The sequence below is a fragment of the Seriola dumerili genome, unplaced genomic scaffold (assembly GCF_002260705.1).
Source record: "Seriola dumerili isolate Sdu_G_001 unplaced genomic scaffold, Sdu_1.0 BDQW01000160.1, whole genome shotgun sequence".
In the NCBI taxonomy this organism is placed as follows: Eukaryota; Metazoa; Chordata; class Actinopteri; order Carangiformes; family Carangidae; genus Seriola; species Seriola dumerili.
In genome coordinates, this window is record NW_019174415.1 from 34,025 (window position 1) to 155,388 (window position 121,364).

The 121,364-nt window shown below is 41.1% G+C and overlaps 2 protein-coding genes across 4 annotated transcripts; one reads left to right on the forward strand and one right to left on the reverse strand.

Annotated features, from left to right (window-relative positions):
- The first annotated feature begins 13,513 nt into the window (after positions 1 to 13,513).
- On the forward strand, positions 13,514 to 103,220 carry spock1 (SPARC/osteonectin, cwcv and kazal like domains proteoglycan 1). Of its 3 annotated transcripts, none has more exons than XM_022751583.1 (13): positions 13,514 to 13,659; positions 14,278 to 14,412; positions 57,159 to 57,167; positions 59,956 to 60,001; positions 69,455 to 69,535; positions 80,000 to 80,114; positions 83,151 to 83,283; positions 85,850 to 85,970; positions 97,469 to 97,588; positions 97,966 to 98,187; positions 99,324 to 99,386; positions 100,017 to 100,154; positions 101,784 to 103,220. In XM_022751583.1, the coding sequence occupies exons 2-13, from the start codon at positions 14,281 to 14,283 to the stop codon at positions 101,978 to 101,980; spliced, it is 1,377 nt and encodes a 458-aa protein (XP_022607304.1). In that variant the 5' UTR covers positions 13,514 to 13,659; positions 14,278 to 14,280; the 3' UTR covers positions 101,981 to 103,220. The 3 variants fall into 3 exon arrangements, with proteins under 3 accessions (XP_022607304.1, XP_022607305.1, XP_022607306.1); XM_022751584.1 differs by having other exon boundaries at positions 14,281 to 14,412; XM_022751585.1 differs by lacking the exon at positions 69,455 to 69,535.
- Positions 103,221 to 107,371: 4,151 nt separating this feature from the next.
- Positions 107,372 to 118,069, reverse strand: LOC111226434 (protein bicaudal C homolog 1-like). The gene is made up of 19 exons (XM_022751577.1): positions 117,790 to 118,069; positions 116,580 to 116,626; positions 116,096 to 116,165; positions 115,865 to 115,944; positions 115,520 to 115,681; positions 115,360 to 115,413; positions 114,875 to 115,090; positions 114,513 to 114,764; positions 114,163 to 114,294; positions 113,681 to 113,870; positions 112,780 to 112,913; positions 112,464 to 112,672; positions 111,799 to 111,904; positions 111,162 to 111,201; positions 109,346 to 109,509; positions 108,309 to 108,532; positions 108,048 to 108,189; positions 107,719 to 107,818; positions 107,372 to 107,604 (listed from the first exon to the last, which is right to left on the reverse strand). Exons 1-19 carry the CDS (start codon positions 118,067 to 118,069, stop codon positions 107,474 to 107,476), a joined length of 2,733 nt encoding a protein of 910 aa, XP_022607298.1. The 3' UTR covers positions 107,372 to 107,473.
- Between the last annotated feature and the right edge of the window lie 3,295 nt (positions 118,070 to 121,364).

The window sequence follows — 121,364 nt, forward strand, 5'->3', positions numbered from 1 at the left end:
TTGTGTAAATTTGGGAACATATCATTTCAGCATAAAGTATATTCATTATTTCTATCATGCACTTTTCTTTCAGATACACTTCCCAATCAGACACTGCAGCATCCCATGAGGCTGACAGTTACCTATGGTTTGAAAGAGGAGGCTTTTACTGGAATTGCTTGCTATGATTTTCCAAAAAAAAACAACAAAGCAAAGACTGCTGATATCAGAATACACAGTTTCCAAGTTTATGCAATAAAAATCATCAGGAGTGTTGGATTCTGTGATATCCTTCGGACTCATTGAAAACACACAGTTCACATATTTCCATGAGAAATAATGAGACAATTTAATTTCACTGTTCTACACTGAAACCTAATGGGACCATCTGATCTTACCAAACTTGTCTTTTTAATTTCTTCCAAAAGCAACAGGTTACCAGGGCAACAGCTGCAGGAGTATTTGATTCTTTCCAAAATGCCTGACTATGGTAACACTTAAAAACATAAGATTTTAGGCTACATATCTATACATCATTTTCTTCAAATGTCTTTTACAAGTTTGAAGTAAAGTCTATTTTGATGTTTACCAACTCGGGGACTGTGTGAGGGACAGTGTTGTTATCAAGGCTGGATTACCAACCACTCAATGTTGGCAAGGACAGAATCAGCTAAAATGGATCCAGTTTTAAATCCTCATGTCTTATCCCTGTCTTGTGGAGGGACCCTGTTTCAAATTACTGTAGTATATTTAACACAACATGATACCAGGTTGTATTCCAGCATTGAGTACTGCTTGGTTTTTGGAGTATAATTATGCTGCAACAGGATACAATACACAGACAGAACATAATGTACTTTAGTACAGTACAATGACTACTGTAGGTGTAGTGAGTGGTTAGTAGGGGCCCAACAATGACGTTTTTGCCCCAGGTCCTCCCAACAGTTTACTGTAATTCAGCAGTGGTTGTTGAGCCGTAACAGTTCTTCTCAGCAGAATACCCAGGTGACAATGTCTTCATTATTATTCTGTCTGAGAACAGTGCAACATGTCATGATAAACCCGAATCATACAGTAGCATAATTAGACACACATCGCCTCTGTTGACAATATTATCTATCCTGTCACTTCAGTGTTTTCTGAGTGTCTCTGAAAAACTGATGACCTTTATGATTTTTTTTCTACTCTGTCATTCTAAATGAATCTGAATTAAACATAATCCAGTGTTTGATATTTGACCTATGGCCCAGCTCAATCTGCTGAGACACACGCACACGCACACGCACACACACACACACACACACACACACACACACACACACACACACACACACACACACACATGACAATAAAGAATAGCCTTTATATCAGGCCTTAAATTTTAGTTTTGCCACTTTGTGCTCAGTCTACCAAATCAAAGATAAAGAGTGGACAGTGAAATTTGTCTTTAAAGTCAGAATTCGACATCAGTCCCAATCTATTTATGCTGACTTGTTCAACCTCATCCGATGGATCCACTCTCTATGGTTTACCATGTATTCAAACGTGGCCTTGACTTTCTCATAAGCACCAATATTAAGCGTCTGTTATGGGTTTAAAACCGATAAGTATCTACTCTCTCTTTCTGCTTCTGAAACTCTTGACAAGGCCAGCAACACATTGATCAAGGATATCTCAATGGTAATTTTTTAAATGAGATTTCATTCACCATCACAATCCAAATCCAGAGAATTTGAACAAACTCCTTGTCAAAAACTTTATAGACTTCTGAAGCACTATCCCCTGATGTTGTAGCCTGACCCTATTCCTCTAGTGAGTGCAGTTGCAGCCTCCCTGTCAGACGCTCGCTTTTTCGTCCTTCATGCTGCTTGCTTTTTATTACCCACTCTTATGGCCACTGCCTTTATGGGTAGAATCATTATTTCATTTGAGTTACAGAAACACCTCCAGTGTAGATTGCAATAACTTCTTTCAAAAGCCATTGAAAGGTGATTGGAAATGATGACCTTCCAGTTACAGTCTTATTTCTTTAGCCTTTAACATTCCAACAATTCATTCTGTAATGTAGTTTATATTTAAACTGCAGGTTTGCTTTAGTTATAGGCTGTTTTACTGCAGTTTGATCTGTGCAGCCATCCACCACTATATTCCAAGGGTGATAAACCCACCTTGTACTTGTGTTGAAACCACCGTGGTTTGTGGTAATTTGTTGTTTTTTATCAGCTTGACCTGTTGCATTAGGTTTCTGTACCTCCCTACAAAAGGGTTAGTGATATTTACTCCATTTATTGGATTAATTTATTACTATATATGACATTGTTAGATCTTTAACACTGATGCATCAGTGGGTATGTAGCCCTCCTGCCTCCTCCAAAGGGTCAGACAATAAATCTGAGGGGTCATGATAAGACTAATAAAGAAGAGAAGAAGAAAAATAAGGTACTGCAAAAGTTCTAAATTTCTGTCTGAAGTGTTGTGCGGTAGAAGTATAAAGTTGTACAAAATTGAAATACTCGAGTAGTGTACAAGTACAATCATCTGAAAATAACAGTACTTGACTTCATGTGCTGAGTTACTTTCCACCTGCCTTGTATGAACTACTGTGTAGCTTCTACAGTGTTTCCTATATAACAGTCACACTTGTTTCTCTTTGTTTTAACAGTTGCTTTACTATCATATGTATTGTCTTTTTCCTGCCTCATGTGTTGTTTTGAAGTTACTAGATGCTCATAAACTGCCAGCGTGGCACCCCTGGCTGTGTTTCATTTGTTTTCCTCTACTCTCCTTTTCTCTCTTCTCCCTTCACCGGTGATTCATTTGTTTTTCTGGTGAAAGAGATGAGGGCAGGAGAGGAAGGCGTCTTCACGGGTGGCTGCTGTGGTAACAGAAGTTGGGGATTAGATTTCACACTGTGTGTGTTTGCACATGTGTAAAAAGTTATTTCCAGGTGTGTGTGATAAGAGAATGTGAAAGATCTAAGTCAGGGCCCCAGGTAGAGTTTATCACTGCCTCTACGTCTGGCTAACACACGATATTCATAGAGCATAACAGATCTTGTCAGGCTCCACTCCTCACCTGGTCAATTATTTCTCTGTTTGTCATTGTGCTTCTTTATCTTTTTTACTTTAACCAGGTCACACACATTTTATCCCAAAGAAATCTGATCTTTCATTTTGCCATGAGACCCTGCTGTTTGCTAATTTCAAAAATAATCAGAAAACTATCTGAGCTTTTTACTATTCAGGGATGTTTTCTTTACTGACAGCACCAGTATAACTGAAGTGCTGCTGTAACCATGCAAACCATTTAACCTCTCCAATGCCCTTGTAGAGAGGCTTTGATGCTGTTTGTGTCTGTGTGACATGTAATGTATAAACCTGCCTGACCCTGCTGCGGAGCTCCTAGAGAGACAGTTAACAGGCTGTGTTGTCTTCCGATGTTGTATCCCTCTATCTGCGTGCCTCTCAGTGCGTGAATGTTTTCAACTTACAGCTTTCTGAATCGTTGCCCAACAAAAGGACCTCTGGCAGAAGCAGCCATGTTGTGCCTGTCCAAAACGATTTGGGTCACACCCAGAGAAACAGATAAGAGGGGTGCTCTGAGACTCATCCTGAGCCCATGACGCAAAGTCTACAGAGAGTTGAGGAGGAGCGACCGAGTGAAGGGGCAGTAGAAGTGATATAAAGTCAGAGGATGAATAAGTGCAGGGACTGAACTATAGATGTAATTCAGCATTTTAAAGCTGTAAGGGAAGTGAAGAGTGAGATGAGAGAGGAAGCTTGCAGTCACAACAGTTTTGGGTTGTGGGAGCAAGAAAAAATGAGAAACTCTGACAAAGACAGAAAGTGCCAAAGAGAAAGAATAAAGTAAAAGAAGAGCGAGAGTGAGGATGACAGGCTGGATGAGTAGACTCTGGGATGAATTGAGCCCAAGTAAGACCAAGTGAGAAGTGGGAGCAAAACTGAAGTTTGTGTAGGTTTACATGTGGAGGGAAAGTGAGAAAATATATTAGTAACACGTGACTCAGTCAAAGAAGGGATGGGAGAAAGTCAGAAAGAGACATAATGACACTGCCTGCAGAGACCCCTACAAAATATCATGTACCTTTAAATTTGATGTTTTTTTTAGTTCTCAATAAGTTGAAAACTTTAGGGGTTGAGTTGACTCCCAATTTCAATTCTATGCAAATTAGTATGGTAGTGATATAGTATAAACAGAGGTGTTCCACCACTAAAAATACACCGGAGTGGAATCTGCTATCACTCCCAAACTTGTTTTATATTAAGTATATTTTTTGGGCTTTTGCACCTTTACTGGACAGGATAGTATAGAGAGACAGGAAATGGGGAGGCAGAGATAGGGGGATTGACATGCAGTAAAGGGCCGTCCCATGCAGGATTCAAACCGGGGCCGACTGCAGTGAGGACTGTAGCCTCTACATATGGGGCGCCTGCTTAGACCACTGCGCCACTCAACACCCTGCTTTGAAACTTGTTGATTAAATGTTTTACACTGTAAAAAGGAGATTATATTATTGAATAGGCCAAAAAGCAGTTGATGAGATTGGCAAAAGTTCAATCAAGAAGACTATCTTTATGCTTACTCTATTTATTACATGTTTTTCTCTCTCTATTTCCATCTCTGCTACCAATCTAATCATCTGACTTATATGGGGCGATTACACTTTTCGCTTCAAGCATTCAGATTTTGCCTCGACCTCAGAGAGCCAGTCATCTCCTTGCTGTCAAACCGTTCCTGTCTCTGCTGCTGTCTGCTGTCACTTTAGCGTCAGACTGATGCAACCACCTCCACCAGTTTCCATTAGAACCAGCTGTTCAACGGTTCCTTCCAGTGGGTTTAAAAGAAAAGCTGCTCCACATGACATCCATCCAGATATTCAGCTAGACTGTTCTTCAAGACACCATCCGCAGTATATTCCTTTACAGCTCATGGCACGACTCCCCCTGTGAAACGATGGTGTCACAATGGCGTCTAATCGCCACCATCTTCTAGTCCTGTTGTGCACTCTGAGTCAAATGTATTAATTTAATTATTACTGTTATAGAAATATAATTATATGATGTGAAAAGAGCAGAGACTCATTTGCCAGAATTGTGGACAATTACAAGCTGCTGGGCAGTCAGCAAAGACAACTGAGTTTCCTGTGTGGTTCAGCTGTATGCAGCAGGACTCAGGCATGAATCTACAACACTAACCATCCCCTGAAACCTGAATTTGAGTTTTCTCCTCTCTCTCTATTGCTGCAAAATTCAAAAAGAAAGCAAAAGATTCTGTCTCTCTTGTGCAAAAGACCTCCTCAAGTAAACTAAGTGGGCTCTTTGTATGTGCACCTTTTTTATATGTTGGATTTTCTTTGTGTGTTGTATTTCTTATATCATACTCGAGTTCAAGGGCGGTTTTCAAGCCTTGGGTAAAGCTTTTACACAGGGATCAATCTTACAGGCTCATTCTACTAAATAACTCACATACTGACAATTGTTGCCTCTTTTATCATTGAAGTGCCAATCATTCCAAATATTGTAAAATATAGTTTTGTAGAAATATACATACCAGTTGTCTTGGCAAAACAATTGGTGTGTCAGGCTGCACTTGAACTTTAAGAAGCTGCAGGCTGAATGCTAAATGCCTCCTTGTGGAATATTAATACATTTTTGATCAGGCATGCCAAGAATCCATCTTTTAGATTGACTGTTTTGGTATGAGGCAGGGTGCGCTCTTTGGGGATTATTTTGACCTGCACCAAAGAAAATGAAGGGAACACATATAGAGATGGATTGATAGACAGAGAGGGGGGAGTCTTCTTAATTGGCAGTCAGAGCCTGTCAGTGTCAAATGTTTGAAAGAATGAATGATTTGTTCAGGAGAGAAAGAGACTGATTTAGACTGACAGTATCTGCAAATATGAGACAGATTTTGAGGAGCTGTGTTGGAGCATTAATTTGATCATATTAAACCGTCTCGCTGCAGGGTTAATGTGTCAGCTGCTCACACTTTGGGAACCTTACATCCTTCATTCTTTACTTACCTTCTTTCTTCCTGTTATTATGGGGGGTAAGAGCACTAAATCCATTATAATGTCCCCAAATTTTGCTCTTAGTATATATGAAAGCGACATATACAGTACATGCTACCACAGACCACATAATATGATCACAGGCAGAATAGAACAACAAGTAACAATTTGTGCACATATACCTGTCAGCAAAGTTCAGAGATAATAAAATGTAAGGGATGAGTGGGGTTTTTTTTATAGTCATTCTCTGTGGATCCAAAGTGTAATTAGCTTTCACGGCTTCAACTTCCCTTTGAGAAAACCTCGATAAGGGTAATCTATTTCCTCCCACTCTGAGGCAGCTGCAAGCCCACCACTGTGGTCATTTAAAGAATTTCCTCTCTGTCACTATGGGTAGAGAAGGCCCTGTATCTTATCAAGCTGGGAAGCAGTAATGACCGTGGATACGTTCACACCTTTACTCTGGATCATCCGCCGAAACAGAAAATAACACCCTGGCATCATTTTATGTCCTTATGTCTTCACTCTGCCTTATTACAACAAACAAACAAACAAACAAACTGACTCAAAAAGTCTGCCATTAATTCCTGATTGGACAGTTTCAGTGACCTATCATCCTTCCACCTTGGCACCAAATCCTGTGCTCAATATGTTTTTCTTCTCTGCTGAACTGAGAAGCAAAGAAAAAAAGACAAACTTATATGTGATCATTGGTCAAGGCTGAAACATGGTTTCTTCTGTCATAAAAAAACAGACGCTTGTGTTTTTGCGGCAGTAAAATCAGACAAAGTATATAGTTTAGCTTTGCGTCCAAACAAATGTCTCATGCCCATATCACACAACCCTGTGGTTACCCGAGATTGTATTTACACCATAAAGAAAGCACAATGTAGTTCATTGAAAATGACTTAAACTGTCTCAGGGTACCTGCTTGGTCAGTATCTGAGTGTGATTGGCCACATTTTTCAGCACCTCAACTGCTCTGCTTCATTGCACATAATGCCCCCGACACAGTGTCAAACACCCCCCCCCATGGGGGGCTTTTGTTTCTGGTCCTGGTCTCTGGTGAGGAACTCCTCCTGAGAGAGCCTCTCCAAACTGCCTGAGTCAAGAAACCTCTGTGACCTTGCATGTTGCCTCTTCACAGCTACCCTGGAGGGAGGCCGAGCAGCTCATGGCGCTCTGCTGCATTGCGGTGCATCTCTCTTTTTGTGGTGTCCTCTCTAACAGTGGGCTGCCATAGGGAGATAACCTCTCTGTGTCATTGCCAGTCTATAACATTAAACTGTTTCCTCTGGAATATCTACTTGAACACTTGGGAATCTTAAGACCCTGAACACAACACTAGCAACAAAGTGCAGTGTTGTTAGAGCCTCTGTGTTTTTTTCTGCACTACGGGTCTATGCCACGAAGTAACTCTTTTTTTTTTTTTTATATATATATATTTCTATATAATATTTTTTTCTATTCATTACTATCTTTCCTGTCCTTGGCTGTAACCTAACTGTCTGTCTTAAGCTTTGTGACTTGTCTGTCTTTCTAGAGGAATGGATTGCATCACACTGTAGGAAAATTTATCAAACTTTTACTTCTGCTGACTACACTTTCTCTTTTTCTTCTCTCCCTTCTGATCTATCTCTAATTCTGTCTGTCTTCTCTTTATCTACAATATGTGTGTCAGTCTCAGACACTCTGACTTTGATGTACTTTTTCCAGAAAGCCTGTATTCTGAATTATGTTCGCTGTGTTCTTCCAATTTCATCTTGTGTGCTCAATTGCTGCGTTTCCCTAAGAGGTCTACAATGTGTCAAGGTTCTGAGAAGGAGGAGGAGGACGCTACATTATTTACTTGAGGATCTTTGATTAGAAAGAAGAAGATATTCTAATGTATCTGGGAAGTTTTACTACTCCCCACCATTTTCCTGTGGTAGAGGTTTCAAAGTGGTTCCCTACATTTGGGTATTAATGTTGTTTGTCCTAATTTCAAGACAAAGATCAGACAAAAGTCAGTCAGTCTCTGAGTTGTTAGGTAACTGTTCTTTAGTTTTGAAGTGTGGTGAATGGCAACTATCAGCACCACGGACAGCTCCTCTGCCTGCAGCGTTTACTTGCTTCATTAAACCTCACAGAAGGCACCGCAAGACACCAAAATACTGGCAAGGCTTCTACGTGTTAATGTGCTGAACATGCAGGTTAACTAATTACAAATTAGAGGTGGAAATAACGATTCCCTTCTAATTGTTTTATTCAGTTCACTTCACAGATTTGTCATTCATTGTGTAATTCGTTACAGAATCTGACGGTCTTCAGTTCAGTTGTACGTTAAGTCAGTTGCTGGTTCAACCTGTTGAATTCAGTTCAGTACAAAACTGTTTCTGTGGCTTTTGTGGTCTTTCAGCAAGCTTTTAACAGGAAGTATTCATGGCTGATCTGAAACCTCAGCTCTCAGTCACAAGTGAAAAGCTAAATGACTAAATCTTCTGATTCATGCAGAGACAGTGGTGATTCAGTGTAGTCAGCAGTCAGTCAGTGCTATCAGTATCATGTCCTCCAGTGATGTCTCAGTGGAGAGAAAATCAAATCCAGCTGATTGTATAAATACATTCACTTTGTATCATACATGAGTGTTTTTTTTTTTCAAATGCTGTGGTGATTTATAACTTTTCCAAACCTTGACAACTCTGCTTCTCACACAGACATTAAGGAAAATGACAGAAAAAAAGGGGCACCCATCTCTTCACTTTGATATAAATGTAGTAGTGCCCGAACAACAGAGGAAAACATCAAAGCTGGATGGGGGTTGCTTTTAAAAGAGTCAGATATCTGTAGTGATTTAATGTGTTTACATGCTGAACGTTATCCCATTATTATTTGGATGCTAAATTAGTCCTTTTTTAGATTGGGCATGTCAACAACATATTCTGTTTACTGTCACTAAAGTCCTTGATGAGGAACTGATTAGGATATGTATCCGGCGTATAAAACCATCTGTCGGGATGCTGAGACATTTATACTCTTTATCCCATTTGCTGGTGGGTTTCATGCTCTGTGAGTTTTCTCTTTTCATCCTGTGTGGAACGTCAGATGTGTGATTGGATTTACGAATGCCCCCAAGAGCAGCAAGCAGAAATCGGGAATTGTTGTGTGATGGAAATGCTACAGTTTGCAACATTTTTGCACCTTTCACAGTGGGACAGCCGAGGCAGATATAGGCAGATATCATCTCAGAGGCTGATGTGGTTTATGATCACCGTCCGTTCTCAGGCAGATTGACTGAGCTGTTCTCCGGAGTCGCTCGAGCAGAACTGAAGTTCTCATGCACAAGTTAAGTTGGAGGTACAAAGCTCATTAAGAAACAGTCTATCACACCCCACTGCTCACTTTCAAACATCTCCCGCACACTTCCCCTTCCTCTTCTCTTTCTCACTTGTTTCCAACACACCTACACACACACACACACACACACACACACACACACACACACACACACACACACACACAAACACACACACAAACACAACCACACAACTTTAATCTTGTTTCATAATTTTTTTTCCCATCTCTCCCCCACTCCTTCTTTTCCTTTCACCATCTGCACTTGCAGTGTGGGGGATGTATGACTGTAAATTTACTGCTGAGACACTGCTCCATTTTGCTTTGTTTCATATATTTTGATCTTTACTATTCAAAATTGGAGCCCCTGCAGCTGCTCTTATCCTCCATCTCTCAGAGCCCCCCTGGTGGATGCTGGGATTTAGAGAAAGAGAGGGAGAGGAAATCAGGAGAATAACTGCCTGAAGTGGGCCTGGATTGGATCCTTTGAGCTTAGAGAGTGGTGAGTCTCTGGCTAAGCTGCTATACACAATAACAATGATGTTTGAAAGCATAGGGTTTCGTATCATTTGAAAAGAAAAAAGTAAAAAAGAAAAAATTTCCCTACATCCGATGCTCTCTGTCATACATTTATCCATCCAACCACGCTGTCTGTTACAGTTTACATTATGGGGATAGATCGCTGTGCTACATCAAGTTTCTGTCTGGTATTTTCAAGTTTGTAGCAGCTGATTAATCCATTAATACTTAAAATATACTCCCAGTGTCTTCAATTACACCTAAGGATATCTTGTTCCATCTCACCAGCTGCTTGGAGCAATTCAAGGAAAATGTATCTTTACTGGTGTTATGCATATTGATCGCTCTCACTCAAGTCTAAATGTAAATGTAAATGTAAATGTAAATAAGCCATTTGGCAGTAGCCGAAGGACAAATGATCGATCTCATTTCCAAGACTTGTCCCAACTTTGCCCAGATTTGCTGTAAATGTCAGGGGACCCGTTTAACACGGGCTACAAAACTATTAACATATACTGCATATAAACATCGTGTAAGAGCTCCTAAATGTCAAAATCAAGTGTCTCATAGTCATTCAGCTCATAAGCTGCTTATGAGCTGAATTCCACCACTTGCCCAGTGCGCCCCTTTACAAGATGGCACAGTGAGAGATGTGCTTTTAAACCTGGAAGCCTCATTATTTGCAGATGTTATGCAGACTTTCACCTCTTTCCTTTATAAGGTTGTTGTGACTGTTAATTCCAGGATAAGATAAGAGGTTTTTCTTTCTTTCTCCTTTTTTATGCAATAAACATGTAAATATGGAAACAAAAATAAGCCCTTAAATGCAACTAATCTAATCTCAATTTGTGGCCCTCAAATCCCCATATGGCTTCATGGGCTGCCAGAGTAGTAGCTACTCTTTTGTCATTTTCATAGCCTATAAAACTGCAAACATGAGCTTAAGTCCGGAAGACACCTACAGAGTTTTCTCACTAAATAATATATTGTTGCAGGAGTGCAATTGCACATGTAACAGCAAAGTAGAACTCAATACAAAACTTAAATGTCAGCAACTTTTCCTGTAAAAAAAAAAAGTACAAGTCTGGAATTCCAATCTGCTAGACCTTTAAAATGTGAGTCAAAGCATAGCATAAACTACAAAATAGAATTTTTCATTTGCTTCATTTGTTTTCTTTCTTCTATAATGTCATTTTTGGTTTGCAATGACTAAAATGAAAATGTATAATTTTTGTATTGTTTGTTAGTCCCACTAATTAGACTCTGCCTTAAAAGTGTCAGTCAGCGCAATGCTGAAAAGTGATTGGTGCCACCTGTGAATGTATAATATCAAGCCATAGCTAAAGTAGATTTCATGGATGTTGACAGTCACGAACAAAAGAGTAAGTGTTTTCCGCTAGCGGCCTTGGAACAGTTCACATCACTTTGTCACTTTCTGTATCACAAAAAACTGAATAGAAAAGTTAGACAACTGCAGGGATCAAGATTGAGTATCACCACAGGTCACTGTCACTAAGCCACAAATAAAAATCTTGACACAATAAAGTAGGAACTAGATGGTAAGTGTTAATAATAAAGATAATATCTGTGTATAAATCTGCAGAAAGACCACTTTCTTAATGGACTGGACTGATAAACTCTGAACCAGCTGCTACTGTAAATGACAAATTAAACAATTATTTTTATATTATGCACATATTAGCTACAGTTTTTACCCTCTCAGGTAAAGTAAAAGCATCATACTGATTTTTTTTTTTACTGCGAATGAACCATTACTTTATGATTAACTTGGAATTTATTACCATTTTTTGTCCTCAAGCAATGTAGCGTGTAATCCTATCCACCTGACAAATAGCTACTGAGGTTTTATTTGGTTTCACTTGGTTTGTATTATTACCACTTAGGGAGAGACGACAGAAATCTTAAAATTGATTTCATTAATTCACCATTCATTAATTTCATTCATTTGCCCACCCTGAGCCCAGTTCTGTTGGAGGTTTCTCCCTGTTAAAGGGGAGTTTTTCCTCCCCCCTGTCACCAAGTGCTTGCTCTTTGTGTGAAGTGTTGCGGTTTCTCTCTATAATAAAGTAAGGTCTTGACCTTACCTTGTAAAGTGCCGTGAGATAATGTATATTATGATTTGGCACTATACAAATAAAATTGAATTGAATTGAATTATGACATTCAGAGCAAATACATACAGACATACATGCAAAGGGAAAGTCATCCTAGATGGATTCAAGCACCAGATCTTCAGCCAAGTTGTAATTTTATGTTAGTAAACTGTTATCATATCAAGTGAAAAAAAAAGGCTAATATATTCTCTGATGGCCTCTCTGGTGTTCACCTGCTTCATTAAACCACACAGGTCTGCTGGAACAATCCTGATTTGTGTGTGTGTGTGTGTGTGTGTGTGTGTGTGTGTGTGTGTGTGTGTGTGTGTGTGTGTGTGTTTGTGTGTGTTTTTAAGGGCATCACCAGACACAAAACACTGGCAAGGCTGCCACCTGTTCTTGTGACAACCATCCTCCACCCAGTTAATGCTTTAAACTTTGACTTTACATAATGTGGACAAACATACAACACACACACACACACACACACACAAGTTCAAGCACTTGATATTTATTTTTATTTCCACCACAGTAAACACAGTTGCAATGTAAAACTTGTCTTTATGTTTAACCTGTTTCATTTTTAATGAGATTTGACTGAACAACTTGCAGTGGGCCTGTAATGTATAGGGTTTAATTTTCCTGTAAGGAAAAAAACATTTCAGCACTGAACCTTTGGTGACAAAACAATCCAGGCTCATTAAATAGTACAATAAAGTATAGATGTACAATACAATGCTAGGTAAAAACAAAACCTACATTGCACAGGCAGTGCAAAGCAGCAGGTCAAGAGGACTACAGAAATGCTGTTCTTGACTGACTACATTAACCCTGGTCAGACTTTGAGGCAACTGAAAAATATACTTTTTAGAGAACTGTGATGAAAAGCTATTTATGTGAAACTGGGGGCGATAAGGAGCTGCGCCAGTCTCCTGCGTGGCTTCCTTTGTGCAGAAACAGGTCAATAAAACAGACTCGAATTGAACCACAAAGAATAAAGGACAGTGTTTCCACCACTCACCACAGACACCAACACGGACAGCTGTCTTCTGGATGACCTACACTCAGACAAGAGAGTTTCCAAAGTGAACAAAACTCCATCTAAGCAGAGTCACAGATGAATATTTAAACATATATCTTTATACTCCCCCAAATTGAAGTAGTTGTGACCCCACTTATGAACTCTTTTCATATATAAACAACAACAAAAAAAACAGATCTGCGGGACGTTTCAGGCACCAAAACTGCGCTGATCTTACAGTTTATGTAACTTCATTGTGTTTGCTGTGGTGGACACAGGAGCTTGAATTCCACAACAGAGGTGCGTGACTAAAATGAAATTTGTGTTTGTACACCCTGAACAGCGCTTCTTCGACACGGCTCCCAAATCCTGTCTGCGCTCTGGTGTGAGCATAAAAAAAAAAAAATCCCCCTGCTGAAAATCAATGACACGGTTAGTGCGTACTGGGAGAGGGAGTGAGAGAGAGAGAGAGAGAGAGAGAGAGGAGGAGGCGGTGTCTGGTGACCGAGGAGGAGGAGAAAGCTCCCGGTCCGCTCGTCCTCGCTTCTCCCTTTTTGCCGTCAATCCTACAAGCAGTCGGGTGCTACCGGAGTGCCCGGGGCCGTGGACTTATTCTCCCCCGGGAATCATCAGCATTGGACACCAACGAACTATCCCAGGTGGGTAAAAGCACTGTTTGACAGAGAGAAATATTAATTGGAAATGAAAGTCAAGTCGACTTTCGTGGTGGTGGTGGTGCTGCTGCTGCTGCTGGATGGAGAAGAAAGCAGAAGAAAGCCAAGACAAAAGCTGCGGTGGTGGCGGTGGTGGAGGAGTGGGGGGTCGGCAATTGTGTTGACGCCACTAATTGCTTTTTAAATTGGCGGATGGGAAGCTGGAAAGCTAATCGTTTCGCGGTGCCCCCATCTGCCGCGGTGACAACTCTCCAATGTTTATAATCCGATTAGAAGAAGGATCAGCAATTTGATAAAACGAGCGCTCTCTCCACACTCTGTGAACAGACACAGTGGTTCCTGTGCCCCCCCCCCCTCCACCCCCCTCTGTTCTATGTTCTGTGATGACACTCTGACCCACTCTGCGTCACAGTGTGAGAGTTCTGTGTTCTGTAAAGTGTGGATCCCACTTCATCCTGCTCTTCACACACTTCGCAGCAACCCTCCTCTCCTCACTGTGTCAGGCAGGTTCCCCCATCACTCTGAATGGCTCTATCCGTCTTACAGCCCTCTGCTTTTTTTCTTTCTCCCTCTCCCTCTTCTCTCTGTCTTTTTGCTTTTCAGAAGATGTTCTTCTTTCTGCTACCTGTCGTGGCTCTCTTGCTGAGCAGAGAAACGGGGGTCTCCGGTAACAGTAACGACAAATGGCTGAGCACCGTGGCTCAGTACAAGGACAGATCCTGGAACAGATTCAGAGATGTGAGTCGCATTGAGAGACACAACATGTAGCCAAAAGGGGCTCTTTAATTAGCTTCATAGTGTGTGTGTATGTGTGTGTATTTGTGTGTCTTTATGTGTGTATGCCTTATTGTGTGTGTGTGTGTGTGTGTGTGTGTGTGTGTGTGTGTGTGTGTGTGTGTGTGTGTGTGTGTGTGTGTGTGTGTGTGTGTGTGTGTGTGTGTGTGTGTGTGTGTGTGTGTGTGTGTGTGTGTGTGTGAGAGAGTGAGTGAGTGAGTAAGTGAGTGAGTATGTGTGTGAGGGAGAGGGAGCGCACTACGCCCTTGATACACCCTGTGAGTACTTGAGCACTTGCCAGCAGGCATAATCCACCTTGTAGAAACTCAGCAGGTTCAAACCCCGGTTGAAGACAGTCAGACTCATAAACAGAGAACATTAGATTTCTGCACCTGATGGGAGATTTATTTGACTGACTGACTGATTTCCCGGCTGGATTGCCCGTTTCTTTCTCAAGTAGCCACACCATAGCAGTGGGCTTTCATCTCTTGATAAGTGAACGACTGTATTCTCATGATCTCTCTGAAATCGAACACACTGTAAGGGTGCAGTCTACAAAGGAGACAGTGCACTTAGTGTGTGTAGAGGCATGTGCGTAGTTCAGATGTAGGCTACATCACTAAATCGATTATGGAGAATCACTGAGGCTTGTTTCTTCAGGGATATCAGGCATATTTTTTTCCCAAGAAGCCATGTTAGCGCTACAGTTGACTGCAGGCCAGCTGACTGAATGTGATGCCAATTCAACACAGATGCATCTGGGTGCATAAACATTTGTGTATTACTCTCGCCACGATTGACTGACAGCGATTGAGACGACCGAGACGTTTCGAAAGATGTATTTAAAACTAATATAAAATGCTCCCAAGAATCGTCTCAAGCTTTGCCAGAAGGAGGACCTGGTGTGTAAAGTAGGTGCTTTGTATTCTGAAGTGCTAACTGCAGTGATACTGAGATGTAGCTCCAATTATTGTTAAAAAAAGAAAAAAAAAGAAAAAAAAAGAAACGAGAACAGAATCTGTCGTTTTTTTTTTTAAAATATAGATCCCCAGGTTTTTACAACATACCAAATATCAGGCTGAATTTTGGGGAAATGTGTATAAAACGCTGCACAATACATCCAGAGTATTTCCATTTGATGGAAAGGTTCAGCGATAAAAACATGCAGTCTTGGGTTTGAATATTTCACTCAGTATAAACATCATGTATCTTCGATGAGGAGCTGGGAAAAGAGCATGTGATGCTGCTAAGCAATGTGACTTTAAAGCCACTTAAGGAAAATTACATCGATTGGTGATATTTACACTGAATCCAACATGTCATTGAGGCAGACTCTGTATCTTTAATCAGCCCAATTTGATCTGTCATTTCCAAAATATCTTATCATTGTAAAGTGCACAACCTCCACCTCTGTGTGAAACAAAGTCATCTGCTGGTAAATTCAGCAGGTTACGATACCTCTCGAGCTCCCTTAAATAATTTACTAACTGAGACCAAACCTTACCCACAAACATTTAAGCATGCCATTTGTTCTTTGAAGAATTAGGACAAACTTGTGTTCTTTATCCTCAACACCAAAATGTTACCCCCAAGCCCTGGCCTCACCTGGAGAGTACTGACAATGCATAACCAACACACTCTCCTGCCTAACCAGTCGTCCTCTGGCAGATTGTGACAGTAGTGTAACCACTGGCGTTGTATTTCATATACCATACTCTTTCCTCTTTCATTGTGATGTCTTTCGCTGCCTGCTAACATGTTTTCCAGAGATTTCAGTAGACAGTGGGCTAACTTTGGCCTTATTAGAGCTGGCCCTCCCTATATACTGTACTGGAGCCATGATGTGAGAGCTAGTATTAGTCATGTCTGTATACACTCAGTCAGGGCTCTACTACCTGCAGTGTGTGTGTGTGTGTGTGTGTGTGTGTCTGTGTGTGTGCTGCCCACTCTTTATTTCTCTCTGTGGTCTCCCTGTGCAGATGAAACTCATTAACAGGAAACTGTCAGTGGAGGGCGGAGGACAGGAGTGGAGAGGAGGGATGGTACGGAGGTGATGGAGGTGCAAGTGGAGGGTGTGGGCAGTGGGGGGCTCGCGCGCGCTTTGGGGTGGTGGACTATGTCTTATAGTGGTGTGTAATATCTGTCAGAGCGAATACTACCAACCGCGAGGGATGTTGGATGTGTGCTGTTGATGTTGTTGTGTGCGTGTGTGTGGGTGATTGGTGTGTGTGTGTGTGTGTGTGTGTGTGTGTGTGTGTGTGTGTGTTGTGGTGTGTAGGTTGTGTGTGTCGTGGTGGTGTGGTGTGTGTGTGATAGCTTGTGTGTTGTTGTGTGTGTGTAATTGTGTTGCCACTATCTCACATAGGGAAACCTGCTGGTCATAATTTGTCTCTTGCGACATTTCCTGTCTTTTGTCCCACTGTGTCTTCGTTCCTCTGCCATTCTTTCTTTTATTCATTTCTCCCCTTCTCTCTCTGGCACCCAAACCCTTTAATATCACAGACAGCAAGACCTTAGATTAGGAAAAATGTGGTTCTGTATGAATCGATTTTGAAAACTACAAAGCAACCATTCCCGCAACCATCTAAATTTTTCTGATTGGTGAAAGCCTGATCTTGAGATAGCTACTGTCGTTTTGATCATGGTGTGCTGAGAGGCGCACTTTAGACTGTGCAGTATTTGGCTGGCCCAGATGAAAAGACTGTGGTGAAATCATTGGTCATCAGTGAAAAATGGTGGTCCTAAATCATACTGTGAGACTCATCCATGACCAACAGGCTGCTTCAGAATTGAAGAAAATGTCAGATTAAAGCTCCACAATGTGACTGCTGCTATGACTCACATTTACAAACCAGCCAGTCGTAGGTTGTAAAGTAGGTGATTAGTTGATTTGATGTCATCATTTTAATCCTTTTTATTATCCTTAACATCCTGAACACGTGTGTATACCAGTGTTTCATGTCCGTCACTCAGACAACCTCACCCACCTCCTCTCAGTTCTCACCGATCATGAACTCCACGCTCTTTCCTTCCGTGCTTCTCTTTTCCTCCCATTTTCTTCCTCTGTCTCTGGAGCAGTGAATGACCCTGTGCTTCCTCAACCATAGCCCCTCTCCATCTATCTCCTCCTCCCGCTCCCTCTGCCCTCACCCGTGACTCCTCCTCTCTGCTGTTCTCCTCCGCCTGCCATGTTTCACTCTGCATCCCTGTTGATGAGCCACTTGCTCCCTCCTGCATAATGTATGAGCGTCCGTTTGGTGGCAGGGGAGCTGGTGCAATAGTTTAACAGTCAGAGTTCAGGTGGCTTGTCTTGAAAGCATAAGGAAAATGGGATTGGATTTTTACATTTACCTGGTTCTATTCCTAATAACGGGACTGTAATGTGTTGGAAGAGAAGCGTAGTGCAGACAGAGGCAGTTTTATTCTAGTTCACTTCTGCTGAAGGAAGGATTTGCCGTACAAATTAAAACTATCTTTTCTCAGTTTGAAAACATCTTTTCCTCAATCAAAAGAGAAAAACAAAACTCTATCACTTGCTTGCATACCTCCTGCAGACATGAATTTCAGCTGGTTTGCGGAGACAAAAGGACACATTTGTTGAGTAAGTGGCCTCAGACTGAAGCGCATGGACAGGCTTGCTTGTCACACACCAGCCATTGTCATGTAAAATGACTGGATTTGGTCTAAGCATTATGGTTAGCTGAGTTTTATTTTTGTTTTCCCAGTGCAGTGTCTTTGTTTCCATATGGATGGTTTGGAGCTCAGCTTGTTAGAGGATATCTAAATGTTTACGACCAATTAAATTGTTTCTTAATCCTTAAATTTGCTAAACCACCTTTATTGCTCCTTTGCCAAATCACTTGTTGTTGTTATTTATACCAACGCTATTTCAATTTTCCTAAGGGTACAATCACCACTTTAATTTTCATGAGCTTTTATGCAAATAAAGTATAGCTGCAGCAAATGCACACACATTTGTATGCAGCAGTGAGTCGGACTGTGTTTCTGTTTCAGGCAGGTCAACTTTGTTGTAAGTCTGCAGCTGCCTCGTGTTGCTGGCTACATCAAAGTATTCTGGTCAGGACAGAAGTGAGTATGTGGTGTCCAGCTGGAACAGCGGTAGAACTAGCTTCGGCAGTAACAACAGAAAATCTTAATTTGCAATCCAACTCTGGTAATGGCAGCACACAGGGTTGGATCCATGAAGCAGCTCTGGCTCTCCACGGACAGACATGCACTCAATATATTTGAAAAGTTGAGTGAATCTGATGACACTAAAGTGTTCTTAATAAAGAATTTTAGTGGATAATTATGGTCCTTCGCTGTTTCTAAATTATGTGTCTAATTACTTCACCTTATGTGTCGAAACCGCTCACCTCAATTTTATATGCCCTCTGCTGCCAACGGAGGAAATCCGTTATGATAATAATTTGGATTATTTTTGGAACTATTTTCTACACTGCAGAGACAATACAATACTGCTATTTATTCTTTAGATAACAACCGTTTGAAAACCTCTGTGTATAATAACTTTTTATACAGTAGTGAAGTCTATGAGCTAATACACATTGTGGTCTGTGGATTGCTGAGAAGGCTGGTTCAAGCCAGTTCTGCTACTCTGGCCTCAGGGAGCCTATTATTGGTGGATTTATGTTGTGCAATGGAAATTACTGGGCAGTTTGTGTTGAGGTAAATGTACAGTAAGCATTAGTGTCAGAGAGTCCGTGTATAATACGAGCAGAAGTTTGGTCAGTGTTAAATGTGTGTATAGAGAAGTCATCATCAGACCATGAGCCTGATAGAGGAGATAACAGATCATAGCAATGTGTGTATGCTGGCAGTGATGTACTCACATCTAACCTCAGCAGTTTTTAGGAGCAGCCTAAATCTGTATGTAGTATTGTATCGAAAACTATCAAGTGCCTGAAGTTGCCATCCAAAGCCTGGTCACATTTGAAGTCTGGTTTACTTAACCTTAGATCAGATATTCACTCATATACGTCTTAATTTTGCAAATTTCAGGATGGAATTCATGAAGACAAAATGAAGCTTTCTGCTTGTTTTTAGACACTATTTGACATTTGAGAGCTTTGGCGTCTTTTGTTAAATGTCACAAGCCCATGTCTTGTCTCATGTTCTCTCCTCTCCTCTCCTCTCCTCTCCTGTGTCTCTTGTCAGATTCTTTGTCTGCAAAGAGGGACAAAAAAGCTGTCATTCAGGCAGCCCCACTTTTATCCTCAAGAGGTGGAAAAGTTGTTTCCACTCTTCTGAGCGTGTTGTTTGTTTCTCCTAAAAGAGGCTTTTCTTGTCCCAATCCTCCTTCCCCTACTTTCTCTCCTTTCTTACAGAAATCCTGTCTTCTGCCCTGTTTGCATGCTGTCATATACAGAAATGTTATTTGTGAGGGACATCGGTTGTCTGCTTCATATTTCCTCATATATTTTTGTGTAAATGCCGTCTCCAGACTGTCTATTCATTAGCTGGTGGACCTGGTGGCAGGTTGAAAATCTTAGCAAGTTGCAAGGTGCTGTGTGTGTGTGTGTGTGTGTGTGTGTGCGTGCGCTTGCAATATAACGATGTGTGATTGAGCATGCGGCCTGTCTCAGCTCTGTGTCATAGTGAGAATTAAATGTTGTCATCTTTTATCAGCAGTATTCTCTTTTCCAACACGACAGTCTCTCCGGGGCTGCCAGTCACAGACCCCGCTGTCTCTCTTTATCAAAACAAGAGATTTGTGTGTGTGTGTGTGACTGTGTGCGTGTGTGTGTGTGTGTGACTGTGTGCATGTGTGTGTATGCAGGTGTGGATGTGCAAGAATTTCTGAGTTACATTGTGTTTATCAGCTCTGGAATTGTCTGCAGTAGCACTATTATTTCTCAGTTCAAACCTGGTTGCTCTGGTAGCTTGTATTACATGTTTTTCTTCCTTGCATTTATGAAGGAAAGGGTTTTGCTGACCATGCATGTTCTTCCTCAGCTCCGCTCCACCTCACAGCAAACAGATTCACACCTGGGAGCTTCCCACTGCATCTAAATTAACTGGTGGTCTTCTGTTATATCTATGTTTGTGCTGGTGTATGTGTGTGTGTGTGCTCTGATCGGTTGGTTGTACAGCTGAGGGGGAAGGGTGGGGTGTGGTTTAGAGAAGCAGCTTAGACAAGATGAACCCTGGAGTCACCTTCACCTTCCCTCTTAGACACGCGCACACACACGCGCACACGCACACACGCGCACACGCACACACACACACACACACACACACACACACACACACACACACACACACACACACACACACACACACACACACACACACACACACACACACTTTGAGTGAATATTCCCCAGCAGACTCACAGTATTTCCATCAATTAAGTGAAGACTTGGATGAACAGCTGTCAGTCTTTCTTATCACTCTCCTACTCTGTCCTCCATTTCTCTTTCTCCTCTTAAGCTGCCTCTATACCTTCTCTTCATACCCTTTATCATCTCCTCTGTCTCCTGGCTCTTCTGTCTCTCGTTTTATACTCGACTTATTCCTGATGAAACGGTGCCCTTCAAAATAAACCTTCTCTCTCACGCTTTCTGCTCCTTTCATCCCTTCTCGCTTTGCATGCTCCCCTTCTGCATGCATATTTCTCACTGAGCTATTGATTTCAAATGAGAAAATGCTGATTCCAATCTTTGCACTGAAGGATTTTGTGTGTGTGTGTGTGTGTGTGTGTGTGTGTGTGTGTGTGTGTGTGTGTGGAGAGGGACAAATGTATTTTTCTGTGTCAGGTTGTACCTCTTTAAACTGACTGGTGGAAAAATTTCATGTCTTTCTCTAACCTCTGTCTCTGTGCGCGCGCACACACACACACACACACACACACACACACAGCTTTCCATCCACCCTGAGGCACTTGGGGAGATTGATCAGTAAATTTACAAGGCCTGGTAACCCTGATTGGAACCCTGATATAATCAATGAGTGTGTGAAAAGGCAGGAAGAACACACGCGAACACACATATGCATGCACACGCACACAAACACGCTGGAGGACAATTTGGTTGCAGGGTTGACAAAGGTCACTGTCCCCTATGACCGGGATGAATAGGTTATGAGAGGTGTGTGCGTGTGCGTGTGCGTGTGTGTTGGAGGATAAAATGGAGGCAAAGCATCTAAAGGACTAACAGCTAAAGGATTGCCAGTGTAATTTTGGCTGATGATAAGAAACACAAAATGGAAAAAAAGAAGAGAGGAGGAGCTTTAATGTGAGGCCTATCAAGACTGTGGGCATAACAGATGGACAGACGGAGAAATGTGGAATCCATCATCAATACAACATGTGTGTGTGTGTGTGTATGTGTGTCGGGATGTGTGTTTCAGTCAGCTTTTCCATGGCGGGCCCTCCACACTCCCTTCTCTCTCTGTGGGGATTGTCTTTCTGTTAGTCTATTTGGTGCCGATATGAAGCTCTCCTGCTAAGCTGTTGAGTCTTTCTGAAGAGATGCTGTCTGATTCTCTGCTTTCGTTTTAAAGATTAGCCAAGACAGAGAAACCTACCGTGGTCCTGAGAGCTCAGTGTGGTGCAACTTACGAAACCACATTCAAATAGCCAAACACAAGCAAATTAAGGAAACTTCTTGATTTGAAAACACATGCGCAGGTGAGAAAACACAACCAAATACAGAAACAAATTGTATTTACAGAAAACACAACCAAATAGCAAGTGAAACGCTGCAGGGCTAACAGCAGATATCTGGAATAATATCCGAATTATGCAAACACAATGTTAAAAGAAAGGTGGTGAAAGCCCAAAACTGACATTTTGGCTGATTTTCCACAGACAGATTGTCGACTTCAATAACTTCATGAATAACCATGGCAACAACACGCATGTTCCAGCTGTGTTCATCAATTTTTAAGTGTTCCCTGGAAATGTGTCTGTTGTAGTCCGTTACTTGCAGCATTCCAGCATTGGGTTGGGATTTCTGTATTTGTTTGTGTTTCCTCAATTTGCAGCATTTGTTTTCTAAATGCAGCGCATGTGTTGTCAAATTGGTGAAGAGTTTGCTTGTGTTTTTTTCTATTTGCATGTGTTTTCTTCTGATGCAGTGTGTTGAGCTCCCTGGGCTCCTGAAATACCTTTTATCATTATTTCAGTATTTGGATCTCTTAATCTGAGCAATAGTCTATCAGAAGTCAGATACATTTTTTAAACACATACCATTATTATTAAAGCACTACATGACAAGATGAATTGGATCACCTATACTGCACATGCCTTCGGTAACATACAGTTGGTGATATGATGATATATACCATGAGATGTATACATTTGTTGAACATTTGCCTACCATTTGAGTTTTTGCCATGTCATTTGTGCTGCTAATCTCTCTGGATGTGTTAGATCATTGTGGAAAATGTTGCAAATCAATGAGTGGAAAAGGCTTATAGCAATATTGGTCTTTTAGTCGTATCGTGGCATGAGCTAGAGCCGACAGTATCAGTCTGATGGTCAGACATTTGAACTATAACATTTATTGTCATGAATTTTTGTTCAGGGATTTACGGTCCCCACGGGAGGAATCTCACTTTGGTGATTCCTTGACTTTTTTCTGACTTTTCCATATTTGGGTTTGGGTTTGGATTTGTATGCCTCTGCATCAGCAACAGCCAGGGCCAGGGGCATTATGTTTCCAGGTCGTCCGTCTGTCTCATTGTCGTGATCTGAACGTGATATCTCAATAAAGGACTGAGTGAATTTCTTGAAAACATTCCCTTGGACACGAGGATGAACTCATTAGATTTTGGTGGTCAAAGATCAAAAGTCAAGGACACTGTGATCTCACAAAACACATTTTCGGCCAGAACTCACAATTAAACACACATAACTAATAGGATAAACTGAAGAGGTGATAATATTTTATATCCGAGTGGCCAAAGGTCAACTTCACTGTGACATCATACTGTTCTGCAAAAACACTTCTGGTCATTATTCAGTGCTGTAACTCAGAGGTATACAGCTGCGAGGCAGTAATTCTTGACAATAAAATGTCAACAACTATCATGTCATATAGAGGCAGTCATGTCCCCCTCAGGACAAACTGTAATAACAATTGAAAAGTTAATGCATCACACTTTTCATATATTGCCTTTAACAGGTCAAACTTTTGTTTTGATCAAAACTCAAATTTATGACCAAATACTTATACCAGTACTAATGACACTCCCATCAAACCTCAGTTGTGCTTTGTGTTCAGAGCTCAGTAGCAAATATTAGCATGTTAATATGCTAAACTACAGCGTGACAAAGGATTTTATCTATATTACTTACCCTTACCCACAGTATTCTTTGTTCATCTGTAGGGATTCTGTTAATGATGAAATCTCAACACATACTATATTCAGTATATAACTATAATGGGCAACAACTAATTATTTTCATTATAGATAAATATGTTGACCAATCATGAATGAATGAATGAATTTTCCCCAATGAATTGATCAAATAGTTTAGTTTATAAAATGTCAGAACCAGTGAAGAAGAGTCTGAGATGCTGTGTACACATTTCTTCTATTATCTGAGCAACAGTCACATACCCAAAGATATTCAGTCTACAATTATGTTTAAAAGTCATTTTAAAGTGAGGAACCAGTGAAAGTTCTTGTCTGCCGATAATCTAATTGATTAACTGACTAATCATTTCAGCATTAAAACAAATTCATTCTAGATTTAATTTCCAGCATTAATATGCCATTACCCTGCATGTGGTTCTGATCCATATGGCTTCAAGCTGTCCTCCCTGTACTTCTACCATATTCCATCTTCATGGATGTCTGCCAGTGTTGTTAGAAAATCCACTTTACACTAATGACAGGCAGCCAGCTTTCTGTCAACATATGTCTATAATAATGTAGGATTTCCACAGTTTGTAGCAGCTGTAGTTTTGATTGAAGTGTGTGTGTGTGTGTGTGTGTGTGTGTGTGTGTGTGTGTATGTATGTGTGTACGTGTGTACGTGTGTACGTGTGTCAAAATGTCAGTATGAGCAAAACTGTATAGTTTCATGCATAAAACATGCATAGCTTGTTTTGATCATCATTTCTGAATGTCAGAGTAAAAATATAGACGTATATATGTCAGAGCAGTTTGTGTGTGTGAGTGTTTCTGTTGCCATTGCTATTAATGAAGCTGTAACCCCCACTGTGTGCAAGTTCTGATGTGTGATCGGATGTTTCTTCCTTGAGGTTTGGCTCCCGCTACATCTCTCCATATGCCAGTGTTTGATTTGTCTTCTTGTAAGTTCTTTTCTAAGTTTATCTCCATGAATGGAGATGAACCATAGCAGCCTTATTTGCCCGCTTGTTACTCCGCCAAACAGGGAGTCACTTTTGGGACACTCATAGTATTGTTGCGTTTGGAGTGTGAGGTCTTGGGTTCACGCCTGCTCTTAATTCTCTGGATGACCCTGGAATATAACGATATCGACATCATATAGTGACTGCGAAAAGGGATGAGTTGTGCAGTGGTGCTTACAAGTGCTTAGAAGTGAGACATGCAAAAGAATCTTTTTGGCGAGTCTGAATTGAATTTATTTATATTTTTATTTATTTGAACTCTATCACGTCTTCTCTTCCTTTGGTTGGGTGTTTCTTTCTTTTATTCTCCTTCTTTTGTGCGTTCAGCTAAATGCTAATATTGATACTTGATTAAGGTTAAATAAATCTTATTTGTTATTCTATCTACTTTGGTCATGTTACCATGTTAATCCAAACAGTGCTTTTGCAAAGAAGCTTAATGATTGTGCATCTTAGAAAGAAGTGCTCTATTAAAATAGTAAAAATATTGACAAAACTATGCACAGACTGTATATTGCAATAGGTAAGGGTTAATCAACATGAATAAAGGAAGGATATAATCAGGTATTTATTAGTGTTGTTCATTTTGTTTTGGTCACAATAGTCATTATTTTCCTTCTTGTGTCTTGTTACATGCTGCTCCCACACTTGGACCAACACTTTCCTCTTTTCACTGTCATCTAATGAGGTTATATCTTTTGATTTATAAAACAGCTTCATGCTTTGATTGATTGTATGTGTCTGCCTCTGCTTGTTCCCTGTAATCATAGTAGCTGTTACTGAGATGATGGACGCAATCATTGCTTTGCCCATGGAGATAGTTGCTGCAGATGATTATACGAAAAGCATTCAAATCACACATCACTACGTATTGTGTTTTGAAGGCGGTCTAATCAATTTTGTAAAATTGCCAGTGATTTTTTTTTTTTTTTTTGACAAGCGGGCTGTCTTGCTCAGATCACATGTGAAAGTAGCCTTACCAGCCCTGAGTGTCACCATGTGAAATAAATCAGGGGCAGGCTGTTCCTCTTTCTCACACATCCAAGAGTCCGCCTTTCGATCAGTGTCAGCATCTCTCCTCTTCCTCCCTCTCCTTTTCCCTCCTTCTCACACTCTGATGTTTATGGTCTCTAAAACCATGTCAGATTGAATTCGTCATTATCTCATTTTCCCCCTGAGGGCAGGGATACAGTTACTGTTTGTGTGTGAGAGTGTGTGTGGGTTTGAGAGATGTCTTGTCTGCTTCAATAATTCAGGAGGTTTCTGCTTCTGCAGCTCATGTGATGCTCCTGGGAGACAGTGACAGAGACAGAGAGAGAGAAAGAGGAGAGAAGGGAAGGGAAGGGAGAGATTGACGCAAAGATGTGGCAGATCTGTTCCTTGTAGCTTTTAGTGCCTTTCCATATTCCTTACTGCATCATTTTGTCATTCTCTGCAGCTAAGTAACTCCCTGCTGCACTCTTGTTTATGACAGTCAAACCTTTTGGGAATTGTAGGTAATGGCAACGAATAGTTGAGCCCTGAGGGGTTGAATGAATACTGCATGTACAGTCGTGGTCTCTCTGTATGTGTTTGCGTACAGTTAAACCAATAGCCCTATGGGTAATATAGCCACACTATTAGTTTCTCTAAAGACGAACTGGATCTGCTACCAAGAGATTCCCTTTCTTTAAAGACTTTGTGTATGAAGAGTTGTTTATATTGGGGTTTCTCTTATCATGCATATCATTGCAGCAACCTTGGTTCGACTGGCTCATTAGCATTAAACATGGACTAGAGCTGAGGCTGATGGGAGATGTCATTAGTTCTGAAGGTCCTTGGCCATCATCACATTGGGCATATTAAAATTTTGACCTAATGATGGAAGTTAAAGGAATAAAAAGTTATTATAATTAATTCTGAAGGAGACATGAATGACAGTACCACATTTCTTGGCAGTTGGTGTCAAGACATGTTACTAAAAACTAAAAATGTCAAGCAGGTGGTGGCACTTGAGGAAAAATGAGTGAATCACCAAAGTCAGTAGGATTCATCCTCTGGACTATCTATATCCGTACCAAACTTTATCTTAATCCATCCAATAGCTGTTGAGATATTTCAGAGGTGGACCAACCAACCAACGGATCGACAATGCTGTACATAGAGCCATACTGCTAACACGGCTGCAAACGAAATGCAAGGAAGAGACATTGAAAAATAATTTGAATTACATAAGATTTCCTCTTATGTAATGGATATCATTTTAGGGTGGCAAGGTAGAAAAGAGATTTTATTTTCCATTGCCACTGTATGTGAGTCCATCAGCTGTAATCCAAGCATTCAATTTCAGCACCATGGCCAGCACCACATTGTTGCTGTTCACTTTTAATGGAGAAGAATCCAGATTATTGTTAGGCTCTGTGTTGGTGTGTTTCTGCTGTCAGAGTGGTGAGCGGGTACTTTCTGCCGTGTGTCAAAGGTCAGAAATGAAAGGTTCAAGTGGATAAAAACAATATTGGACACGGTGTTCTGCTTTAAGGATGGACTTCTGTTGAGCTGGATGACGGTGGTGGTGGTGCTGTTGGCGTTGGTTGTAGCCTGTCACTGCCAATTTTACACCCATTTTCACTGGCACTGCACAACCACTCTCCAGTCAGATGCCACAGTGTTGTCAGTGTAACAGCTGGCTGGACGTCCTGTTTCAGGCTGACTTTCAAATCCAGAGAGACATGAGATTTAAGCCAGATGGTGTTTTTATCCCTTATATCCTATTTAAACTTTTTAATTTTGAACACATAAAGGATACAGGTTGAAGGAGAAACTCTGATTTAAAAGTCAATTTAAAATTGATTAGGATTCATAAATGGACTTAAAGCACAATTTAACTGGGCTTTTCTCTTTTGTACCTCAATACTTAAATACATGAACAGTAAGCCACCAGCATCAGCTACTTCAGCATCCACCACTGATACTAAGCCTGTATCTCCATTCAGCTGCAGATACTTTCATAACACAATCGGCAGAGCAAACACACAAATCTTGGAGGATTTGGAATCTGATAACGTTTGTTTTATTCAGAGTCATAATCCAGATAAATGACATTCCACACCAGAGGATATCAGGTGGTTTGTTTACAGGTAAATGACACACAAATTCATAAATACGACAAACAGAATAAGGTTACCTGAATCATATGAAATAAAATAACACAAGCTAATTTAACTACAGGGATTTGAGTCACTGTCTGCACTTGAAGCACCATTTCGCAAAGCCTGACATTCATACACTTTTATACACTAATGTGAAGCTATTATATTTACATGACACAATATAGTCACTAGGTTTTTTACAGCTACAGCTTTACATTCACTCTGTGTTTGCTGCAGATGTCTGTTACAGATGAAAGCATCTACAGGCTTGAGTTTGGTATATGCCAAGTGTTTTGTTAAAGGCAAAAAAACTTTTATTCTGTATTTTATGTTTTATTCCATTAAGGTCATTGGTCATAAGCCTAAAGAAATCTAATTTCTCTAAAACTACTGCATTGGCATAGTGGGGCTGCAGACACTGAAGAATGAAAATATGAAGCCATGTACCATAGTAATAACAATTGTTTGTCACAAATGTTAACATAATTAGCTGCATTGTAGAACAGCTCATTGTTCATGTTCTAGCTTTTTAGCAGTTTAATGTTATTTTCTGTGAGAAAAATGGCAAAGGTCTGGAGCTCTGGGTCTTTTCTGATGACTGGAAACCCTCCCACTTAATAACAACCAGAGTGATGAACTCACCTTCCTCATTTTCTTCACTCTGTCACCCCTCTCTCCATCTCCCATTTCTGTACGGTCGTGGCGAAACAGTCACGTTGCACGTTTCAACAAGGGCAGTCCCGGTGATCGAGCAGTGGGTGGGGGAAAGACATGGGAAGAATAATGAGGCCAAATGACCAGTCATGTCTTTGGGATGAATAAAGAGAGATTGGTTATGTGAATGTCCTACTTTTAATTTATGGGGGAGAGAGAGCGACAGAGTGAGATAGGTGTGGGGGCGTGGAAATGAATACATTTATGCATATGCATGTTGGAGGGTGACACAAGAATTGTTTGACAGCTTTAATTAAACTCATCTGAGTCAGCCTCTGAGCTGCAGCTTCAATCACACTTTAATGAGCCTCGCACCCAGCAGGCCACATGGAATAAAGTCCGACTCTTTAAACCTCCCCTCTTCTCTCTGTATGTATCTGGTTCGTGTGTGTGTGTGTGTGTGTGTGTGTGTTTGTGTGTGTAGACTTCTAACCTTGAAAGCACCAGCCTTTGGCAGGTTCCCAGTGACTTTCTCATGGATTCTGAGTTGGATAATAAGGTGAACTGGGATGCTGCTGATCAATAGTGGGAGCTTCTTTTATCTGGAACTGACAGATAAAACTGGTCCACTCCTGCCAATACTGGCAGTTGTGGCTTCACTTTGGGTGGTGCCATTTTAATTGGTGCCGTTATGGGCTTCATCTAGCCAGAACTTTTCATTTGAACTGCTGTAGAGCCTGACTGATACACTGATGGGCCAATATTATCAATCAATGTTGCCTTATTATACATTTTAATCAGCATATATGGTAGAAGAAATGCAAAATGAAATGGCTTAAGATTGGTTCAGATTTGGGTCTATGATAAAATGATAAAGAATAATAAAAAAGTTCTTGTACTTTTTTCACATTATGGACTGGTTGGGAAAATCGTTATGCTTTACTTTTAGAAGAGATTGAAAACAGTAAATACAAGGATCTAGGGGACGTTGATTTTCACAACAGACATTTACACCATCAGTTTGACTCGAGCTACTCATTATGACCGAAGACAGATTGTAGCTCACTGCTGTAGCAGCAGTAGTAGCAGCTGCTGGTGCTTTTAGTAATACAACATTAGTAAGGTCTTTCCTGCTATGAGTAGGTCTAATGTTAGCTCAATTAGGCTACTCTTGGTCTGCATTTAGTACTGGCTGTGTAGGATTTGAAAATTGAAAGTTGAATTGAAGTTGTGTGTCTGTTCCTGGGACGTAACAACTAATTTCCCTGTCAATTAAACAGAAATTTAAATTTAGACTGGGTGGCTAGTTTAAGAAAACAGTCAAAATTGATGACACATTCTATATACAACCTTATTTTCAGTTTTTAGATCAAAATATTTCCAAACTGTGCTGGTTTTACAAGATGTTATCAATCCCACTTTCCACTTTTTTTCCAAGAAACATATGAACATATGGGCATGTGAGTATTGTTATATACAATATATATTGGACCTGACGTTTCATTCATATAGTTCAAGTGGTCTTCTGTTGCATTTTAATTAATCAACAACACTGTGAACTTGCATTTGCACTAACATCATCCCACCCTAGAAGATTTATACACACACACACAAACACATGCGCGCACACACACGCACACACACACACACACACACACACACACACACACACACACACACTCAGTTGAAAAAGTTCATGACTCCTTACTTGTATGTGTTCTTACTTTTATTACTGCAGCTTTTCATGGTGAGAACTCTGACATTTAGATGGAAACAGCCAGGACAAACCCACTCTCACTCTCTCTGTCTGGCTTCTCAGAGAGAGAGAGTGGGTGAGAGTTTCTGCGACTCACTTCCAGGGAAAGTACTTTTTACTTTTTATCATTACGTGTACCAGTATTTGTGTATGTGTGCGTGTGTGTGTGTGTAGTATGTGTGTACACCCATATGGCACCCAGCATGCTGTTTGCTAGAGCTGAAATTCTGTCAGCCGAGCTTTAGTCGTTTCACTTCCTGGCATACAGGAACTACTCTACCTTCCCATGATGACTGTAGGATCCCTGGGGAGAGTAGTGTTGTGAGGCTGTGAACAGTCCTGATGAAAGCTGGGAGCCTGCTTTGACTGGACCACCATAACTTATACCACGTCTGCCCCAGTCTGGCAGAATAATGATGATTGGCTCATTTACTAAAAGAAAAAGGAGGGTGATGGCTAACTGTTTCACCTAAGACTGTTTCACCTGTTCAAACCCAGATATGTGGTATTGGCAAAAGCAGGATTTGTGGTCGACTAAAGGGGTTAATGGGAGCCCCGCAATAGATTCTCATAGTGAAGATTGTTTTTAGTTCAGTGTCAGATTTCTCTCTTTGATAACACGGCCTCAACATTAGACTGATGTACTGTATGTGATCAGGTTGTATCCTGTTTTAATTGTATTCTGTATTCTCCACAGTAACTTTACAACAAGTCCTCCATATTAAACCACAGATAATGTAGTAGTTGTATTACTGAAAAGAATGTGTGTGAGTGTGTGTGCCTTATTCACATTTCTCACACTTCCTCCCCCTTCCTGGTTTAACAAGGACACTCAGCGGGAGTGAGAAAGGGTCAGAATTTCTAGGCTGTGATATTCCTGACTCAGATTTTAAGGTCTAGTTACAACATTTTGTGAAAGTGTGTGTGTAGCATATGTGTGCATGTGTGTAATATAGCCTACTTTTCCCTGAATCTAACATTTTTCCATCAGAGAATGTTCTTGTTAAGCAGAAAGAGGTGTGGTCTGATTACTTTAATGCTATAGCCTGATAACTTAGCCAACAACTTCTTTCAGACCACACACACACATATACGTACATACGCACACATTTGATCACAGCTCTCATAAAACACTGGTGTGTTAAATGTGTGTGTGCATTTGGAGAGTTTGGATTTAATTATTTGATGTTAGAATGGGGATAAAAGCAAATGAATACTTAATATCTTTGTACCAGATGGTGATTTGATGGAAACGCACATTTTAACATTTCTCTGCAGCTATGCAGTGATTTTGTGAGCATTTACTTGTGCGCAAAACAAGCCTGTGCTTTTGTGTGTCTGTGTGCCTGTGAGTTTACCACCCAACATATTATTCTGTTGCTTTCCTTTGTCTTACCCAATCCCTGTCTTCCACTATTGATACAACGGGTAAGTCTGTATTAAAATATGGTAAGGTCGCTGTAAAGACACTAAACCTGAGCCAATTTGTAGTCTTTATAGCGTTTTGAACAAAAGTAAACATAGCACTTTTGAATTTTTAATAATTTATGTTTGAGTGCTTGTTATAACCACCTCTCAGCAGCACAATGCGTACCTCAGGAACACAGTCAGAACTAGCAGGCTGTAAATCTTTTTCTCAAGTTTTTATTTACCTTTTGTAAAAACCTCATCTTTATTTCCTGGACGGATGTTATCTAAGTAACAGAAAGTCGCTATGGTGGCGACAGGTTACTCTTGGTGCATAAAGTCTCACTTTGCATGCATCCTCTGCTGCATTCATGACATAGAAATATGATATTCTATAGCAAATTTCCTGCTTAATTATCATTTCTTATGCCAGAAAAGATTGCTCAGGTGGTAGAGTAATTTTGGCCAGTAATAGTCAGGTTTGTGGTTTGGTCCCTGCCTCCTCTTGTCTACGTGTCAAAAAGTCATTGAGTGAGACACTGAACCCCAGACTGCTCCCAATTTCTGTGTATGGAAATCATGAAGCTGTAGTTGCTAAAACATAAAATGAGTTGGATAAAAGTGTTTACCAAAGAAATGGAGTGTAAATGGCTGAGAGAATCTGAAGGTTTCATCTTACTTTTACAAGAATATTTGCTTTGTTTACCTTCCTGCTAGGAAATATCATTATGTTATCTTTGAGAAAGGTTAATACCAGTGGCTTATGGCTGCTACACAAACAAAGCCATGCGCCTCATTATTTTTATTTTTTTTTACTAACTCCACATTTTCAGTACCTGAACTTTATCAAGAACACCACTTCATGTCAACACCTGTTAGAGCTGCAGATATCCTTCACCGTTACCACCATCAAATTAGAGACCAGTGACTCTTGATACAAGCCTATTTAAGCTCATGCACATGCACAAAGGGCGGATGGTGCTTTTTAAACCTGAAACAAATATAGTTGTTATGGTGGAGCCACACTGTAAAGTCACTGGTCTAGTGCACCACAGGAAATCATGCTTTGTTTATGGTGCTCATATTGTTTTAGTAACAGCTCCACAAGCAGGAATAGGCCTAGCTCTAGTAGCTGTATGTATATGTGCATGTATGCATCCCTGAGAATGTACAGCAAAGCATGAGAGGTAGTAGTGAAATATTGATGTGACTATGTACATTACAGCGTACAAAGGAGCAGGATAGACAGAAGTGAAGGGAATGGTAGAACATAGAGGAGAGGAACTAAACAGAAGAATACGAGTTTCGAAAGTGACAGCTCCATTACTACTATCATCCATTAATAACCAGCCGGGTCGTTAGTGTGAGAAATGAATCCAGGCGCTCGCAGAGACAAATAAACACAATGCTAATCTCTGCTCTCAAACAGAGTGTCAACAGCCTGACATAAATGAGGGGAATGGAAATTGAGCAGAGAGGTCAGGGTGGAGAGAACGAGGGAAGGAGACGGAGAGGATGACGAGGGGAGAGAGATTGCGACTGACAAATGAAAAGCTGACGGGCGATGACAACGTTTGGTGGATGTGATGAATGGAAATCGATCTGGAAGATATCAAAATGTGGGTAATGGAAGTGAGAGAAAGGATGGAGAAGAAGTGAAGTGACTGTGATTTCTGTTAGAGGACTTTCTTTAAGTTTGGACAGTGACAGCCCCATTATTTGCATCATCTGTGAAGGGCCAGCTAAGTCATTAGTGGTAGAAATGAGCAGCACAGAGACAAACAAACACAGCGCTCATCTCAGGCCTCAAACAGAATGCCAATCAAAAGCCATATGTGCTTGTGATGAATGGTAATTACACTGCGAGAGGGACAGAAAGAGAAAGAAGTTGTCTGTGGGCTGTCCTACGTGTCTTACTGTTGCATCATTACCACAGTGGAGTCAGCAAATTACATTTCAGGAAGAAAAGCCTGTTTCCTCACTCTCCGTCACCCACTCTTTTTGTTTTTTTTTACTACTTAGCCTTTTGTTCATTTGTGTACCTGCTTTTTTATTTGATCCATTCCCCTTTTAATGTTATGTCTGTCCTTTTTTTTTTATGTAATTCCTCTATTATCCCCCCCTTGCTTTACACACTTCTCACAGGTCCTTCGCTCTCTGTCTTCCTCTGAAAAGGAGAATCATACAATGGTTTTTGATGTTTTTATTTTTAAATAAACCAACAGATTTCCTGCTGATGGGCAAGAACACAATCAACAAATGCGCTTGTGTGCGCCTGCAGGGAAGCTATTTGGGTTTGTTGATGTCCACATGCCAGTAGATGACAGTAAAATGGACAACAACTCCAGGCCAAGTCTGCAGATGCTGCTGACTTTATATGATGAGATAAGACGATACGAAACTTTATTGATCCTCATGAGGACAGCAGATCTTTGCTGTATCTAAGTATTTTACTGTAGGATAGGCTTTACACACATAAAATATAAAGCAATAAATGCAACAATAATACAAAAGGAAATTGGAATATAAAATTTCATGATCATATGTAAGCATAGGAGCGCATACAATCAAAAATATTCAACACATCAACTGTCCTAATGGGAATTCTTTTTACATTTTGTTTGGGTTTATTGCTTATTTTGTTCCCAGAAAATCCCAATTTCTAAGCCTCTAATTCTTCTATGTGTGTAAAAAAACAAACAAAACCCCTTTTAATTTCCTGCCTTGATGCAAATGCAGCATAACAATAGTTAGTGTGCTGATTTGTCTAAAGGACCAGATAAATGTGGTTCGCCGATAGCTTCAGAGTAATTAGAGTTTCTGATTTGAAGATCTCCATGCGGCGGGGAGTGTTTCGTTCTTCTGAGTCTAAGAGCTTAACATGAATCTGTGATGTTGGAAACAAATGAAAACATGTCTGTACATTTTTACCTTGGATTACCTTTTACCTAAAATCCTGTTATGTGTGTGTCGTTAGTAACATTAGTATCTCATCAGGACTACACACACGTGAACAAACTTTCTGACACACTTGCGCGCACACACACACACACACACATGCACACACGCACAGAACTGCCTATTTTGATCTGTTTGATTCCACTTTGTGGTTCAGAGTCAGTATTGGATTTGTTTTTGGAGCCAGCCTGCTGCCTATTACTGCTTTGTCATCTCTCTCTCTCTCTCTCTCTCTCTCCGCTCTCTCTCTCTCTCTCGCTCTCTCTCTCTCTCTCTCTCTCTCTCTCTCTCACACACACACACATACACAAACACACACACACATACATATGTACATACACAAGCACACACATACATATAGAAAGATGTGGCCAAATTACTTTTTAATTTCAGTGACCAAAGACAGAAGTGCAGTCCTGGAGCCGAGCAGGATGAACACATTGTTGATTGGAGGAACTCAGTATCAGGAGGTGGAGTCTCCTCCACAGGCACAATAACAGTAACCTGTGTGTCATTGTTAGGTTCTGCATATTTTGTTTGATTAAGTGATTAATAGAGAGAGGTTGCTTTCAGTTATCTGGGAATACCAATAGTTCCGCATAAGTAGTTCAATTTATAGGTCAGAAAATATGTTTTTTGTTTTTTTTGTCCAGAGGACAAAGTGTTTTATTTTAACATGTATAAATATTCATTTCACATCTCTGATCGAGGTCAGGATGCAACCTCGGGATGCGTCCTGTGCTGCAAATGATTTGGCACTTACATCTTAAATCTGCATGGAAGAGCTCCCCTGTTGTGTAGAAATGCACACGAGTTCTTGTACCTATTTTGTTAGATGTTGGCGCATTAATTATCAATGTACACATGCTGTTTGACACATGTACACTCAAATCACAAGCTGCAGATGGAAAGGTGCCTTGCTGCTGTATAACGGCTACAGGATTCAAGCAACTCAGAAAAGGAAAGACCTGAGAACAAAACCTTACGGATGACATTATTTGTATGAATCGACCATTAATCAAATGTAGCGAAGCTTCAGTTGCATTAGATATTGAGAATTTCAATAAGTTTATTTACATGTACTGAAATAGGTGAAATGTGAAAATTAAAGTGAAAGCGACAAAACTCACCTACACTAAGGACATCTATTCTGTGTGCGCTAAAGAAGCAAAGAACTGCTCTTTGTGTCTGCGCTTGTGATAAGAGGTAGTCTAAATGGGTGGCAACGCAACCACAATTTCATGCCAAGAGGAGTGCTGAAAATGCACCTCGCTGCCTAATTTACATAAGCACAACCAGTGCAAAGCGTTTTACATGGAGGCACAATTTTACCAAACAGACACATGCACAAAAGAACGGACTTGCATCCTATGAAACTGCAATGAATTGCAACTGGGTTGTGCTACTGTCGTGTAAGATACTTTCCTCTTTGAGTGTATCGCAGCACTGCTTCTGTTTGCTGCATTTTTTTTTTATTCTGCTGTATATTTATTAGACAGGTGATCTGACTATTTTCCATTTAGGAGCTCTTTGTCATCTGTATGTTTGCCTGCTTGCTGTGATGCTTCCACATTTGACTGTGTGTCATCGGGGAGCCTGAGGCCCTGATGAAAAAATGATTTAATCATGTTCTTTTGTATGTGTGTGCGTGTGCGTGTGTGTGCGTCTGTGTGAACGCGTGTGCATACTGGTGTCCTTTGCTGTCCTTTATTTTCAGATGAAATGCGTGTTGCTTCAGTCGTAAATTTAAAAAAGAAATGGAAATAGAAGGATGGAAAGTGGTGGAAAAAAAATCCTACTGTGAATAAAGGAACCTTGAAATTACAGTATTACACAGTAGATACCCAATTCAGCCCCTACAGGCATTGTTCCTTAGCTATTTCACTAGGAGCGCTGCTATTTAACGTTGCCTTGATCTCTGACCTCATGTGACACTTGCCCTGAGCTGCACTTTGATTTGTTTACTGTTTGTCTGACGCTGTGCTCTCTGACTTGGGAACTACAGCAGTGAAACACATCCATCCTGGTAGATCTGAGAACAAAAGAAACAGTGAGGGAGTGCAACTTAACAGCTGTCTTGGGTCCAGATGAAACGTGAAGATGAATCTGTCTCGCTGTGCTAATGGAGAGTGGAGTTTCCACTGCTGTGTGTGTTATCAAACTGATGAAAGTAGGGTTTGTTTTTAGGTTTCCTTGTGTTTTACTTATAGCTTGTTTTTTAAAGTAGAAATTAAAATGCCAGTGTGGTGATATTTTGCTTTGTATTTTCTTCCGTCCATTTAATTGTGTTTTATTACTGGTAAAATGATTGGTTGTTAGGAGTTGGGGTATAGGTCAGGTCCTCTCTCTTTCCTCTGTTCTCTCACGGCGTCTGCCTGCTGACCGGCTCGTATCGACCTTCTTGACAATTGGTAACCAATCTAAGTGACATGTGACAACTCGAGATCATAACATTACTGTCACATAGTAATGGCACATGGGGTGCGTTCAGGCACAGAGTTCAGTGTAGGACATTGGACACAATCACTGTAGTTACATGCAAAAAAAAAAAAAAAAAACCACACAGCCTGTGTAGACAGCTGTACTGATTAAAATAGATGTGGAGACAGGCCTTTAGTTGCAGTGGGCTGTCTCAGCTATTGTAGAATCATGTTTATTTGCAAATACACATCAAGTACAGAAGCACACTGGTGGCAATAAAACACACACTTGAGGTACTGTTAGGTCGGCTGTTTCTTCAAGGGTGAGGGCAGAAATTAGACCTAATATCTTGTGTAATCATGACCATCGGCACCTACGTATCTTTTTCTATGACAAAAATGTTTATTTGTTGTCATGGCAACGATTCTTGGCCACAATGATTAAATATTATACTTAACTTATATATATTCGTATACTTAAGATTATTTTGCAAAGAAAGGTGCCTGATGTCTGGAATAATTATTATTAGAGTTGGTGCAGATAAGTGGAAATTATGAGAGCTGTAGCTGCACTCCATGACAGAAAGGCAACGTTTTTTTACATAAAGATTGGCAATGAAAGTCATTGAAATCAGTATTCCTATTGTATTTTTCATTTATTGTTTTTACTGTCATTTATCACTGGCTTCTCTGTTTTTGTGCTGCCCTGAAGTGCTTAACAGGGAAGTGAAGGCATTTGTCTGTAATTGAGGTATCAAAGTGAATTGTTTCTACCAGACGTTGCTGTTGCTTTGTAAATATGATGATTTGCTGGCTGTACGTTAGGGAACTCAAATCTGTATTTGAAACAGGCCTCAAAACAGGAAAAGTTGCCCATGAATGTTTGTTGTCAGCCTGAAGACACAGGAGCTTATGTTGTCATCCAGAGAGACAAAATAGAGCTCACTGACTTATCTGCACTTTTAACAAGAGCACTCCAGAGAAATTATGTGCTCCTTTTCATCCCCATGCAATTATCTCTCACACACAATACACACTTAGATTTTGCCGTTTTTGGTGAGTTCTTGACACGTTTTTTTTTTTTTTTTAAAGCAGTGTATTATTGCATAATTCAGTATCTTCAATTTGTAAAACAAACTAGCTGCCACTGTGCACTCTTTAACCTCTCTTGTCAAGCCTTGTTTTCTCCTCTGTTGCAGGGTCTGATCCTGCGTTTCTCCAGCTTGATATGAAATTTGTTTGTGTTTCACACAGACACCTTGGGTCACAGATTTATTGAGACTAAAGAAGAAGCAAGGCAACAATGTCTCAGTTATGTTTTTATACAGCTAAACTGCAACCGCAATTACATTTCCTACAAAACAAAATCAATGGACTATGTTCAAGGGCAACACAGTTTTTGAAAGAATAAAGCGCTACATTTAATAGGGGCAGTGGAGTGGGGGATGACTGTCACTCCAGAGAGACTGCGGTTCACATCCATGAGCCATGATTTTTGAATGATGGTTTGAATAATACATAATGCTGCAGTCACTACACATGGATATTGTACTGCAAAATCAGATATTTTAGCAGAAGAATTGAAATAATGTGCAACTTGCCAAATAGGTTAAGAACCAGGCTGCAAAATCCACTTCTGAACTTTGTTTAGATTTAGGGTTTTGACCAGCTGGAGGGAAATTACAGTAGTCAAGATAGGCAACGGTATGAGCTTGGATATGTCAGCTTTAGGTTGATTAACACTGCACCGAGACACTAGGCAGACTGGCCAGGACTCACTGCCACGTTGTCAGCGGTGATGGAAGAAGAATGCAAGACTCACATAGGAAAAGAGCTACTCACTTTTGGCAGTCCGGGCCAAGCTTCAGGTGGTGGGAAGTCGCCCAGCTCAGCTCAAAATGTCACTGACGCAAGCAGAAATTCCACCTAATGAACCAGAGAGTCAGCAGCAGAACTTCAGAATAGGCATATACAGTGGATGGCCTCTTCTCACCCACCTGCCTTTTAAGGAAAACTGGTATTTTTTTATTGTGCAATATTTCCTCATAAATGTGATCATTCATTGTGCTAACTTGCACTCGCGACTATTGACATGGATGTTGATCCTTTACGCAGTCAGCTGACGTGGTCTTTCCAGGGAACTTCTTTCTGTGTTTCATTTTGGTTAGACGAGACAAGCATTTCAAATGAGTCATAGAGTTTGCATGGTCCATAGAATCACAATGGTCACACAGTTTATGGGAAATAATGTACTTCAGGATTTTCCTTTTAAAAGCCTGGCGTATGTTTGGTCAATTACTGTACTGATTACGATCAGCAGATATTTATTCAGGAATAATTTTTTTGATCAAAAGATCAAAAACCTCTCTCTTCTTAGTCTTCTGTGACACTGACAACACTTATCACTCTAATTATTCTAATAACTCCACAGCTGTCACACGTCCTATCAATACAGCAACACTTCATCTTCCTCCCACGTCTGACCTTTAACTTCTCTCTCTATTTCCAGCTCGTCATCCCCCTTTCTCTCAGCCCAGCGCAATAATTAACTCCCCCTATTATATCTCTCCTTTTATTCTATTTCCCCTGGAACTTTTCTGCCAGAACAGTTTCCAACATCGGCTCTCAATATTGACGACAACTCTCTCCTCTCCCTGCTGCACTGACAAACATATTCTCTGCCCTGCATAGTCACACACACACACACACGCTCAGATGCACAGCTACAAACGCAGCAGCATGCAGTCTCACTGGCACACAAAATGTAGAACAGGCTCCCTCGCTTCAGTCATGTTTGTAAGTCTTGAAGTCAAGAGGAAAAAAAAAAACAGCTTTAAAATGGAGATAAATACCTTCACATCCATTTCAATTATTTTTCCACTCTACTATCAGCATTTTGATTAGCGTCCCCTGTCAGCTTTATGATTATGATGCTGATTATGGTGATCATAACTGTTGTGATGATGGTGATGATGATTGTGTTTGTGATTACACTGCTTATTGACTGTGGCCGTGTCACTGACGCAATCTTTCATCCGTTCAGCTCATTCTGTGTGGAATTTACAGTCTGGAGGAGAGAGGTAGGACCTTGAACTGCTCCAGATCTGCTCCAGAGAGAGCGGATACTGGCTCTGCAGGACATTTTTTGAAAAGAAGGATTTCAATTTTCGAGGGTGGATAGATGTGAAGGACTTGAAACTTGGTGTAGAATATAATTTTGAAATTATAAAATATAGATATAACACAAATCTCTAAGATGTAGGCCAGCGTGGGAGAAATACAATGCGGGCAAAATTAAACATGCCATTATGGTTACAAAAAAAAAAGAAGAATTTCATCAATGAAAATGAATAAAAAAAATGATAACACTGTTTTAAAAAATAGTGAGGAAAGGGCAGCAGAATGGCCTTGGTATTGCATATTTCACATCACATAGATCATATAGTCTCACACACTTTCAGCATCATCACCTTTTGTCCTTAATTTGCAGAGTTTTTTCCTGCTCAGATAGTTTATTATGTTCATTTAGCTGCAGATTCAGTTAGCTGCAATGAAAACTGAATTTGCATTACTCTAATTTATATGTCTAAGTTCAAAACCTCCACGCCCCCTACACCCACCATGTACACCTCTCTCAATGTGGGAACAGGCTTTTCTTATATAATAGTATTTTCAACACTTACAAAGTTTTTTTTTTTTGTTTAGTTTTTTTTTGTTATTTATAATCCTTTTAGAGAACAGAACCTTTGGCTGAAAAGGTAAAATATAACACAGTGTGACAGAAGCACAAGAGAAGAGAAAAGTGGATTTTTTTTTATTGCTTATGAATTTAAAATTTTATGTGTTATAGCCTCTTTCAAAAGTTCCCTTGTCCTGTTTTAATGTGTTCATGTAGGTTTTTATTCTTCAGTGCACATTTACCACCATGCTTATTGTTCGGTATAATGGGAGTGATTCAGAAATGGAGAAAGTCAAAGACGGGGCACCAGGGGATGAGTGGTGAGAGAAAGCAGAGAACAAAGCAAAGAGAGCAATAATAGGAAAACAGCAACTCTTCTAGAGAAAATGTTCCTCTTGTTTCACACTTGATCCTTTGTGAATTGGGTGTGAATAGCTATAAGTGCACTCCTGCAAGAAAAAGGTTTATATGCACACACGCTAACATGCAGACACACTGAGGTTAAGGCCTATAACCACAACAATAATTTGCGGCGGAAAGGAAGAGCACGGTGGAGGAAAACTAAAAGGAAAAAATCCATAGGTTTGTAAATGTCGCCTCTGCATGCAGAAGCTCAGATCTCGTTTAACAGCTGTTAGGAAGGAGATGGAAAGAAATGAAAGATGTATGAAAGAAATGATATCGTGATAAATAGACGCTTTTGGAGTTTCCGTTGGCTCTCCAGAGGGGACAAGAGGAGAAAATCAGTAGTGAAAGGGAGAAAATGACAATAATGTCAACTAGCAGCAGAAATGTGTCTCTCGTCGCTTCCTTTATTGGTGATTCGCGTAACAAATGAAAATGATGAAAAACAGAGCATAGCTTCGTCTTGCATTCCTCGTAGGTTGTATTTGATGAAGGGTCTGTGGATAAATCACCTGACAGGCCTCCACAGCACGTTTCATTCTTGAAGTGAATGATGTAGCTCTCGTTGGCTATTCACAGCAGGTTCTCTAAACACAGAGGACCTCGCAGAGGGGCTCCTGACTTACAGAGCCTCAACCAAAACAAATCTGCATTTACAGCAGGGTTTCTGCAAGTGTTATTAAGCTCCTCTGTCACCCTGACTGAATCACTGTATCCACGGCATGACAACGAAGAGCGTGTGAGAGGATTGGGAGTTCTCCACATCTCAGTCCAGAGAGATATTTGAATAAAAGCTTTAAGCACAGATGACCTGAGTGCTCCTCAGAGGGGTCACTGTTGTTTTAAGAGCGGATTGCTTCAAGCCTCCCCGTCTACTCGGTATCTTTAGCATCACCCTCATGTTTTCAGTCTAATTATACTGATCTTGTAATTATACCACTAGCCAGAAGAATTTTAAAAGAAGCATTAAGGCTGACTAGACTGATCTAAGTGGATATAAAATGGTGAGTAAGCCACTGAACTCTGTTGCCGCCGAGTGTAGAAATACATCGCTTTCCAGTGAGCAGCTGGAGAGACTCAAATTGATGGTGCGTGTAAAAGCACCTCCTCTAGAGCACGGCTGAAAGACGAGTTAGTAGACTGATATTGTGGTTCAGAACTAAGCAGAGAGAGAGAGAAAGAGAGCAATAACAGCTTTTACTCACCCCAGTATGTTCACTTTCACTGTTTGAGAGCGCATGTAAAATTCAGTGTAATTATCATCATGAATGAATCATGAATTACAAGATTTCCAGATGATAGTACAGGGTTTAGCTGTTGAACGACCAGCTGGAGAAAGTGTAAAGGCAACTTCTGTGTTTGGAAGGTGTCTGTGACATCTGTGTTAGACAGGATTAGAGGATCCAGCAGGACAGTCACAAAGAATTAGAACACAACATGTTTTGGTCTACACACCTACACACTGGATCTGAAATGAAACCAAAACCACAAGTTTGTGAACTGCTGACTCAGAACTTAAGCAACCCTCCGTGCTAAGGCTGACAAAGAAACCACATTACTCAAGGTTAATATACTTTATAGATAGCCTGTCATCATCACCTGGGGATGCCTTCAAGGAACCAATCATGGCACCGGTCGGCCATCAGTCAAGTTTAAGTTTCGATCTGTAGGAGGTCAAGACAGGTTTTTTTTTTTAAAAAAAAACAATCACCCCAGTATTTCTCTATGTATTTTCAGTGTTCTGAGCTCACTGTATTTCTTTCTTTATTTATTTTTGGCATTTCGGCCTTTTTTATATTTTTGACAGCTACAGAGGAGAGTGACAGGAAAGGCGGGAGAGAGAGGAGATGACATGCAGCTAACAGGATTCAATTTATGTTCAAGTGGGATTGAACATAAACACGTATGTTGTTTTCAAATTAACAACAGACCCAGAGTGTCATTCCAGCAGTAGTAGTAGTTAGTAGCAGCAGTTATGGATGGAAGGATGGAAGGTAAAACTAGGCATGAAGGCCAGTGTGCACTGCAGACATGCTACTGTAAAAACACCCAGGATGCAGAAACACTGATTTATAAGTGTGTCAGTGAAGGTATGGTTTAACCACACTGTCTTGCTTGTGTATTAGAGATCTCTTGTGGTGCGCAGAGGATACAGAATGCTCCGAGCTGGCGAGTGCTTGCAAACCATATGCACAGCTGTTCGTGTTCATTGTTGCTTGCATTGGATGAAATTGTACGGCAACATATGAATTTGGCAGTAGATTTAGATGAAGACCTGTTTGGCCACTGTTTGGATTGCTTTGTCTGTAAGTTTGATATGGGGGGAATATGTATAAAAAGAGCAAGTTCTACACCAGTCACCCAAAACCTAAACTTTAAGTCAGAACTGTAACCTCATAGGGGTTTTCAAAGTAAATGTCCTGGAGTCGAACGAAAACAATGAAAAAACATATGACTTTCTTAATGCTTTCTGACTGTGCTATATATCATCATAAGAAGAAGGTGAGAGGGTGAAGAACAGAATGGAGGTTGTGTATGATCAGGAACTGTTGCAAATCCTTGTTTCACCTCCAAAGGGTGAACTCTACTGTCACAATCAACCAGTGAATTCAGTGGGCGGGCACTTCTCCCAGGAGGGCTCATTAAATTTGATTGTTTTTGTTAACTCAAAATAAAAAAGAAAGACCTTTCTCTATGTCATTTCAGACATGGCTGGTAGAATACAATAAATAATAATTGCACAAGATCATTGTATTACCCCTGCAGAGTCAAGGAGCATCCTTCAGCCAATCAGTGCAGAGATCACCCAGTTGGAAGGGGCCAATCCCCATGTGGGGTTGTTAGGGCCCTGGTGTTGTTTGTTTGAGAGAAAGAGAGAGAGAGAGAGAGAGAGAGACTAATAGCAGGTTAGAATGATAGAGGCGATGAGGAAAACACAGCAATTTGTGTTTGTGTGTGTGTTTGTGCATGTGTGCTGTGTGTGTCCTTCTGTCTGTGTCTGAAGAAGATAATGCATTTGGTTCCATGTTGCTCTAGTCCAATGCATGAAATGGTTTGTTGACAGTAAAAGAAGAAATGGCAAAGAAGAATTGGCCAGGAAGTCACCATCTCCTCATCCCACTGAAATCTTTCAATCCTATAGTGCCAACTCCATATCTGAGTTTTGGTACTCTATCCATACCTTACTTAATATAATATAAACACGTTTTTCTGTAGACTCTGTAAACTTTCATGTAAGAAAACGAACCAGAGCTCTTAAATATATACTCCTGCCCAGCAGAAGAAGCTACAAATGAACTTTACCTAAATAAAGCAGCCAAAAACTGGCAAAAAGCAACTGTGTGAATCAGTAAACAACATTATGGACTTTACCAGACATTAACTTCCAGCCTTGACAGTTTTGACAGTTTTCAATACTCGACGGCGACGGAAACATTTTGTTTGTTACCACAAAATATGGAGGTTCGATACCCGGCTCCATCCATGTGGCTGGTAAAGTTTAAAGGATATATAGGGGTGTAATTGCATGTGTGATAACGATAATGTTGTGCTTGCACCTTGGTCAAGTGTGATGGGTAGGAAATTGAAGAGTTGGGAATTCTGCCCCATCCTGAAACTGGAGTTTGGGGCTATTGTGGTCCAGCAGAGACTGGCCCCTGGAAAGAGATCTGACAGGATTAACCACTCAGACTAGAAGAAGGTCAAACACCATCTGGACTCATGTGTCCCACTGATCCTAAAAGAGCTTTGTTCATCTGTTGGTTGCTTCTCTCTCCTTAGTGAAGAACTACTGGACCACATCGACAGTCATTATTACTATGGACATTATGGAAAGTCTGTTTCTCCTCATAACACTTGAACATGAACTCAAGCGGCACAAAAATAACAGTTCTTTTCTAGTAAGTCCATAATTAAGGTAAATTGTTCATGATTTTTCTTAATATTATTTTTAATATCTGACTAACAAGTAAGTGATGATTTCTTCATGTTTGTCATTAATTGGCAATGACAATGTGTGTATTCATCATCATTAGCGTCATTTTGATGAATAATTTATGCATTACGCTGTATCCTGACTGCTGTGAATTTCCAATGTTAGCTGCACACCTTTGCTGATGTGTGAAACATATGTTTTGAAAGTCACATTTAAACTGTGTTTGCAGGTATAGGCTAGTATAATATGAGAAACTCCAAACTAAACTCTACTGTCACAAACTTAGTTGTAAGGTAACAAAACATGAATAATATCTGTGCTGTTCGTCTTGAAGCATAAAAAGGATTTTGTGCATTGTTTGAGCAGGCTTTACTTTTGTGCTTATTTGGATAAAGATGTCTCTCAGTTGTGCCCGCAGCTGCATTTCGCTGCTACAACATTTTAAAATCTGCCATCTTTGCTTCATCTCTCTCCTCAGTGCTCGTCTCCTTTTCTCCTTCTCTGTGGTTTTTACCCTGCATTCACCTTTCCAATTCATTCCCCTTCTTATTTTCCTACATCAGCACCTTTACCTCTTTTGTCTTTGTTTCCCTCACTAACTCTGCTCCTGAGTAAGCCTTTTAAACTCCCATGAGACTGTGTGAAATTAGCTCCTGGCTGCTGTGGGTGGGTTGTAGAGCTGTGTGTGTGTGTGTGTGTGTGTGGTGGTGGTGGTGGGGGGGGGGGGGTTCAGTTAGCAGTCTTTACTACTAACTTTGATCAGACACAGTGCAGACTGCTGTTGTTGTGTTTAGAAGACAGTGGATGTAACAGTGAAGGAGAACAATATTTGTCCTGTCCTGCTTAAAGTCATCTTTCCTTCCCTTGAGCGATGGCAGTGCTGTTTTTGTCTAAGAATATCCACTTTATTTGTCCATCTGTGTGTGTGTGTGTGTGTGTGTGTGTGTGTGTGTGTGTGTGTGTGTGTGTGTGTGAGAGAGAGAGAGAGATCTGTTGTTATGGCCCAGCTGACTCACTGTGGGTCAAATCCTGACTTGTGCCCTGTGTGCAGTGCTGTTTCCTAAGATGCACCCTCAGGTGATAAATATGGAATGAAGGAAAGTTCACAGTAGTCTTGCTGACATTTGCTGGCTCTAATTTAAAACATAGCCCTTTGATTTTTTTGTCTAGCTTTTGTGTTTGCCTTGGAGACACAAAATGGGAAACTAATTGGGGATTCTCAGTATAAAGGGGTCAGTATTAGTCAGTATCAGTGTTTTTCGGATCATTGAACAGTAACATGTTCCTTGGTCAGTTGTTATCCTCAAAAACAAAAGTTGCAGAGTAAAAAGCCGTGCTTGAGCAGAAATACATTGTTTTACTATCATTCCTCTGAGATGGTCAGAGATAACCAAGAGAGGATGTGAATAACCCTGCTAGAGTTAAAAGGTTTAATTGATTACTCAAAAATTAAAAAAATATGTTTTTAAGCACAAATGTTAAACATATGATGGTCCCAGATTCTCCATTGTGAAGATTTGTTACTTTCCTACGTCATATGTTACATGAAATTGAATATCTTTGGATGTGGAATAGTAAGTTGATCATTGATAATGAAGATAAGATGATAGTTGTAGCCCTAAAACCTGCAAACTTTTCAGGGAGCACAATAAATGAAGCTCTTTATCTCTTCTAGACCCATAAGTATTATATATGTGGTGCTGGTGTACAGTCAGACACAGTATCTTAGTTAGGTGATATCTGATCTCACCAGGATTTTTAGATTGACCGTAAATATCAGCATTTTTCCTCATGCATTGGCCTGCTGTGATATCAGACTCTCTGTTCATGAAGCACACTATAAGCTCTAACAATAAATCACTGTCTTAGAACATGGACCAGTAAATTGGGGGATATGTGGACTAGTTTAGATTATGGCTGAGCTCAGCTTTTACTATAAATATAGTTTGGGTGACCTCCAGAAAAACCCACATGGTGGGAATAAAAAAAAGAACAGACTATAATTTTAACATTTTTTTAAACCAACAAATGTTCCATTCACATGCGGCGAACATGAAAACACTCTGGGAATAGTCTAGTGTGTGAGCTTGTCTTGGGCCTGGTGTGGATGTTTTGTCTGCATTCATTTGACTTGCATTTAGTTTGACAAAGCCTTAGAGACAGCTAGGTATCAGCACAAAGACACACATGCACATAAACACACACACACACACACACACACACACACAAACAGTGAAATGCAGGAGCCTCTTCCCACAGGCTTCCTTTGAACTTTCTACTGGCATTTACTCTGTGAACACACAGGCAAACAAGAAGAAAGACAAAAAGTGTCAGGGCAGAATGAAGGCGAATGAGGAAGAGTTGGGGGGGCCGGTAAGGAGAAGCTAAGTGCAAGACTGCTCTGACTGGTTCAGGACAGCTCTACTAACATGCTGAGGGGGAGAGGAAACTCTGCAAACTTACTGAGGGGAACTGAGGTGGAGGGAGGAGAGGAGCGAGAGAAGAAGATTAAACAGAGCAGAGTAATGTACTTGGAGTAAAGAAAGAACATTTATCTCTCCATCCTCCTGAGCTCTTCCCTTGTTTCCCCAGTGGAGCAGGCAGATAAGAGAGCCTGTGTATGATTGGCTTACCACTTGGCCTGTCGCCACGTCTGCACTATCACCGTGGGATACCGACAGGAGCAGAGGGATTCTATCAGATAGGATGGTATTTAAAGATAAAGATAAAGGACATTTTTTCAGCGGAAGTAAAATAACTGAATTTAAATCAGTGTATTTGAATTCTGCATGTGAACTTGTACTTGAACAAGAACTGCCCAAAACACACTGCTGTAAACCCACTATCATCGTCCCTTTCACGCTCTTTTTGCATAATTTCAACCACTTTTCATGTATTTTCATGGTGAGACTCAATAGATCTCTGTTTAGGGTCCTAACTCACACCGAGAGAGAGACAAACACAGTTGCCTTATGAATATATAATGTCTGTTGTGAACTTTTCCATCCTTTGCCCTTATTTTCTGTGCTTGACTCATCTGTGCTTCCATTTATCTCCATTCTGGAGCTTTCTCACAGCTCATCAATGCAAATATATGGATTCGTTTACAGCCAATGTGTCTTTTTATCAGCAGAAGTTCCCACTAATGTGACAAATTGAAGATCTAGTCACCAGTTAGAAAGCAAAAAGAGAAATAGAGACGTCTTTCTCTCTTTGATTTCCACTGTTTCTTTCCAAATATCACTAAATTATTCCGCTCTGGGTGTTTAGATATAGTGTAGACAACACTAGCAGAAGCGGGTGGGCTATTAACAGACCACAATTTCCTCTCTAACAATCTATATCCTGCTCAACAGTGACAATTGAGCAACATCTGTCAGGTATAGAGCGGAGAGAGTGAAAAGGAAACTGAAATGTGTTGAGCAAGCTGTTGCGTTTTCTTCCAGAAGCAGAGAAAGAGGCAACTACAGCTTTGTTTTTCACACCAAGGAGAGGTTATGGAAGCATGGCAGCCACCTGAAAGCACTGTGTGAGAGCCGAGGCTGTTAGCAGCCAGCAGCAGAGTCTATTCTTCATCATCTAGCTCATGGCTGCACAGTCACAGGTGGAGCTCACCTCACAGATAAGAGAATCAAGGATCCATACTCAGAGTACAGTGTGCTTTACTGACAGACCTGTAGTCATTCTTTGCTTCCTGTTTCCTCAACCTATCGGGCGGCCGGGGTCAGCAGGCAGCAGACGTGTAGCCATCTCAAGCTAATCTCATGACATCTTGTGTTATTTATTACACTGTATTCAACAGACTGTGTCCTCCTCAGCTTTAGATCTAGGTTACCTCGACGCGCCTGTGAGCTACTGTGAGGCTTACACGGTGAAGAAACATGAGACTTAGCTAGGTGTGTGGAGAAAATAAAAAAAAATCACAAGAGACTTTTGTCTGGACTGCAACAGCAGGGCCAACCAAGTGTTGGAGTAAGCATTGGTTGTTTCTCTTTCAAAGTGATTTGGATCAAACAAGCAGTGTTGACAACTTAGACCTTTTGTCTCTAGATTAACCAATTTTCAGGTTCCTTTAGTGTCTTTTTTTCAAAGAAGCTCCTAGCAACAAATCTAGCGATTTCTTCAACTCTTAGCTACTTGACAGTATTGCCCTGAGAGTGCGAGGTCGGGCTTTCCATCTGGAGACACACCTCTCTATTCTGATCACACAGCAGATGATGTGAATGAGCTTCTAACTTTCTCTCTGAGGGATCATTTTACATGTAAATATAGTCAGACAACATCACGGTTATAAATCAGGATGTTAGTAATTTAGAGCAGCAGCTTGGATTTGGCTTGGGCGTTAACATCTTGTATTAATGGGCTGTGTTTCAAGTCACTATTTCATACTTGGTCTATTGCCTGACAACAGAAACAGAAAAACATATACATGAGAAACAGCTTTATTGGGAATTCAGCTGTGTTAAAACACTGTATATGTGGGCACGAAGGGTAGGAGGGGAGCAAACAGATAGAGTTGAAACCGGCTGACAATAGGCAGAACGCAAATATACGAGGTTTTGACCTAGTCGTGTTTCCTTGTCAGTTTCTGTCTGTCTTCGCTTTGATCTCATTCTCTTCAGTTCCTCCTCTGTCACTGTGTTTAACTCAAACATGTGGCTGGGTTTTCTTCAGCTTTTTTTCCCCTTTATCCTCGTCTCTTACTGACTTGGTAACTTTTTCAGGCAGTCAGTCAGTTGTTCACTCATTTGTTAACTAATTGTTGGTGATGCACCAAAATCTGCATTTCTCACTGCAGACATGTATTCTTGACAAATCTTTATGGGCATGGGCACAGAGAATAACTGACAAAAAAAGTATGATAGTATTTATAATAATATTTTAGGCAGTGGTGAAGTGATTATAGGAGAAATGATGGAAACGTTTACTGTTTTCTGAAATGTGAGAATATGCTGCTTTTTTTGTTATGTATCATTGTAAATGAGAACAGAAATGGAATCTCTTTGGGTTTTGAACAGTTCATGAGACAATACAAACGATTTGAAAATATCACTGGCTGGGGAATTGTGGCATTTTTCACCATTTTCTGACATTTTAAAGATTAAAGTGATATTTTTCCCTGTGATAGTTTCCCAAAAACAATTACATCTCTGTGATATAATCATTTTTGGTTTAGTTTCATGTTGCAATTGTTATTAGATTAGATTTCAAGTAAGTACATTTCCATCTACTACATAATTTTGACAACAATGATTACGGAGGGGTAAAGGAACCAGTGCACTCCAACTGGTTAGTGTGTGTTCAACCACTTTTCACCCTGCCTTTGAGTGCGACCATTCAGAGCAGCTAGAAAAACACTTTTGCCTTCAGGCGAGGTCAGACGACATGTCCTGCACACTAGTTCTACTGGAGCATAATCCCCCAACCTTTAGTGTAACATCAGATCAGATGAGGCAGCTGAGTCATTTAATTTCTGATTTATGAATCCACAAATTTACAAATTGGGGTGAGACCAAACAATGAGGCTTTTTATTACTCATTATCCTCTTTTTTGTCATTGCATCGCTGGCTTCTATCCATATGCTATTATGTAAAAAAAGAGAAAAGGCTGAATTGACATTTGGATGGAAATATTACTCCAGATGCCCTGACAACCAGTCGTTTTGATGAGTCCAAAACGTCATTCATCCAGACCAACTCTCTTCCTCGCGACACCTGCTATTTCTGTGATTGTGCAAATATCGTCGTGTCTCAGACCTTCATCGTCAGCCTCATCCTTTGTCCTTTCCTTTCTCTTTGTTTCTTCAACCTCTTCCTCCCAGTTCCCCTTCTCTGCTCACTACACTTTTTGCTAAAACTCACGCTTAACTATCAATCGCCTCTTTCCACCACTCCACTTCTCTCGTAATTGATTGAATTTCATGTTGAATGTCCTGAAACTGAGGGAAAATAGAAGAAAAAGGAAAGGAAGCCAGTTTGGAGAGGGTATTAGAAAGAGAAAGAAGTCGGAAGAGTGGGAAGATGGCAAGATATTTTGAATAACAGACCGCTCAGTGAAGGTTTTTCCCTCATTAACGTGAAAAGAGAGAACAGAATGAAGAGGAAGCAGATTTTTGATGTTCAGCTTTGAGCCACATTGTTCAGTTTCTGGATCAGTTGAGGGATGTTTTCAGCAGTGGAAAAAATGAGGAGAAGAGGAGAGAAGAGAGTTGATGAATGAGGGTGACTATAAAAATAGAAAGCCAAGGGGAGATGGGGGGGAAGTAAGCAGAAAGAAAAGAAGTCGTTTGTCTCAGTTTAGAGAGGCTGGATTGGCTGTGAATGCAAATGTTCTCATTGGTTAGCCAGATCCTTACGTAACTTTACAGTCTGGACCGAAATCACTGTCGTAATGATCAAGCCATGTTTATTTTTAGCTTAATTGTGTGTGTGTGTGTGTGTGTGTGTGTGTGTGTGTGTGTGTGTGTGTGTGTGTGCGTGCGTACGTGCATACGTACGTGTGTTTGTGATTGAGAGCGAGAGCAGGCGAGGAAGTTTGAATACCTTTCAAAAACCTATTAATTTGAGTTTGTAAAGATATCCTTAAAAGCAGGTGTGTGTGTGTGTGTGTGTGTGTGTGTGTGTGTGTGTGTCTGTGTGTGTCTGTGTGTGCATGTGTGCGTGCATGTCTACAATATGTAGAGATGTGTGTGGTGTAGTGTTCTGCTTCATCTTCTCAGCACCACATGTAATATTCTGTGTTACTCCTCTGTTCGTATGAATGAGATGCTGCCTGTCAGTCTTCAGGATGTAGACACGAATACTGGATAGACTCCAGTGGAGCTGCACTACAGGAAAAGCAGACTCCCATCTCTGTTCTCCCTCTCTCCTCTTTCTTATTTCTCACTGTATTGTCTGTGCCCCTCACCCCCTCTCCCTTCTCTGTCCATGTCTTCTCATCATCTCCTCCTCCTCTCTACCTCACCCACCTTCTTTCCTATTTCCTCTCTGCTCTGCTCCTACAACACATTCCTTCGTTTTCCATCTTCTTTATTCGTCCCTCGTGCTCTTGATATCCTCCATCTATCCAGTACATTTTTCTTCTCCTCCCTCTGTTTTACCGTATAGCGCCATTCCCTTGCTCAATCTATTTTCCTTTGTATATCATAGTTCGACTGTATACAATGTGTAAGTAAATAAGCCACAATTACAGCAGTGACATGCACACGCAGCAGTAACACTGTTACATATTCAACAATTTTACTTTTTAACCCGCAAAAGCATGTTGAAAGTGTAGCCATCAAATACCACTGAAACAAAGGGTATAAAGAACAAAGTTTATATATTTATAAAAAAAAAACATATTATAAAACTTCCTAACGCCTACACATCTAGACTTCTTTTCATCAACATGTCAACAAAACCAGACTAAACTGTTCTGTGTAATTATTAACTGGTTTGGTCCAAAGATGGAGAAAAAAAAGGATGTAAAACCCACAGTCCTCTGCTGCACGACTTCAATTTCACTTTTAATAATCTCTAATAAACTTCAGCTCCATGCTGACAATAGGCTCTAAAAACGAATGTTTCCTGGCCAAAGTTCCACTTTTACAAGTTCAGGTGCTTTCAAACTGTAGTTAGATGATGTATTTCCTCTGATTTACGTATAATCATAAGATATACCGGCTATAGGGTTACACAGCAGTTTCACATCCATGCTGTGGAGGTCAGACAAAAATTGTACTCATAATGCTCAGCCAGTTAAGGCAAACCCACAGGACCTCACATTGCTGTGGGTATGAGTGCTGGTCATAACGTTAATAGCATGTAATGCCCTAAAAGTCACTTAGAAAACTACTGATCCAAGTAATTTGTCAAGTGTTTGACAGTTAATGAGTTTCCATATTAAATTCTGCCTATTATGACAATGGCCAGGAAGTCTTCATAAGCCCTAATAATCCTGTTACCTTCATCAATATAATGGCCTTAACTGCTCTTGTAAAGGCTGTATAAATTCCTAATAGAGGATCATGTGGCATTCTATTAAAAAGAACAGTTTTTTATATTGTATATGAGAAGTGACAGGCCTGAGTTTTCTCAGGGTAGGTCAAATTATTTTGGTTAAAATTATTCTAGGGTTTTGATGATGATTTTGCTTAATTTTGAGAACACGACAGGCCTGGTTGACTTCACACAGTGTACAATTTCCTACTAATGAGTACAAAGTTTCTTGTGAGAACAGGCTCATCAGTACTGTTCCCCTCTCTGAATATGTGTGCGTTGCTTTTCTTAATTCTTGAAGCAAAACTGTGTCCACTGGTCCCACTCAGCATTCTTCACTTCTGCAGAGGCCTAACAGTAATCTGATGCAGTGTATCTCTGAAATCCACTCTCTGCTCTGTTATGCTATCTGCTCACAAAGCTCATATATCAGCTTCACAGGGTGCTGATCAGATCCCAGACTGGTGCTTGTCTATAAGCAGGATGTAGCCTAAAGAGGGGAGCAGAGACTCGGTGGAGAGGGAAGGAAGGAGAGGAGGAGGAGGAGAGGGGAATGAATTAGAGACTATGGGGAAAAAGATGAGGGTGGGAAGGAATTCGGCAAGGTTCCAGACCCATGAATAAAATGCATAAAGTACACAGTAAATTTTTAATGCTGTTTAGTTTCCACCAAGAGGCCAGATTTGCATCCCCATCCCCTGATTATGACATCTTCAGTCAGCACTCCAGGCATGGCTTTGCCAATTTTAATGTTAGCGTGAGTATTTGTGCAAACTCACAAATACCCACTTGTGAGTTTAAGCACGTGCATGCGTGCACGCACGCACGCAGGCACGCACGCACACACACACGTTCAGTGGAGGTTACCTCTGCTGAGGGAAGCTAATCGGGCTGAAGCCATTCCCACTTTGATTTCCTTCTGAATCAATTCTGGTCCTTTTCCTGTCACAGGCTTCCTCAGGGATCTGCTATCAGATGAAATCTCAGGGCCATCACTTTAAACTGGAGAGGGAAAAAAAAAGCTGATTTGGTGGAGACTCGGGAGACAGCCTGACTGTGAAGAGGTCATCAGAGAAACTGAAGACTTTTTGAAACTGTTCTCACAAGTAAAATAAAAGCACAGAATATTAGTTCATACAGCATGAACAAATTATTTTCTTGAAGAGTGACCTCTTGCTAATGTGTAAGTCATTAGTATGTTGACATGCACACTGGTATGGTTTTGATCTTATTCAGAATATATTACTGAATAAGAAGAACCAGGTTATGAATCCCCTTGTATACATGATTATACAAGTTTTTATCCAGCAAACAGGTCAACACACTTTGGTTTCTGGCTGCCTGGATTCAGCTGGATTTAGCTTTTCCATCAGACCATCAGTAATTGGAGATGAAAGCAACAATAACATTTATCTTCTGCATTAGGAATGCATTAATCCAACTTTTTCTCTCCTGATATCAATTCCAACACCTCAGCTTAGGGTATCTGCTGATCTACTGATCTGATACCCATTCCTCCTTTGTTCCTATTTTAAAATCTGTAACCCTTATTACATGGAATACATTAATATTAGCATTAGTCCAGCTAATTCTTTTGGTACTAAAAATTGAGTTCAGCAGCCCCCCCATGACAGAATGAATGTACAGTAACTGTAAACACTGAATTTTATGAGGACATCGGTAAAGGAACTATTTTAATGTGGATCGTCCCCAGTCCACTTATTAAAGTCAGTATCTGTTGGCGATTCGGCATACAGGACTGCTGTATCCCATATTACCACTGTCAGACTTTTATATCAGCATGTAGATAGGGAAGATAGGGAAGCACCTGCTAATAAGACAGAGAATAATCAGATATCTGGATAAGGTGTTTACATGCCACAGTATCCTGGATTCTAATAAAGTACTACAGCTAGCATGCCTGGTTTCTGAAAACTGGAATATTTGGTTTACATGTGTTGACACACAACTCAATGACTGCCCTCTTCAGAAAAGCAAGATCTTTGGTTATTTGCTTGTAGAACAACCCATGTTTCTGTTGGGCCGTAAAACAGAAACTATTATTAAAGTATTTAAGTACCAAAGTATTGTTTACCACAGCAAAAATCTGATTTCTGACTGAAAATCTGAATTTGACACTAGAGCCCGGGGTTCACAATGAGCACAACACAGCCAAGTAACCATATTACCAAGCATACAGGATATGCTGAGTTGAAGTTTTTCGGCAAGTTGTTTTCGGCCTTTCCCACTGCGTTCCTCATTGACATGTCTGCTCCTTCTCTACCTCAGGGGAGACTGAACACTGCAGCCTAGTTTAGCTTGACTAGATGTTGCTGTTTAGCAGCTTAACTGCAACGTCTAATGGAATTACTCAGTGCGACACGAAGGTGTTTACACAGACATGCAGTCAATTAACCGTAATTAAAATGGAGGCACTGCTAAATAAACTGCATCATGTACAGTTTTATAATAAAGGAATCCCATCAGCTGTTGTGTTACATTTTAAACAGATTTTAATTAAACCCGAAAAAAGATTTAATTAAACAGTTCAATTTTTTTTTTGCTTGCAACTTTGAATGGACACGAGTGAAAGACTTCCTTCATTGTGAATCATGAATGAAAATTCCAGCACCACCTCCAACGCAGATGATATGATAATAACGTCAGAGTTTTATCTCCTTGTAATCACTTTGAAGGGTTTGAATGACATTGGGGCAGTGTCGCAGTGAGCTAAAATAGCCAGTTAATGCTTTTGAGATGAGCACACTAAAATATTAATGGAGGTCCTGGGAAAGGAAAGGTCATCCCTGAGACTTAGACTGAATAATAAGACGGCCAGTGGCAACTGCTCTGAACCTAAAGCAACACTAGCTAGTAAAAAACCCCCAAAAAAAACAGCTGAATTACATGTCAGGCAGCAGCACCTCTACTGCAGTCCTCTGCTGGTCACAGCAAATACTGATGAGAACAGATGATACACTTTCTCTTGTACACACAACATGTTTGTATCTGCAGGTCAAAATGAACTCAGCAGAAAATACCAACAAGTCGCAAATTGTCCAGATGGTATAAAAATCAACAAACACATTCACTCCATAGAATCTTGTGCAAATATGGCCATACAGACTAATTCACTGTTTACCAGTCTACCAGACTAAAGAGTACCTCAAATGAGCTCTAACTATGGACATTAGGCCAGTGCAAGTTCATAGGGTTTAGGCTTTAATATCTGTTTTTGTCTGTCTACTATCATTACACCAAAGTCCATAATAAATCAATACAAAAATTTAATACACGTGAATATGTGCTAAGTAGTTTAACCACACATAATTGCATGAATTACACTATGGAAGTACTCTCCTGTCTCCTTGTCTGTTTGTGGCAATGTTACATACTGGTATCACAGAAACTTTCTTGAAGTTTAAAGAAATTTTTGCATGGTAAACGAGCTGCTAAAAAATCAGACTTCTGTTGTAACTCCAATTTGACCAAACACTTATGTATATGACAAAACATACAATACCTATCCTCCAATTTACCACCATCCATGTTCATTCAGAACGGGAAAACCTCTCCACCCACTTTATTCCCTCCATCACATTTTAGCACAATCAAAAGGACACTAGAATCCTGTTCTACTCCTGCTTCTACATTTGCACAACTTCCCTGCCTCTCCGTCTTTCTGTCTCCCCCCTCTCTCTCTCTCTCTCTCCTCCCTTTATGCTGTGCCTCTGCTCCAAGCCTATACAGTTTGCCCTCACTGTGTTTCAAATTACATGCCACATCAAATGAGGCTATCTCATAATGCTGTTAGCGCGAGCGCAAGCGTATGTATGTGTGAGTCCTTTGGTATTCTATCACCTTCGGAATCAGATTTCTATTAAATGAATGTCTAGAGTTGAGCTCAGTATTCAGAATGAGTAACACAGTAATAGATCTGATAGACATCGCACACTGTGTCATTATTACTGACCTTTCTTTCTTTCTTTCTCCCCTCTCTCCCCTCTATTACTCTGCCTGGCTCCCCCTGCAAACATTTAAAGGAAGCCGAGGTAAGTAAATCCATTGTGTTTGTAACTTGATAACACTACTTTGAAACATACTGCGGTACCTTCCTGGCAGCCGCAGACATTGTAATGTGTGTCTGGCACTCACTTTAAGGCATTGTTGCCGAGCAGGGGTTGTGTTGCTGATTTAAATGCTCAGCAGGTTGGGTGGCTGGTCAGCCGTAACGTGGTATAGTTCAGAATATTAAAATGTTGCAGTAGTGGTTTGATAGTGTTCTTACTCTAAAAGCAAATGTAGCAGTTTCTACAAGTAGTATTGTATCAGTTAGTGCACAGCAGTTTTCAGTAGGCTAATGTTAACCTCACAAAAAAACCTATCTCCTGGTGTCCCACTGCTCTGGGAAGACTTTCCGCAAGATTTGAGAACCTATCTGCCTGGATTTATTCCCAATCAGCCACAAGAGCATTAGCAAGGTCGGAGGATAAGGTGTGGCTCACAGTCTGCATTCAAGTGATGGAAGGGTTTAGGGTCGGGACTCTGTGCTGGCCGGTCACCTTCATCCACACCAAACTGGGAAAACTGTTTCTTTAGGGAGCTGGCTTTGTGAATGGGGACATTGTCATTTTTTTAACAGGATAGCATTATCCTGTAAAATATGTCTAAAATGTAAAAAAAAAAAAAAAAATTACATGTAGTATTAAAATTTCATTAGTCCAAATCGTGCACATTTGGTCTAAAGCCTGATAAATAATATAACAATAATAATAAGAAGAAGAAGAATAAGAATAAGAATAAGAATAACTCAGAGTAAATTGATTGTTTAGGGGAAGACACGAGTCTCACATTTCTCTAAACAGTTCAGGCTGTAGTCAGGAGTCTGCAGAAATTAACTTTGCCACAGTAAGACCTTACTTTGCACTTTCACTGCCATAAAGTTAATTTTATAATAAAGACAGAGCAGGAGAGGTGGACGTAAAGTAAAAGAAAAAAGAAGTGAGGACATGAGTGAAATAAGGACCTGAGGGAGAAGCTAATTAGGTTTCATCTCCTCATTTCAAACTTTTGTGTTGGCTTGAATGTCGGCAGTTGTCATTTATAGAACAAGGACTGGATGAGTGGGTCAACTGTCCATTTTCTGTGGACTGTTTCACACGACTGCCTAATTTAGACCTCTTTCTCCTATCTCTATATCTGTCTCTCTCTCTCTCTCTCTCTCTCTCTCTCTCTCTCTCTCTCTCTCTCGCCCTCTCCCTCTCTCTCTTCCTTCATTAATAAAGGAGGTAGAGATCCTGTGTTCAGACCCAGCAGGTTTTCTCTGCCTGGTTCACGTACTGTCACTGACACAGGCTCACTCCCTGCTGACACACATATGGTTCACTCTGGTTACTGCTTCAGATGCAGACACCACCACTGCGTATGTACGTGTGTGTGTGTGTGTCTGTGTGCAGATTACTTCCACCGCAAACCCACTTTGGTAACACTTTACCTCACCCTGTCTAGAATTTCTAAGCACTGTATAAACATTTCACAAAGGGTTGGGAACACACTATAATGTGTTTGTAAGCAAATATAGATAATTACTAACTCCTCTTGTGGCCACTGTGGAGGCTGGTTTAAACAGAAAATGAATGACAGTATTTCAAAACACTGCTTAGATCATCTAAAATGCATCTTCAAGGGGCAGGTTGACAAACACTGCACCTTGGTAAACACTTAAAATGTTCGAATATCTGCTTACAACTACATAAGAGTGTTATAAATCCCTTATAGTGTTTTTAAACTCTCAAAATGGGGGAGTTGATGGAAGGAAACAAGTCTCGAGCTCACAGTGATAAAGTCGAGCTTCAACCTGTACACATAACAGAGAGATCTATTGAAATGCACAGTAACTTTTCCTGCTACTCTTCTTACCAGTGGCTGCTGCTGCTGCACTCGCTGCAAGCTGCAGCAACTCTCCACCTGTGCCCCTCCTGCCTTCATCTGTATATTAGTTTTAAAGGGTTATTTATGGATTATTAACCTTTTTTTCACTTATATGCATGATATACACATACAACACTAAACAGCAGTGTTTAAGCCCAGGCTCTTTTCATAATGGGCTTTTTAATTGCTTTACACAATAGAAGATGTCTCTAACTGAGCAGGGAATAAGCTCTGAATGGAGCTATTGAACCAAAGTGTATGTAGCTTAACAAATCCAAACCTCTTCTCAACTGAGCTAAGCTGAGAAAAGCCAATTATTTTCAGATTTAATATTTTCAGTTGATGAGGCTTTCTCCATGACTGTAGACTTTGCTGTATGTGAGCAATAAGAATCATTTGTGCGTCTTCACATATGATTATGGAAACATCGTAACAGCTAAAAGGTACACTATGGAACTATGCTATGCTATGTTACAACATCTCTCAACCACAGCAATGCTCTCTGAATTGTTTTTGTGTGTTGAAATCCATGTTGACCTTGACATTAAATAGTTTTGCCCTAGTTCAAGTCCTCCTTACTGGAGCCTGTAACTTTCTTTACTCCCCAGTGGGTCTCCTGCTGGTTTCTCTGTATATTTGTGTCCTATTTTCTCACGCCCAAACACTCTTTTGCCTCTCACGCTTTTTTTGTTTTTCTATGGCAATCATTCATTTTTTTTACAAAACACGAGTATGAAAGAACATAAGGAGAGAAGAATGAGGACAGGGTTTCTCAGTAGTTCGGTTTAGTATTTGAGCTGTTCCCTCTTGTCTACAAAGTAATTCAAAGATATTCTCAGCATGGTGTTTCTTCTTTTTTATATATATATATATATATAACCCAGTTTCTTGTGTTGTGTTTCCACTCAGGATGACTACTTCAAAAGCTGGGCTCCTGCCATGTCTCTAGACCAAGGTGAGTCCTGTTTATTTTTTTTTGTGACCCTAATGTTTATGTTATTATTAATGCTAACTATGTAAGCCAGGGTGGATATCAAACCACAGTACTGAATATCAACGAAAATGTGTCTGTAGAATTCAAAACATTTTTACAGAATAAAACAGAGAAAAGAAGGAAGTACTCAAATGCACATATGGTGCATCCGTAACACTCATTGACTTTTTAATCAAATCTTGTAATGCACTTATCCTCACTTAAGTCAAAAGAGCAGTTTGCCTGAGCTAGAAAAAAACATTTCCCACACAGAGGCCAATATGGCCATCATTACCACAGGTCAAAATCCTGAAAGGCCTGGCCATGTTTTACATTTGCTGTTGTAGCAGCCTTTAATAGTTACAACTGAAGACATTATTAATAAGTTTTGCCAAACATATCGGGCCCATTCACACCCATTCAACTTCAAACAACATTTAGAATTACTTTGAGGGCCTTTAATTCAGTTGATAAAAGTTATCTATCTTTGTTAACTTTATATGTCACACATACATTAATGTTAGGACCTGCGTCCTGTCAGTCACAACCCATGCAAGGCAACCGACAAACAAGAACTGAACACATAACATTCAACAGAAAACAACGCTGGATATGACACAGTTGTGTGTTGAAATTGCAGCCTCTTGTTTTAAAGGGAGTTAATCATATAGGCAGTATTATAAAAATCAGTGGTGTGTATCATGGGGTGATAGAGGTAGCGCAAAACCATCGACTGAAAAGTGATTGCCAGTAACTTAATGTAGTTTTATAGAAAATACATTAAACCTTCAAGAATTTTCAGCAGGTATTTAAGAAATTAAAAATAACTTTTCCTTCTGTCAAACTGCGCCAGTGTTAATATAGTGAGGCCTGAGTGTGTTGTTTTGCTTAGTTACTTGCTGTTTACCTCACACCTTCAATCTCAGTGTTTTAATGGTACAGTTTACAGCTTATAAATTAGATGGACGCCAAATGAACTAATTGTGTTGTTCAGTGAACTGCTGCCAAAAATCCAGGCATCTCTTTAAACATACTGTGTGTGTGTGTGTGTGTGTGTGTGTGTGTGCGCTTGTGCGTGTGTGTGTGTGTGTGTGTGCACGTCTTTTTCCAAGGCCAAATGCTGCTCCTCTCCACAGTTATGTCCTGCTTGTGGACTTACTATGGAAACAATGCCAAGTCCACTTTATCAATCACACTCAAGTGTGTAATGCTCTTAGACCCCTAGTAACTCTTGACTAAACTCAATTATTACAAACACTCGCTCAGTCACACTCTCAGTCTCATTGTCTCACACACACACATGCATACACAGTGTGGGGGCTTGATTGGACTAGAGCTCTCTGAACAGCACACCAGACCTTAAATCTTCCTACCACCGAGTTTGTTCTGTTCTGTGCTGGCTTGGTTTTGCATATCTAGCGCAGTAACTGTAACTCTTCAGGGAAAGACTTGCTGAGCAGGTTTATCTGGGCCAGCTCCTCGTGGATACCGAGCCTAATGAGAACAGCCTCGCCTCAGTGCATGAAATTCTGGAGCTCCTCTCTAGTTTCTCAGCGACGACTAAAGACAAAAAATAAACAGAGCCTCATTCTCCTAACCAGGGACTAAATACATGAGATGTTATGGAGAGATCCTCTGTGCCAAACTCCAGGGGAAGCACGTGTACTAGCCTGATTTAGATGCCAAAAGCGATGATGTACTACTGAACTATATCTGTGCCCTGTTCTCCAAACATGGAGGCTCTGCTTTTGATTCCCACTAAGAACAAAGTTTGGTATCTGTCAACCACAGTATATTCCTTATGTTACTAATAGTTCATTCAACTAGACCAGAGACCAGACAGAGTGCTTCACTGTTGATGTCATCAGCAGCTACAGAGAGTAACCAGAGGGAAAAGATACTCAGTGCGCTGGCTTACTGTGTGGTTCTCTGCACACACTCAAACAAAAAGTCACCCTTCACTTGCCAATTTAATGCTCCTCTGTGGTGACGTATTGTCCTTCAGGGGATAATTCAGGTTTTCAGAATTTATTTTTGTTGCTCTAGATGCTTTGGCATCAGGGTGAGGGCCAGGTGAAGAACTAATGTGACATGATTTTTATAAAAATCTGTGTTCAGATTAGAGAAATCACATTGAAATGACAAGTGTGTTCATAGAACTTGATTGGAGGTCAAAAAAGCCGTAAGGATAGTGATAGCATCAATCACCACCTGCTGATCTCAGTTTGAATAATAAATCACTGGTCGCCCTTGGAGACTAATCAGCAGCAGGAAGGGTGACGGAGCAAAATCCAGTTCCCTTGATGAATCACTGGGCGATTAATGCCTCTGTAGCATCTAATGAATGAAATCAGTGGGATCACAAATGACTTGTTGGTGATGCTGAACATTGAGCAATCAAATCCCTCAGTGGTAAATCTGTTTTCTAGACTTCTTGTGGTTTAATGAGTTCCAGAAGTTGATTTGAAGCTTATTGTGGAGCTGCGGTAAACATGTATTTTGAATCCAAACTAAACCTCCTGAATTTCAGAAAACTTCAGTCTGCAAGGCCAGTTGGCTGCTTTACCTCAGTGAAATGAACACATGATCCAGCTCATCAGTGTACCAGTATTATAAACATGTCAGGATTGTGCTATTGATTTAGTTTTGCATGTCCTGGTTGTCCTATGATTCTGTTTTCCTCTGTCTGTTTGGCAACAGCAGGCCAGATAAAATTTAATTTAATAAACAGATTTTAATTTAATAATTGATTTATTTAATAATTGTTTTCTGTCTTCTATTCGTTGGTAGTGCTTATGTTTTGCGAGAATGAATGGCTCGATAAATGGATAATGAGGGCTTTCGTGAGACTAAAGAACATTTCACTGCATTAGAGCTTTATTTTACACTGGGCCTCTGCAACAGATGTTGTTGTTCTGAAATAATGTACTGTTATGTGTATTTTAATCCAATACAAGTTGCAAGGCAATTTGCATTTTACAGTAATTCTGATAATTGCCTTGGGGCAATGAATCCTGTTTTGTTTTTCGTTTGTAAAATTTGGCTTTAATGTGATATATTTGATCATGAGTTTTTGTTCCACCCTTCAAATTAAAGCTATCACCGGTTGTATATGTCACAGTTTGTCACCAGTTAAACTAAAGAATGAATTATGTGGAGGAGGTAGAATTAGTCAGCAATTTACAGCAGAGAATGCAAAGATAAGTAGAAAGTTTGAAAATAAATCAAATTTGGTGCAGCAGACATTTATTTTTTGAGCTCTCCCATCATCTGGTGTCCCTTCAGGTTTATCAAGTGATCCATTTTGGGGGTCATAACACTCAGGTTGGGAACCAGTGATGTAGGTGATACTGCAAGTGCAGACCAGGATGTAGACCAATAACTTTCTGACTCAAACAGTCATCATGGTTTACAGTATGTGGTCTGTTAATGCTTAGAAATAGAAGAATAGAATAGAATAGAATATAGTGTAGTATGGGTAGGTCTCGCTGTAACTTATATGGGTACATTTTGTTTTGATTCTGTGACATTTACGAACCATTTCCCTTTGTTGTCTCCATATGTCCCTCGTTTACATAAAGTTTAGGTAGCAGCCTGAGAGAACATTTTCTACATTGAAAAACTTCACATTCAACTTTTCTGGAAGTGAAAAAGTCACAAATCTAACATGCTGTGGAGGTGAAGTTTTGCAACAGTTTTCTCTGGCAGTCAATTTACTAAACCAACAGACTCTTATATAAAGTACTGCTCCCCACAAAATATATCCACGCTGCAAGCATAATACCGGAAACCCACCTCACTGTTTTCTCTCGCGCATTTTCTCTAAAGTCTCTCATCGCTTTCATTTGTTCTTCATACTTTAAGGCCTTTCTCTCAGCTCCACTTCACCTCATAGGCCCATGCTTCTGCTCATTGTTTCTCCAGAGCTTTCCATTACTTCTGACTTATTGAGTTCATCAGATGGAAATTACATAACGATGAACAATGGATGACTGTGAATCAACATACCACAGTGACGTAAACAAACACACTCACTGAAAGCCTGTGAGAATTAGTTGGTAGAGGTTTTCATACATATTTGATGAATGTATGAAGATGTTTGGTTATTATTGTCATTGTAGTTGTCTCTTCTCTCTTTTCTTTCATCAGCTCGTTTTGCCTTGCAGGAAATATTAAGTAGAAACACTCACAGACATGCTGTCCCTTCCTTCACCACATACACAGTCTTCATTTTGATTGGTATTTTTGAGTCGCAGATGGACCACACTCCAGCAGCTCAGTAAGGGATCTTTTCACATGTTCGCAGTCCAAGCTGTAACTTGCATCACTCAGATTTAACACTGACAGTTTGGACGGTAGCCTTCACTCAAGTTTCTAGCAGGTTATTGTCAGATCTCCGTGGCTAAGATGGGAAATAAATATTTCATTAAAGTATTTTGTACTACATTTGCCTGGATTAGGAAAATATGATGATATTTCTGAAGGCAGAGTTTTTACTTTTCAAAATATTCATATTTCAGTTTTTGGAACAGATTGATAAATAGCATAGACTAATTATTAGTAGAATAATTTCATCTCCTGTGTATTTCATTAAGAACAAGACAGGTTCTGTGAAGTTTACTTTTCCCCTTCTTCCTTTTGGCTCTTCATTAAACTTCATGAAACGCAACTCTCCAGTGAGATGAGAAATGCAAATATTAATTTGTATTTCAGATGTTGTTAATTTGGTCACAATGCACAGAGTGTGATATTATTAGATCTGTGGTTAACTTACTCTTTTGACTGAAAGCATCAAGATGAGAGAGTCCTAGAAATCCCACAAAACACTTATTGTAAATGTCACAACCCCCTTGTCTCCGTCATGTAGACAGGTAGGAGTATCCTTCGCAATGCCACACATACTTGTTTCCGTGGTGACAGCTCATTGACCTGTCTATTTGCCAGTCATGGAGGGTTAACCTGTTAGGCCTCCGTACATGTTATGCTTAAAGCTGAGTTCTATAGCTCTGGAAGGAGGTCGGTGTGTGTGGTTGACACTGGCCTGTGTCCCAGACAGCCCAGCTTGCCCTGTGAGTGGATTACACAGACATCTGTTGTACAGATCTGGGCTTTATGCTTTCACAGTGTGCCCAAAGCTGACCCAGGACCAGTGTGAGTGACAACTGACATCATTCGGAACAAGGTCAAAGATAAAGCAGTTCCTGAGGCTGATGTCAATAAAACAACAGAAGACACAAGTTCCTCTTTTTCATCAGATTGATGTTTTATTTGTTAATAGAAAAACAGTGAAAAAATGCCCAATGTGACATTTTCAGGTGTCTTGTTTTGTCTGACCAACAGGCCACAACCCAAATATATTCAGTTTATTATAATGTAAGACAAATAAATGCATCAAATCCTCACATTGAAAGGTGTAATATGTCTACAAATGACTAGACTTACTGTATGTTATATTTTTTGTTGAGTCGCATACTTGTGTTATCCCAAATGTTTACACCAAGAGAAATCTGTGATTTTAATCGCTGACACTGAAGGAATCCTAAACGGGAGTAGTTGACTGCAGTGATGGCAATGGTGGTGACGACTACAACTCCCATGTTCCCACACTATTTCACGACATCCCTAGATTTTCAAAATAGTTGCTTTAAAATAGTTAATTTTCCATATTGATTATTTGAGTAATCACTTCAGCTCTCAGTCATATCTCGCGTTCTTCATCAGTGGATGTAGTTTGCTCCATTGTCATGGCTCAGTAGTATTCACGTGATCAGTTCAGTTCAGTTCAGTACAGTCTGCTTTTGAAGAAGGTGAGATGTGGTTGAAAACTCACCAAAAAGGCTCATAAGAGGACCTTATGTTAAGATTTCCAAGGTCAAGAATGAACTTTTATGCTCAACAGAGACCACATTTTTAAGACGGGAGGAACATTTTTCGAAGGGTTTGTGCCTAATGAAAAGGATGAGACATGGGTTAATTGCTTCTCCTCAGTTGCTAACAGCTCAGTAAACTTCTTATGGAAAACTTTCACACGAAAACCTGCTTTGATGTTTATTTTAAACTTTTAAAAATGAGTTTCATTGTTGAAGCAAAATCCAATAGCTTGTCTCTCATAACCAGGCAGAGGAATATGAGAATACACACCCACATAAGATTTTTTACACACTCACACACTTGTTGGTTGTAGCTTTCACTCTCTGCCCACCTTTGACTGACTGCAGCAATCTTGAGTGAGAGAGGCTGCCTTGTAGTCATTAAAATATCCGCCATGTCCTGACATTTACTTTTACTTTTCACATTTCAAAGAAGGCAGAAGTACCTGCTGTCAAACACCCTCATACACTCGCTCGCAGAAAAGTCTTTTGTTGACAAATGGTGAGTGGATCACCATTTATTCATTTTGGCTACATGATTTTAAAGATGGCTTTCACTTCTTTAATTTGATTGTGACACAATAACAACCGACTAGTTTCAAACACGCTGTATGTCATGTTGCAACGTCATCCCCTCTAAGCATTCAGCCGGAAATCTGTTAAGTCCTCCAGGTCAGCTCAGCCGTCTTCCAAAGTCAAACCGAATTTGTATTTATTACTGGTTTTCTGCATCTGCATTATTTTCTGCTCTGTCCCATCTGTAATGGTTGGAGAGTTGCCCTGAAAAGGCCTTTAAGCCCAAGCAGAGAGACAAGAGGGGAGGAAGAGTCCTTGGCAGCAGATAACAGTTGTACTGTCAACAAGACCAATGTTATACTCAGTATTCTGGCTATTTCATTCTGGGTTCTTGTATATGGACATGCCCAGCAGATTTGTGAGGCTGTGATTGCAATGCATTATCCAGAGATGGGAGTCAAAGGGAGGATTACAAATGGCAGGCAGCGCCCCATTATCACAGCCGGTCCAGAGGAGCACAGGAGAGTCGAACTGGCACCGAGACACAACTGGAGAACACAATGCAGACAACGACAGAGAAAAGACAATACAAGTTCAAAAATTTTCAGGTGTTCACTACTCCTGTCTGTTTGCTTAATTAGATTACACAGTGAATACGTGGTTGCTATGGGAACAGTTTTGGCAGCAGAAAACAGAAGTCATTTGTGATGCACTCTGGTTTGGCAGTAGCAGCCACAAACAAAGCCGCGAAAAATCTGGAGCTTCCAAATTGCCAATCAGCCTGATTAGACGTGACATTGTGTTTTCCCAGCAGAGTGTTCGTCGTTGTTATATATTTCATCAGCTATATTTCTCCAACTCACTAAGCCTCTGTCTCTCTGAAGATATGCTGTCTGTCTGCTTCCATTTCTCATCGGCCCATCTTTAATCTCCCCTAACTCTGTCACTGCCTCTCAATACATTCTCATATAACCATCTCTGATCTGCGCCTGGAGGAGCTAAAAGAATTAGAAAGAGCCAAACTGATAAGGAAAGAGACAGATAGGACAACAAACAACAGCGAGCACCTCAGGTCTGTGTATTAAAAGGAGTGTGAGTTGGAGCAAGAACAAATATCTCATTTCAGTGTAATGTGCTAAGGGTTTGTAGCTCACTCTCCAGGCGTTCTTTAAACATTGTTTACTGCTCTGATTTTAATGGCTTGTTGGCCACATCATAAAAAGTGACTCACTATCCACGACCCTCGGCTCAGCTCTTATCTCCCTCTTTCAGGGGGGTGAGTGCTCGCAGTGTTAAGTCTTACCACATAAATGGGACTATCAGCTGAAATGCACACGTACATGCTACAGTGATTTCAAGCGTATGCGGTAAATTAACCAGTCACACACACACACACACACACACACACACACACAGAGCCAGTAATGATACCTGGAGCCTGCTGACACGCAGGGGAAGGAAATTTACACAGTCACAGCGAGGGTATTGTTAATTTAATGAACAGATGAAACCAATCATATCAGCAAAGCATTTAAATTTCTGTTTAGGCTGGAAAAGAAGGGATGGTATGAAAGAAGAGGAACTGAGGACCTAGTGAGAAATGGTGATTAGGAAATGCAGACAGACCCACGGTGAGGCGAGTGAATTGTTACTGCCCTGCACCTCCAGTTTACAAAGGCAGAGCCAAAATCAACAACAAACTCAAAGCAAAATGAAGTTGTGACTCAATGGACAGCAAGCAGTGAAGCCACTGCTGAACAGGCTGTTTCCAAGGGGAGATACACACAACAGTGAATCACATTGAGAGAAGTGTGTGTGTGTGTGTGTGTGTGTGTGTGTGTGTGAGAGAGAGTGAGTGAGTGTGTGTGTGTGTGTGTGTGTGTTTATGTGCCCTTTGTGCCCCGTGGCCAATAGAGCCTCCAATCATCATCATAAATTAGGATAAATAAACTTGAAAGGATGTGAGCAGACAGCTGTTGCTAGCGATCATAGCAGAGGCCCCCAGGCGAAATGCCAGCACGCGAAAGTGACAGTGGCATAAGAGAGTCTCGAGGGAGGAAGACAGAGGGAGATATACAAAGATATACAGGCACGAGGCCTACAAAGAGCACTTGAGAGAGATTGCCTGTAGAGAGGATAAGTCAGAGATAAGAAAGACGTACTATAATGAGCAGAGGTGGGGTCTTGGCAGAGGAGAGGGAGTGGAAGAATAATGGAAAGGATGTATTGTCAAGAAAATGTTGGACAAACTTTTCCCTCATATGCACACACATCTCCTTACTTCATCCTGGTCATTATACACAGTCCACAGTCGGAAGCCTCACCCAGTAAATACAGGAGATGGATGAGTTTGTGAGTTAATCATCTCAGGGTGTTAATGTCACAGCCTACAGACAGACATGACAAACTCCCTGTACCTCAGTGCTTGGCTGCTCTGCTCCCTCCCCGAGGCTCTGCTGGCCTGCTTCCCTGTGGGATGCTGTAGCTTCTGCAGTGTTAGTGTAAGAGAGAGGCCGGATTAGTGTTTTTGTATCTAGATGGATAGGTGCATTGCTTTCCCTTGGCTGTGTTTGCCTGTCTTTGTAGATTCGGTAATGATGCTACAATGATTATTCCTGTCAGATTGCTAGTTCAAAAAACGAACCGGCATTTCTGAAGCTTAGTAATGAACATGTTCTAACTGGTTTGTTTAATCTGTACAAAAACGGTAACATGACAACAACAATTTGAGGTTTTAGGGGAGTAGTTGTGTTAGCGCAGTGGTGCCAGGCAACCAGCAGATAGAGATGTGGCATGTCAATGCTGGTACTGTTGGTGTATTTTTGTACTTTGGATGGAGCCAGGCTAGCTGTCTTCCCCTGCCTCCAGTATTTATGCTACACCTCAGCTCACTGACTCAGTCAACACAAATGACATACGTTGATATTCTCTTCCAGTGCAAATAACTAAATCTCACAAAATGTTGACCTATTCCTTAAAGCATGCAAGAACATTTCTAATTATTCTGTTTTTTGTTTGGTTTGCTTCATTTTTTTTCTGGCTTTTTTAGAGCGAGAGGCCGAACCTGATAGATATGGAGACCCGGGAACTAAAGCCCACCCCGGCTTAGCCAAGAAGACAGTACAGGAGGGTGAGTTCAGACACCACCATTTTCATCAGGGTGGGGAGGGTTTTTTTTTTTTTCTCCATCGTTATTTCCACTGAGTTGAGGAAATCCCTTCAACAAACATGCAGTCAAACGTCAGTTGATACTGTAACCATCCTGTTCTACAGTAGCACAGTAGCTAATATACTGTATGTGTCGTTGGGCTGTAATGATCACTGTGCTGATCTACTTGTCTTATAGTGAAATCTGTATATCAGGATTATTAGGTTTAATGAGCAATGAATGTCTTGATAGACAGTGGTTGTTCACAACAGACTGTGCCAGTACTGGTCACTGAGCTTAAATCTTTCTGCTCTGCCATCTCACTTGCATTTCCCATAAAACAGTGGTTATAATACAGCAGTGTTTAATACAATTAGTTCTCCACCCCATCTCAGGTTGTGTGCAGAGATGTCAGCATGGGGAAGAGAGATAACCAAGCTCACAGCTTGTCTTCTCAACTAGATAGAGCATGGCTAATTCACGCACAGGATGATCAAAGCCAACCCCTTCAGAAACATGGAGCTATTTCCAGGGTTAGCTAAACTACTAACATTATGGTGTGTTAGTGCAGGCTAACATCATAATTTGAGACTTAACAAGTGGGCCGTAATATACTGGAGTACAGATTTCCCTTCTCAGAGGACCGTGGCATACCTGTCAGTTCTGGTGTTTGTGCTTGTAGCCGAGCAGAGCTCAACAAGCTAATGTGGGTGTAGTGGGCTGAAATCCTTTGTAATGCTGTTTGTTTGACTTTACCAAAGGCAACATCCAGTACATTTAAGATACTTATTCCCCATAATCATACAGAGACATGTGCAGTGTGAAAAGAAATGCAGCAATGTACCAGCAAAATAATAGAAGAAGAAGCCTGCAAGCTAATACATCTGGGGGTAAACAATGAAAGTTTCAAACATTTAGTAAATATTAGCTTTGAAAAAGTTTTTAAAAGGAGAGACATGTATGCAACACATTTATTAGTAAAAAAAATACAATAACAGGTAATCCAAGATCTGATGTCCACTCACCTAAAGTTGGTGACATGGCACGCCCACAAAGAGCGTGCACGTGGGGTGAAGTGACAGGCGATGAGAGAACTTGTTCCACTACAGGTCAAATAACTTCCGCCACAGTAAGGCTCCAGAGTTCTGCTTAAATGATAACAGAGTCTGCAAACGGAAAACTGAATGGGGAACCAATTGGTAAATCAAAATGCAAATTGAAATGACACTGATGCCGTCAGCAGCAGCACATTGTTATCGGTTCTATAATCAATTACATGTGTTTTGATCTAATTCAATGTGAGATAAGATGCTTGGTAACATGGTAATCCACAGTATCAAAAATCCCAGATAAATCCACAAAAAGAGCCGCAGCCACATTGTGAGCATCAGCCTCAATAAATTGTGTTGTTATTTACATCTTGTTTTTGATGTTATCTTGATGAGCTCTGATGAAGCCAGTTACAACATTCTAGCGTTGCACGTCCTGTGTTGCAGGTCTCTCAATGAAAGCCCCAATTCAAAGATTTAAATCAAAGCACATGCTGTGATTGGGAATGTATTTGTTCCAAACCAGAGTGAACATGTCAGTAGCTCATGTAGGAATGTAAGTGAGTCACTGATGTTGACCCCTCGTGTGCTGAAAAACCTTACTCATTTCCCCTTTTTAAATTAAGCAAAATATGAGTTTTTTTTTTTTTTAATTACATATCAAATCATCTCACTCTTCATTCTAGCCTTGTCTGCTGTGTGGTGAGAGTCACTGTGTGGTGCAGTAATCTGGCTGGGGGCATGATGTGTCAGTTCAGCACATGAGCTTCGCCTTTGAGATACAGTGTAAAGAAAGAAGAGATTAAAAAGGGGTTTTAAATATAGATTAATTTAACAGTCTGGTATTGCACCTGTTTGTGACTTTACTACATGCTCTAGGTAAAATGATGATTTAATGGACATACAGAGCTTTAGTATCAGGTACTGTTATCTTGTATAATTTTTTGACAAACATTGATAAAATGGTACACATGAGTGGATAATAGCACACGAGGAGACTAGATGGAGGTAGAGGAGATAGAGGGCTATCTACTCTTACTCATTCATGCTCACACACACACACACACACACACACACACACACACACACACACACGAAGAGACACCCTTCAGCTGCAGATTAATGAATGCCTCAGTCTAGGACAGTGCAAAAACATTTAATTATCATTGACACTGAAGGTGAGGCAAGAGGCCAGATCTGTCATCCGTGTGTGTGTGTGTGTGTGTGTGTGTGTGAGGAAGAAGAGGAAAAAGTGGAACAGATCACATTGCGTCAGTGAAGAATCAGGCTATAAGTCAAGAGTGTGGTCTTTCATTGTGACCGCTCCCGAAATTGACTAAAGGTCAAACTGCCACAAAATGCTTGTCTAGCAGCAACACATGGCCAGTTAAGAGTCTAGGGAATCTTTTTTAAGGCAGAAGAAGAGACCACTTGACATTGTGCAAGTGTAAAGAAGTGAATAAAAATAAAGCCTTTTCTTGCTGCACGGATGCTAACATTACTTTCTGACCTTGCCACAGTCAACCAGACAAAAATAAAGTGGCTTTGACTTTGATTCTAATACAAAAGATTTTCATTCTGCATTAAAATGTAAATTATGAGAAATATAAAACTTGGACAGTGATGTTGATTGAAGTGACTTCAATATCTGCACTTATAGTTCTGTCTGTTTTGTAGACGTTGTAGGAGTGATGGCAATGTCTCTGTCGGCCACCACATGGTCCAGCTTGAAAAATCTCAACAACTCAACTACTTTCTCGATTTGCATCAAATTTTTCACAGGCGTTCATGGTCCCTGGAGGATGAACCCTATTGACTTTGATCCTGAGTTTTCCATGGTCCAAGTTTGGTTTTTAGAGAACATATTAACGTAAATATTATCCCTGCTAAACATCAGCATGTTAGCACTGTCATTGTTAGCATTTAGCTCAAAGCACCACTGTGCATTAGTAGTTTTCTCTCCTAACAGATGACATGTTTGAAATGAAGCCCTTCATATACCACATACACTGACCTGTTAGCCTTTACAACTTGGTTTTAAGAAGGTGGATACAGCTCAAGACTTAAGCATCTACATCAACCGTTGTTTGTATTTCTCTGCGGGTGTGTGTGTTCCCTCAAACCAAAGAAATTTCATGCATATTCTATTTTATTTCTACTCTCTCAGTTTTCCCTAATGATGGTTAGAATTGTAAACACACTTAAAGCAGAAAAGGTTATGCATAACTTTCTTTAGCTGTGACAATTAGCAACTTCCACCTGAATTTAATGCCCTCTTGTGAGCACATGCTCCTTTGCTTTGAAGCCATCTTCAAAGACTTTGATTATTTGCTTCCATAGTGTTCTTTTAAAAATGCTTTGCTGCCAGCAACAGCCTCACAAAACATCCTCTTACGGGGCTTTTTTGCGACAATGTGTGTGTGTGTGTGTGTGTGTGTGTGTGTGTGTGTGTGTGTGTGTGTGTGTGTGTGTGTGTGTGTGTAATGGTTGTGTGGCAGGGATGAATATTCAGTTTGTAAGCGATAGTCAATAGCCTCCCTTTCTCTCTCCAGATATTTTTCTCCTGTAAGCCACTGTGGTTTCTTCTCTGACATTCAAACTGAAACAGCCTGTTTATCTTCTCCATTCCTCAGTTACATCCACAATGATATGATTTACCCATGTTTTCAATAATTAATTTTCTGGATGGTGAATCTGTTCTATCACTGCGTTCTCCCATAGGCCTCTGTGTGCGTTCATGCCTTCATCATTCCTCTCTGTCATCCCTCGCACCAATGCCTCTCACAGGGCAAACAGTCAGACCCCGAGGAACACTCACAAAGCAGAGAGAGAAGGAGGTTTTATCTCCTCCTGATCTGTTTGTCTTTCTGTTTTCTCTCTCTCCCCATTTCTTGCTCTACTCTGCAACCCCCCAGGTGAAGGAGGAGAAACACCTTTTTAATTAGTTTATCAGGGCCTGAAAGTGATGCTCATTTTTCTAATAACAGTCAGAAATGTATCCTTGGGGAATGGTTGTTGAGGCTCTTGTTTATTTAATTTCATACTTGTTTATTTGCTATTAGAAACAGTAGCTGGGGAGAGGAAACAATGGAGAGCAATGGAGCACAGTGTCGATAAAGGAGCACACACCCACATGCACAGACTACAAAAAACCTCATTGACCCACGTCCAGCTCAGCAGCAATTAATTTAAGGTCATCCTTTACTCCCTGACAGGGCTTGTTGGTGATGTCGCCTCTTCTATTGGACTATGACTATCTTTATTATCCAATCACTGCACTCTGTTCTGGACACCGTCCAGTATTAGAGGACACAGGAACAATGTTAAATCTTACCCTTCTCCTCTATAGCCACTTTTTCTTGTCTCTTAAGGAACATTAAGGGGAAGGAAATAGGGAGAGGAAATCTTGAGGAGACAAAAAAGTGGAAGAATGGGACAATTTCCTGTCAACTTTAATTGTAATAAAATTTTACAGCTTCAAGTATAATGTGCTTTTCTGCCAGGAACCCACTTGGAAATGTTGCAGCAATTAAATAGCTGGAAGATATGTTCAGGGTTGAATCATCCAAGAGCTTTTTAAAGAAGTATTTTTTGCACACTGTAGACAATAAATTGCCGGATTTGCAGCTTGCCTTCATGAATAACAGTGCAACAAACAGTGCCACAATAAACAACATAATCTTTCATGAAGAAAAATGAAGATTTTCATTCTAAAATTGAATACCCTGTGTTTTAAAGCGTGGTATATACACTCAGCTGGCAGTTTATTAGGTACACTGTGCTAAAACTAATAACTAAGTCTGTTACAGCAGGTAAATCCTACCTTCGTGAAGGTTATAATGTTCAGTTTGCGCTGCACCTGTTCTAGAGAGGTGTTGATTCAACTTTATGGTCATTCTGGAAGCTGCACTTTGTGGTTTTAATTGCATTGCTTTATACGAACAGGTGTTTCTATGATTTTTTTCCACCTCTTTTATATCAGTGAGGGTGGGCTAAATAACAGAAACCCCTTTCCGTATAATGCAGTACAATCCAACAGCACCACAAGTGACATTCTTCAAAGTTGAATCAGCACCTCTCCAAAACAGTTTCAATAAAAACTGATCATTACAACCTTCATGAAGCAGGATTTATTGTAGCATGTGCCTTACTTTGAACTAGGCATACCTAATCAACTACCACCCGAGTGTACACAAATAAAAGTTGCATTGGAAATGGAACACCCTCTAATGTTTGATGTAAAGAAATAGCTCATTAGTTTTTCATTCACTAAGCTGAATAAGAATAGGTGTCTTATTTTTCCTGTGCTGATAGGCTGTTTCTAGCTCTCCTCTAGCTGGCTGTGTTTGCCCTGTGGCTCCCTGAGGGCTCTGAGCTGCCGACGTTGAGAGAGGGAGGGACAGAGGGAGGTGATGGAAGTCAGTCCATGAACCTTTTCTAATGGATGGACACACAATGTGCACAAGAGAGCACTGTAACTGCGCTGATGGCAGGAATGTAGAGCGAGGGCAGAATGATGGTACTGTAGATATATTGCAACACCGCCACACCTACACACACAGAGGAACAAAGCAATGATTGCTGGGACATGAGCAGGACGGTGAGGAGAGCTCTTGTAAAATGACTTGTGAGACCGTTGTTAAAACTACAGCGTAGATAAAAAGACAAATGCTGTCAAAGGAACTTGCAAAAGCAAAACATAACATTCACATATTCCTTTACATGTTTGCAGAGAGCTTACGGATCCCTCATAGAAAATATAGCCACACTAATAATGGGCATAATTTTTACATGGGCTTAATGAAGATGACTTTCATCTTCATGTTCAGTCAGATGAAGCTTTTTGTTACTGTAATTTTTCTCTCAGATGCAGCACAACTTTTGAGTTCAGCAGGGAATATGTTTTCTTTTATGTATTTGCTGTGCTCTCTGAGCATGAGCTACCAACCAAGGACTATATCGATCCCCCCCAGTATATAAAAGCAGATCTGACCAGATGGTAGCTGGGATGATTCTGGGTCTGCAGCAACAGCACAGCTTTCAAAGCATGCAGCAGCACAGCAGTGAAATATACAACAGCCACTAGGTGTCCATGGTGTCAACACATTTTTAAGGTCAGATTGTAAAGGTCTTACAACTCCATGAACAGGAGTATTCCCATCATAGGGCTACAACTTTTTATTTAGTGGTAATTACATTAAAATTATAAAATGTATGGTGTAGATACTGTACATTATAGATTATACTGTATATACACAGAAATATTGGATCACTTCAATTTAATATTATACGATTCATTTAGACTGTGAATTCACAAATGGAGAATATAATTGGCTCAGCCACTGAACTCACACTTGCTGATTAGCATCAACTGCTTCACCAGCTGCTTGGTTGTCAGCTGACTAGTAACGTCCAGTCATATCCATGCACTGATGCAGACATGCCAAGGCCGTTTGCTGCAGCAGCTGCCTTCACCACCGCAACCTCTTCCCATAATGGTCCCTTAACACTGTACAATTTCGGTCCCAGACAAAAGATGACAGTCGTGAGAGAAACATGATGAAATCAATGGTCATAAGTAAAAAAAAAACAAAAAAAAAACGTGGTTCTAAATCACACTGTGAGACAAGTTCACTAGCGGCCAATTTAGAGCTTTAGCGACCAAGGACCAAAGGCAGCATCAAAATTCTGACTGTCAGAAATTTGGGATCACAACCCCACAATGTGACTGCTGCTACAGCTTTTTGTTCACAAGCCAAGACATCAAAATGCAACAGGAAATGACAGCACTGCTACTACCACTCTTTAGAGGTTTGCAAAGAAGGGACAGTGTTATGGCTATGTAAATTTTTTTTGTTTTGCTACATGAGAGCCAATGGTGATGGATTACGCAGAGGTTACACGTCTCTGCTTGCATCAGTGTTTTTTTTTTTGTTTTTTTTTCTAATTCCAAGAGGCATCGCCATCTGACACACCTCAACATTAATATTTTAAGTCTGACAGACTGCGACCAAGACTTACCGATCTAACACATCCAATAATGTCAGATGGTGTTGTTTATGTATGTGTAAGCAGGATTAGGTCTCCAAGCAAGAATAATCATTGCTGCTTACATTGTTTGGGGTTGAGCCAAGTTATAGAGCAGAGCCTTTTCCACTAAATGTAACTACATGGCCACTTGCTATAATTGGTAATTTACCTGAATGTGAGTGCCTCTAATTGAAATACACATTATTTTAAAGAATTTTACACAACAATGCCGTGTTCATATCCAAGAAAATGTTTGGAAACAACAGTCAACACCATGTGTCAGTCTCAGACTAAGTGTAAGTGTGCCTAACTTTATTTCAAACTGAGGACATTTGTGTCTATTTGTTAATCATCTGCCATTGTCTTGTGCCCTCACTGCTCTCGGCCACAGCTCTGCCAGCTCTTCCATCTGTCTCACCCCTACAGACTGGAAACCCAGCACCCGGGGGTCAACAGTCAACCTTACACAGGCCGAGGACGATGGCCAGACAAATTGGTAGTGGCGTCTGTGTGTACAGCTGCTGCTCTTGCTCACAAACCGTACCTCTAACATTATAAAGAATACACACACGACTTAACTTCTCCCTGTTTATTCCTCCCTCGTTAGATACTGGTTTCATAGCACAGTCTACACACTTTCCCTGTTCAGCAGTGTCTGATGAAGAATCATAATATTTACTTCATGCACTCTCTCTCTCTCACACACACACACACAGGCACATATCCTTTACACTTGTTCATTTGGCAAAGTCTTATCAGCAGCAGGTGACCTTGTTCATTTACATAAATCAATAACATTTTCAAGGTAAAAATGTGGTTTAGGGTGTGAAAAGGAGTTTTACGTGGCACTTTGGAATGAATGGATATGCAATAAGGCATGTCAAGTGCTCATGCAAATTAACTTATTCACACACACAAGGATGAGAATAAAGTCATACTTAAGATTAGAGAGAAGAGAGAGGAATAAAAGGAGATGAGAGACACGTATTGAGGAAAGTGAAAGCGAGGTGGCGAGAGTGTGCTGCAGTGCTCCTGCATTACAATTGATTGGCTGGTTTAACCGCCAATGCTGCTCACTCAAGCTTTAAATAGATGGATAAAACTCTCTTTTACCCAGCACTCCTCCTCTTCATCCTGTCATTTTCTCCTTTCCTTTCCTTTCCTTTCCTTTGCTTTGCTTTGCTTTGCTTTGCTTTACTTTCTTTTCCTTCCCTTTCTTTTCCTGTCCTTTCCACTATTCCTCCTTTCCTCCTTTTTTCTCTTCGCCTTTGCTTTCTGTTTTCCTCTCCTTTATTCTCCTGTCCTCTCCTCACCTCTCCTCTCCTCTCCTCTCCTCTCCTTTCCTTTCCTTTCCTTTCCTTTCCTTTCCTTTCCTTTCCTTTGCTTTGCTTTGCTTTGCTTTGCTTTACTTTCTTTTCCTTCCCTTTCTTTTCCTGTCCTTTCCACTATTCCTCCTTTCCTCCTTTTTTCTCTTCGCCTTTGCTTTCTGTTTTCCTCTCCTTTATTCTCCTGTCCTCGCCTCGCCTCGCCTCGCCTCTCCTCACCTCTCCTCTCCTCTCCTTTCCTCTCCTTTCCTCTCCTTTCCTCTCCTGTCTTTACACCATAAATATTAAAATCGCATCATCTGAGAATGATTTCACATTCACAGCATCATTGTCTCTCCAAATTAACTGTTTTACTGTTGATGAGAAAATTTTATCTGTGTAATGCTCTACACGTAATGCTTTGCATATTTGTGTGTGTGTGTATGTGTGGGTGGATAAACTGACTCACTCATTTGTATGTGTGTGTCTGATTTCCAATTTGTCCGAGAGGGGAGGTCACACACTGATCTGAAATTGTCCTCCAACCCTCTGTTAACCAGATACGTTCCCCCTTCTTTCTTTTTTTTCCTCCGGTCCTTCCTCTCTCCCTCTCTCCTCTCTTCCCTTCATCTCTCACTTCCTCGCAGTGATAAGTCGTTTTAAAGCAAACTGAAATAAGATGAGTTTCCTCCAGCGTTGATAGATTTAGGTGAGGGCAGGTCCAAATAAGCAGGCGATAGAAAAACTTGTTGCAGACCAGACAGCTATCTCTCTACATTTTGGAGAATATGAGAGGGCACGCAGGCTTGTAAATGTGTTTATGCATCTGTGTATGTGTTTCAAAGGAAGCTAGTGTGTTGCTCATTTTTGACGGATGTGTGCCGCGTACTATGAATCTCCTCCCTTGAGACTATCTAAACCTCACCATCTTACACCTTGAAGATAAAGAAAGCTCTCCTAATATCCTCTGGCAGAGTTACGTATGTTTACAGGTGGTGTGTGTAGCTATTCATTCACTCTTACATTTGGTTGTAGAGATTACAGCGTTACCGCCAGCGGAGAGAAGAAATACTGCCGTCATGTCTGAGTCTCTGGCTGATTTAACGCTGATAAACCAGCATGTACACAGCAGCGCAGTGTGCCATCAGGTCAGAAACTAGTTGATGTTCGCATCAGACACCAGCTGTGGCTCAAACATAACCCATTAGGGCCCTAATGGAGACAAGGCCAGTCTCATTCTATGATGTTAGCAGCCACATGCTAATGACTTGTACATAACACAGGGCTTTGATCTATACACTCTGTAGTCATTCTTAATTAACTTGGGATTTGAAACCATTTTTAGTCCATTTACCATGGCGACAGCATGTGGTCTCTGTATGTGGTTTAAAACGCACTTTGTCTTTGATCTCATTTTATTAGCTTTGTCCTTTTTGTTGGTTTTGTTCATTATAAAGGATTTTTATCTTTCTTTAATCCAAATCTAGCACAGCCGGTGTGATTGACAGGGTCACCATGAGCACCAGTCCAGGGTCCACCGCCTGATGTTGGCTTGTCTCTCACTTCATTTGTACTAAAACCTCTCATTTCTCTCTCTCTTTTACTGCCACTGCGTCTTTTTTTTTCACCTCCTCCACCCTCCGTTTTTCTCTTTTCTTCTATCTGTCAAATGAAAGTGGGTTTGTGCTGTTAGCCTAGTGTGAAACGACACAATGCTCAGAGTCAATGAGCTGCTTTGATCTTTTGTCACCTTGGACACCAGCCAGCTGTGCCTGGCTGCCACGGCGATAATGTCACTGTGGAGATTGATTTGGCAGGAGATGGGGTCGTCGCTCAGAGAGAATAGTCCTCATTAAGAGCGGGTCACACCACGGAAAACTCGACGTTTACTTCATACTTTTTACCATTCCTCCTCTCTGTATTTTTCTCCAACTCATTATTTTTTCTCCCCGCTTCACTTAGTAGAGTGTAAGAATCTACATGCTGGAAAAAAACTAAAGAATAGCTGCATCACCAATTTTTGCAGTTCAGACATGAAGTTTGTACCTGCTCTCTCCCTGTAGGCCCAGATGCTACCAAGGATCCATGTCTGAAGGTGCGCTGTCCTCCTCACAAGGTGTGTGTCAGCCATGACTACCAGACAGCCGTCTGCACCAATCACAAGCAGCCAGCTCACAGGTAAGAACCAAGTTATGTGACATTTATTTCTCAGCATCAGTGTTATCTCCAAAAAACAACAAACACGTTGAACTTTAATATGCTACAGACCCTCAGGTTACACCCAGCAGGAAGCATGAAGTAGTATTTTGTGTTTTGAGTGTTAACACTATGTAAGAATCTGCATCAGTGACAGACATAATGACGCACATTCTCAACACCAATTAATTTCAATAAAACTATCTGTTTGCTCTTTGGACTCTGTCAGCACACAATTTGTTTGTGTTTTCAACCTTGTCATGTTGCCAATTTTAAGGCTTTTCAATTTTTCAGTTCAAGAAGCATTTCACCCGAAAGACATCCCAATGTGTTTTGTCTGCGTCTTGAGTTTAATTGATTTCCTCAAGTCATTAGCTCCTAAGATATTCTTTTTTAATGCTTTTGCTTGTATTGCATTAATTGCAACTCCTATTTGCAACTTAACATGTCAGATGATTCACTTGAAATCCCAATAGCATCACTCACTGAAGCTTTGGACCATGATGTCGTTTTATCTAGTTAAAGTAGTTGCAACAATTAGCATAATACAGATTCATTGACCTCTCAGAAGGCAAATCCAAACTTTATTGCTGTCAATATATCTGAAAACAGTACTTTACACTATGGTTGCAGCATGTCCAGTTTTTCCAGGAGATGAGTCAACAAGCAAATTAGTTTTGTTCTCTACAAGGCAGCGGTCAAACCAAATGTCCCAAGCAAAGTTTCTTCTCCTTCTTCTTGAAATTGATATAGTTCTGCAAAGACCTGACTTCCCTTCTTAATTGATAATGTTCGGCTGCAGGCATGTACATTTAAATTAACAGCAAGGTATAATGGAGGAACCTTTATGGAGGCTTGCCCTGTTAATTTGTGAGCGCCTGCTGTGAGGGGGCTGTAGTGCCGTCAAAAACCAGATTAGAGCTACATGGAATCTCTCAGTAGGGGGCTGAAGTACAGCAGTATATGAGGCAGAGAGAGATGACTTTCTTGTTCCTGTTTGAGATTAATATGTCTATAGATTGTCTTTCAACTCCACTCTCTGTAGCTGTCTCTGTCAGGGAATATTTGCCATGCATACTCTAATTTCCCTGGCCAAGAAAATCCCGCCTTTCAAATCACACTAATAACTTGAACACAGTCTTGTGCTTCACTGCATTTATGCAAAGAGAGCTTGATCGGAGAGGATGAGAGGCATTGGGTTTGATTGGGAGGCAGATGAGGGCAAGCATCTCAGACAGTGTTTATCAACTCACAGATTCCATCTTACCTCTGTCTTGCCTTGTCTGCCAGCACTGTTTTGTTTATCAGTGCAGTGTGCATGTCTAATCTGCTGTGGCAATCACTGTGGCTCGGTCAATGAGTGTGATAGTGGCTGATAGGCTGCTTGGGATTTAAATGTTGCTGTTCCACACAGTGTAGATGTCTCCCAAGAGACAAAAGATGAACCCTTACTTAATGTGATGTCATAATCTATTTGACTTTGTCTAAAATTTTTGGCTTTAAGGTTTAATACAGGGGCCAGTTTTGCTTCGACTATAGTGTTAAGTCAGTCTTAATTTTTCTCTTCAACAGGTCTAAAGCAAGTCAGTCACTTTTTAGTTTGACTAAAAACCAAGGAAACTGCCCTTAACCTAATTAATGAGTCCTGCCACATTACAAAGCCACAGCATCTTGGTTCTGTTACAGGTCTGCACTGTGCTGAGATTTCATCCAACATTTTTTGTATTGTCACTTCACTGATATTTTTACGGTAAAATATCCTTGCAACTGTTTTTCATGAAGGCTTCTGGACTGAACAGAGCTGAGTAGTTGAATTTGGCTGACATGTTTTTTAGTTTAAAAAAAAAAGTCTTAATTTACCCAGACAAACTAGTCCTACTCAAGGTAGTCAAGAACTAAACAGCTTTTGTGCAACAGATGAATATAGATGACTCTCTAAAGTCTGACTGCTACCTGGAACTAAGCCTATGTTTGTGATACTGGCCCTGCAAGAACTTAGTATATTTGCTCCAGTTGAGGTATTCTGCCTTCAGGTATCAAAAGCAACCAGCTCTGATTAGACTTGTTTTGCTGTGCCTTTGTTCTGATGTCTATATCTCATATTTCAGTTCTCTCAGATTGTGGGGGTATGTGATGGAAAAATATAAGCATTTATGAAATTAAGAGTAGTGATCTTTTGTATTTGTTCATACTCATGTGTAGGTTGGTAAAATTGTAAGAATTATGGTGAATGGTGGCTCTTTTAACTGTATTTACTTTTATCATTTTCTAATGCTTTGCCAGTCTTTTATAAAAACCTTTGCCTGATAACCTGGATGGCTGTGTGTGTTCGCTCAGGGTGTTCCATTCGTCACACCAAAATACATAAATATTAAATAAATATTCCAGCAGTAAGATGGACAGTGTGTAGAAGTATTTTTAGATTTTGGTTCAAGTTGTGCTTTCCTGTGACGTACCTGTTACATATTCACATGTGCAGAGATTTTCTTGCTGTGAAACAGGTTATACGTATGACCGTGGAATCTCCACCCGATCACTTCAGTAGTTGATTTTCACTTTGCACCATTTGTTGTCGTCACATTCGTTTTTCTGTAGAGTCTCTCTGGCTCTAATTCCATCTCTGCTCGATGGATCACAAGGCAGCAGGGTGTTCAGTGAGAGCACTTAGATAGAAAATTGCTGCGAGATTTGGATCAAACGTAATTACACTGGTTATTGAAAAGGCCACGGTGGACCAATCAGGACTCGCTCTGCTTCAGCTGACCCTGAAAACCAGAAACACTTTTCAAACTTTCTGCTCAGTAGAAAACTGATTTTGCTAGTTTCGAGAATATTCCTGCCTGGAAAGTTATGGCCGCACGTTTCCCACGCACACGAGAGCAGTGTTTGTGAAAATGCAATATGTACACTAGAAAGGTTGCGGAGAACCTCATCGTTGTTTTACTAAAGACTGACAAAAAATGTGATTCATGACTTTCTGACATTAAGAAGTCTTCTTCTTGGTTCTATTTTCCTCAGTGTGAAACCCAGGAAAGGTAGTGTGGGCCACAAGCAAAGACTTGAAGCCGGTCCTCATGGGAAATGTAGGCTCTGCTCAGCCCTCCACTCAACTCCTGTGTGTGGATCTGATGGGCACACCTACTCCTCTAAGGTGAGATCTCTTTTCCATTTATCTCTCTTTAGTTTTTCACATTCTTTACCTATGTTGATTATCAACCATGTATAACATTAAACAGAAATGTAACCCCCCTCAGTAGGACTTTTCTCACAGCAAATGGCTGAGAACAGGGTCGGCTCTCAGAGGTAAAAAATCACCTCTGGATGATTTGGGAAAGCTCTCTAACCATCACCATCTCTCATCTGACTCTATAGCCACTCACTCTCGGCTACATTAAATCACGCAGAAATCACAATGCCATCACAGAGAAGAAGTTTAACCTTTGTGATTAGTCAAGAAGGAAATGAACAAAAGGAAGACCAGACTGAGGAGCTGTGAAGAGTGAAATCAGCTGAAAGAGATTGTGGATTCTTATTGACATCCACATTCATATCTTATTGTCGCCGTGTTCAGCCTCTGGTTGCCAGGGGTGAAGCACAATCTAATACACAGGAAGCTCATACAAATGGGTGATATAAGACATTTCTTGAGTGTCTTGCACTGCCAAATAAAGTCTCTGTGACAGGAATATTGAAAAAGTCGAGAGAGCTACAAGCTTTCAGGACCCCTACATACTGTTGTCATTTGCTCTGTATTATTCATTAATTGCAGTGTTTCAGTCAGGGATATAATGGTGTCTGAGGAGACAGAATCAATATAAGTAAACATTTGAGAGAGGCAATTGTGTTTTCTTTCCCATGAAGTCTGTTGTTCATCCAAACATCAACCATGTTTCTGAAGTCAGTTCTGCAGGAAATAAATGGACAACCAGACATTTGGTGATCGTGTGGTTTTCAGTTTAAACGCAGGGTTAAACCTCAAACCACGAAACCTGAGAGTTGGAGTTTCACCTCCCCATGTATGAGGAAGTCAGGATATTGGCTTTCCTAATGACCTACCTACTGTGTGCATAAGCTGAGGCTGTGCTGAGGAGGAGAGGTGTGGAAGGAGAAACAAGAGGAAGAACAAAAGGAGGCGGAGGGCTGGGGAGTCCCTCTGCTCTCTGCGGTAATTTAGTTGGAGGGGTTCAGTTAGCTGGTGGAGTGATGGGTCCCTGTGGCCCAACTTAAACTCTGCTCACCAGTGAGCTGCTGGTCTCAAGCTTATTCATGTTTTATTATTACATTACATGCCTCCCTCATCGTAACCACACACACACACACACACACACACACACACACACACACACTCACACTCACTCACTCACTCACACACACACACACACACACACACACACACTCAATATCCTATTAAGAGGACACTGCTCTTATCTCCTGAGAGGCTTCAGCCCACTAAGTTAAGTCCATTACTTCCCTCCTTTTAAATCATCCCTCCTCTCCTCTCCTCTCCTCTCCTCTTTTTACTTCACCAAGTCAGGTGTTAAAGCACTGTTTCATCAAAACCACATTAACCCCTAGAGAGAGACAAACATAAAGATTCATGGGGCCTCTCCTTGTGCTGACAGTGACTGGGGGAGGTCATCCATTTCCTGGGCTTTCTCTCTCTCTCTCTCTCTCTCTCTCTCTCTCTCTCTCTCTCTCTCTCTCTCTCTCTCAGACAACTAATTCAATATCTTGAGAACAGGACAGAGCGCTGTTCCTTTGTCAACAAATTTTATTAAGCAACATTAGCAGGGCTATCAAAGAGGTGACAGGGAGGAAATGATGGATTTGAATTAGAATGTGGGAAATGAAAGTGCTGGCGGGATAAGGCTAAGCCTGTGTATGGCATGATATGTGTATAAATGTTTATGCACAGTCATGGTCCCACCCTGACAAAACCTGTCGTCATCATCTCGCAAACAGAATTTACATAACCCATCTCAGTTTTCATTATTCTTCTTGGAGGGATTGTGTAATTGGATTTTTCCCCCAACTAGTCCAAACAATTTCTTACCCCTCACTTACCTGAAATGAGATTTATACTGTTAAATTACATTCTGAAGTAGTCCATCTTGCTTTTTGCATTGCATTATGTTTGTACTGCAGTGAATAATAGAAAATCGTTGGGCATCTCTGTGTCTAATGGTGTGTCTACATGGCTGCCTAATAGACATATCTGTTCACTGAAGATTAATGACCAATGCTGTCTCAGCAAATCTTTCCCTTAATCAGCTTGACAATAAAAAAAGTTTGATTGTCAAAGTTTTGGTTTGGTTGGAATTTACATACCTGTAAACACAGTTACACATCCTGGATATGAAGTGTCAAGAATTTGGGATTCCTCCTTATTTGTTCTATTGTATAGTTTCATTTCTTTTAAAGGAATACCCAGTGAATCAACTAGCTCCATGAAGAAAAATAGATTTGATTAAAAACAGTCAAAAATCGGTGCAGTGAAGCCCAAAATATCCTGACTCTTCATTAGACCTTCTATACCTGGTCATTGCCTGCTTGGTTGTAGTCCACAGGAAGGTAGTTCTTCTAGTCAGGTCAGGTGCAAGATATTAGATTCAATGAAGAAGTTCCCAGCCCTTGAGACTGGGAAATAAAGCCTGTATTACCTATGTTTTTTTCTTTTTTTAAAAAAATTATTTTTAAATTTTTTTTATTTTTAACAGTGTAAGCTGGAGTTCCACAGCTGCCTCTCTGGAAAGACAATCTCAGTAAAATGTGATGGGCTGTGTCCCTGTCTGCCTGGTCTGGAGCTCGGCAGTCCACCACACAAGACTGAGAAGGCTGGTGAGTACAGTACTAAAGCTCTCTGTTCAGATGAATACATTTGTGAGTAACCTTCTGCTTAGCTATCCCTTCGGCTATCCATCCATCTACCGTCGCTACAAACACAACCACATCTGCGGATTTCGGTTGTTAGATATTAAGTCATTTCATCTGTTGTGAGCTTAATAGTCATAAATATAAAGCATAGGCTGAAGTTGGGCCAGTCAAACCACTTCTTTGTCTTTTACTGACGTGTGTATGTGTGTGTACAGCATGGATGGACGTTTCTATGCACATGCTTGTATAGGTAGACAGAGGGAAGGAAATGGATAGACAAAGAGACGAATGTGCAGAGAGAGAGAAGTTTATCTGTATCTTAGCCATTTCTAAGTTCAGCAGGATGCCTCAGAAACACACCACTATAACTCTACACCGCACGCATGCACACACACACACATACACACACACACACACACACACACACACACACACACACACACACACACACACACACACACACACACACACACACACAGGCAAAAAAAACTCTTTCACTGGTAATCTCTCAAATTCTCCGGTGATTCACAGTGTTTCCATTCCTTTCCTGTCACCTCTCCCCTTACTTGTGTTATTTTCTTCCATTCGCATCCCATCACCAACCCTCACGCACCAAACCCTCCCATCCTCCCCCACCCGTTCTCTGACAGCTACAGGCAGCAGTGATGGAGTGAGTGTGTGTGTCTTATTGTTTGTCATGAAAATAGGATTTCAGCAGATGGATGGAGAGATTCGGGAGGAGAAATGCAATCTAAAGGAAAGCAGCAGAGAAAAGGATGGATTGTTATCGTTACGGGCTTCCTCTCTCCCAAACGGGGGAGTAGTGAGATGGTTTTACTTTGTGTGTGTGTGTGTCTATCTATCTAGCTATCTATCTATCCATCTATCCATTTTATACCTTTCATACACACGACACATTCAACACACACATTCTCTGCCCTCATAGGTCTTTCCTAATCACTCTCTGATTAGGAAGCATTTATGAGGATCCCAAGGTTCATCAAGCACATTTAATACAAAAAGGAAACTGCGTGCACATTATGTAATGATGACTCTCTCTCTCTTTATCTTACACTAATGGAGAAATGTTTGACCAACTTGACTGCTGTCTAATTAATTCTCCTGCATCTTTTCTCAGTAGAAAGTGTAATTATGTGTTTGGTCTGCTGAGAGTTTGGCTGTGGGAGTAAAATGGATGAGAATATGTGAAGAGCAAGGAAATCTATTTCCAGATCTTAGACTGAATCAACACGCAGTATTACTTATTGTCACTATCTGGCTCTCTGCTTCGATTCTTGTCTGTTTAAACCTGTTTCTATGTGTGATAGAAGTCTTCCTCTCCGTCACTGTACTGTCTTTCAGTACAGTTTGTCCACAGACCATCAGTGAGATAACGGTGTATTCAGAGCTAGGCTGAGAAGAGTGAAGTGTGTGCTTCTCGTCTTCCAGATTGATATAATCTCTCATTAGATCAGCCACACAAAACGGTTGACAGATGGAGATGGCAGTAGGTGAGGAAAACACTGTGTGTGTGTGTTTGTGTGTGTCAGATTGTGTTCCTATGGTAACAGTCAAAAGATTGCAGCAGTTCAGCATGTGTGATCACTCCTGTGTGCTTACTGATAGCCACAGGTTCAAACTGGGTTTAACATTCATGCCAGACTGGTAAATATCTCTGTTCACACAACACGTGTAGTTACATAAGTTAAGTCACTTGTACAGTAAACCAAGGTGTCGGTTTGTGGAAATGTTGCCCTCACACACTGGAGGCTATGAATAATAGATGGAGTGGACAGTATGCAAATGAGTAACTACAGGGATGAGATAGTTTACTATATAACCTGATAAGAAACAGATACTATGTATACAGATTTACATTATTGCCATTAATATCACAATAACCGGTACAAGAACAATTAGGATACTGGTTAATTCACATTTCTCATGACTGAAATTAGGGAAAATAATGTTTTAAAGACAGGAAAAGACACACAGGTTTCATATTTACTGTCTGTAAAAAGTTTGAACTTGTTCGTGTTCTCATAAAAGAGGACATTTCAAATCTAAAAATGTCTTTTGACATATTTCAAAAAATATTTTGTCTTCATTTTGAGATTATTCCCAGTCTGCTCATGAAATGCCATCTTTGTCAAGCACAATCAAGATGAGTGAGATTTTTTTAGTATCATTATTAGTATTACCATTTGGTGTGAAAGTCAGCTGGACTTAAAGAAAAAAAGCTAGAACGTGTGTGTGTGTGTGTGTGTGTGTGTGTGTGTGTGTGTGTGTGTGTGTGTGTGTGTGCAGCTGTGGGTGTTGTGTGTGCACGCAGTGTGGTGTGCTGTGCGTGGGTGTGTGTCTGTATCTGTGTGGAAGCTCATCTGTGCCGAGAGCAGATGAGGTATGTGTCATGGTGAGTTGACATCAGGAGAAGTAAGGTGGACAGGCATAACTAAGCTAATTAAAGTGGAAATGAGCTCCACTGTTTAAATCAAGCTAAAGCAATCATATAGAGGAGGTTTTGTTTGACATGCGTATGTGCTGTACCGCCATGTACTCGCAGCAGTGTTAATGGATTTGCTGAGGCAACTGAGCTCACTGTGCTTTGATTAACGTTAAAACAAACACTGAATCATTGATGGCATGTCATGTCTGTTCTGACTTCACTGATTAGTGTATAGCCGAGACTCACTACTTTATGAGAAGAAGAGGAAAAAGTAAATTAGGATTTCAGACACTTATTAATCATTGTGATTACTCTGACAGGTGCTGTTTAGCACCACTGCAATTTTCCCATCAAAATGTGAAGCACCGCATCATGGGATTCTTAGCAGGAAGTACAATGCAATGCGTTCAGATGGACAAATATAATAAAGTCTGGTTTATTTTCATACAGGCTTATTTAAAACAGCACATTAACAGAAATTAACTTTTTTTTTTAAAGCACAGAGGTAGGTTAAGTAGGCTTATTGTGTTATTTCTGAATTATTATAAGAATAGGCTATCCGATGAAGCCTTGTGTGTCTGCAGAGAGATACTAACCGGTGAGACAGTTAGTTAGCATGGCTCACGACTGTGCGTCAAATATTGAGCACACAATAAAAAGCGATTTGACAAGTTGAAAAGGGCTGATGCTCTTATAATTGAGGAAGAATTGGAGGAAAAGACAGACGGTATCAAGCACCTTGTGTGGGGGAATCTTCGTCTTTCCATCTTCTCTTTCGTTCACTCCCGGGATTTTGATTGATAGCTACAGATGAGAAGTGTGTGCTGTAGTCCAGGCCGCTGTTTATTTGGAGTGCCGGCGGGCCAATATTGTTTCTTATCTGACGAGGCAGAGTGGAAGGCTTCAAATATGAGTACCTTTGCCTCAACCGCACTAATAACCTTTATTTTTCTCTGAGTGTGGGGAGCATGTCAGTCACACTGTCTCTCTTCACTCTCCCATCTCTGTCTGTCGCTCATTTATTTTCCGTCTCGAGCCTCCAGTCCATCATTTTGTAGGGAGTTCAAGTTCCACCTCCACTTATTGCCTCTCACCTTTTTCTGTCCTTTTATTTTATTGTAGAGAGGACTGTGAAAATGATGCACCTTTGTATGTTATAGAGGTGAACCCTTCCCTTCCCTTTTGATATTGGGTCAAATAGTGTTTGTTTGGCACAAATGGATGCAACAAAGGCAGAAGCTATCTGGAGCTGAAAAATCAGAAAACATGTCAAGGCAATGATTACAGGCTCTCTCTCTTTATTTATACAGTATATCTATAGATATATATATAGATATATATACATATAAATGCACATGTTTTCTGTAATCTTTCTTTTAATTAATTATTTAGATGTTTCAATGAACATTTGAACCTGATGTGCTAAGAAATCCATTACTGCTCTTTGCTCTGTTTGTCAGTTTAGGTTAAAACATTGACACAGAGGCTCTGAGATTTCTTTTGATCTGCCATCCGCCCCTGAGGCAGCACTGTTGAGACATTGGACATCGTCACTCTCATATAAAACAACCACTCAGCTGACACAAAACGATACTGCTAGTGATAAAGGCCTGAGTCAGTACTGGTTTTGGTCAATGTTTTTTTTTTTTTTTTTTTCCAACAACAGTAGTTAATTTTCTCTCAGATACTGTTCTGCAAAGCTACTGACAAAACAAAGAGAACTGTTAGAGGCTGAATGAGCTAAATCCTCTCGCTAAATTAAAATTTCCGTGGAAATTCTGTCTCGCAGCTCCACAGCGAGCGCGCACAGGAGGACAGATTGTGTTCTCCTCTCTTCTGCCTCCACACTTCCTATCCTCTCCGAACACATGCCAATAGTTTGGGGATTTTGTTTTCCAGAGTGCTGACCAGTAGAACATTTTTTATAAGTCCTGTTGAGACTGTCCTCGCTGGGAAAAAAAAGCTGTATTGATCATTTGCTCAAACACTTCAAACAAATTATGTTTCAGTCCCGACAACCTACTCCTGTGTCCAGGATGTTGTTAATGGGGATGCAAAACCTCTTAGCGAGGGTGTCAGGAGGTTTGGTTGGACAAACCACATTTGCATCCCGTCTGCGACCAGCAGTCAATGTTTTTAAACTGTGACACGTTCATACGTTCACAGCTGAGTCAGAAAAATATGATTAACAACGAGACATCTGGAAGTTGTCACGGCTGTGATACGTCCCACTTGGTGAAAAGAACGACAGAGATGTCAACAATCTGGTGCTAAACTGTCTACAAAACCACCATTATTAACAGGGAAGTAAAATCCAGTCTTAATGCTAATACAACCAGTTCAAAATTTTAAAAGCAACTATACAACTACTGTTTGTTTATATCTGGTTGTTGGCGAACTGCTCCGAATATGCAGCACAGCAAAAGTAGCAAAGTTTGGCTATTTGTCTGGTTTGATTCACACTCCTCTCAGGACTGTTGGAGTGAGTCAAACGTAAACCAAAATCCAATCCTTCTAGCAAATGATTAAAGAAATCCTTTTTAAAATTACTTCACTTTTCAAAAATAGTCCTTTTCCTCAGGTTTAAAGTGGTTCTGTCTCTGGCTCTCCCTTTGTACATGTCTCTCTTCTAACTCTACCTGTCTCCCTGTCCGTGCAGACAGTGTATTATGATCATTATCTGGGCTAACCTTAACTCACTGCCAGTGAGATTGTTCTTCGCCGCTGGCAGCTTGGGGCAAAGAAAATCAAACATACCCTTGTATCTTTTTAATGAATCTGACCTTCTATCTTCCTCATATCTCCTATCTGACTGTCTCAGTCCATTTCTTTCTCCTTCTGTTACCTTGTTAAGAAGTGTCACCTCACTCCACCGCCTCCCATCTCCCCTCTCTCCCTTTCCATCTGCCTTTCATCTTGACCTGATCAGATCACGCTCGTCATGTCTCAAGGTGATCACCGCACACACCTTTCCTCTGTCTGGATTTAGAGTCTCTCCTTCTCTTTTACATGACCAACATAGTTAATCATTTAAATGTGATAATGGAGACCCGTGGAGGGATTCAACGCCTAACGTCTCCAGGAGTTATATATTCAGAAGTTCGGAGAACACATTTATCTCATGACGTAAACAGGCATGGAGGGATTGTCACCATATGTAATTTGGGAAGGTTGCACTCCATCACCTCCTTATGACAGTCACAACCACAGCATCTGGCGATGATGCGAGACTGTTGCATATTTGTGCCGAGCTAAAAGGGAACAAAGAAGATGCATCTCTGGTACAGAAGGTGGACAGAATGTGTTAATGAAACTGACGGTTGTGACAAACATTTAAATGAATCAGTGATTGTTATGTTGCAAGGTATGGCATATTTTTGGTTTTAAGATTTTATGCCTCGTCAGACAGGGTGTTTTCATTGCATGAGAGACATTTAAAGTACTGATTACATGAAAAAAAAAACCTAAATGCAAGAAACAGCTGGATGTATATGTAATAATAGAAAAAGATGCGCCTTTGAATTCCCAAACTTCCTTGAGAATCATCACATTTTTAAGATTTCTTCAGTGTCAAAGTCATCCACATCCACTACACTGCAAACAGGAACTGTAAATAGCTTATTCTGCATACTTTTAAATATGCTAATTTGCCAAAATGTAAGCGAGGCTGAAAATAAAATGTAATAAAATAAAAAAATTAGGGCTCAAATTGTAGATCACACCATAACTCATTGAAACCATGGCAACATTGTAGCTCGTTTTGTGACTCATTGTGGTGACTTTATTTTCACCCTACTGTCCACAACTTCCTCTCAATACAAGTGAAAGCTTCTTCTCCATACGACCCAACAAAGACGCTCTCCTCTGGCCTCCCTTATATGTGCTCTTTGTCCTGAAATGATCAGATTGGTGTCTGTTAGTGTTTGTCTCTTAGGAGAAGGTCATCACAGCAAATGGGAAGAAAATGCCCTGTCTGGTATTAACCAAGGAGTTCTTGTACTGGGTTTTTTTTTTTTTTTTTTGTCAGACAGGTAGAGGGAAAACTTGTTTCTATTATATCTTTTGTGCTGAATGTAATTTAGCCGTACCTCACCACATACAGCAGATCATTTGTGCCTGAGCCAGTCTGTGAAAAACTGATGGCTTGTGGTTTTATTTCTTTCTCTTTTTTTGGCTGCCAGTTTCTACTGATCTGATTCGCAGGCATCAGAAACAAGGAAGCGTTGGGTCAGAGGGAAAGAGGGGGGAAGGAAGAAGGATAAGAAGGACAGCTTCCAACCATGATTCAGTGTTTTTTTATTTGACCTGCGGCTCTGATCGATATTTTCTCCTAAGTGAAAGTGTGTCTGGCGGGCTGTCTACTACCACTTCATCCAGTGTAACAGTTCGCTGTCATAGAATCTGTGATGGGTAGGAAGTGGGGCAAACAGCATAAGCTTTGGCAAATCTCCCCCTACAGTATATCTCTCTCTGTGCACACGAGTGTCTCCACTGTAACAATTAGGAAGTAGCTGTTTGCCTTGAGGATACAGCAGCGTTCATACCTGAGGATCTATAGTTCTGACATGCAAACTTATTAGCCAAAGGCTTCTACCTGTTCCGGCTGCTGCCAAAATTATCATCATCATCTATTGTAGCTTTTCTTACATTTAAGAATTAAATTTGCTGCTGAAAACATATAAACCACAAATTCTAAAACAATATTTTTTTCCTGAGAAACCCAAGCTTTGTTTCTCTCTCCTCTTTCCTCAGTGGAAATTTTTGTTCTTTTCTTTAACACAGGAAGCTGAGTCATGAGTAGTTACAGGTGGTTTCCATGGTGAACTGCTCAGTATTTGCACTTAGTTTCACACACCAGTTGGACCAGTTATGATTTCACAGGAACTGTTACCACCACTTGGTCATATTCTGTTTTGCAGTAATAACACATAAAAAGTAATGTATCTGTTCAGGGTCCACTTTACTGCATTATTAAGCCCTGGAAAATAACTCTAAGTTGGAAAATAACCAAATTAATTAAGAGCCCTGCAAAATTAACATCTGCTACACTGACCATGGGCATATTTCTACAAAAAGTTAATTAACGATGGAAAAACATTTTTGTCTAATGAATAATGACAGGCTTCGTATGATCAGCCAGACAAATAGTTCATTTAGCGCAGTCGTCCCCAGCCTTTTGCCATATGAATTCTTTAGAGGCCTGATGAAGTAAAACTATTTTTTTTTTTTCTTTAAATAAACTGCTGGAGGAGCATAAAAAGAAAATGGTTTCTCTAGAGGAATTTGCAAACAAAGCTGACTCGCAGCTCGTGGTGCAGAAAGAGGCTAAAGGAAGAGAGGATCCCTATAACAAAAGGTCAGAGAACTAGTTTTGCAAATTTAATGTAAGTTATGAGATTGAGGGGTAGGGTCCAGTGACCCAACAAGATTTATGGAAGAGGGCATTGCACACTGCACCGGTAATCACAACAGCAAGCCACGCTGTCTGATTGTGCGCCTACACAGTTTTCAGATCAGGGAGAGGCTGAAGTTTGGCTGCAAGAAGATCCACAGTTTTCCTGATCTTTCTGTGGAAGAAGAAAGAAGATCATTCAGTCACATAAAAACTTCCTTTTATGAACTGAACTGCAGATTTATTCATCTGGCCACCTTTGTGATCAAGGGAATGAAAAACAAAAAGATTAGAGAAAAGTTTCATTTATATCAAGGAAATTTGGGCAGTCCAAAATATTTTTCAGTGCGTTTTGCATCTGATTACTTTGTCCTGCGCAACATGTCCACATGCCAGCGGAACCACATGGACAGCATTACTGTAACAGAAACATGATTGTCAGAATTGAATATGTGGACATGCATGTGCTTATGTTATGAAGTATTTCAGAGGCAGAAATTAGTCCAAACTGCAATTTTTTTTTAGATGTTAGTGACCAAATGTGAATCTACTTTTAGGCTTCGGAGTGAAAGCAACCCTGAGTCCAGCTCTGAGATAAGTCTACTTTGTTGTCTGAGTGAAATTTTGTTTCCTTTGAGGTGACTCTGAGACTCTTGATCAGGTTTTTCTAATGACAGCAGCAACGCTGAATCCATTTCTTTGTGACCACCTGTAGAAAGCCACTGGTGTTAGTTGTATGTTTAACATCTTTAAGCCTGCCTGAGTCTGATGTAGCTCAGAAAGAGAGAGAAGTGGTTAGCATGCCGTTTTATTTCTATGCTGTGCCCTTGAGTGTGTGAATGTTTTCAGTTCCAGCTTTCTGACTCATTGCCCAACAAAAGGAGTCCTAACACAGGCAGCGGTGTCAGGGCTGTCTGAGACAATTTGGGTCACACTGAGAAGAAGAGATAAGAGGGGTCCACCGAGACTGATTGTGGGCCGAAGTGCAAAGTCCAAGAGACTTGAGAGGAAAAGATGGAGAGAGCAGTGGAGTCAAAAGTAGTAAAAGTGGAGGAATGAGGAGAAGAACAGAGGGAGTGGATATCAAAGGGAAAAACAGGAACATCTTTGGAGTCTGTAGGGGGATATGCAAGGAGAGAGATTGGGAAAATCAAGCACTCAAAGCAATTTAGGTAAGAGAAAGAAATAGGAGAGCAGGCCATTTCAAAGTGGTCTTCTAAGTCTAAAAGAGAAACTGAGTTAGGTAGAGCCAGGTGTGATAAGTGGCCTTTGCTGAATCTCAGAAAATTGACAAGAGTTAGAGGAGAGAGAAGAGGTAATAAAGGGAAATGAGCAGGAAACCAACAAAAGAATCACAAAAGCAGAGAGTGTCTGAAATGGCAATAAGTGGGAACAGAAAGGAAGACAATGGAGGGAGAATTTAGTGCAGGGATGAAGAATTGTCATATAAATGAACTGAGGGATAAAACCTCCCAGAGGTTTGTGTTCAGAAAAGTGCGACATGCAACAGATCTACTTCTGCCTGTGGGAGAATATTTATTTAGGAGGTGAAGACAGATAATGTTTAGCTGTTGGTATTTTGCTCTCTTTCTCTGCTCCAGACCGTGGAAATGAGGAGCAGTCTGAAATGTTATCTATCTGGTCCTGAAGGGTTATATCACGCACGCACGCACGCACGCACGCACGCACACACACACACACACACACACACACACACACACACACACACACACACACACACACAGAGACCACCTTGGGATTCCACAGTTAATGTCACATGGACGCCCAGCCAGATAAATGTTATTTGTCCTGTGCTCAGCTCCAGTCTGTTACCGGGGGCGTCCATGGTTTTATAGCAGCTGCAATAATGACACAATCCCAAACTATAACCATAGAATACTGTATGTAGCCTACTCTGTGTGTGTGTGTGTGTGTGTGTGTGTACATGGATGCAGGATATGATTCACCCACAGCATGGGGAGTATGACTCGACAAAAACAGAAACTCTTCTAATAAGAGAGATAACGACATCGCTCAGCCCAGAATGGAAATACCTGCTTAAAATGCGCAAGTGTGTGTGTGTGTGTGTGTGTGTGTGTGTGTGTGTGTGTGTGTGTGTGTGTGTGTGTGTGTGTGAATGTGTGTGTCTGTTTGTGATACATGCTCCTTTGATGTCAAGCTGCAGACGTCTCTATCCAGTGACAGCAAAGTGTGATCCGGGTCTTCACACAGGGACCAATCTGTTCTGTTCTCTCTATTAGAATAAAAACCTGTATAACAGTGTGTGTGACAGAGGGGACTTTGATGAGATGATATTTGTCTCTGCCTGATGTGTGTATAGGATTCAGTGCATCTGCATGCGAGTGATAGCAGATTTTTTTTTTCTTTTTTGTGATTTCTCACAGTATATCCAAGAATTAGAAGTCAAAACTCAGACAAAATTCCTCGTGATTTGTATTTAGACGTGACTCTTTGAAAACTCAAAACCTTCGCATGTTTCGCAGGGAAATTGCCTCAATTTTGAAACTGGAGTGCCACAGGAATGTTAACAGCCTCCTCCTGCATTTTGTATCCCCCACGACAAAGCTGGAGGGCTTAGATTGGCAGCCTCGGTACGTGGTGGAGAATGGCTCTTGTCCTTCAGGCACATTATCAAGCTCTCAGAAGAAACTGAATGGGGCGAAAAAAAATATGTCAATCATATGCAGGAGGGAAAGTGAAAGAAAGATGGAGATTGACAGACAGAGACGCAGAGGGAGACAGGCAGAGGCAGAGGTCTGCTTGAATTGCCGACAGACCCTGTCAGTCCCACAGGGCTGATGGAACCAGGGCTTTGTTAGGCAGCAACAGAGGCTGGTTTATACTTTTAATTAGGGATATCTATTGTTCTGTTTGTGCTGTCTTTGGGTAGTTGCATGGAGAGCAGCGTGAGCTTGCTTCACAATGTTGGATGTGGATCAGCATTTTCTTTTTTTTTTTACATGCGCAGGGGAGTGTGACCACGCATAAAAACACAAACACAGATTCATCTCCACCATGGATTAAATGCAACGATCAAGTGGCCTCTCACTGCAAGACATGTTTATTTTTCCTTTGAGGGCAAGATGACATTTGGGATTTCAAACAAACCTTTGTCCACGCTATGTGCTTTTGTTGTGTGTGTGTGTGTGTGTGTGTGTGTGTGTGTGTGTGTGTGTGCGTGTGCATATGTGTAGTTTCCCCACACAAAGATAAAATCATTCATTTGAGCAGCAGCACTAAATAGTAAACAGAGAGGGATGTGTGTGCACATGCGTGTGTGTGTGTGTGTGTGTGTGTGTGTTTGTGTCTGTGTCAGATTGGGTTCCTTTGGTAACTGTCAAGAGATATTGACAATTCAGTATGTGTTATCACTCCATTGTGTTTACTCAAGGAGAAGAGTTGGACGAGAAAAAGAAAAGGACGAACACAGATAGAAAAAGCACACAGCAGAAATGAAATGAAAGTTTGATAAGGAGCAAAAAAGGAATTTTTTTTTTTCTCTCTCTCTCTCTGATGACAGCAGTAGATTGACAGCTTCGTCTCTCATTATTTTGTGTTTGTTTGTATGTGTGTGTGTGTGTGTGTGTGTGTGTGTGTGTGTAGCCTGCACTGACACAGAGCTTCACAGTCTGGCTGCCAGACTGAAGGACTGGTTTGGAGTTCTCCACCTCGACGCCAACAGAGATCTGAAATCCTCTGACAGCTTTGACTCTGCCACTGGACGTGAGTACATCCCCCCACAATGTGTGTGTGTGTGTGTGTGTGTGTGTGTGTGTGTGTGTGTGTGTGTGTGTGTGTGTGTGTGTGTGCAGCTCTTTCCTGTTGAACAGCCATGCTTTTCAGCTCTCATGAGGGCTGGCAGTGATGTTGACAGCGACCCTGCTCTGTTCTCTGTAATGTCAACATGTCTGAACACATCTCTGCTCTGCTATAACACACACACGCACGCACACAAAAAAAAATCTCAGTGTGCTACTTGAAAAAGATAGAAATGAAAAGTGACGTGGTCATGTTCTGTAGTTTCAGAAATATTCATGTCATTGATTTTTTTTTTTTTCTCTATTTTTTTTTTTTTTGTCTCTCTCTCTTTCTTCCTCTAGACTTTGACACCAGCATTTTGCCCATCTGTAAGGACTCGCTGGGCTGGATGTTCAACAAGCTAGACATGAACTTTGACCTCCTGCTGGACCAATCGGAGCTGAGCGCCATCTACCTTGACAAGTATGAGCTGTGCATGAAGCCCCTCTTCAACTCCTGTGACTCCTTCAAGGACGGCAAGCTGTCGAACAACGAGTGGTGTTACTGCTTCCAGAAACCTGAGGGTGAGAGGGGAGGGGGTGAGGATGGAGGTCAAACACAGTGATTGTGGGAAACAGGAGCAGGGAAGAAGAGTTAAGAAGTATGAGGTGATACTACATCAGTGAGGGTTACTGGACTGTACACATTTCACACACAAAAAAAAAAAAGGTAACAAGATGTTCACTTGATGCAGGTTTTGTTACCAGAAACAAACTGATGGCCCCGAAAACAGGACATTTGTCTTCAAGAAAAAGTTTTGCTACAGCGTGGATTTTATTCTCATGGTTTTTGGCCATTATTCCTATCTATTATGATGACATTTTACTACCTAACTTCATAGCAGATATCAGGGGACATGGTGACGTCAGGGTGAAAGCAGGCAGTGAAAAGATCAAACAGGCTGTAAACAAACTATAAATCTTACTATATTTGGAAGAGAAAATGAAAGACAACCTTAAAACTGTTACCCCATTTTTTAAATTATAAATGTTAGTAGGTCTTGCAGATGATTTATGAGTTTTACGCTGACCTACTGTAGCTACCACACCCAGTTTTTCTAGGCAGTGAGGAATTATTCATTTATGTCTGGTGTGCTCATCTTCAGCTCCACTTCTGATTGTTTGTTATAGAGGATATGTGTAAATCTTGGCGTCTGTTTACAGCCTGTGTGATCATCTGATGGGTCGTGTTCCTTGTCCTTTTGGGCTGTGCTGTAGTGACATCACTGCATCTCCAGATCTCACTCATCAACACTGAGCCAGGAGAAATTTTATCATAATATCCAGAATTCAATCTGGGGTGTAAAACAATTACATTTTCCTTTTAAGGGTAATGGTGCTGCATGATTTGGGAAACTGACGGCAGGGATGTCCGGCATGCTCAAATGGTAGTTAATGGGCTAAATCAAGCAAGCAAAACCAAGACTGCAGTGCTTTAAGGGAATGATGGATTTAGAGAATAGATTCAGGCAAAGACTGAATGAAAATCTGCAGGAAATGTTTGGACAGAGCCTTCTCCCCAAAGGAGGGGAGGGGGGGTAAGAAGATGGAGTAACCATAAAGTAAAGCAGATGGTCAGACAGAGAAAGAGCCTTTCTCTGTTAAATGATGTCGCAAGCACTTTTAATGACTTAACTGTTTCGTTTGTTCTCTGGTTGCAGGACTGCCTTGCCAAACCGAGAAGAGCAGGATCCAGAATCAGAGTCGAAGGAAGAGCCTCATAGGTCAGTATGGATGATTGACAGCTGTCGGTCATTTAGTCCTGTTCAAGAAACCAACATGCCCACATTGGATGCTAACGAACACACACACACACATACAAATACTCACGTGGCAAATCGACTCTAGTAAGCATTAAACATGCAATACACACGTAGACTAAAGCACATCCTGACATTTTGAACACACGTCACCTGTCCCCTACGGCAGAATGTTCATTGTTCCAGCTCACAACAGAAAGGCTTGAAGAATGAGCGTGGGCTGGGTCAAATGAAGGTAACAGAAAGTGTGTGTGTGTGTGTGTGTGTGTGTGTGTGTGTGTGTGTGTGTGTGTGTGTGTGTGTGTGTTATTGAAAGTGACTGCTTCCCCTTAAACAGGATGTATGGTTGTTGTCCTGCAACCTTCCCAGCAGTAATTGATTGTTGATCTCCTGCTGTGAATACACAAGAACTTTGGTTGCAACTGCAGGACACGTACATGTAACCTCTGCTGAGCAGGGATCAGATTTCTCCCCCTTGCCTTTGTTGTTCTCCATACTTCCCCGCTATTCATATCACTTCCTGTCTCTAATCTTGTCTTTCTCATCCCTCCTTCCTCTCTTCTTTTCCTCCCCCTCCCTCTCCTTTGTTCCTAGGCTCTTATATCCCTCGTTGCACTGAGGAGGGCTACTTCAAACCAACCCAGTGTCATGGCAGCACTGGCCAGTGTTGGTGTGTGGACAAATATGGCAACGAGATCGCCGGCTCTAGAAAACAAGGCAACCCTAACTGCGGTAAGACCACAACACACACGCACACTCACACTCACACACACACACACACACCACAGCAACACATGCAATCACCCACAAGTTCAGTTCAGCAAAACAAGGGGTTCGGTTGTGTTGTATCTGTCTTTATTGGCTCCCATTTGTCTAACTGTCTTTGTGAATTAGTGCTTTGATCCAGGTGGACTGCTGTGGGTCTGTCTTGTCTCTCCCTCTATAATCTGCTGCAGACGAGAGAGACAGCAGAGCCTCTCTTTAATTGCGAGTTTGTTCTGTTTCTTTGCTCAGTTTCTGTCCCTGTCTCTCTTTATCTTCAGTGGTATCTACCCATCAGTGATCATTTAGGAAATAGATAACATTAAGCATGCCTCCGGAGCCAGTCTGGCTGGTTCACAATTAGTCATATGTCTGCTTCTATCCTCTATGCCTCAGATATTTAGCACATGTAGTGTTGATGAAACTCCATTGTCTTGCAAGTCAAGTAGGAAGATCTGTCACACTTGTCAGCGGAGAGCAGAGTCAGAAGATTTGTTATAAATATGAATTTGTGGCAGTGACTGAGCACTTAAACTGCAGCTGATGGTGGCATCTGTGAAGATGCATTTAGGCAAAGAATGTATATAATTAAGCACTTTGATATGTAAAAGTAGTTAACAAGCCAACAGTGGAAATTCAAAGGGAATGGTCAAAAAGCCAATAGAGGCACTTTGCTGCAAATCAATGGCAGAGGGATTTCATAGTGGAAAAAAAAGAACAATAATTAGCAAGAAAGAATCCAGGCAGACATACTGATTACCAATCAAACAGCCAACTCACAGTCACAGATTACGCCTCACTCGAATGCCAGTCCAGTCCAAAGCCAGTAATTGCAGCTTCCAATATTGATGAGTTCTCTCTCTGGCCACCAGACACACACACACACACACACACACACACACACACACACAAACACACACACACTCTCTCTCACACATCCACTGACAGCAGCAGCTCTTTGTCTCTAGTCTAACAAGCTCAAGTCTAACTCTGGCTGAGTGGCCTCGGGCTGTAGTAGCTTGGACTTCCTCCATTCGGCCCTGCACAGAATGAGCAGGCAACAATGCAGAAGCCCTCCACAAGCTTGTGTCTAAACACACAGACACCAAACTGGTTTTAACACTCTTAGGGGCTATTCAATCACAGTACACTTGTAGCCAGGTGTAAATAGGCTATTTTAAACCAAAGGATTTCTTTCAGAAAATACTGGCAGCTGCAGCTGAGTTAATGACTCCTGTTCAAACTGTAGCTGCACAAGATTCAACATTTGTGCCAAAGAGCGTTTTTTTATCAAAATGTTTGCAGTTGTAACTTGGTGTAACTGAGCTCAGCCACAAACCAGCCTGGAACCAACCTCATGACTATGAGTTTGTGTTGAGGATTGAGAGGCGACACTTTTGTCTCTGTTTTTGTGCTGCTGTTCAGAAACAGAATGTATATTCTGGTCAGTCCCACAGTTAACTTACCTGTGTGTGACTACCAAAATGATACCTGTTATATGGCAGGTGAAATCACACGCTACACAGAGTCTGCTACTCAGGGATCTCTCTGTGTGTCTAACCTGTCTGTTTGTCTATCTTTTTGTGCACCTCCTCACAGACGAGGACCAGGAGACATCAGGGGATTTTGGCAGCGGCGGTGCAGTCATTCTCCTCGACGACCAGGAGGAGGAGCCATCACAGAGCGTCCGGAGCCGGCAGAAGAAGAGACGGGGCCGGATCCACCCAAGAGGAGCCATCGAGGACGACGAGGATGAGGAAGACGACAAGGATGACGAGATCGGCTACGTTTGGTAGCTCCGCTTCATTTTACTCTGCCATCAGCCGACCAGGAAACTCCGTTAACTCAGCACAGATCTGAAGCCATTCCAATGTCTCCTCCTCCAGTTACCTTGGCAGCAGTCCATTTTTTGGCTCCAGAACTTGCTCCTGTAATCCCTGTCCCTTATCCAAATCTCTCTCTTCAGTGAACCTCGCCGACCTCTTCCTTTTCAAGTGTTTCCTCAGACAGAAAACAGAGAGCCTATTAGATTTCAACAACAACCGTCAAGCCCCAGTTAGATTCTGCTCAAGCTGTCCACGTTCTGCTTCCACCTTCCCTCAAACCTGCAATCTTTAACCTCTTCTCCCATGGACACTTCTCTGTTTTCTCTACTACTCCCTCTATCTCCTTTCACTTATTCCGTCCCTCCTCTATCTCTGTATGTCCATGTCAGAGCCTCTGGTCAGTCTGTGAGCCCAGATACATTAGCTGATGTATTGGATGTAAATATGTTTCCTCCAGGAAGGCCAGAATGGGGATTACATTCCCTGTATCTAAGTCAGTGGTTCATTCTCATGGTCTGTGTCCCACCGTCGGGCTCCTTCCAGTGTTCATCAATGTTTCCACAAATCACCGCCACGCACCCAGGCTCTGAGATGCTCCCTCTCTCTCTCTGTTATTTCATGGAGGATTGTAAATTATTTAATCGTTGATCTTGAATGTCCCAGAAAGCCCAGGAAGCAATGAGATTAATGATGTATTGTCGTTGTTGTTGCATGTTTCTCATCGTGTTTCTGTAAAAGAGAGATTTTACTTGGCCAGGTCTAGCTCTATGCATCTCAAACAGAAAGTGATGCCTATTTGGCTGCTACAATACTTTGTTGCTATGTTGATGCTGTCTAGTGTCTTTTTTGGTTCTTCTCCCAATCTCAGGAGGTAGGAAGTTGCATTGCAGAGCGATAGCAGTGTAGAAAAGCGAACTGCAAGGCCTTCAGTCCAAATCTGCGGCGTCTCAGCCAGCTATTCTTTTACTAATTGATCAGTAGGGCTGCTCAGGCTGTTTGACTGTGCATGGACACTAGAGGAAGAAGCTGCTCCTGAGCTGGGAGGACACATGAAGCCGGGGGAGCAGAGAAGAGGCTCTGTTCTGCCTCCCAACATCGGATATGTTCAGTGATTTGAAATTGAAATCTTCACCATGTCAACTAAGTGAACTTTTATTTGTAACTTTGAAAATTTAAGTAAAGTGGCACTTTGGGTGTCTTTTGAACCTTACAGGTCTGTGTCCATGTGTCTGTTGTTTTCCTCATGTACCATTTACAGCGCAAGCCTCACATATTTTATATTATTTTACCAAACCATGATGAAATAAAAAAAAAAAACATATTTTTCTCACTTTGAAACCACAAAAACATTTATGTGAGTTTCTCATGCTTTATGGTTTTATTTTTTTTCCCTGAAGCTCAGATTTCTCTGCAGTACAACAATCAAAGCCCTTCATCAGTTCTGACCTTTTCCCACCTTGAGAAAGCAGCTCCCCCAGTTAGAAGCAGACATAAATAGTAGCAGCAGAAAATACTCTTATCACTTTCCTTTGAGAGAGGAGAACCACAAAGCGAGCGGTACAGAAAAGAACATAAAAGCTTAATTAGTGTTTTTGTAATATCACTGGCTAATGGGACAGCTGACCTCATTGGCTTGAAACAGCCCGCTCAGCACTTTGAAAACACATTGTACCAACAATCAGAGGCTAACAGGACAACTGAATCTACTGGTTTGAAACAGCCTAATCAGCAGTTCACAACACACTCTGTCAGATACAATAGACAATGGGCTTAACTATGTGCATCAAATTATGCCAGGAGCTGTCGAGGCTGTATAATCACCCAATTCTGGGGCCCTGGCTAGTGCAGCATCTTTTACTGTCCTGAGGCTACATGACAAAAGCTGTAAAGAAAATGTCTCACTCGTTCATCTTTCATCACAAGCAGTGTCTGCTGCTTTTTTCTGCATTGTATCCACCTTATTCTTAGCATCATAATACCTTATGTGAATTATGGGTGCGATTTTTGGTTATTCCTCTCATTGAACCAGAATCTTCAAGATTCAGCGGCATGCTACAGGTGTCCTCTGGGAAATAAGTGATGTTGGAGCACAGCCTAACACATCTTACATTTCAACACTTTGGGAAATAGTCTTATTCTCTTTCCCATCAAGAGTTAGATGACAAAAAACCACTGATCTCTGTACAGTGTTTGTGAAGCCGTTGCCAGCAGCTGTCTAACTTGTCTTGGCACAAAGACGGGACATTGCAGGACACCGCTAGCCTACCTCTGTCTAAAGGGAACAAAAATCAACCTCCTATAACCTCTAAAGTCAACTAATACACTCATGTCTCCGTTATATAACCACGGGTCTCTTTGTGCTACACTAAGCTGGCTTGCTTCTGGCAGTAGCTTTAGGTTATATTGTGCACAGACATAAGAGTGGTATCATTCTTCTGATCTAACGCTGCAGGACAGTGATTAAGCTTTCAAACCTTTTTTTCTGTAACAGGAATGAGTGTTCATGCCCCTGCCTTCTACTACTGAGAAATAGGGGGATGACCTGAAGAAGTGATAGCAATAACAAACTAAGTAAGCTTAGCATTAACCTACTGATGTGGATGCGTGATTGCTTCATTGCGTCAGTAGCAACAGAATCAGAAGTGGATAAATACGCTCCAAGGCCACTACTTCAGATCGTCCTCCCATCCTTCAGTAGTAGGAAGTAGAGCTGTGACACGCTGTCTTCCCACATCACTTACTCCCCCCAAACCTCTTGGGAAGACACCTGTAGCTTACTCCCAGCTCTTGCAGATGCCAGTTCAGTTAAATGAATAACCAATCATGTTCATTATTCAAGCAAGGTTTTATGGGCAAGGAATAAGGTGGATATGTTCAACTAATCACAAGCACAAAGTATTCACACTCCTAACCACAAGACACATCTATTACACACCAGCGCCCACTTTCAACCCTCGTCCTCACTCACACACACACACATACACATACACACACACACACACACAGTCTCATTATTGTTTCTTTTCCCTTCCGCTCTCCCACTCACTCTCCTGGAGTGAGTTCCATCTTCATCTCAGTGAGGGAGATGCATGGTTGTGTTTTATCCCCAGGGCACTCTGTTTCTCTTTTTCAATTCTCTATTGCCTGCTTTTTGATTATCCACAGATGGGTTCCATGTCAGGTGGATACTCCCATTGGTCTGGGGTCTCTTTGGGAACTAGGGATTGGTTACAAGCATGGGCTTTAAGCAAATGTTGGTCTTTTTTTGGGGGGGGCCTGGGGGGGGTGTGTAAGTGGTTAGGTGGTTTGGTTAGGCTGTCATTTAATATGAGCTGTTGATATATGAGTTATTATTTAATTAGTTATTAGTGTTCTACCTTTAATTCTGATCATTGGTATCATACAGTCTTCACCTTTGAGAACACATGCACAGTGATGTACAGAACTGTGTGAGTTTCAGTGGAATATCTACTGTAGATCTAGCATCATGCTTAATGCAGCAAATGTTTTCAGTTATCCTTCCTTCATCATGGTGGTGTATGAAGTTGTTTCTGGTTTTGTTTATATGTTGTCCACCGATTAGCCATGTGGTAGTCTATATTTCTATTAATAATTCACGTTATATCTGGGTTGCTTTCATGTGGACTAAACAAGAGATACAGTGTAATGTATTAGAAGAAATAGCTACACACCCCACCATGATCAGATCAAAATCCATATCAAATCCATATCCTATACTATAAAGCTCTAACTTGTACTGCATCTTCTTTATATTGAGCAGTTTAAGAGAACAGGCTGCAGGTGGAGTCTGCTCAGTGTCGTTTTGCACACCCACCATGTAACTAGGCCATGTGCCAAGATTGCCACTTCAGCAGGTGAAAAGTCCAAGTGGCTCTCCAAAGTCCTCAGGGTCCAGAGCACTGCTGGTTCTTCCAGGTAGCTTGCATTCTAGCTGTGTGATCAAGGACCCGACTTAGACCTGCGACCATAGGGGACTGCAATTAACTACCTGACAGAATAGAAATCCAGCACTGCTCCAGGGCCCGAGGACCAGATTTGAGGATCACTGGTCTAAAGCCTGTCTATGTAATTGGCAGAGACATTGTAATAAGTAGGGATCATCTCTCCCTAATCTGTAACAGCCCACCACTTCCACTCATACTCTCTGTCATGCGTGACTGCCACTGCACCAGCCAGCTTCTGGAGCGTCTGAACAGATCAGACCCCCTCATGCCCCCCGGTGGAGGTTTTCTTGGATCTGACGCTCGGATGTGGTAACCGACAGCGATATTCCAAATTTGCAAATTTAGAGAGAGATCATACTGTTCTCGTTAACATTCTGTCAGTGAGGTTCTTCTGATAGCACTAAATTGCAGGGTGTAGCCCTCTGCTAAATAAATTAAACAGGAAACAATTCATAAGCAGTTCCAGTGGATTCACTTCTGGCAACAGTGATAAATTAAATTGGAACTTTCAGGTGAGCAGTCAGGCGAGACCAAACCACATTAAAAAGGAATGTCACATTGCCTTCCCACCAATAAATGTATTTACCTATAAAGGTTTTCTAATTATATTTTATTATTATCAGATTGTTGCCACTGTATATTTCAAAGCTAACCCCACCTTGTCCATCTGTAGCTCTAATGCTATTGTCACTATGTTTCCTCCTGAAACAAAGCCATTATTTTTCATGCAACACAAATGTGATTTGAATTTTTAAACACAGTGTGTGTTACCAGTGCCCTCTGGTGGTCTGACACCAGCGTTCAGTTGATGGCAAGTGAAAATACATTCTTGAGGGATGCCCTGTGTCGTCTCGGGGTTTAAGGCACAGCCCATATAACTGCTGTGTTCGGCCATCGACCATTTTTTGCATGTCACTTGTCATTTTTCTGTCTCTCTTTGCGCATGTAAACACTAATAAACAATACACTCCCAAACAATATGGTGTTGATGGATAAACCTTGACAGCAGATTTTTATTTTAACATCTCTATCATATTGTAATGTAATTTTCTTTTGTAAATATCTATGTACAATTACATAAATGTAGCGGTTAACATGGTCAAAGCACAGAAATAAGAACGTTTGCAGTTTGCATAAGGAAGGCACTTTATAACAATAAAAGATGCCCTAAAAGAGAAATACAATCAGCATCTTCACATGTACATTTGTGTTTCATATAGTTTGTTTCTTGTAGGATCAGAGGATTGGAAGAGAAGACCTCCTTGTCTTGATTTTGTATATAAAAAAAAGCTTTGGGGTATGGCTGTAGATGAAAGGCACTGCATTTAAACGTTCATATAATGTTTGCTGCTCTCCCAGGCAATTTCATGCTTAATCATTTATAGAAAATAATTAGCAGATAGAACCTTTGCGCTGGCAACAGCATCTTTGCATACTTTTAGATGTTTAATAGCTCCATGCTGCTCAGATAGAGCTCAGAGCTGGTTGGCGTTTCCTCTCACCAGCGGTTACTCTGAGCAGCAACTTCTAGATCCACGATTCGTGGCAGGCGACCACTAGCACCGCCCTCCAGGTATCCAGGCTTCACAGCAGGTGTATCCGAGAGCCTCCTCTTGCTCTTGTTCAGGTCTGGATTAAAAAACAAACATGTTAATCATTCTCACAAGAGGAGGCGAGCGACACCTTCCACCTAAACAGATGGAAAAGCACATATGAATTCAAGCTAGGACATCAGATTCTCACCTGAGATTGCCAGTAACATCTTGCGTCTGGCTCCAAAGGTGGAAACACCCACTTCCTTCAGATCTTCATCAGACAGAGTGAGGAATGTCTGGTAGTCAATCTGGATGAGTACAGATAGCAGTTACATCATGATGCTCATTCATAATGTATAACGCGTTTGGCTAGGAGACAAGAGTGTGCTTGTTTGCTTGTGTGTTTGGAGATCTGTGGTAAGCAAAACCAGCATGTTGCATGTGGAAGTGATGATGAAAATGTATTGCCACACTCTAATAAGTTTTTTTTTATAACACTCAGAAAATGATTGCTTGCAACTCTCTGCATGCATTTACCTCTTGTTGCTCAAACACATCAATGTATTTGATTAGGCCAAGTTGACTGAGCAGCTCAGGTAGGTCGTCTGTCATTTGGGGGGATGGGCTCCGCTGGCTGCAGGTAGACGCCCTCCTCGATGAACACACGCCCTCAAAGTAGCTGCTGAAGCTCTCCGCTAGACATCAAAGGTCAAAGGTCAGTGGAGAAGGACATGTGGACATGAGAAAGTGACAGCCACCACCTGCCACCCCCACCCCAAAAAGCACGCGTGTAACAACTTACAAGGTTTGTCGTTTCTGTTTCTGTTCACCGACGAGGCAAATGCAGGGAAGGAGGAGGTGGAAGAGGAGAGAGTAGAGGGAGGTGAGGAGGGGGAAGATGAAGAGGAGGAGGAGGAAGAAGAGGAAGAGATAGGCAGTGTTGAAGATGTAGAGCCACGTCTGTCCCGCCAGTTCTCTGAGTCGCTCCCGTTACACATCTTCCCTGTTGGAGCAGCCCATGACTAGAAAGAGAGAAATTGAGACGTCATTAAATATTGATTGGAGTTAGTGTCACACAAACAGCAGAACGTTGCACTTCTGTCACTCACTATCCCCTTCTTTCATCTGTCTGTGCCAGAGGTCATGAGACAAACATCGTTAAGCAATTAAAAATTCTCTTTCGCGCTGAAGGTTTCAGTGGACATAATACCCACAGGTCAAAAGATTTAATCAGAGAAGCTATTAATCATTTATCTAAACTAGTCTGTTGACTGACCTGTGATAAGAGCACTCTCTCAAATTATCAATGCAGTGAGCGTAGCGAATGCTTCCTCAAAGCTTCCAGGGTCTCAACAGAAAATTGAACTTGTTTGAAAAAAGCCTCTTGCTCTGATTAACCTAAATGAGTCTGCTTCTCCATCACTGGAGACTGAGCAGTCAGTGAGAAGCCGTTCAGGAGACTTTTAAAAAGCCGGGGAGATGAGCTGAAACAGGCTCAGGTAAACAGGTTGCCCAGGAGTGGCTGTGTTGACCAAGGCGATGGTATCAGACCCCAGGAAATTGAGCATACAAATTGGTGGTACTTACTACGCAGTGAGATAAATGCTTCAAACTGTTAGAGGGCAATACCAATAAATGAGACTGTGTTAGCGGCGCCACAATGGGGGTGCTTGTTTCACCACACCGCAACAAAAGACAGCTTTGGCAGCTCAAAAGAATCCAGCACATTTAGCAAAAGTATGTAAGTCAAGCCAGCCAAAGATGAAATTATTGGAGGTTCATTTCTTTTCAGTGTGTTAAAGCAGAGTTGAAGTTCATATTAAACTCACTGGTACCTGTTGCTGGCTGGCACCGGCGCTCAGGTAGGGTTTGTAGCTGCGGCGGCTGATATTGCGCAGCTCTTTGACAGCCTCGGCTGGCATGGACTTGGAAAAGCCGAGGCCACTCCAGGTGTCTGTGGGGGTCCGGACCTCAGTGACCACAGGCTTCCTCTGCATGGCTGACATAACATGCACAGCAGACGGAGGTAAAACACAAGCTTAAACCTGCCTTAATTACTTTTTAGGCCAACTGGAGTGCAACTAACATTTTATCTGCATAATATTATGTTAAAACTGACATGACAAAACTGTGACTGATTAAATAGCTAGTGGATAAGAGCAACATTAGCCTGACAAATGTAAGTTCAATATTCACTTTTCTTTTAATCCTGTTTTGCTCTCCACCAACTCCTGAGGGAAATATCTGCAGAGCTGATGGGAACTGCAGAGCTGGTGATAATGTCTGTGGTACTGTCGTTACCAATGATACCTTTCACAGAAACATAATCACTTGTAAAAGTATTGATTATAGCAGCTTGAAGGAGGAAGATTTGAAAGCGCACACGTGTAAATCACACTTACAGACAGAAATACCCACTCGGTACAGTGATTTCAAATTCACATTGATTCTCTCTGTAGCATGCAAATATGCTCACGCCTCCTGTCTGTCCATCATGAAAAGGCACTACAGGTTTTCCTCGTCTTCTCTGATGTTCTGAATTGAACAAGCTGGGTTCAGGTGTTAAATAATGCATCTCAAACAGAGCTTCTTCTTGCCAGCATGTGGCACGATTAATAAAGCTCAAATTGCTGAGACTGAGACAGACACACACACACTCAAATGACAAACAAGTGACCCTGGGCCTCCTCTGGCACCAAAACCAGTTCCATGTGCGAATGTGTGATAAAATATTGTACCAGCACTCGACAAAGAGTGCGATATCAACAGGATTATAACTGGTGGGTTTGTCATTTGTGTGCGAGTGTGTGTGTTTGTGTTTTGAGTAAATGTCCCATTCATATACTGGCATATGGGTGTCTTAATGACTGTGAGGCAGATGGCCCATTCAAACTGCTAATTCATAATCCCATAAAGCAACACTGAGGGAGTTTAGTACCATTTGGCTGCAGATCTTCCCAGTATCTCTCATTCTGCATGATGGATGAGGTGGTGCTTCCTGCGTGTTTGTGTGTGTCCGTGCATGTGTGCACACACACAGCTGTCTGGATACATGTGTGCGTTGTCTGCATTGTGTTCTGCCCCGTGTGAATTAAGTGGGAGTGCCAGTGCTACTCTATTATAACTTTGGCACAGTGCAGCCCATAAACAGGTCCCCTTCATCAGTTGTCTTGGCAGTGAGCAGCACTGAAATGGCCCCCCTCTATCAAACCCCTGCCTCTGCTCAGGATATTAATGTGTTGCCTCTAAAACATACTTGAATAAACCAAAAAGGCTACTTCATCCTGCCCAATCATATGACATTAAATCACTATTTTAACAAGAATATTACCAAAACAGGTACTTTCTTTGATCTAGTGTTGTTTGAGGAGATATAAAGTAGTTTTCCAATCTGTGCTCTCCTACGCTCCCAAGACAACAACTTGGTGTGTAAAAAGGTGGATGTTTGATGAGCAAAACAGCAATTAATTTGTGCCAAATTCGCTTGCAAAATGTGTTTGAATATATCTATCTGAAGTATAAAACTACTATATATCAATAAAAACTGAAATAGTTGCATAGCAGTGCTTAATTGTTGCTGCAAAAACCTGTGCAGAGCTCCTGAAACCACAGTATAACAGGAAGAAATATTAAACATGAAGGAGCACTAACCTCTGGTTGCCAGTAGTTTCTTCTTCTCATAGTCATAATCCTACAAAGCACAAACAGGAAATAGAGTAGGTAAATAATGCATGAAATTGAATTATTTTTTTTCTCTGGTTGCTGAGGAGAGGCAGGGGGAACCTAATTTACAGCAGGAGCAAACACTTGCATAAAACAACATTTCCTGCTGCTGTGGCGGTAAACTTGTTAATCCTCTGTGCAGTAACCTTTGAGAGGGAGAGATGACAAATAAGAGGGGAAGCAAACAAACACGAAAATCGATTCTCAGAATCAAATCTTACTGAGGTCAGGGATGTGCAAATCAGCAGGTTAGATAACACCACAAATAAAATGTTCCTTGCTGTTTTCAATCTATTTTGTCATCTACAGCTGGCATGAGATGATAAGGAGTTAATCTTGTCTCCACTCTCTCTCACTCATACCTTTTGTCCCTCTAGTAATTATCTCTAGAACACTATTACACCTTCAGTGTCATCTTCATCAGGTCTTTCAGAGGGTCACAGAGATTTGATCGTCTGTCTACTGAGGATAAGTTGTAGACAAATAAGGTTCTTCATAGTTGCAGTGTATGACTTTGTGAGAATACTGTGGAAAAAACAGACCTGTGATTCCTGTTTTTCCTCACCTCAGCCTTGGATGAGTCAGCGCGAACATCCTGAGCCAGCATCACGTCTCTCCTCAGGCTGTTCCTCCGCTCACTCCTCCCTCCCTCAATCTCTGCGTTCAGCAATCTGGCACATTCAGGACAGACACATGCATGTACGCACACACACACACACACACACACACCACACACAAGGTTAGGTTAAACTGTGATGGCTGTGTGCAACATTTGAGAGCTAGTCGACTCTTTTTCTCCCCGGAGCAACAACAGTGATATTATGGGAGGATTTCACTGTCAAAATGCTATATGATTATGTATTGTATGAAGGCAGAGCTGCAGCCTTGAAAACTTTTTTTTTATATTATCCTGAGAATCATAAAGGGACAGAATAAGTTACTCAGAGAGTCAGCGTGTGTGTGTGTGTGTGTGTGTGTGTGCGTGTGTGTGTGTGTGTGTGTGCGCGCGTGTGTATTTATCACGCTGTAGGGCGTTGCTCACAGTCATTTTGAAGACTCACCTTCCATCTGGGGACAAACCCTGAGTCTCCAGAAGGTTAATCACTTATTTCTAGGTTATGATACTTGATTTTTTGGTTCAGGTTGGAATAATACTCAGGTTGACATTAGGGTAAGCACTCAGGGAATTGAAGTAGGGCAACACAATCCCCTACGTCTATGAATGTTCACCTGTAGGTCAGCGCCTGCCCTGTTGAATGTCGTCTGCCCTGGCCGAAGACCTTGGCAATTTCGGGACCCTGGAGACTCCCTCTGCGACCCATCAATCCCAACCTGCAGATGTTGTTGTTCACTGCATCACAAAACTCAGATGATGAAATCACCACAATCTTAGCACTCTCATCCTCTGATTGGCCAGACTGGTCCTCATTTTCTAGGATCTGAGGAGAAGGAGAGGATACAGTGCTTTTGGTTTTCGTAGAGGTTTATCTGTCAGGCAGGATTTATCGTGTGCTCATAGCAGCTGGACTATAAACACTACACATACCTTCTCCAGTGGCCGGCTGTCTGTTCCCTTCAGTCCTGTCCTCCCCTCATCAGTGGAGGTGGTGAGTCCTGGTGGAGGTGAGGGGCGATGCTTGGTACCAGTCAGCATGTCTGGAGCAGGATCAGGCCCAGGGCCTAATCAAAATGAAGGGCACATGATGATAATATATATTCCCACACACCTGTTTCTCTGCATATTTTAAATGTGTGCATAAAAGACAGCCTGAATAAAAATGCAAGAATTTTTTCAAAAAAAAGGACACGTAAAGATTTACAAAAATTATTAACTGAGATATGTAGAAATGTTGCCATATTGATGAACAGAAATTGAACGAGACAGTGATGGAAACAGAATCTATAATTATGTTGTCAGGCTGATTCTGCTGCTTCTTCTCTTTTATTTCCGTCAGTGTTGATACAATGTGAGAGTACTTCACACCGCCCACTTGTCTCCATGTCTCACTCACCAGATAACCCAACATCCAAAAATAGTGCTGGATCAAACCACCACACAGAAGTAAAACATCATGAGGGACCTTTACTGACAGGAGAGTTGAAGTTGCTGTTTGTTTGCCATTGTCTCAGGATGCTCACATTAATGTAGATTAAGTTATTTTTTTCCTTTTGCCAAACCAAGATGTTAATGTGAATGTGACATCTTTCAAATGTTTCTCATGCTGTAATTTTTTCCTTGTGGAAAAGTGACATAATCCAAATAAAATCTGGTGCAGTGTGTGTGTTTCAGCTCCTTCATCTGGCAGGGTAACAGTGTACTGTCAGCTACAATGTCTTTTTTGAGCAAAATTTTAAAATTCTAAACATAAAATACTGTCTTTCCAATTTCCATGACATTTGGATGGAAACACACCTACACAGATACATGCATGTGTGTGAATCCTCACCTTGCTCCGACAGACGAAGTTGCTGCAGCAACATGTTGAGCCAATAATTGGTCAGCCCGCTGCCGGCTAGCATGGGGTCAGGGGTCACCTCAATTACCTTGGCAATCTCACAGGAATCGAGCCCCAGGAGCAGGCGGCGGGCTTCATAAAGACAGGAGATGTTCCTTTCCAGACCCTTCACCACCACTGACTGACAAATACACACCAACACAGAGTTGTACATCAGAATTCAACTCACAACAGCAGGGGAAAGTGGTTTTACATAAGAAATCAAAGTGAATATTCAAGAAATATTTCAGCAGACATTTCTTATTCAAGTGCATATGAAATAAGCAATGACAAACTCTATAGTGTAGCTCTACATTGAGAATCAATTTTAAAAGATTGGACTGGTAGCTAACAAAACAACAAAATGACTATCTCTATTCAGATGGTGACTGAGACAATGAGAAAGCAGCAACGCTACGTGGATAAAACTGTACCTTGCTGGTCTGCTTTACTTTGGGCTTGACACTAATGAAGACTCCCAGGTTTTGCATCATCTGAGCCAGTTTACAGGGATCTGCCTCTCCATCTTCACGCATGTCAAACATCAAGCACACAGGCAAACAGTCCTACACGTGCACACAACAGATAAAGAAAACTTTTGTTGTTATATCAGGAACAAAACATATTGTAGATCATACTGTAAATTATAGAGACACAAGGGCACTGAAACAAGAGCAAAAAATACATCTTGACATGCAGGCAAACAGGAACACGTGCACCTGCAAACTCTCAACAACGTTCTTTATTATAATTCTGCCTAAACAAAAAGAACGCCCCACTGTACCATGAGCTGCTGCCGAGCCAGACACACGCCGTCAGGGCTGCCCTGGATGAGCAGCGAGGGAGGGCTCTGAGGAGCGCTGAGGTCTGGTAAGATGATCTGGGTCTGGGTCTGGTGCATGACGCTCAGGAAGTGAGCTCCGTTTTGACCCAACAGGAACAGATGCTGCTGGGATGTCACATCCAGCTGGCTGCTCACTATACCTCCTGTGACCTCTGACCCCAGCAGCAGGTCCATCAGGATGCAGGTGGCCTTCTGTCAGGTGATGGTATGTACATACATAACATGATATACAGTATAGTAAGTACATTGTATTCAAATGTGCATCAACTGGATTCAGCTTCTCTAAAATGTTTGATGCTAACCTTGACAGCAGCTGCGTTGCCCTGCAGGCCCCAGACGGTGCAACAGCTTCCGTAAAAGGGGGGCTGAGCCTGAGGTTGGGCTGGCACGGCCCTGAAGTTCACACTGACCCCCAAAGTCTGCACTACCTGCTGGATGAGCGGGGAGCCTGCATCTGGTAGAGCCTGGGGGACCAGACTCACTGGGAGGTCAAAGGTCAAGGACAGCGGCTGCAGGTCCTAGCACAAGGAAGATTGTGCGGACAACAAAAGAAAGAGCGTGAGATGGAGAAGAAACAGAGACACATAGGGGCGGGGCAAATGAAGAGATGTGAAAGACAAAGACAAGCAGAGGCTTTTTGACAAATATACCTGTCTTCTTTGTGTCAGTCATGCTATTAATCATTCTATTGATCTCTGTGTCTGACAGCAGTGAAGACTCTGAGTTTTGAGACAAATAAAAATATATCTGGGGTTGTCTCTCCTCAGATTACATATTGACCACTTACTCTTATCTTCCTCCTAGCTTCCTCCACTCCCTCTATGGGACCAGCTATGGAGACCTGGTAGGAGTGGAAAAAATAAATTACATTTAAATGAAGTTGTTTTCAGTTTCTCCTCAAAGCAGCAGTCGGTGGCACATTAAAATGCCACTTTAGAGATGGTTACCTGATTGCTTTTATCTCCCGTAGCACTGTGGCGGTTGGAGTCAGGGAAATGGATGTGACAGGATGTTACCTCCATCACTTTTTTTATGTTTCCACCACCTTTCCCAATAACGTGGGAGTGCTCTGTGTAGGCCACGTCCATCTTTAGAGTCACCTTGTTCACCTGGATTTCATATAAACAGATTTGGCGTCATTTGTGCAGATTACAAGCTACTTTTACATTCGAACAAAGTGATTTCTGAAATAACTTATTTTGCGGTGAACCAATAAAAATGTTGGAAAGATGTACAAGTATGTCTGCATCTGTACATTACTGACTGTCCAGACAAATGGCACGACCCCTCACCCTGGTTTCCAGTACTTCTAGTATCTTCTTTTTGGCTTCCAAAACATTGTCTCTCTTCCCCTCCACCTTAACATGTGGATCTGGATCAAAATAAAAGCTCAGTTTAACTGTAAAGTCCCAAAGGGCCGATTTACTGTATTTAAGAGCAAATGAATTCATTTGTGGGAAGAATAAAAGAGAAAAGACCAAACACTGATATGGCATGTGCCTGACGTATCGAGGGTTTGTCACCTTTCTTTGACTTTGCTCCAATCTTCAGCTTGGATGGCCATTTCACCTGAGTGTTAGTTTCTCTCATCACCTGTGGAAGCACAAACAATAGGAGAGAGTGAGGAAGAAAGACGGAGCCGTCATTGTATGCAACAAAGATACACACACACACACACACACACACACACACACACACACACACACACACACACACAAACAGTCGGGACACACACATCCAGACACAACAGATCTGCTCATCTAAGAATACAAAGCCTCATTTGCATTTCAAAGGCTGCAATCATCACCTCCATGAAACCAGTAATCACCGGATGCAGAGTATGGAACAAATGTGACGGATGCTCTCGCTGAACTCTAAGCTACATTTAACCAGGAGGCTTTCTGCTCTGATGATTACAGGTGGCTGTCACAGAGGAACCTAGCTGAAGTTTCTTTGTTATTTCATCATTTATGAATAAAATGTTTCCAAGTGTGGAGTTTTACTTACTCTCTCAAAAAACTCCTCGCCTGTCTCAGCGTCGCCACGCTTTGGAGCTGAAAGACACAGCGCAAGCAAACAAGAAGATATAGATAAAGATAAACAGTGTGATTTGTCTCATTGTGCTGGTCAAAACACCATACTCTTCTGTTTACAGCACAATAATGTTCAACATCAAGCATATGTGCAGTAAACATTTAAATGTTTACTTGGCTGAAATTTGCCAAGGGACTGGAACAAGAGGTTGCCTGGAACATAAACAATTTTAAAAGGCCATCGCTCCACAGTGACATTTACAGGGTACGGGGGGAGCCCAGGAACGCCCTTACCCCCCTCATCACTATGGGTTACGCTGGCCAGAGCTGAGGAATGGGAAGAGAACAGTATGGGGTGGAGAGAGAAGGTGGTGTTTGGGTGGGGGGCAACCACAAATTAGCCTAGAGACAGCTAATCACATTGATGGCATTTGCTGACGCAAAGACCTCCCACTTGACCAAAAAATTAAATAACAGCTCCAGTAATCAACAAGCAATGTACAAAAAAAAACAAAAAAACAAAAAAAACAAAGAGATCCTCAGCTCATCAGAGTGACATCTCAAGTGCAGTGTGACAGATTATCACCTAACAGGGTGAGATATACAATATTTACTGCCTGACAGAGGCTGCTCAAACAGCCACAATAGCACAGTCCCAGCTGCACATACATTAAAACGACCCACAGTTATCAGAGCTGAACCTGCTCGAGCGCTTTCCCATCAAGGGCCCATGTGAGGACAAACAGACAAACATCAGCCTCTATCTGCAGCAGTAGCACACTGTCAGAAAGAGTTTCCCCAGTAACACAGGGGAGGCATTTGTCATAAACCTGCCAAGCAGTGATAACTAACAGAGGCAGTTACCTCTGCTTCCCAGACAGGAATGATAATAGCTAAAAAGACTCCTGAATGCATAAGCTGTTACAGGTCATAAATCATGATGATACAGCAACAGGAGTTTAGTGGATGGCAGTTATACTGATGGTGACAACAAGGGAGCAGCCAGCTGCAGGCCAGGACAGACACACAGGGTCAGGTAGATAACAAGGGCTGTGAGGAGGAGAACACAGGGAGGCCTTCATTGGCGTAAGCAACAGAATAAGTTTCTGAAAAAAACAGTGCCAGTGGAAAACCAAGGAGTTCAGGTGCATGTAATATAACATTTAACATCTCATCTCACTCACCATACAACATGTTCTCCAGCTTCTTCCTGTCGATCCTGAACCTCTCCTCCACCCACTCCGGGTCCAGACTCTGACCTCTTGCATTCTCCTGCACCGGCACAGAGCTTCCTCCTGCGTCCTCCTCTTCCTCGTCCTCTTTTTCCTCTCTGTCACATTGGGCCTCACTGGGCTCAGGCTTTGCCGCTGAGCCGGGTTCTACGCTAGTTTCCAAGTCAGGCTGCTGGGGTGCTACGGTGGCCAGGACCGGAGAGCCCTCCTCGGTGGTGGTGGTGGTGGCCATAGCAGGACTGAGCCCTCGTCAATGTTTGTGTGTGTGCGAGTAGTTTGTGTGCATGTGTGTGACCAAGGAGACCAGCAGGGAGAGAAAAAAGGGGGGAGAGGGGCAAGAAACACCCCCCTGTGCCTTTTCTTTAAATCCCCCGCCCCCTTCACTTAATTTAGTACACAAATCTGACTCTTTCTCTCTCCCTGCAAGCTGTTTGAAGCTTGAAGGATTTGCTGCTATGGCCTTGAATCGCGCAGAAGGAAAGTCACTTCTTTACTACAACACAGGCCATGTCTTCTCTATCTGAAGGGCTCCGGACAGACAAACAAAATCTACAACTTCAGCTGAGGCTCACTCAGCTCTGAACAAATCCTCTGTAATCCTCAGTTCAACGTCCACAGATTATGTGGATAGATAGTCAAGGCCTATGATAAGACAAGATACACATCTCACCCACACACACACACACACACACATCCTGCAAACCATCCTCACACCAGCACACACAGCTAACAAAATAAACGGGTCATCCAGTTGGGTTCCACTGCACGTCCATCCATGTTTGCCCTCCCTCCCCTTCCTCTGAATGAGACCTACGAGGGCTTGAGATTCCAGAGGTCGGGGTGAAGGGGAGTGGAGGGGTGTATCGCAGCAGTGAGTGTGTGTGCGGCGTTTGTGTGGAGGGGGAGGTTGTAATAATAGTCCAAACAGAAGAATTACTCCAAACAGTGGTGGAAGATGAAGAAGTGCTCAGGTCCATTACTTGAGTAAAAATACCAATACAACAATGTACAAATGCTCCACTACAAGTAAAAGTCCATTCAACAGTATTATCAGCAAAATGTACTGAAGGTAGTAAAAGTACTTATTCTGCTGCTGAAAAACTGCCACTGTGACTGATACACTGAGGTAATATAAAGTGCCTTATTAGATTTAATACCAATGCATCAATGTGCAAGTAGCATTTTACTGTAGTAGATGGTCGAGGTAAAGACTACATAATTAAGTCTAGTGGTTCCCAACCTAGAGGTCGCGCCCCGCCACAGGATCATAAGACTGTGATATTATTAATTGTGTAGAGGAAAAAAAGACGGACAAAAGTGTAGGCACTTTTTGGTCTTCTCTCTTCTCTTTGCGTTTTTATGAAATTCTACATCTGAAACATGACAAAGACAAACAGCCTTTTTGTAAGCTAATAAATGTTGGGAACTGCTGGTTCCTGGTAACATTTAACAACATATTGTATTTTATTAACTTATCGTGTATTTTTTACATAAAATTTAAATCTGTAATTGTAACTATAGCTGTCGGATAAAATTATAGTGGAGTAGAAATTTTAATATTTTCTCGGAAATGTAGGTGAGTATATAAAATAGCCTCCAGTGAAAACATTAGAACCTTTAAACTGCATTTAAGTAAAATACTTGAGTAACTGCACTTGATTACTTTCCACTACTGCCTCCAATAACATTCAGCTCTATCACTATGTTTGCACCCACTGCCTAGAAACCCATTTCTTTGTGAACAAGCTGGCAGTCGGAAAGTCATAAACTTTGAATAAAATGCAGAAAAGGGGCAATTGAGATTTCTGAAATTGCTTAGGAATTATTAAGTCCCCTCCCTGCTTTAAATTTCTCAAACTTGAAACCTTGAGTACAGGCTGAAACATGGATAAAAACAAACTGCTCAATTAGTCAAGTCTAGCGGGACCCAGTTTCCAGCTCAACTCGGTGTTTTCCATATTGCCCAGACAAATTTGGCCCCAGGCGACTCAGCAAACATTATTTGGCAGAGCAGAGATCTTGCTAACATTACAAATTACTGCAGGCTAGACTTATTTGCCCGAGGAGGATGGTAAGTGAAAGTCATGATGACTGTGTCACCATGGAAACTGGTCAAGAAGTGAATTATTCCAAGTTTAATCTAACTTCACAACGGCAAATCTCCTCCCTCCAGCCCCCTGTTTAGCCCCATCTGACTGGAAGAGTGCGTTTTTCCAGTAAGTGTCACGGCGTGCGTCACTGGTTGACCCATGGGCAAAGCAGAGAAAAGCCAAGCTGTCCTGCAGAGTGACTGATGAGCTCTGGATAGTTGACTAAGGCAACCCCTGGACCTATGAATGACAGATAGATTGATATATAGATAGATTTCACATACATCTTAAGAAATCATTTTTATCAGCATACACTCTCTTGGTGAAACCACAGTTTCCTTATTCACTCCACCTCCTCACTGCTTATTACACATTTACACTAAGACCTGAGCTGGCACTCTAATCCTGAGAAACCTTAACTAGATGTAACAAACATCCATGTGTTCTCAGAGAAACTGTGGATGAGAGACGTGCTACAGATGCAGAAGTCTAAGAATTAATGGCAGATTGGTGGTTAATTTTTCATTGGACTTTTAATTAAAGCATCACAAAGCCTAGTGGTCTTTATGCCTAATTCATGACTATGTAGAAAAAATTGAAAAATGAAATATTACCTTCCTTCAGTGAGCTGAATCTCTACAAATTATTGATTTTAAGAATTGTGGAATTCAGTAAATATTCCTTCAGGTATTTATATTTTAGCATTTCTGCAACATGAAGCTGTCAAATCGCATACAGTGCCTGAGATTTGAAATGGCATTTTCAAAATGCAGTTTCCTTTTTATGCAGCCAGCATCTTTAATATGTGCCTGTGAGCCTATATTTAAAAGCAGGGTAGTGCTGTGGTGTAGAATTAAGACTCCATCTGTGAGTTGATAGGCTTACATTTACTTTTTTTTTTTTTTTTTTGCCTTTTCTTCACATTCTTGATGCTATTTAAACACAGTTCTAAAGTTCACTGGGGCCTGAAGCCCTGTAGCACAAATCAGGAAAAAGTTTGGATTTTTGATATACTGAGGTCATGAGTAGACAAACTCCCACCTCTCAACTGTTGGTTTGTATTTTCTGTACATTTTTACTTTTAATAGCCTTTCACATGTGCATCTTTTTCCATTAATGTTATGTCATGTCTGACACTTTCTCATGGAAGACATGTCACATTATGACAAGCTGAAGTGTAAATAATAAAATTTATGATGGCTGAATATCATTCTACTGCATGCTGGCTCACTGTCACACTGGCCTGGCCTACTGGGACACTTGAATATAACAGAGCCATTGTTAATGTCATTGGTAGCCAAACACTTAACACTTGTTGGATGGACATTTTGTTTTCCTTTTTAAGAACACTATAAATGTGTCACTCAACTATCATCCCCTTTGCACAAAGGAAATAAAAACAGTCTAATAAAGCAGTAATAGGCATTTAGACGTAAC

What these genes read in the sequence shown, in the direction of transcription:
- spock1 (XM_022751583.1), top strand. Translation starts at nt 14,281, where the DNA reads ATGTTCTTCTTTCTGCTACCTGTCGTGGCTCTCTTGCTGAGCAGAGAA. An exon ending in GGCACACCTACTCCTCTAAG is followed by an intron (nt 83,284 to 85,849) that starts GTGAGATCTCTT and finishes TATTTTTAACAG; the next exon opens with TGTAAGCTGGAGTTCCACAG. An exon ending in CTTTGACTCTGCCACTGGAC is followed by an intron (nt 97,589 to 97,965) that starts GTGAGTACATCC and finishes TTCTTCCTCTAG; the next exon opens with ACTTTGACACCAGCATTTTG.
- LOC111226434 (XM_022751577.1), bottom strand. Translation starts at nt 118,069, where the DNA reads ATGGCCACCACCACCACCACCGAGGAGGGCTCTCCGGTCCTGGCCACC. An exon ending in TGGAGCAAAGTCAAAGAAAG is followed by an intron (nt 115,945 to 116,095) that starts GTGACAAACCCT and finishes ATTTTGATCCAG; the next exon opens with ATCCACATGTTAAGGTGGAG. An exon ending in GAAACTACTGGCAACCAGAG is followed by an intron (nt 109,510 to 111,161) that starts GTTAGTGCTCCT and finishes ATGTTATGTCAG; the next exon opens with CCATGCAGAGGAAGCCTGTG.